At 44.2% G+C, this 123710-nt stretch overlaps 2 protein-coding genes and 1 long non-coding RNA gene across 3 annotated transcripts; all 3 read right to left on the bottom strand.

Moving 5' to 3' along the window:
• Positions 1–43720: 43720 nt before the first annotated feature.
• Positions 43721–68861, bottom strand: LOC139552611 (extracellular matrix protein 2-like). Its single transcript, XM_071364497.1, has 11 exons — positions 68676–68861; positions 62085–62490; positions 60160–60348; positions 57889–58572; positions 50997–51112; positions 47249–47384; positions 46856–47013; positions 46119–46258; positions 45730–45842; positions 45420–45633; positions 43721–44267 (listed from the first exon to the last, which is right to left on the bottom strand). Exons 2-11 carry the CDS (start codon positions 62461–62463, stop codon positions 44099–44101), a joined length of 2298 nt encoding a protein of 765 aa, XP_071220598.1. The 5' UTR covers positions 62464–62490; positions 68676–68861; the 3' UTR covers positions 43721–44098.
• Positions 68862–77957: 9096 nt separating this feature from the next.
• On the bottom strand, positions 77958–81508 carry LOC139552605 (uncharacterized). The gene is made up of 2 exons (XR_011670457.1): positions 81015–81508; positions 77958–80982 (listed from the first exon to the last, which is right to left on the bottom strand). It is a non-coding gene; the product is annotated as an uncharacterized lncRNA (long non-coding RNA).
• Positions 81509–84346: 2838 nt separating this feature from the next.
• LOC139552598 (inositol-pentakisphosphate 2-kinase-like) lies at positions 84347–103616 on the bottom strand. Its single transcript, XM_071364478.1, has 14 exons — positions 103386–103616; positions 102899–102958; positions 102143–102238; positions 100617–100683; positions 99921–100048; positions 96624–96713; positions 95960–96018; positions 94438–94510; positions 93610–93738; positions 91585–91735; positions 89318–89453; positions 88072–88174; positions 86834–86913; positions 84347–84736 (listed from the first exon to the last, which is right to left on the bottom strand). The coding sequence occupies exons 1-14, from the start codon at positions 103464–103466 to the stop codon at positions 84478–84480; spliced, it is 1512 nt and encodes a 503-aa protein (XP_071220579.1). The 5' UTR covers positions 103467–103616; the 3' UTR covers positions 84347–84477.
• Between the last annotated feature and the right edge of the window lie 20094 nt (positions 103617–123710).

Here is a 123710-nt window from a genome sequence, read left to right as displayed (position 1 = left end):
TTATTCCATTGGTTGTTATTCCATTGGTTGTTATTCCATTGGTTGTTATTCCATTGGTTGTTATTCTATTGGTTGTTATTCCATTGGTTGTTATTCCATTGGTTGTTATTCCATTGGTTGTTATTCCATTGGTTGTTATTCCATTGGTTGTTATTCCATTGGTTGTTATTCCATTTGGTTGTTATTCTATTGGTTGTTATTCCATTGGTTGTTATTCCATTGGTTGTTATTCCATTGGTTGTTATTCCATTGGTTGTTATTCCATTGGTTGTTATTCTATTGGTTGTTATTCCATTGGTTGTTATTCCATTGGTTGTTATTCTATTGGTTGTTATTCCATTGGTTGTTATTCCATTTGGTTGTTATTCTATTTGGTTGTTATTCCATTTGGTTGTTATTCCATTTGGTTGTTATTCCATTGGTTGTTATTCCATTGGTTGTTATTCCATTGGTTGTTATTCCATTGGTTGTTATTCTATTGGTTGTTATTCCATTGGTTGTTATTCCATTGGTTGTTATTCTATTGGTTGTTATTCCATTGGTTGTTATTCCATTGGTTGTTATTCCATTGGTTGTTATTCCATTGGTTGTTATTCCATTGGTTGTTATTCTATTGGTTGTTATTCCATTGGTTGTTATTCCATTGGTTGTTATTCTATTGGTTGTTATTCCATTGGTTGTTATTCCATTGGTTGTTATTCCATTGGTTGTTATTCCATTGGTTGTTATTCCATTGGTTGTTATTCCATTGGTTGTTATTCCATTGGTTGTTATTCCATTGGTTGTTATTCCATTGGTTGTTATTCTATTGGTTGTTATTCCATTGGTTGTTATTCCATTGGTTGTTATTCTATTGGTTGTTATTCCATTGGTTGTTATTCCATTGGTTGTTATTCCATTGGTTGTTATTCCATTGGTTGTTATTCCATTGGTTGTTATTCCATTGGTTGTTATTTTATTGGTTGTTATTCTATTGGTTGTTATTCCATTGGTTGTTATTCCATTGGTTGTTATTCTATTGGTTGTTATTCCATTGGTTGTTATTCCATTGGTTGTTATTCTATTGGTTGTTATTCCATTTGGTTGTTATTGCATTGGTTGTTATTCCATTGGTTGTTATTCCATTGGTTGTTATTCCATTGGTTGTTATTCTATTGGTTGTTATTCCATTGGTTGTTATTCCATTGGTTGTTATTCCATTGGTTGTTATTCTATTGGTTGTTATTCCATTTGGTTGTTATTGCATTGGTTGTTATTCCATTGGTTGTTATTCCATTGGTTGTTATTCCATTGGTTGTTATTCCATTGGTTGTTATTCTATTGGTTGTTATTCCATTGGTTGTTATTCTATTGGTTGTTATTCCATTGGTTGTTATTCCATTGGTTGTTATTCCATTGGTTGTTATTCCATTGGTTGTTATTCCATTGGTTGTTATTCTATTGGTTGTTATTCCATTGGTTGTTATTCCATTGGTTGTTATTCCATTGGTTGTTATTCTATTGGTTGTTATTCTATTTGGTTGTTATTCCATTTGGTTGTTATTGCATTGGTTGTTATTCCATTGGTTGTTATTCCATTGGTTGTTATTCCATTGGTTGTTATTCCATTGGTTGTTATTCTATTGGTTGTTATTCCATTGGTTGTTATTCCATTGGTTGTTATTCCATTGGTTGTTATTCCATTGGTTGTTATTCCATTGGTTGTTATTCCATTGGTTGTTATTCCATTGGTTGTTATTCCATTTGGTTGTTATTCCATTGGTTGTTATTCCATTGGTTGTTATTCCATTGGTTGTTATTCCATTGGTTGTTATTCCATTGGTTGTTATTCTATTGGTTGTTATTCCATTTGGTTGTTATTCCATTGGTTGTTATTCCATTGGCTGTTATTCCATTGGTTGTTATTCCATTGGTTGTTATTCCATTGGTTGTTATTCCATTTGGTTGTTATTCCATTGGTTGTTATTCCATTGGTTGTTATTCCATTGGTTGTTATTCCATTGGTTGTTATTCCATTGGTTGTTATTCCATTGATTGTTATTCCATTTGGTTGTTATTCCATTGGTTGTTATTCCATTGGTTGTTATTCCATTTGGTTGTTATTCCATTGGTTGTTATTCCATTGGTTGTTATTCCATTGGTTGTTATTCCATTGGTTGTTATTCCATTGGTTGTTATTCCATTGGTTGTTATTCCATTGGTTGTTATTCCATTTGGTTGTTATTCCATTGGTTGTTATTCCATTGGTTGTTATTCCATTGGTTGTTATTCCATTGGTTGTTATTCCATTGGTTGTTATTCCATTTGGTTGTTATTCCATTGGTTGTTATTCCATTGGTTGTTATTCCATTGGTTGTTATTCCATTGGTTGTTATTCCATTGGTTGTTATTCCATTTGGTTGTTATTCCATTGGTTGTTATTCCATTTGGTTGTTATTTCATTGGTTGTTATTCCATTGGTTGTTATTCCATTGGTTGTTATTCCATTGGTTGTTATTCCATTGGTTGTTATTCCATTGGTTGTTATTCCATTGGTTGTTATTCTATTGGTTGTTATTCCATTTGGTTGTTATTCCATTGGTTGTTATTCCATTGGTTGTTATTCCATTGGTTGTTATTCCATTGGTTGTTATTCCATTGGTTGTTATTCTATTGGTTGTTATTCCATTGGTTGTTATTCCATTGGTTGTTATTCCATTGGTTGTTATTCCATTGGTTGTTATTCCATTGGTTGTTATTCTATTGGTTGTTATTCCATTTGGTTGTTATTCCATTGGTTGTTATTCCATTGGTTGTTATTCCATTTGGTTGTTATTCTATTGGTTGTTATTCCATTGGATGTTATTCCATTGGTTGTTATTCTATTGGTTGTTATTCTATTGGTTGTTATTCCATTGGTTGTTATTCCATTGGTTGTTATTCCATTTGGTTGTTATTCCATTGGTTGTTATTCCATTGGTTGTTATTCCATTGGTTGTTATTCTATTGGTTGTTATTCCATTGGTTGTTATTCCATTGGTTGTTATTCCATTGGTTGTTATTCTATTGGTTGTTATTCCATTGGTTGTTATTCCATTGGTTGTTATTCCATTGGTTGTTATTCCATTGGTTGTTATTCTATTGGTTGTTATTCCATTTGGTTGTTATTCCATTGGTTGTTATTCCATTGGTTGTTATTCCATTGGTTGTTATTCCATTGGTTGTTATTCCATTGGTTGTTATTCCATTGGTTGTTATTCCATTGGTTGTTATTCCATTGGTTGTTATTCTATTGGTTGTTATTCCATTGGTTGTTATTCCATTGGTTGTTATTCTATTGGTTGTTATTCCATTGGTTGTTATTCCATTGGTTGTTATTCCATTGGTTGTTATTCCATTGGTTGTTATTCCATTTGGTTGTTATTCCATTGGTTGTTATTCCATTGGTTGTTATTCCATTGGTTGTTATTCTATTGGTTGTTATTCCATTGGTTGTTATTCCATTGGTTGTTATTCCATTGGTTGTTATTCCATTTGGTTGTTATTCCATTGGTTGTTATTCCATTGGTTGTTATTCCATTGGTTGTTATTCCATTGGTTGTTATTCTATTGGTTGTTATTCTATTGGTTGTTATTCCATTGGTTGTTATTCCATTGGTTGTTATTCCATTGGTTGTTATTCCATTGGTTGTTATTCTATTGGTTGTTATTCCATTGGTTGTTATTCCATTGGTTGTTATTCCATTTGGTTGTTATTCCATTGGTTGTTATTCCATTTGGTTGTTATTCCATTGGTTGTTATTCCATTGGTTGTTATTCCATTGGTTGTTATTCCATTGGTTGTTATTCCATTTGGTTGTTATTCCATTGGTTGTTATTCCATTTGGTTGTTATTCCATTTGGTTGTTATTCCATTTGATTGTTATTCCATTGGTTGTTATTCCATTGGTTGTTATTCTATTGGTTGTTATTCCATTTGGTTGTTATTCCATTGGTTGTTATTCTATTGGTTGTTATTCCATTGGTTGTTATTCCATTGGTTGTTATTCCATTGGTTGTTATTCCATTGGTTGTTATTCCATTGGTTGTTATTCCATTTGGTTGTTATTCCATTGGTTGTTATTCCATTGGTTGTTATTCCATTTGGTTGTTATTCCATTGGTTGTTATTCCATTGGTTGTTATTCTATTGGTTGTTATTCCATTGGTTGTTATTCCATTGGTTGTTATTCCATTGGTTGTTATTCCATTTGGTTGTTATTCCATTGGTTGTTATTCCATTTGGTTGTTATTCCATTTGGTTGTTATTCCATTGGTTGTTATTCCATTGGTTGTTATTCCATTGGTTGTTATTCCATTTGGTTGTTATTCCATTTGGTTGTTATTCTATTGGTTGTTATTCTATTGGTTGTTATTCCATTGGTTGTTATTCCATTGGTTGTTATTCCATTGGTTGTTATTCCATTGGTTGTTATTCCATTGGTTGTTATTCCATTGGTTGTTATTCCATTTGGTTGTTATTCCATTGGTTGTTATTCCATTGGTTGTTATTCCATTTGGTTGTTATTCCATTGGTTGTTATTCCATTGGTTGTTATTCTATTGGTTGTTATTCCATTGGTTGTTATTCCATTGGTTGTTATTCCATTGGTTGTTATTCCATTGGTTGTTATTCCATTGGTTGTTATTCTATTGGTTGTTATTCCATTGGTTGTTATTCCATTGGTTGTTATTCTATTGGTTGTTATTCCATTGGTTGTTATTCCATTGGTTGTTATTCCATTGGTTGTTATTCCATTGGTTGTTATTCCATTTGGTTGTTATTCTATTGGTTGTTATTCCATTGGTTGTTATTCCATTGGTTGTTATTCCATTGGTTGTTATTCCATTGGTTGTTATTCTATTGGTTGTTATTCCATTGGTTGTTATTCCATTGGTTGTTATTCTATTGGTTGTTATTCCATTGGTTGTTATTCCATTGGTTGTTATTCCATTGGTTGTTATTCCATTGGTTGTTATTCTATTGGTTGTTATTCCATTTGGTTGTTATTCCATTGGTTGTTATTCCATTGGTTGTTATTCCATTGGTTGTTATTCCATTGGTTGTTATTCCATTGGTTGTTATTCCATTGGTTGTTATTCCATTGGTTGTTATTCCATTGGTTGTTATTCCATTGGTTGTTATTCTATTGGTTGTTATTCCATTGGTTGTTATTCTATTGGTTGTTATTCCATTGGTTGTTATTCCATTGGTTGTTATTCCATTGGTTGTTATTCTATTGGTTGTTATTCCATTGGTTGTTATTCCATTGGTTGTTATTCTATTGGTTGTTATTCCATTGGTTGTTATTCCATTGGTTGTTATTCCATTGGTTGTTATTCCATTGGTTGTTATTCCATTGGTTGTTATTCCATTGGTTGTTATTCCATTGGTTGTTATTCCATTGGTTGTTATTCTATTGGTTGTTATTCCATTGGTTGTTATTCCATTGGTTGTTATTCTATTGGTTGTTATTCCATTGGTTGTTATTCCATTGGTTGTTATTCTATTGGTTGTTATTCCATTGGTTGTTATTCCATTGGTTGTTATTCCATTGGTTGTTATTCCATTTGGTTGTTATTCCATTGGTTGTTATTCCATTGGTTGTTATTCCATTGGTTGTTATTCCATTGGTTGTTATTCTATTTGGTTGTTATTCCATTGGTTGTTATTCCATTGGTTGTTATTCCATTGGTTGTTATTCCATTGGTTGTTATTGCATTGGTTGTTATTCCATTGGTTGTTATTCCATTTGGTTGTTATTCCATTGGTTGTTATTCCATTGGTTGTTATTCCATTGGTTGTTATTCCATTGGTTGTTATTCTATTTGGTTGTTATTCCATTGGTTGTTATTCCATTGGTTGTTATTCCATTGGGAGTTATTCCATTGGGAGTTATTCCATTGGTTGTTATTCCATTGGTTGTTATTCCATTTGGTTGTTATTCCATTGGTTGTTATTCCATTGGTTGTTATTCCATTGGTTGTTATTCCATTGGTTGTTATTCCATTTGGTTGTTATTCCATTGGTTGTTATTCCATTGGTTGTTATTCCATTGGTTGTTATTCCATTGGTTGTTATTCCATTGGTTGTTATTCTATTGGTTGTTATTCCATTGGTTGTTATTCCATTTGGTTGTTATTCCATTGGTTGTTATTCCATTGGTTGTTATTCCATTTGGTTGTTATTCCATTGGTTGTTATTCTATTGGTTGTTATTCCATTGGTTGTTATTCCATTTGATTGTTATTCCATTGGTTGTTATTCTATTGGTTGTTATTCTATTGGTTGTTATTCTATTGGTTGTTATTCCATTGGTTGTTATTCCATTTGATTGTTATTCCATTGGTTGTTATTCTATTGGTTGTTATTCTATTGGTTGTTATTCTATTGGTTGTTATTCCATTTGATTGTTATTCCATTGGTTGTTATTCTATTGGTTGTTATTCTATTGGTTGTTATTCTATTGGTTGTTATTCCATTGGTTGTTATTCCATTTGATTGTTATTACATTGGTTGTTATTCTATTGGTTGTTATTCTATTGGTTGTTATTCCATTGGTTGTTATTCCATTGGTTGTTATTCCATTGGTTGTTATTCCATTGGTTGTTATTCCATTGGTTGTTATTCCATTGGTTGTTATTCCATTGGTTGTTATTCTATTGGTTGTTATTCCATTGGTTGTTATTCTATTGGTTGTTATTCCATTGGTTGTTATTCCATTGGTTGTTATTCCATTGGTTGTTATTCCATTGGTTGTTATTCCATTTGGTTGTTATTCCATTGGTTGTTATTCCATTGGTTGTTATTCCATTGGTTGTTATTCCATTGGTTGTTATTCCATTGGTTGTTATTCTATTGGTTGTTATTCCATTGGTTGTTATTCCATTTGGTTGTTATTCCATTGGTTGTTATTCTATTGGTTGTTATTCCATTGGTTGTTATTCCATTTGGTTGTTATTCCATTGGTTGTTATTCTATTGGTTGTTATTCCATTGGTTGTTATTCCATTGGTTGTTATTCCATTTGGTTGTTATTCCATTGGTTGTTATTCTATTGGTTGTTATTCCATTGGTTGTTATTCCATTGGTTGTTATTCCATTGGTTGTTATTCCATTGGTTGTTATTCCATTTGGTTGTTATTCTATTGGTTGTTATTCCATTGGTTGTTATTCCATTTGGTTGTTATTCCATTTGGTTGTTATTCCATTTGGTTGTTATTCTATTGGTTGTTATTCCATTGGTTGTTATTCCATTGGTTGTTATTCCACTTGGTTGTTATTCCATTGGTTGTTATTCCATTGGTTGTTATTCTATTGGTTGTTATTCTATTGGTTGTTATTCCATTTGATTGTTATTCCATTGGTTGTTATTCTATTGGTTGTTATTCTATTGGTTGTTATTCTATTGGTTGTTATTCCATTGGTTGTTATTCCATTTGATTGTTATTCCATTGGTTGTTATTCCATTGGTTGTTATTCTATTGGTTGTTATTCTATTGGTTGTTATTCCATTGGTTGTTATTCCATTTGATTGTTATTCCATTGGTTGTTATTCTATTGGTTGTTATTCTATTGGTTGTTATTCTATTGGTTGTTATTCCATTTGATTGTTATTCCATTGGTTGTTATTCTATTGGTTGTTATTCTATTGGTTGTTATTCTATTGGTTGTTATTCCATTGGTTGTTATTCCATTTGATTGTTATTACATTGGTTGTTATTCTATTGGTTGTTATTCTATTGGTTGTTATTCCATTGGTTGTTATTCCATTGGTTGTTATTCCATTGGTTGTTATTCCATTGGTTGTTATTCCATTGGTTGTTATTCCATTGGTTGTTATTCCATTGGTTGTTATTCCATTGGTTGTTATTCTATTGGTTGTTATTCTATTGGTTGTTATTCCATTGGTTGTTATTCCATTGGTTGTTATTCCATTGGTTGTTATTCTATTGGTTGTTATTCTATTGGTTGTTATTCCATTTGATTGTTATTCCATTGGTTGTTATTCTATTGGTTGTTATTCTATTGGTTGTTATTCTATTGGTTGTTATTCCATTGGTTGTTATTCCATTTGATTGTTATTCCATTGGTTGTTATTCTATTGGTTGTTATTCTATTGGTTGTTATTCTATTGGTTGTTATTCCATTGGTTGTTATTCCATTTGATTGTTATTCCATTGGTTGTTATTCCATTGGTTGTTATTCCATTGGTTGTTATTCTATTGGTTGTTATTCCATTGGTTGTTATTCCATTGGTTGTTATTCCATTGGTTGTTATTCCATTGGTTGTTATTCCATTTGGTTTTTATTCCATTGGTTGTTATTCCATTGGTTGTTATTCCATTGGTTGTTATTCCATTGGTTGTTATTCTATTGGTTGTTATTCCATTGGTTGTTATTCTATTGGTTGTTATTCCATTGGTTGTTATTCCATTTGGTTGTTATTCCATTGGTTGTTATTCTATTGGTTGTTATTCTATTGGTTGTTATTCTATTGGTTGTTATTCCATTGGTTGTTATTCCATTGGTTGTTATTCCATTGGTTGTTATTCCATTGGTTGTTATTCCATTTGGTTGTTATTCCATTGGTTGTTATTCCATTGGTTGTTATTCCATTGGTTGTTATTCCATTGGTTGTTATTCCATTTGGTTGTTATTCCATTGGTTGTTATTCCATTGGTTGTTATTCCATTGGTTGTTATTCCATTGGTTGTTATTCCATTGGTTGTTATTCCATTGGTTGTTATTCCATTTGGTTGTTATTCCATTGGTTGTTATTCCATTGGTTGTTATTCTATTGGTTGTTATTCCATTGGTTGTTATTCCATTGGTTGTTATTCCATTGGTTGTTATTCCATTGGTTGTTATTCCATTGGTTGTTATTCCATTTGGTTGTTATTCCATTGGTTGTTATTCCATTGGTTGTTATTCCATTGGTTGTTATTCCATTTGGTTGTTATTCCATTGGTTGTTATTCCATTGGTTGTTATTCCATTGGTTGTTATTCCATTTGGTTGTTATTCCATTGGTTGTTATTCCATTTGGTTGTTATTCCATTGGTTGTTATTCCATTGGTTGTTATTCTATTGGTTGTTATTCTATTGGTTGTTATTCCATTGGTTGTTATTCCATTGGTCGTTATTCCATTGGTCGTTATTCCATTGGTTGTTATTCCATTTGGTTGTTATTCCATTGGTTGTTATTCCATTGGTTGTTATTCCATTGGTTGTTATTCCATTGGTGTTTATTCTATTGGTTGTTATTCCATTGGTTGTTATTCTATTGGTTGTTATTCCATTGGTTGTTATTCCATTTGGTTGTTATTCCATTGGTTGTTATTCCATTGGTTGTTATTCCATTGGTTGTTATTCTATTGGTTGTTATTCCATTTGGTTGTTATTCCATTGGTTGTTATTCCATTGGTTGTTATTCTATTGGTTGTTATTCCATTGGTTGTTATTCCATTGGTTGTTATTCCATTGGTTGTTATTCCATTTGGTTGTTATTCCATTGGTTGTTATTCCATTTGATTGTTATTCCATTGGTTGTTATTCCATTGATTGTTATTCTATTGGTTGTTATTCCATTTGGTTGTTATTCCATTGGTTGTTATTCTATTGGTTGTTATTCCATTGGTTGTTATTCCATTGGTTGTTATTCCATTGGTTGTTATTCCATTGGTTGTTATTCTATTGGTTGTTATTCCATTGGTTGTTATTCCATTGGTTGTTATTCCATTTGGTTGTTATTCCATTGGTTGTTATTCCATTTGATTGTTATTCCATTGGTTGTTATTCCATTTGGTTGTTATTGCATTGGTTGTTATTCTATTGGTTGTTATTCCATTTGGTTGTTATTGCATTGGTTGTTATTCCATTGGTTGTTATTCCATTGGTTGTTATTCTATTGGTTGTTATTCCATTGGTTGTTATTCCATTGGTTGTTATTCTATTGGTTGTTATTCCATTGGTTGTTATTCCATTTGGTTGTTATTCCATTGGTTGTTATTCCATTGGTTGTTATTCCATTGGTTGTTATTCCATTGGTTGTTATTCCATTGGTTGTTATTCCATTTGATTGTTATTCCATTGGTTGTTATTCCATTGGTTGTTATTCCATTGGTTGTTATTCCATTGGTTGTTATTCCATTGGTTGTTATTCCATTTGGTTGTTATTCCATTGGTTGTTATTCCATTTGATTGTTATTCCATTGGTTGTTATTCCATTTGGTTGTTATTGCATTGGTTGTTATTCTATTGGTTGTTATTCCATTTGGTTGTTATTCTATTGGTTGTTATTGCATTGGTTGTTATTCCATTGGTTGTTATTCCATTGGTTGTTATTCCATTGGTTGTTATTCCATTGGTTGTTATTCCATTGGTTGTTATTCCATTGGTTGTTATTCCATTGGTTGTTATTCCATTGGTTGTTATTCCATTTGATTGTTATTCCATTGGTTACCTCGAGGCAGATGCCCCAGGGGCAGAGTGGCCCATACTCATTGAATATGGCGCGTTTAAATGTTAGAGCAATCCCTAGTAAAACCTTTCTCGTGATTTTATTTTTTGACCAGAGGAAAGAGTGCCTCCTATTGGCCCTCCAACACCACTTCCAGCAGCATCTGGTCTCCCATCCAGGGTTCGTAGGGTGCTATGCCGCTGGCTCATTACTGAGCGTGAAGTTGATTGCATGTTTCTCACTGAAACTGTCTTCAGACTGTAGTGCCGCTCTTATTGGCTCTACAACCCACACAAGTGGCTCACGTAGTGCAGCTCATCCAGGATGGCACATCAATGCGAGCTGTGGCAAGAAGGTTTGCTGTGTCTGTCAGCGTAGTGTCCAGAGCATGGAGGCGCTACCAGGAGACAGGCCAGTACATCAGGAGACGTGGAGGAGGCCGTAGGAGGGCAACAACCCAGCAGCAGGACCGCTACCTCCGCCTTTGAGCAGGAGGAGCACTGCCAGAGCCCTGCAAAATGACTTCCAGCAGGCCACAAATGTGCATGTGTCTGCTCAAACGGTCAGAAACAGACTCCATGAGGGTGGTATGAGGGCCCGACATCCACAGGTGGGGGTTGTGCTTACAGCCCAACACCGTGCAGGACGTTTGGCATTTGCCAGAGAACACCAAGATTGGCAAATTCGCCACTGGCGCCCTGTGCTCTTCACAGATGAAAGCAGATTCACACTGAGCACATGAGCACATGTGACAGACGTGACAGAGTCTGGAGATGCCGTGGAGAACGTTCTGCTGCCTGCAACATCCTCCAGCATGACCGGTTTGGCGGTGGGTCAGTCATGGTGTGGGGTGGCATTTCTTTGTGGGGCCGCACAGCCCTCCATGTGCTCGCCAGAGGTAGCCTGACTGCCATTAGGTACCGAGATGAGATCCTCAGAGCCCTTGTGAGACCATATGCTGACACATGCACATTTGTGGCCTGGTAAACCTAGCGTTAGGTGGCTGGTTGTACGTTGTAGCTTGCTGTTTTAGTAGTCATGTCTACGACTAAAAAGAGAAGAGCTTTTACAATCGAGATACAAAAGATCTGATTGTACAACATCTTCTATTTTTAGTCATAGATATGGCTACTAGTAGTTGTTTAGCTAGCTACCTACAGTGAGGGAAAAAAGTATTTGATCCCCTGCTGATTTTGTACGTTTGCTCACTGACAAAGAAATGATCAGTCTATAATTTTAATGGTAGGTTTATTTGAACAGTGAGAGACAGAATATCAACAAAAAAAATCCAGAAAAACGCATGTCAAAAATGTTATGAATTGATTTGCATTTTAATGAGGGAAATAAGTATTTGACCCCTCTGCAAAACATGACTTAGTACTTGGTGGCAAAACCCTTGTTGGCAATCACAGAGGTCAGACGTTTCTTGTAGTTGGCCACCAGGTTTGCACACATCTCAGGAGGGATTTTGTCCCACTCCTCTTTGCAGATCTTCTTCAAGTCATTAAGGTTTTGAGGCTGACGTTTGGCAACTCGAACCTTCAGCTCCCTCCACAGATTTTCTATGGGATTAAGGTCTGGATACTGGCTAGGCCACTCCAGGACCTTAATGTGCTTCTTCTTGAGCCACTCCTTTGTTGCCTTGGCCGTGTGTTTTGGGTCATTGTCATGCTGGAATACCCATCCACGACCCATTTTCAATACCCTGGCTGAGGGAAGGAGGTTTTCACCCAAGATTTGACGGTACATGGCCCCGTCCATCGTCCCTTTGATGCGGTGAAGTTGTCCTGTCCCTTTAGCAGAAAAACACCCCCAAAGCATAATGTTTCCACCTCCATGTTTGACGGTGGGGATGGTTTCTTGGGGTCATAGGCAGCATTCCTCCTCCTCCAAACACGGCAAGTTGGGTTGATGCCAAAGAACTCCATTTTGGTCTCATCTGACCACAACACGTTCACCCAGTTGTCCTCTGAATCATTCAGATGTTCATTGGCAAACTTCAGACGGGCATGTATATGTGCTTTCTTGAGCAGGGGGACCTTGCGGGCGCTGCAGGATTTCAGTCCTTCACGGCATAGTGTGTTACCAATTGTTTTCTTGATGACTATGGTCCCAGCTGCCTTGAGATCATTGACAAGATCCTCCTGTGTAGTTCTGGGCTGATTCCTCACCGTTCTCATGATCATTGCAACTTCACGAGGTGAGATCTTGCATGGAGCCCCAGGCTGAGGGAGATTGACAGGTCTTTTGTGTTTCTTCCATTTGCGAATAATCACAGAAACTGTTGTCACCTTCTCACCAAGCTGCTTGGCGATGGTCTTGTAGCCCATTCCAGCCTTGTGTAGGTCTACAATCTTGTCCCTGACATCCTTGGAGAGCTCTTTGGTCTTGGCCATGGTGGAGAGTTTGGAATCTGATTGATTGATTGCTTCTGTGGACAGGTATCTTTTATACAGGTAAGAAACTGAGATTAGGAGCACTCCCTTTAAGAGTGTGCTCCTAATCTCCGTTCGTTACCTGTATGAAAGACACCTGGGAGCCAGAAATCTTTTTGATTGAGAAGGGGTCAAATACATATTTCCCTCATTAAAATGCAAATCAATTTCTAACATTTTTGACATGCATTTTTCTGGATATTTTTGTTGTTATTCTGTCTCTCACTGTTCAAATAAACCTACCATTAAAATTATAGACTGATAATATCTTTGTCAGTGGGCAAACGTACAAAATCAGCAGGGGATCAAATACTTTTTTCCCTCACTGTACCTAGCTAGCTGCATAGTTAGCAAACAGAAAAATGATTGATTACCCCCCACTGTAGTATGTTAGCCACCAATACACAATATGTTTTCAGTAGATAAACTAAAGTTGCCCTCTTGGTGCATCGGCTTTAGCGGAGCTTCTAACGTTAGCTAAATCCAACTGTTTGTTTCAAATCCTCTTCGCTATATTCAGGTTTAATGTCACGGTGTAGCTAATAGATGCTCCATCGTCAATGTTGATGAGAGGAATCACTTGAAGCCATTGCGTCTGATCAGTGCTTTCAGTTTTGCCAAAAGGTTTGTTGTTTGTGTCCTCCACCTTCATCCTCTTAAGGATCTGCCCCTTTCTTTTTTCTTTTTTTTCCTAAAATGACATACCCAAATCTAACAGCCTGTAACTCAGGCCCTGAAGCAAGGATATACATACTCTTGGTACCATTTGAAAGGAAACACTTTGAAGTTAATGGAAATGTGAAAGGAATGTAGTAGAATATAACACAATAGATCTGGTAAAAGATAATGCAAAGAAGAATACATACATTATTTTGTATGTTTTTTGCACCATCATCTTTGAAATGCAAGAGAAAAGCCATAATGTATTATTCCATCCCAGCTGCAATTTAGATTTTGGCCACTAGATGGCATCAGTGTATGTGAAAAGTTTTAGACTGATCCAATGAACCATTGCATTTCTGTTCAAAATGTTGTATCAAGACTGCCCAAATGTGCCTAATTTGTTTATTAATAACTTTTCATGTTCAAAATTGTGCACTCTCCTCAAAAAATAGCATGTTATTCTTTCACTGTAATAGCTACTGTAAATTGGACAGTACAATTAGATTGAGAATAATTTAATCTTTCTGCCAATATCAGATATGTCTGTCCTAGGAAATGTTCTTGTTACTTACAACCTCATGCTAATCGCATTAGCCTACATTAGCTCAACCGTCCCGTGGAAGGAACACCGATCTCGAAGTAGTAAAAAAAATTAAAAGCCGGTCTTTGGGGAGGGACCAGAGTATAAAGCACCGCTCAACAGAAGTTGTAGTCTTTCAGAGAATGGAAAAAAATGTGTCTGCTTGTACATTTACCAATGAATCTGCCGATAGGATCATCACTGAAAGACATCCAATGGCTCTATGAAGCAAGGACAACCATATCTCACTCACAAAAACGCAGTGGTATAAAGTACTTAAGTAAAAATACTTGAAAGTACAACCAGTTGTTGAAAAAGTACTAAAATCTCATACTTGAGTAAAAGTAAAGGTACCTTAATTAATAGAAAATGCCTCAAGTAGAAGTGAAAGTCACTCAGTAAAATACTACTTGAGTAAAAGTCTAAAAGTAGTTTGTTTTAAATATACTTAATTATCAAAAGTAAATGTAGTTACTAAAATATACTCAAGTATCAAAAGAGAGAGGGAAAGAGAAGGAGGAGAGAGAGGGAAGGAGAGATGTGAGGAGAGAGAGGGAAGGAGAGATGTGAGGAGAGAGAGGGAAAGAGAAGGAGGAGAGAGAGGGAAGGAGAGATGTGAGGAGAGAGAGGGAAGGAGAGATGTGAGGAGAGAGAGGGAAGGAGATGTGAGGAGAGAGGGAAGGAGAGACGTGAGGAGAGAGAGGGAAAGAGAAGGAGGAGAGAGAGGGAAGGAGAGATGTGAGGAGCGAGAGGGAAGTAGAGATGTGAGGAGAGAGAGGGAAGGAGATGTGAGGAGAGAGGGAAGGAGAGATGTGAGGAGAGAGAGGGAAGGAGATGTGAGGAAGGAGAGATGTGAAGAGAGAGAGAGAAAGAGAGATGTGAGGAAAGAGGGAAGGAGAGATGTGAGGAGAGAGAGGGAAGGAGAGATGTGAGGAGAGAGGGAAGGAGAGATGAGAGAGGGAAGGAGAGATGAGAGAGGGAAGGAGAGATGTGAGGAGAGAGAGATGTGAGGAGAGATGTGAGGAGAGAGAGAAGGAGAGATGTGAGGAGAGAGAGGGAAGGAGGAATGTGAGGAGACTGATGTATTGTTCCCACTCTCCAACTATGCCCCGACTTTGCCAGAAAGCTTCTCAAGTCATTCTTCAGAGCTTCTCTGTGACAAACTGGCACGTCTCCCTGGTCTCTGGTGACCAGAATGTTCTACAGCTGTATTTCTCCTTTAAGTATTGTACTTTTTGTCTATTACTCAAGACAAGTACTGGCACTTTTGACCGAGGAGGACTCGTTGTTCTTCCTAGATAGTTTTTGGCCGATCTGTAAGGTGCTTTTAAGTTAACAAGTCCTAGACACACCAGTTAAATCCTGGTCTATAGCACCCAGTGTCATCAGTAGTCCGATGTTTCCAGCCAGTCAGGCCTTTCTTCTACTTAGGAGGTTATATTTTCACCAGATCAACAGGTCAATGTGATTTTTGTTTTACAGGAGAGGTTTGTGTGAGATTAAATCTAATGTTATTTGTCACGTGCTTTGTAAACAACAGGTGTAGACGAACAGTGAAATACTTCAAATGTTATTTGCGGTCCATGTGGTTTAAATAGAGAAGTTTGGAATGCCTTCATTCCCGTAAAACCCAAACGACTGACTGTTGAGTAAAACCATTACTCTCTCTCCTTTCCCTGTCAGCTGTGTCATTCAGCTCACCCGGGGCCCTGAGAGACGGGCCCTGGGGGACGGGCCCTGGGGGACGGGCCCCTGAGGGTCGGGCCCTGAGGGACGGGCCCTGAGGGACGGGCCCTGAGGTGAGGGACGGCCCCTGAGGTGAGGGACGGGCCCTGAGAGACGGGCCCTGGGGGACGGGCCCTGGGGGACGGGCCCTGAGAGACGGGCCCTGGGGGACGGGCCCTGAGAGACGGGCCCTGGTGGACGGGCCCTGGGGGACAGGCCCTGGGGGACGGGCCCTGAGAGACGGGCCCTGAGAGACGGGCCCTGAGGGACGGGCCCTGGGGGACAGGCCCTGGGGGACGGGCCCTGAGGGAAGGGCCCTGAGGGACGGGCCCTGGGGACTTCAATGTTCCTCAAGTGTCCACAGTTGTGGCTGTGCTATCTGCAATCGATGAAGTTTTAACACACAGTACTGGATACTGGAGGGATAAGTAGTAATTACATGCCAACATGGATTGTTCCAGCCAGCATTAGTCCACATGCAAGTAAAGTAGAGATGATCTGTTTGGGAACGGGAGTGCATTATTCAGGCGAGACAAAGTACCACAGAAATCTGGACAACATGACAAATTATTATTTTGTAGACACACACACACACGCGCAGACACACACACAGACACACGCACAGACCCACACACAGACAGGCAGTGCGACAAGGTGAACATAATCAGACTGGAAAACCATTTTAAAGAGCAGCAATATAAATCAAATGGGATTTCCTCCATCACAGACCTCTCCTCTCATAGTCTGTGTCCCAAATTACACCCTATTCCCTACCAAATGGCACCCTATTCCCTACCAAATTACACCCTATTCCCTACCAAATGGCACCCTATTCCTTACCAAATGGCACCCTATTAACTACCAAATGGCATCCTATTCCTTACCAAATGGCACCCTATTCCCTACCAAATGGCACCCTATTCCCTACCAAATGGCACCCTATTCCTTACCAAATGGCACCCTATTCCCTACCAAATGGCACCCTATTCCTTACCAAATGGCACCCTATTCCCTACCAAATGGCACCCTATTCCCTACCAAATGGCACCCTATTCCCTACCAAATGGCACCCTATTCCCTACCAAATGGCACCCTATTCCCTACCAAATGGCACCCTATTCCCTACCAAATGGCACCCTATTCCCTACCAAGTGGCACCCTATTCCCTACCAAGTGGCACCCTATTCCCTACCAAGTGGCACCCTATTCCCTACCAAATGGCACCCTATTCCCTACCAAATGGCACCCTATTCCCTACCAAATGGCACCCTATTCCCTACCAAATGGCACCCTATTCCCTACCAAATGGCACCCTATTCCCTACCAAATGGCACCCTATTCCCTACCAAGTGGCACCCTATTCCCTACCAAGTGGCACCCTATTCCCTACCAAGTGGCACCCTATTCCCTACCAAGTGGCACCCTATTCCCTACCAAGTGGCACCTTATTCCCTACCAAATTACACCCTATTCCCTAACAAATTACACCCTATTCCCTACCAAATGGCACCCTATTCCCTACCAAATTACACCCTATTCCCTACCAAGTGGCACCCTATTCCCTACCAAGTGGCACCCTATTCCCTACCAAGTGGCACCCTATTCCCTACCAAATGGCACCCTATTCCCTACCAAAGGGCACCCTATTCCCTACCAAATGGCACCCTATTCCCTACCAAATGGCACCCTATTCCCTACCAAATGGCACCCTATTCCCTACCAAATGGCACCCTATTCCCTACCAAATGGCACCCTATTCCCTACCAAATGGCACACTCTTCCCTACAGGTCCTGTTCAAAAGTAGTGCACTGGTCAAAAATAGTCCTGCTAGTCTCAGAATCTCCAGGGGGAGTCCTGCTAGTCTCAGAATCTCCAGGGGGAGTCCTGCTAGTCTCAGAATCTCCTGGGGGAGTCCTGCTAATCTCAGAATCTCCAGGGGGAGTCCTGCTAGTCTCAGAATCTCCAGGGGGAGTCCTGCTAGTCTCAGAATCTCCTGGGGGAGTCCTGCTAGTCTCAGAATCTCCAGGGGGAGTCCTGCTAGTCTCAGAATCTCCTGGGAGTCCTGCTAGTCTCAGAATCTCCTGGGGGAGTCCTGCTAGTCTCAGAATCTCCAGGGGGAGTACTGCTAGTCTCAGAATCTCCAGGGGGAGTCCTGCTAGTCTCAGAATCTCCTGGGGGAGTCCTGCTAGTCTCAGAATCTCCAGGGGGAGTCCTGCTAGTCTCAGAATCTCCAGGGGGAGTCCTGCTAGTCTCAGAATCTCCTGGGGGAGTCCTGCTAGTCTCAGAATCTCCAGGGGGAGTCCTGCTAGTCTCAGAATCTCCTGGGGGAGTCCTGCTAGTCTCAGAATCTCCAGGGGGAGTCCTGCTAGTCTCAGAATCTCCAGGGGGAGTCCTGCTAGTCTCAGAATCTCCAGGGGGAGTCCTGCTAGTCTCAGAATCTCCAGGGGGAGTCCTGCTAGTCTCAGAATCTCCTGGGGGAGTCCTGCTAATCTCAGAATCTCCAGGGGGAGTCCTGCTAGTCTCAGAATCTCCAGGGGGAGTCCTGCTAGTCTCAGAATCTCCTGGGGGAGTCCTGCTAGTCTCAGAATCTCCAGGGGGAGTACTGCTAGTCTCAGAATCTCCAGGGGGAGTCCTGCTAGTCTCAGAATCTCCTGGGGGAGTCCTGCTAGTCTCAGAATCTCCAGGGGGAGTCCTGCTAGTCTCAGAATCTCCTGGGGGAGTCCTGCTAGTCTCAGAATCTCCTGGGGGAGTCCTGCTAGTCCCACCGCAGGATGAAAAACACCAGGGATAATAATAACATGACTGCCTGGTTTTCCAGATGAACTTCTAGGAAGTACTATCGGGCTATTAACCCTTTCATAATATTTAGAGGGAAGAGCCTAGTGAGGGAAGTAACATGTTATTAGAAGGGCTTTACTCCTGACTGGCGTGTTAAAGACATCCAGTAAGTTTTACCAGGAGGTTTTACCAGGAGGTTTGTGGCTTTGAAATGTGGAGGTTGAGGGGCAGGTCTACTCGTGACTCCTCAGGTGCAGGGCTGGGGGTGCTGGGACTGAGCTCTGGGGTTGGGCCGGACTGAACTGGGCTGAGCTGGGGCTGCTGGGGGTGCTGGGACTGAGCTCTGGCGTTGGGCTGGACTGAACTGGGCTGAGCTGGGGCTGCTGGGGGTGCTGGGACTGAGCTCTGGGGTTGGGCCGGACTGAACTGGGCTGTCCTCTCCTCAGGTGTCAGGCTGTGTTGGGTCCTAACCCATACTCAGTGTTTAAAGCTGCACTGCGGAGTGTCTGAGCGGTATGTGAGACGTGGCGGAGCTGTGGAGGCCTGGCCAACCGGTAGATCTGCTCCATATGTTTGTCGAGCTCCACTCTCTGATCAGACACACTGAGACTCAATGTTCCATTAGTTTCTAGAGCTCTCCACTCAGACAGTTCTGTGTCCCAAATGGCACCCTATTCCCTATATAGTGCACTACTTTAGACCCTATTCCCTATATAGTGCACTACTTTCGACCCTATTCCCTATATAGTGCACTACTTTCGACCCTATTCCCTATATAGTGCACTACTTTAGACCCTATTCCCTATATAGTGCACTACTTTAGACCCTATTCCTTATATAGTGCACTACTTATGGGCCCTGGTCAAAAGTGGTGCACTACATCAAGAATAGGGTGCCATTTGGGATGCAGCCAGTCTCTCCTCGACCTCCCCTTGGCCTCACACAACCTGCCCCCCTGATTAACAGAAAACAACTTGCAACTTTTCTTTTTTGAGGGAGAAAAAAAAGAACAAAGCATTCACATGCTAAGACAGTGGACATATGGCTTTAACAAAGCATTCACATGCTAAGACTGAACACATGGCTTTAACAAAGCATTCACATGCTAAGACAGTGGAAACATGGCTTTAACAAAGCATTCACATGCTAAGACAGTGGACATATGGCTTTAACCGAGTATAGCCCACAAAGATTTACGCCACGGCACAACCCAAGGGGGGGGCGCCAACCCAGACAGGAAGACCACGTAAGTGACTCAACCCACTCAAGTGACGCACGCCTCCTAGGGACGGCATGGAAGATCACCAGTAAGCCAGTGACTCAGCCCCTGTAATAGGGTTAGAGGCAGAGAATCCCAGTGGAGAGAGGGGAACCGGCCAGGCAGAGACAGCAAGGGCGGTTCGTTGCTCCAGAGCCTTTCCGTTCACCATCACACTCCTGGGCCAGACTACACTCAATCATAGGACCTACTGAAGAGATGAGTCTTCAGTAAAGACTTAAAGGTTGAGACCGAGTCTGCATCTCTCACATGGGTAGGCAGACCATTCCATAAAAATTGAGCTCTATAGGAGAAAGCCCTGCCTCCAGCTGTTCGCTTAGAAATTCTAGGGACAATTAGGAGGCCTGCGTCTTGTGACCGTAGTGTACGTGTAGGTATGTACGGCAGGACCAAATCGGAAAGATAGGTAGGAGCAAGCCCATGTAATGCTTTGTAGGGTAACAGTAAAACCTTGAAATCAGCCCTTGACTCTCCTCAGTTTCATCAACAAAATAAAACAAACCATCTGGGGGCAAACAGTGCAGGTGTTTCCCCTTACTCAGATTTGAACTTTCAGGTGAAAAAGGGCAAAGATGGTGTCGACAGAGATGTTCGCCTCGCTTTGAGTCCTTAGGAAACTATGCAGTATTTTGTTTTTTATGTATTATTTCTTACATTGTTACCCCAGGAAATCTTAAGTCTTATTACATACAGCCGGGAAGAACTATTGGATATAAGAGCAACGTCAACTCACCAACATTACGACCAGGAATACAACATTCCCGAACTGATCCTCTGTTTGGACCACCACCGAGGACAAAGGCTCTAATACCAGAAGCCAACCCAAGACAATGGCGAAGTAGAAGGGGCAGACAGAGCGGCCTCCTGGTCAGGCTTCGTAGATGTGCACATCACCCACTGCTCCCGACTACTCGCCAATGTCCAGTCTCTTGACATCAAGGTAGACAAAATTCGAGCAAGGGTTGCCTTCCAGAGACACATCAGAGATTGTAACATTCTTTGTTTCATGGAAACATGGGTCTCTCTGGATATGTTGTCGGAATCGGATCAGACACCGGGCTTCTCCATGCATCGTGCCGACAGAGATGAACACATCTCTGGGAAGAGGAAGGGCAGGGGTGTGTACTTCATGATTAATGACTCATGGTGTAACCATAACAACATTCAGGACCTCAAGTCCTTCTTCTCACCCGACCTAGAATTCCTCACAATCAAATGCCGGCCATATACTGCAAGAAAATTATTGTCAGTTATTGTCACAGCTGTGTACATTCCCCCTTCAAGCAGACACCAAGGTGGCCCTCAAGGAACTTCACTGGACTCTATGTAAACTGGAAACTATATACCCTGAGTCTGCATTTATTGTAGCTGGGGATTTTAACAAAGCACATTTGAGAACAAGGCTACCTAAATTCTATCACCCCCTGTCCACCGGACGTGCTACCTGTCCCAGACCTGCTGTTTTCAACTCTCTAGAGACCGCAGGAGCGGTAGAGATACTCTTAATGATCAGCTATGAAAAGCCAACTGACATTTACTCCTGATTATTATTTGACCATGCTGGTCATTTATGAACATTTGAACATCTTGGCCATGTTCTGTTATAATCTCCACCCGGCACAGCCAGAAGAGGACTGGCCACCCCTCATAGCCTGGTTCCTCTCTAGGTTTCTTCCTAGGTTTTGGCCTTTCTAGGGAGTTTTTCCTAGCCGCCGTGCTTCTACACCTGCATTGCTTGCTGTTTGGGGTTTTAGGCTGGGTTTCTGTACAGCACTTCGAGATATTAGCTGATTTATGAAGGGCTATATAAAATAAACTTGATTTGATATCAGCATATTGATTGCACTACACGCAGGGGTAATACACTCGACCACTGCTACTCTTACTTCCGCGATGCATACAAGGCCCTCCTCTGCCCTCCCTTCGGCAAATCCGACCACGACGCCATCTTGCTCCAACAGTCCTATAGGCAGAAACTCAAACAGGATGTACCAGTGACTAGAACCGAACCATTCAACGCTGGTCTGACCAATCAGAATCCAAGCTTCAAGATTGTTTTACCACGCGGACTGGAATATGTTTCGGTCAGCCTCAGAGAATAAAATCGACCTATTTATTTATTTTTATTTTACTTAAACTTTATTTAACTTGGCAAGTCACTTAAGAACATATTCTTATTCACAATGACGGCCTAGGAACTGTGGGTTTACTGCCTTGTTCAGGGGCAGAATGACAGATTTTTACCTTGTCAGCTCAGGGATTCGATCTAGCAACCTTTCTCCTTCTCCGTGGCCAACGTGAGTAAAACATTTAAACATGTTAACCCTCGCAAGGCTGCTGGCCCAGACGGCATCCCTAGTCGCGTCCTCAGCATGCGCAGACCAGCTGGCTGGTGTGTTTACGGACATATTCAATCAATCCTTATCCCAGTCTGCTGTTCCCACATGCTTCAAGATGTCCACCATTGTTCCTGTTCCCAAGAAGGCAAAGGTAACTGAACTAAATGACACTCTCCCCGTTGCACTCACTTCTGTCATCATGAAGTGCTTTGAGAGACTAGTCAAGGATCATATCACCTCTATCTTACTTGTCACTCTAGACCCACTGCAATTTGCATTCCGCCCAAATAGATCCACAGACAATGCAATTGCCATCACTGCCCTATCCCATCTGGACAAGAAGAATACCTATATAAGAATGCTGTTTATTGACTATAGCTCTGCATTTAACATCATAGTACCCTCCAAGCGCATCATTAAGCTGAAGACCCTGGGCCTCAACCCCGCCCTGTGCAATTGGGTCCTGGACTTTGACGGGCCGCCCCCCAGGTGGTGAAGGTAGGAAACAACATCTCCACCTTGCTGACCTTCAACACAAGGGTGTGTGCTCAGTCCCCTCCTGTACTCCCTGTTCACCCACGACTGCGTGGCCATGCACGCCTCCAACTCAATCATCAAGTTTGCAGACACAAAAACAGTAGTGGGCTCGATTACCAACAACGACGAGACGGCCTACAGGGAGGAGGTGAGGGCACACGGAGTGTGGTGTCAGGAAAAAAACTTCTCACTCAAAGTCAACAAAACAAAGGAGATGATCGTGCACTTCAGGAAACAGCAGAGGGTGCACCCCCTATCCACATCGACGGGACCGCAGTGGAGAAGCTTCAAGTTCCTTGGCGTTCACATCACTGACAAACTGAAATGGTCCACCCACACAGACAGTGTGGTGAAGAAGGCGCAACAGCAACAAGAGGCTGAAGAAACTTGGCTTGTCACCCAAAACCCTCACAAACTTTTACAGATCCACAATCGAGAGCATCCTGTCGAGCTGTATCACAGCCTGGTACGGCAACTGCTCCGCCCTCAACCGCAAGGCTCTCCAGAGGGTGGTGCGGTCTACACAAAACATCACCGGGGGGCAGACTACCTGCCCTCCATGACACCTACAGCACCCAATGTCACAGGAAGGCCAAAAAGATCATCAAGGACAACAACCACCTGAGCCACTGCCTGTTCACGCCGTTACCATCCAGAAGGCGAGGTCAGTAATGGTGCATCAAAGCAGGGACCGAGAGACTGAAGAACAGCTTCTATCTCAAGGCCATCAGACTGCTGAACAGCCATCACTAGCACAGAGAGGCTGCTTCCCATATTGAGACCCAATCACTGGACACTAATAAATGGATCACTAGTCACTTTAAACAAAGCCACCTTAAATAATGCCACTTTAATAATGCTTACATGTCTTACATTACTCATATCACATGTATATACCCTATTTTATACCATCTATTGCACCTTGCCTATGCCGCTCGGCCATCGCTCATCCATATAGTTATATGTACATATTCTCATTTACCCCATTTAGATATGTGTGTATTAGGTAGTTGTTGTGGAATTGTTAGATATTACTGCACTTTTCGGGAACCAGAACCACAAGCATTTCACTACACTCACATTTAACATCTGCTTTCCATGTGTATGTGACCAATAACATTTGATTTGATTTGAAATAAAAGGTGACGTGTAAATGACAGAAAAGGAAAAGTTGAAGTTTATTTAGTCTTCATAAATAAAGCGTTAGAACGCTGTCGTGCTACAACAGAGAATCATATTCATATGAAGGCAAAAACCTGAGAAAAAATCCCCTGGTCCCCTTGTATATAATTTCTTAACATTGCATGGCTCACTTCACAAATCTGCTAGATATAGCCTAGTGGTGCTAAATACAGAAAATTACAGAAAATATTAGTTAACGTTACACCTGCCATATGAGTTCTGTTATACTCACAGACATCATTCAAACCGTTTTAGAAACTTCAGAGTATTTTCTATCCAAATAGACTAATAATATGCATATATTAGCAACTGGGACTGAGGAGCAGGCAGTTTACTCTGGCCACCTCTGGGCACCTTTTCATCCAAGCTACTCAATACTGCCCCTGCAGCCATAAGAAGTTTTAAGAAATAAATATACAAGGGGACCAAACACACAGTTGTCACTAATGCTACAATAAACAGGTAAAATAAAAGGTATTGACGTAAAATCAGGGTTGGGATGTGTTCACTGTTGACTCATTGAGAAGAGATAGAAAAGTTGGTCTTTATTTTTTTTTAATCCCATGTGTTGAGAAAATAGTGTTTTAGTGTTATAGTGTTAGTGTTAAATAGTGTTGAGGTGGTGTTTATTACTGGAGTCCACCACCAGGAGGCGCTATAGGATGCTTGTGATGGTGATAGTCCAGTCCCTACCCCCTTAGATCTGACAGGATATAGGATATCAGCAATATGGTCCAAGCTTCCCCTTGCCATCTGATTCTAGTTCCATGCTATCTGTCATGTTGTTTCCCCCCAGTCCTGAGAGATAGGCCACAGTGCCAGGGAACAGACCACTCAACTTCCCTGATAGTGGGACATGCAACAGATGTGGTGCAACAATACAAGACAATGAAACAGATTGTCACTCCGTCTGTCGTCCAGCCTCTCAGTTGTGATAAGATCACCCTATGGTGTCAGGGTGGATATTGGACAGACACGTGTGCGTGTGTGTGTGTGTGTGTGTGTTTACGTATATTTGTGTGCTTGATCATGCATGTGGGTGTTACTTCCTGCTGTTGTTACCCAGCTGTACCCCCCGTGTCCAGACACACTGTTACTTCCTGCTGTTGTTACCCAGCTGTACCCCGTGTGGAACACATATGGAATCATGAAGTAACCAAAAAAGTATTTATATTTTATATTCTCCGGGACAGGTCTCTGAATGTCCATGAGTGGCCCAGCCACAGCCTGGACTTGAACCTGATCTAATTTCTCTGGAGAGACCTGAAAATTGCTGTCCAGCGACGCTCCCCATCTAACCTGACGGAGCTTGAGAGGATATGCAGAGAAGAATGGGAGAAACTCCTCAAATACAGGTGTGCAGAGCTTGCAGCGTCACACCCAAGAAGACTCGAGGCTGTAATCACTGCCAAATGTGCTTCAACAAAGTACTGAGTAAAAGGTCTGAATACTTATGTAAATGTGTTTATAAATTTTGCAAAAATTTCTAAAAACCTGTTTTCGCTTTGTCATTGTGTTTTAGATTAATGAGGGGGGGAAAAAACTATTTAATCCATTTTAGAGTAAGGCTGTAACCTAAAAGGCACTGCATATTGTGAATCACCCATAAAGCCATATCACCCAGCCCTAAAACCACACCATATACTGTAGCGTGTCACTTCCGAGAGACTCTAGCCTATCACTTTGGTCTCTGTCACTAGACCAGGAGTCACCAGTGATCACTAGCTTGTGGACCGTACACAGAACATGCAGTGATTTGATCCCTTCGAAGGCCTCCTTCTGGACCTTTGCTGATCTTGTTGTCATGGATCGGCAGCACTAGGACGTTCCGGGGCAGGTTGGCAGGTAGCTGGGTCAGCTGGTTGTAGGACAGGCAACAGATTTAACATGATCCATGTTAAAGAAGGTCTTGGGATGGATTTTTAGAGATCTTGTTGTTTACCAGGAACAGGGAAAGGGAAGATATTCAGCAACCCTTGGAGGACAACGGAGGTTGTTTAGGAAAAAACATTGGCCTAAGATAAACTAAAAGGGGCCGTCTTTATTTTCAAGGCCGGGTGAAGCTAAGGCCCCCAAAAGCAACATCCAGAGTCATATTTTTTCTCTTAGGCAACATTGCTTGGCATTGCTTGGCAAGGTGGTCTGACCTACCTATACAATTACAGTTTAATCATATAGCCTTCTACAGGGTGTTTTACAGAGCCTGTATAGACCGATGGATCTACAGGTAAACGCTGGTTCAGTTTTTCATTCCGTCCGGAAGGAGACTGCGATAAAGCACTACTTGGCTCAGGTATTCCTTCATTTTTGGTTAATCGCAAGCTGTGACCTCAAAGCACAATCAAAGGTCTCCGTCTAAAGAACAGATGTTAGTGGTTTGTTTTCTCTGTTGTCCATACAGCCAATCTCTCCCTCAGCTGTTACAGTGTTAGAGTGGGTCATGTAGTACAGTGTCCATATCAGGACCGAATCACACGACCGTGGACGTTCTGATTCTGTCCTAATGGACACCGTGTTTCATAGAGGCCTATGGGGGATATGGGTGTCTGAAGGTGATTCGGACTCGGGTGAAAAAGTCTGCGTTTACACAGGCAGCCCCATTCTAATCATTTATTGGCAAAGAGATCTGGGCCCAGTTCACTAAAATTATTCTAACGATGAACTTTGCTTTAAGATGCTTTTGGGAAAAGCAAATTGGGCTGCCTGTGTAACCGATCGCTGCCCGTATCTCTACTCAACAAATTGGATGCAGTCTATCACAGTTTTGTCACCAAAGCCCCATATACTACCCACCACTGCGACCTGTACGCTCACTTTGGCTGGCCATCGCTTCATACTCGTCGCCAAACCCACTGGCTCCAGGTCATCTACAAGTCTTTGCTAGGTAAAACCCTGCCTTATCTCAGCTCACTGGTCACCATAGCAACACCCACCTGTAGCACGCGCTCCAGCAGGTATATCTCACAGGTCAACCCCAAAGCCAATTCCTCCTTTGGCCGCCTTTCCTTCCAGTTCTCTGCTGCCAATGACTGGAACGAACTGCAAAAATCACTGAAGCTGGAGACTAATATGTCCCTCACTAACTTTAAACATCAGCTGTCAGAGCAGCTCACAGATCACTGCACCTGTACATAGCCCATCTGTAAATAGCCCATCCAACTACCTCATCCCCATACTGTATTTATTTATCTTGCTCCTTTGCACCCCAGTATCTCTATTTGCACATTCATTTTCTGCACATCTATCATTCCAGTGTTTTATTGGTATATTGTAATTACTTCACCACCATGGCCTATTTATTGCCTTACCTCCCTTTTCTTCCCTCATTTGCACGCACTGTATATAAACTTTTTCTACTGTATTATTGACTGTATGTTTGTTTTACACCATGTGTAACTCTGTGTTGTTTTATGTGTCAAACTGCTTTGCTTTATCTTGGCCAGGTCGCAATTGTAAATGAGAACTTGTTCTCAACTAGCCTACCTGGTTAAATAAAGGTGAAATAAATTAAAAAGCTGCCTGCCCGTCTAACATCACTACTCTGGACGGTTCTGACTTAGAATATGTGGACAAATACAGATACCTAGGTGTCTGGCTAGACTGTAAACTCTCCTTCCAGACTCACATTAAGAATCTCCAATCCAAAATTAAATCTAGAATCGGCTCCCTATTTCACAACAAAGCCTCCTTCATTCATGCTGCCAAACATATCGTCGTAAAACTGACTATCCTACCGATCCTTGACTTCGGCGATGCCATTTACAAAATAGCCTCCAACACTCTACTCAGCAAATTGGATGCAGTCTATCACAGTGCCATCCGTTTTGTCACCAAAGCCCCATATACTACCCACCACTGCGACCTGTATGCTCTCGTTGGCTGGCCCTCGCTTCGTATTCATCGCCAAACCCACTGGCTCCAGGTCATCTATAGGTCTTCGCTAGGTAAAGCCCCGCCTTATCTCAGCTCACTGGTCACCATAGCAGCACCCACCTGTAGCACGCGCTCCAGCATGTATATCTCACTGGTCACCCCCAAAGCCAATTCCTCCTTTGGCCGCCTTTCCTTCCAGTGCTCTGCTGCAAATGGCTGGAAGGAATTGCAAAAATCGCTGGAGACTCGTATCTCCCTCACTAACTTCAAGCACCAGCTGTCAGAGCAGCTCACAGATCACTGCACCTGTACATAGCCCACCTGTTAATAATAGCCCATCCAACTACCTCATCCCCATACTGTTATTTATTTATTCATCTTGATCCTTTGCACCCCAGTATCTCTACTTGCACATTCATCTTCTGCACATCTACCATTCCAGTGTTTAATTGCTAAATTGTAATCATTTCACCACCATGGCCTATTTATTGCCTTACCTCCCTAATCTTACCTCATTTGCACACACTGTACATAGACTTTTCTATTGTGTTATTGACTGTATGTTTGTTTTACTCCATGTGTAACTCTGTTGTTTGTGTCGCACTGCTTTGATTTATCTTGGCCAGGTCGCAGTTGTAAATGAGAACTTGTTCTCAACTGGCCTACCTGGTTAAATAAAGGTGAAATAACATAAATATTTAAAAAATGGTTACAGTTTGAAGCTTTTTCTTGAGTGAGTAGCTTGATGAAAGCAAGTCAATAGACTTGAGAAAATATACCTCTCCATTGATATCAAATACATTATCAAGCATTTCACACATATTATCCAGATAATGACAGACAGAAAGCCAAAGGGTTTGACTTATCCCACCCAGATCACAGGTATTTTACCTACAGTCAGTTACTCCACTGTGACCTGATGTCTCCCTAAATTAGAGAGGAAATAATGACCAGTAGGTTAACTACAGTCAGTTACTCCACTGTGACCTGATGTCTCCCTACTCCCTCCATTAGAGAGGAAATAATGAGTCATTGTTACTGTAACAACCGAAAATAACACTAAGTCAGCAGAGAATGTAACATAGCGATAGCGTGATCCAAGAACACATTTTAAGCAGTATGTAGTTCTGGAATAAATGTGACAAGATACATATGCAGTCGAAGAAACAATGTTCATGAAATCAATAACTTGTACTAGTAACCGATAACATTCATGTACTGAAATGCACTTATATAATATATTTTATGATACAGTGGTAGCAATACATGGTTTTAACATCTTCACAAGATACGGGAATGCCAATGGTGGAGGTGTTGCCTTTTATGCTGAGAGTCATATTCCTGTAAATCTACGAGAGGACCTCATGTTAATGGCTGTTGAAGTAATATGACTAAAGCCCAGTATTGTGGGAAGCTGCTATACACCACTACGTGCTAACAGTCTGCTTGCCTGTCTGGTCCAGTCTCAGGTCGCTATGATGACAAATGGGTCTATCCATGATTATGTGCCCCTGTGGCCTATTTGATGTTGGGAAGACATATTTGAGCATGATAGCCTATTTGAAGTATAATGCATTTGCCAGACAGATTTTTGTGTGCTGTTTAGCTGGAATATTTTTTTTTATGGAAGCACGGATGTATTCTGTTATTTTAATCATTAGCCTCTACAAATCGGTGGGTCCCCCGCTGGACGGTTGAGCTAACGTAGGCTAATACGATTAGCATGAGGTTGTAAGTGACAAGAATATTTCCCAGGACATAGACATATCTGATATTGGCAGAAAGCTTAAATTCTTGTTAATCTAACTGCACTGTCCAATTTACAGTAGCTATTACAATGAAATAATACCATGCTATTGTTTGAGGAGAGTGCACAATTATGAACTTGAAAAGTTATTAATAAACAAATTAGGCACATTTGGGCAGTCTTGATACAACATTTTGAACAGACATGAAATGGTTCATTGGATCAGTCTACAACTTTGTACATGCACTGCCGCCATCTAGTGGCCACATTCTGAATAGCAACTGGGCTTAAATTTACATTTTTACATTTAAGTCATTTAGCAGACGCTCTTATCCAGAGCGACTTACATATTGGTGCATTCACCTTATGATATCCAGTGGAACAACCACTTTACAATAGTGCATCTAACTCTTTTAAGGGGGGGGGGGGGGGGGGTTAGAAGGATTACTTTATCCTATCCTAGGTATTCCTTAAAGAGGTGGGGTTTCAGGTGTCTCCGGAAGGCGGTGATTGACTCCGCTGACCTGGCGTCGTGAGGGAGTTTGTTCCACCATTGGGGTGCCAGAGCAGCGAACAGTTTTGACTGGGCTGAGCGGGAACTGTACTTCCTCAGAGGTAGGGAGGCGAGCAGGCCAGAGGTGGATGAACGCAGTGCCCTTGTTTGGGTGTAGGGCCATGACTTCCGGCGCCGAAAAGAGATGGCCGCCTCGCTTCGCGTTCCTTGGAAAATATGCAGTATTTTGTTTTTTTATGTGTTATTTCTTACATCGGTACCCCAGGTAATCTTAGGTTTCATTACATACAGTCGGGAGGAACTACTGAATATACGATTAACGTCAACTCATCATCGTTCCTACCAGGAATATGACTTTCCCGAAACGGATCCAGTGTTTTGCCTTCCACCCAATACAATGGATCTGATCCCAGCCGGCGACCCTGTGCGACGCCGTAAAAGGGGCAAACGAGGCGGTCTCGTGGTCAGGCTTCGGAGACGGGCACATCGCGCTCCACTCCCTAGCATACTACTCGCCAATGTCCAGTCTCTTGACAATAAGGTTGATGAAATCCGAGCACGGGTAGCATTCCAGAGAGACATCAGGGATTGCAACGTGCTCTGCTTCACGGAAACATGGCTAACTCAAGAGACGCTAACGGAGTCGGTGCAGCCAGCTGGTTTCTTCATGCATCGCGCCGACAGAAACAAACATCTTTCTGGTAAGAAGAGGGGCGGGGGGGTATGCCTTATGATTAACGAGACGTGGTGTGATCATCATAACAACACACAGGAACTCAAGTCATTCTGTTCACCTGATCTAGAACTCCTCACAATCAAATGTCGACCGCATTATCTACCAAGGGAATTCTCTTCAATCATAATCACAGCCGTATATATTCCCCCCCAAGCAGACACATCGATGGCCCTGAACGAACTTTATCTGACTCTTTGTAAACTGGAAACCACACACCCTGAGGCTGCATTCATCGTAGCTGGGGATTTTAACAAGGCTAATCTAAAAACAAAACTCCCTAAATTCTATCAGCATATCGATTGTGCTACCAGGGCTGGAAAAACCCTAGATCATTGTTATACTAATTTCCGCGACGCATATAAGGCCCTCCCCCGCCCCCCTTTCGGAAAAGCTGACCACGACTCCATTTTGTTGATTCCAGCCTACAAACAGAAACTAAAACAACAAGCTCCCGCGCTCAGGTCTGTTCAACGCTGGTCCGACCAATCTGAATCCACGCTTCAAGACTGCTTCGATCACGCGGATTGGAATATGTTCCGCATTGCGTCCAACAACAATATTGACGAATATGCTGATTCGGTGAGCGAGTTCATTAGGAAGTGCATTGACGATGTCGTACCCACAGCAACGATTAAAACATTCCCAAACCAGAAACCGTGGATTGACGGCAGAATTCGCGTGAAACTGAAAGCGCGAACCACTGCTTTTAACCAGGGCAAGGTGACCGGAAGCATGACCGAATACAAACAGTGTAGCTATTCTCTCCGCAAGGCAATCAAACAGGCTAAGTCCCAGTACAGAGACAAAATCGAGTCGCAATTCAACAGCTCAGACACAAGGGGTATGTGGCAGGGTCTACAGTCAATCACGGATTACAAAAAGAAAACCAGCCCCGTCGCGGACCAGGATGTCTTGCTCCCAGACAGGCTAAACAACTTTTTTGCCCGCTTTGAGGACAATACAGTGCCACTGACACGGCCCCCTACCAAAACCTGCGGGCTCTCCTTCACTGCAGCCGAGGTGAGTAAAACATTTAAACGTGTTAACCCTCGCAAGGCTGCAGGCCCAGACGGCATTCCCAGCCGCGTCCTCAGAGCATGCGCAGACCAGCTGGCTGGTGTGTTTACGGACATATTCAATCAATCCTTATCCCAGTCTGCTGTTCCCACATGCTTCAAGAGGGCCACCATTGTTCCTGTTCCCAAGAAAGCTAAGGTAACTGAGCTAAACGACTACCGCCCCGTAGCACTCACTTCCGTCATCATGAAGTGCTTTGAGAGACTAGTCAAGGACCATATCACCTCCACCCTACCGGACACCCTAGACCCACTCCAATTTGCTTACCGACCCAATAGGTCCACAGACGACGCAATCGCAACCACACTGCACACTGCCCTAACCCATCTGGACAAGAGGAATACCCATGTGAGAATGCTGTTCATCGATTACAGCTCAGCATTTAACACCATAGTACCCTCCAAACTCGTCATCAAGCTCGAGACCCTGGGTCTCGACCACGCCCTGTGCAACTGGGTCCTGGACTTCCTGACGGGCCGCCCCCAGGTGGTGAGGGTAGGTAACAACATCTCCACCCCGCTGATCCTCAACACTGGGGCCCCACAAGGGTGCGTTCTGAGCCCTCTCCTGTACTCCCTGTTCACCCACGACTGCGTGGCCATGCACGCCTCCAACTCAATCATCAAGTTTGCGGATGACACTACAGTGGTAGGCTTGATTACCAACAACGACGAGACGGCCTACAGGGAGGAGGTGAGGGCCCTCGGAGTGTGGTGTCAGGAAAATAACCTCACACTCAACGTCAACAAAACAAAGGAGATGATTGTGGACTTCAGGAAACAGCAGAGGGAGCACCCCCCTATCCACATCGACGGGTCAGTAGTGGAGAAGGTGGAAAGTTTTAAGTTCCTCGGTGTACACATCACGGACAAACTGAATTGGTCCACCCACACAGACAGCGTTGTGAAGAAGGCTCAGCAGCGCCTCTTCAACCTCAGGAGGCTGAAGAAATTCGGCTTGTCACCAAAAGCACTCACAAACTTCTACAGATGCACAATCGAGAGCATCCTGTCGGGCTGTATCACCGCCTGGTACGGCAACTGCTCCGCCCACAACCGTAAGGCTCTCCAGAGGGTAGTGAGGTCTGCAGAACGCACCACCGGGGGCAAACTACCTGCCCTCCAGGACACCTACACCACCCGATGTCACAGGAAGGCCATAAAGATCATCAAGGACAACAACCACCCAAGCCACTGCCTGTTCACCCCGCTATCATCCAGAAGGCGAGGTCAGTACAGGTGCATCAAAGCAGGGACCGAGAGACTGAAAAACAGCTTCTATCTCAAGGCCATCAGACTGTTAAACAGCCACCACTAACATTTAGCGGCCGCTGCCAACATACTGACTCAACTCCAGCCACTTTAAAAATGGGAATTGATGGAAATTATGTAAAAATGTACCACTAGCCACTTTAAACAATGCCACTTAATATAATGTTTACATACCCTACATTACCCATCTCATATGTATATACTGTACTCTATATCATCTACTGCATATTGCCATCTTTATGTAATACATGTACCACTAGCCACTTTAAACTATGCCACTTTATGTTTACATACCCTACAGTACTCATCTCATATGTATATACCGTACTCTATACCATCTACTGCATCTTGCCATGCCGTTCTGTACCACCACTCATTCATATATCTTTATGTACATATTCTTTATCCCTTTACACTTGTGTGTGTGTATAAGGTAGTAGTTGTGGAATTGTTAGGTTAGATTACTTGTTGGTTATTACTGCATTGTCGGAACTAGAAGCACAAGCATTTCGCTACACTCGCATTAACATCTGCTAACCATGTGTATGTGACTAATAAATAAATTTGATTTTGATTTGATTTGATCAGAGCCTGAAGGTACGGAGGTGCCGTTCCCCTCACAGCTCCGTAGGCAAGCACCATGGTCTTGTAGCGGATGCGAGCTTCAACTGGAAGCCAGTGGAGAGAGCGGAGGAGCGGGGTGACGTGAGAGAACTTGGGAAGGTTGAACACCAGACGGGCTGCGGCGTTCTGGATGAGTTGTAGGGGTTTAATAGCACAGGCAGGGAGCCCAGCCAACAGCGAGTTGCAGTAATCCAGACGGGAGATGACAAGTGCATAATATATATATTATATATATATTATGGCCTTTCTCTTGCATTTCCAAGATGGTACAAAAAAAAATACAAATACAATTTATTTTTATTATATTTTACCAATGTGTTATATTCTCCTTCATTCATTGCACATTTCCACAAACTTCAAAGTGTTTCATTTAAAAATGGTATGAAGAATTTGCATGTCCTTGCTTCAGGTCATGAGTTACAGGCAGTTAGATTTGGGTTTGTTATTTTAGTCTAAACATTTTTTTAAAAAGGGGCGGATTCTTAAGAGGTTTTTAAGTGCTCAAACTAAGTTTCTAACTATTAGGCTACTATATAATGAGCAGTGCCGATGGGAAAGCTTCTGTCTCTGCTGTGTAGCTTAAATGGCCCCATAACTAAGCTAGTCAATGCATCTCTAAAATGGCCCCATAACTAAGCTAGTTAATGCATCTCTAAAATGGCCCCATAGCTAAGCTAGTCAATGCATCTATAAAATGGCCCCATAACTAAGCTAGTCAATGCATCTCTAAAATGGCCCCATAGCTAAGCTAGTCAATGCATCTCTAAAATGGCCCCATAGCTAAGCTAGTCAATGCATCTCTAAAATGGCCCCATAGCTAAGCTAGTCAATGCATCTCTAAAATGGCCCCATAGCTAAGCTAGTCAATGCATCTCTAAAATGGCCCCATAGCTAAGCTAGTTAATGATTCTCTAAAATGGCCCCATAACTAAGCTAGTCAATGCATCTCTAAAATGGCCCCATAACTAAGCTAGTTAATGATTCTCTAAAATGGCCCCATAACTAAGCTAGTCAATGCATCTCTAAAATGGCCCCATAACTAAGCTAGTCAATGCATCTCTAAAATGGCCCCATAGCTAAGCTAGTCAATGCATCTCTAAAATGGCCCCATAGCTAAGCTAGTCAATGCATCTCTAAAATGGCCCCATAGCTAAGCTAGTCAATGCATCTCTAAAATGGCCCCATAGCTAAGCTAGTCAATGCATCTCTAAAATGGCCCCATAACTAAGCTAGTTAATGATTCTCTAAAATGGCCCCATAGCTAAGCTAGTCAATGCATCTCTAAAATGGCCCCATAGCTAAGCTAGTTAATGATTCTCTAAAATGGCCCCATAGCTAAGCTAGTCAATGCATCTCTAAAATGGCCCCATAGCTAAGCTAGTCAATGCATCTCTAAAATGGCCCCATAGCTAAGCTAGTCAATGCATCTCTAAAATGGCCCCATAGCTAAGCTAGTCAATGCATCTCTAAAATGGCCCCATAGCTAAGCTAGTTAATGATTCTCTAAAATGGCCCCATAGCTAAGCTAGTTAATGATTCTCTAAAATGGCCCCATAGCTAAGCTAGTCAATGCATCTCTAAAATGGCCCCATAGCTAAGCTAGTCAATGCATCTCTAAAATGGCCCCATAGCTAAGCTAGTCAATGCATCTCTAAAATGGCCCCATAGCTAAGCTAGTCAATGCATCTCTAAAATGGCCCCATAGCTAAGCTAGTCAATGCATCTCTAAAATGGCCCCATAGCTAAGCTAGTCAATGCATCTCTAAAATGGCCCCATAGCTAAGCTAGTCAATGCATCTCTAAAATGGCCCCATAGCTAAGCTAGTCAATGCATCTCTAAAATGGCCCCATAGCTAAGCTAGTCAATGCATCTCTAAAATGGCCCCATAGCTAAGCTAGTCAATGCATCTCTAAAATGGCCCCATAGCTAAGCTAGTCAATGCATCTCTAAAATGGCCCCATAACTAAGCTAGTCAATGCATCTCTAAAATGGCCCCATAACTAAGCTAGTCAATGCATCTCTAAAATGGTCCCATAGCTAAGCTAGTCAATGCATCTCTAAAATGGCCCCATAGCTAAGCTAGTCAATGCATCTCTAAAATGGCCCCATAGCTAAGCTAGTTAATGATTCTCTAAAATGGCCCCATAACTAAGCTAGTCAATGCATCTCTAAAATGGCCCCATAGCTAAGCTAGTCAATGCATCTCTAAAATGGCCCCATAGCTAAGCTAGTCAATGCATCTCTAAAATGGCCCCATAACTAAGCTAGTCAATGCATCTCTAAAATGGCCTCATAGCTAAGCTAGTCAATGCATCTCTAAAATGGCCCCATAGCTAAGCTAGTTAATGATTCTCTAAAATGGCCCCATAACTAAGCTAGTCAATGCATCTCTAAAATGGCCCCATAACTAAGCTAGTCAATGCATCTCTAAAATGGCCCCATAACTAAGCTAGTCAATGCATCTCTAAAATGGCCCCATAGCTAAGCTAGTTAATGATTCTCTAAAATGGCCCCATAACTAAGCTAGTCAATGCATCTCTAAAATGGCCCCATAGCTAAGCTAGTCAATGCATCTCTAAAATGGCCCCATAACTAAGCTAGTCAATGCATCTCTAAAATGGCCCCATAGCTAAGCTAGTCAATGCATCTCTAAAATGGCCCCATAGCTAAGCTAGTCAATGCATCTCTAAAATGGCCCCATAACTAAGCTAGTCAATGTGTCTCTCATCTCTCATTCACACTCTTTAGCAGCAGCTGAGATTCTCACTTCCCAGTTCCACTTTTGAGTTCTGTTTTAGGAATGAGTCATGGCCAAAATAACCATTGAAATAGGTTGGAATTACCAGAAATGTCACTAACTCATACTCAACAAAAAGCACAAAATAGGTCTAAGTGTATGTTTCCTTCAGTGCTTCAAAGCTTTGTGGCATCTGATATTTGCTTGCCACAGCACAAATTGCTCTCTGAAGTGTATATTATGTGAAACCCAGAGGGTCAAACTAGGGTTTTGGCTGAAACATCCAGCTATAATGGAAAGAGGGTTTTTACTCATGTTTCAGTATCGTCTCGTATTGAGTTGGCGTGTAATATTGTCCTACAGAAGATCAGTCGGACATCATAGCTTAGTATTGTGTACATTAAAGCCGGCTTCACTCTCTATCAATCAAAGTCTTTCAAGAATCAGTAGGAATCATTTTCAGTTGATTTGTCTGCATGGTTCAGATTCATTAGACTTTAGGGCCATCGTTTTTAAAACAGATTTGTTCTATAACTGACCTGCATGAATAAATAAAGGTTAAATAAAATAGAATCAAAATATGCATCTTCCACAACACAACCAGATGATTCGGTATCAAGCATAGAGCCTGCTTCACTCTCCTCTCACATTCTGCACGCTTAAATATCGATAAGGATCCAAATCTTTCAAGAATCAAAACTATCATATTTACTATATTGAAACATGAATGAAGAGCTCTCTCCATTCTATTCTATGACCATGATGTCAATTAGTTATGTCTGTGCTCATGAGATCGATAGATAGTCGACCTTTTCAAATGAGTTCCATTCAGTATAAACAGGATATACTGTACCCATTATTATGTGCAATTAGCTTAGCACCAGACACAGAGAGTTTACAGTTGTTTCCATGGACACCAATAAACTGTGTATGTCCTCCAGACCTGGGTTCAAATACTATTTGAAATAGTTTCAAATACATTAGCTGTGCTTGATTGAGCTTGCCTGGCATAAATTAAACCAATAGAATAGTCCCAAAACTGTAAACCCAGCCCATTTGTCACCCCAGGCAGGATGAAGCAAACACTCAAATTACTTGAAAGTTTTCAAATAGTATTTGAACCCAGGTATCATGTTCTCATTGAAATTAGGGGAAAATATGACTCGGCAGCTTACGGTAAAGTTTATTTTCATATCTACTTACTGCATCATCAGAACAGAAGTCATGTGACAGGAAGAGACGTGATCAGTGGTTCATGACTGATTACTGGTGACTTTCTACAATGCCACCCCGAATAATGGCACGTTAATAATGTATACATATCTTACATTACTCATATCACATGTACTCTACCGTTCAAAAGTTTGGGGTCACATAGACATTTTCTTGTTTTTGAAAGAAAAGCACATTTTTTGTCCATTAAAATAACATAAAATTTATCAGAAATACAGTGAGACATTGTTATTGTTGTAAATGACTAGTGTAGCAGGAAACGGCTGATTTTTTATGGAATATCTACATAGACGTACAGAGGCCCATTATCAGCAACCATCACTCCTGTGTTTCAATGGCAAGTTGTGTTAGCTAATCCAAGTTTGTAATTTTAAAAGGCTAATTGATCATTAGAAAACCCTTTTGCAATTATGTTAGCACAGCTGAAAACTGTAGTTCTGATTAAATCAGCAATAAAACTGTCCTTCTTTAGACTAGTTGAGTTTCTGGAGCATCAGCATTTGTGGTTTCGATTACAGGATGAAAATGGCCAGAAACAAATATCTTTCTTCTGAAACTCGTCAGTCTATTCTTGTTCTCAGAAATGAAGGCTATTCCATGTGAGAAATTGACAAGAAACTGAAGATCTCGGGGCCTCCCGGGTGGCGCAGTGGTCTAGGGCACTGCATCGCAGTGCTAGCTGCGCCACCAGAGTCTCTGGGTTCGCGCACAGGCTCTGTCGCAGCCGGCCGCGACCGGGAGGTCCGTGGGGCGGCGCACAATTGGCATAGTTAGGGAGGGTTTGGGTTAGGGAGGGTTTGGCCGGTAGGGATATCCTTGTCTCATCGCGCACTCCTGTGGCGGGCCGGGCGCAGTGCGTGCTAACCAAGGGGGCCAGGTGCACGGTGTTTCCTCCGACACATTGGTGCGGCTGGCTTCCGGGTTGGAGGCGCGCTGTGTTAAGAAGCAGTGCGGCTTGGTTGGGTTGTGCTTCGGAGGACGCATGGCTTTCGACCTTCGTCTCTCCCGAGCCCGTACGGGAGTTGTAGCGATGAGACAAGATAGTAATTACTAGCGATTGGATACCACGAAAATTGGGGAGAAAATGGGATAAATAAATAAATAATTAATTTAAAAAATAAACTGAAGATCTCGTACAACACTGTGTGCTACTCCCTTCACAGGACATCGCAAACTGTCTCTAACCAGAATAGAAAGATGAGTGGGAGGCCCCGGTGCACAACTGAGCAAGAGGACAATTGCATTAGAGTGTCTAGTTTGAGAAACAGATGCCACACAAGTCCTCAACTGGCAGCTTCATTAAATAGTACCCGCAAAACACCAGTCTCAACGTCAACAGTGAAGAGGCGACTCCGGGATGCTGGCCTGCTAGGCAGAGTTCCTCTGTCCAGTCTCAACGTCAACAGTGAAGAGGCGACTCCGGGATGCTGGCCTGCTAGGCAGAGTTCCTCTGTCCAGTCTCAACGTCAACAGTGAAGAGGCGACTCCGGGATGCTGGCCTGCTAGGCAGAGTTCCTCTGTCCAGTGTCTGCGTTATTTTGCCCATCTTAATCTTTTCTTTTTATTGGCCAGTCTGAGATGTTGCTATTTCTTTCCAATCTATTTAATTATTCTGTTAGATGTTTAAATTATCACTTTACCAATCTTTATTTTGTCAAAATAATAGGCATTTTGGTGTCAAGTGTTTATCAAAATCTGTGCTTTTTGGTTCCAACCACCGGGTCTTTGTGAGATGCAGAGTAGAACGGATGATCGATGTCGTTCCCACCGTGAAGCATGGAGGAGGAGGTGTGATGGTGCTTTGCTGGTGACACTGTCTGATTTATTTAGAATTCAAGTCACACTTAACCAGCATGGCTACCACAGCATTCTGCAGCGATACGCCATCCCATCTGGTTTGCGCTTAGTGGGACTATCAATTGTTTTTCAACAGGACAATGACCCAACCCACCTCTAGACTGTGTAAAGGCTATATGACCAAGAAGGAGAGGGATGGAGTCTGCATCAAATGACCTGGCCTCCACAATCACCTGACCTCAACCCAATTGAGATGGTTTGGGATGAGTTGGACCCCAGAGTGAATTAAAAGCAGACAACAAGTGCTCAGCATATGTGGAAATGCATTCCTCATGAAGAATGCCAATAGTGTGCTAAGTAGTGGCTACTTTGAAGACTCTAAAATATATTTTGATTTGTTTAACACTGTTTTGGTTACTGCATGATTCCATGTGTTATTTCATAGTTTTGATGTCTTCACTATTATTCTACAATGTAGAAAACAGTAAAAATAAAGAAAAACCCTTGAATGGTACACAAACGTATGTGGACACAACTTCTAGTTAGTGGATTTGGCTTTCTCAGCCACACCCGTTGCTGAAAGGTGCATAAAATCGAGCACACAGCCATGCAATCTCCATAGAGAGATGGCAGAAGAATGACCTTACTGAGGAGCTCAGTGACTTTCAATAAGTCAGTTTGTCAAATTTCTGCCTTGCCCTGCCCTTTCCCACCTGGACAAAAGGAACACCTATGTGAGAATGCTGTTCCATTGACTACAGCTCAGTGTTCAACACCATAGTGCCCTCAAAGCTCATCACTAAACTAAGGACTCTGGGACTAAACAACTCCCTCTGCAACTGGATCCGGGACTTCCTGACGGGCCGCCCCCAGGTGGTGAGGGTAGGCAACAACACGTCTGCCACGCTGATCCTCAATACTGGGGCCCCACAGGGGTGTGTACTTAGTCCCCTCCTGTACACCCTGTTCACCCACGACTGCGTGGCCAAATACAACTCCAACATCATCATTAAGTTTGCTGACGACACAAATCAAATCAAATTTTATTTGTCACATACACATGGTTAGCAGATGTTAACGCGAGTGTAGCGAAATGCTTGTGCTTCTAGTTCCGACAATGCAGTAATAATCAACGAGTAATCTAACCTAACAATTTCTCAACAGCTACCTTATACACACAAGTGTAAAGTGATGAAGAATATGTACATAAAGATATATGAATGAGTGATGGTACAGAACGGCATAGGCAAGATGCAGTAGATGGTATCGAGTACAGTATATACATCTGAGATGAGTAATGTAGTATATGTAAACATTATATGAAGTGGCACAACAGTGGTAGGCCTGATCACCGACAACAATGAGACGGCCTATAGGGAGGAGGTCAGAGAACTGGCAGTGTGGTGAAAGGACAACAACCTCTCCCTCAATGTGATCAAGACAAAGGAGATGATCGTGGACTACAGGAGAAGGCGGGCCAACCACGCCCCCATTCTCATCGACGGGGCTGTAGTGGAGCAGGTTGAGATCTTCAAGTTCCTTGGTGTCCACATCACCAACAAACTAACATGGTCCAAACACACCAAGACAGTCGTGAAGAGGACACAACAAAGCCTATTCCCCCTCAGGAGACTGAAAAGATTTGGCATGGGTCCTGAGATCCTCAAAAGGTTCTACAGCTGCACCATCGAGAGCATCCTGACCGGTTGAATCACCGCCTGGTATGGCAACTGCTCAGCATCTGACCGTAAGGCGCTACAGAGGGTAGTGCAAATGGCCCAGTACATCACCGGGGCCAACCTTCCTGCCATCCAGGATCTATATAATAGGCTGTGTCAGAGGAAAGCCCATAAAATTGTCAAAGACTCCAGTCAACCAAGTTATAAACTGTTTTCCCTGCTACCGCACGGCAAGTGGTACCGGAGCGTCAAGTCTAGGACCAAAAGGCTCCTCAACAGCTTCTACCCCCAAGCCATAAGACTGCTGAACAATTAATTAAATCGCCACCGGACTATTTACAATGACCCCCCTCCACCAGTGTTTGTACACTGCTGCTACTCACTGTTTATTATCTATGCATAGTCACTTCACCCCCACCTAGATGTACAAATTACCTCAACTAACATGTACCCCCGCACATTGACTCGGTACCGGTTCCCCCTGTATATAGTCTCATTACTAACCTGTACCCCTGCACATTGACTCGGTACCGGTGCCCCCTGTATATAGCCTCATTACTAACCTGTACCCCTGCACATTGACTCGGTACCGGTGCCCCCTGTATATAGCCTCATTACTAACCTGTACCCCTGCACATTGACTCGGTACCGGTTCCCCCTGTATATAGTCTCGTTATTCTTATTGTGTTACTTTTTATTTTATTTTTTTCTTTCGTTTATTTGGTAAATATTTTCTTATTTCTTTCTTGAACTGCACTGTTGGTTAAGGTCTTATAAGTAAGCATTTCACGTTATGATCTACACTTTTTGTATTCGGCGCATGTGACAAATACAGTTTGATTTGATCTCTGGACATGTTGCAGCCTTATTGTAACCCTCCGTCACCAGGACCTCGTCTCACGTGGCACCCTATTCCCTATGGGCCCTGGTCAAAACTAGTACACTATATAGGGAATAGGGTTCCATAGGGCCCTGGTCTAAACTAGTACACTATATAGGGAATAGGGTTCCATAGGGCCCTGGTCTAAACTAGTACACTATATAGGGAATAGGGCCCTGGTCAAAACTAGTACACTATATAGGGAATAGGGCCCTGGTCTAAACTAGTACACTATATAGGGAATAGGGCCCTGGTCTAAACTAGTACACTATATAGGGAATAGGGCTCTGGTCTAAACTAGTACACTATATAGGTAATAGGGCCCTGGTCTAAACTAGTACACTATATAGGGAATAGGGTTCCATAGGGCCCTGGTCTAAACTAGTACACTATATAGGTAATAGGGCCCTGGTCTAAACTAGTACACTATATAGGGAATAGGGCCCTGGTCAAAACTAGTACACTATATAGGGAATAGGGCCCTGGTCTAAACTAGTACACTATATAGGGAATAGGGCCCTGGTCTAAACTAGTACACTATATAGGGAATAGGGCTCTGGTCTAAACTAGTACACTATATAGGTAATAGGGCCCTGGTCTAAACTAGTACACTATATAGGGAATAGGGCCCTGGTCTAAACTAGTACACTATATAGGGAATAGGGCCCTGGTCTAAACTAGTACACTATATAGGGAATAGGGCCCTGGTCTAAACTAGTACACTATATAGGGAATAGGGCTCTGGTCTAAACTAGTACACTATATAGGGAATAGGGCCCTGGTCTAAACTAGTACACTATATAGGGAATAGGGCCCTGGTCTAAACTAGTACACTATATAGGGAATAGGGCCCTGGTCTAAACTAGTACACTATATAGGGAATAGGGCCCTGGTCTAAACTAGTACACTATATAGGGAATAGGGCCCTGGTCTAAACTAGTACACTATATAGGGAATAGGGCCCTGGTCTAAACTAGTACACTATATAGGGAATAGGGCCCTGGTCTAAAGTAGTACACTATATAGGGAATAGGGCCCTGGTCTAAACTAGTACACTATATAGGTAATAGGGCCCTGGTCTAAACTAGTACACTATATAGGGAATAGGGCCCTGGTCTAAACTAGTACACTATATAGGGAATAGGGCCCTGGTCTAAACTAGTACACTATATAGGGAATAGGGCTCCATTTCAGAAGCGGAACAGATCCAGCCTCAGACTGAGGTTTCTCTACAACGGATGAAACTCTTCAATCTTTAAATTAAAGCTTTCAGGAAAAAGTCCAAGAAGTTGTGCCTCAAATCCCCAAGACAGTCTCCATCCATGGTAAAACAGTTTAATAATAAAAGATTAATAAGAAATGGAAGGTACATAAAGTGCGTTTAAATAGCAAAATGTTTCCCTCAGCCCTTTTACTTGACAGTATATTAACATGTGTAACAGGTTGTAAGCATCAGACCTTTTACTTGACAGTATATTAACATGTGTAACAGGTTGTAAGCATCAGACCTTTTACTTGACATTATATTAACATGTGTAGCAGATTGTAAGCATCACTCAGTAATACTGAGACACAGTCGGAGCCTGGTGATGGTGATTTAGGGACATTTTCCTGATATACTGTAACAACCCGTACTTGATAGATTTCGGGACACGGCCAGTGACAGTTTCTTAGTTTTTTTTACTAGAATAACAGACAGAATACACCGTCTGAATTCCACGTGGACTTCCTGTTGATCTGAGAGGATCATCGGAATTTATTCTTCTTCTTCCTTTGTGATTGGCTGAACCAATATGGTAATTACTTGATCTTGCCTTCTGATTGGCTGTGTGGAAATGTAGCCATATTGTTTCCACCTTTCAGATCTACAGGAGTGCCTAAAGAGAAGGGGCTAAGGGGTCTGTTTGGAATTCAGCCACAATGTCAGAGGCATGTTACTTGGTCCACTGAGGTTTTAAGACGATGCTGGAGTAGGAGCGTACGCAGGAGAAGGCGGTGGATGAGATCTTCCTGGGGTCGATGTAGTTGTTCTCCAGACGCAGCGTCAATATGTTAGCGTCCTCGTCGTTCTGGGGGTCACAGATAGCGTCCTCTGCAAACGTCCTGTAAGATGTTGAAAAGTTAATTGGTTGTACAGCATGAAGTGATTAGTAAAATGTATACTCTGTACTGGACTGGTTGTCGAGAAGAAAGTCAATACTCTTGAATTGATAAATCTTATGTGTTCTGTGAAGGCCTTTTCAAATCATGCTCCTCTCCCAAAACTACAAACTGATCAGAAAGGGTTAACACTGAAGGTTCAGATCTGCACATATGGTTATACCTCTTGGTTATCATAGCCCTGCCGCTTGGTTAATACGGCCCTGCCGCTTGGTTATCACGGCCCTGCCCCTTGGTTATCACGGCCCTGCCCCTTGGTTATCACGGCCCTGCCCCTTGGTTATCACGGCCCTGCCCCTTGGTTATCACGGCCCTGCCCCTTGGTTATCACGGCCCTGCCCCTTGGTTATCACGGCCCTGCCCCTTGGTTATCACGGCCCTGCCCCTTGGTTATCACGGCCCTGCCCCTTGGTTATCACGGCCCTGCCCCTTGGTTATCACGGCCCTGCCCCTTGGTTATCACGGCCCTGCCCCTTGGTTATCACGGCCCTGCCCCTTGGTTATCACGGCCCTGCCCCTTGGTTATCACGGCCCTGCCCCTTGGTTATCACGGCCCTGCCCCTTGGTTATCACGGCCCTGCCCCTTGGTTATCACGGCCCTGCCCCTTGGTTATCACGGCCCTGCCCCTTGGTTATCACGGCCCTGCCCCTTGGTTATCACGGCCCTGCCCCTTGGTTATCACGGCCCTGCCCCTTGGTTATCACGGCCCTGCCCCTTGGTTATTACGGCCCTGCCCCTTGGTTATCACGGCCCTGCCCCTTGGTTATCACGGCCCCGCCCCTTGGTTATCACGGCCCCGCCCCTTGGTTATTACAGCCCCGCTCCTTGGTTATTACAGCCCCGCCCCTTGGTTATTACAGCCCTGCCCCTTGGTTATTACAGCCCTGTCACTTGGTTATTACAGCCCTATCACTTGGTTATTATAGCCCAATGATCAATCACTTAAATTTCCTTACTTCATCATCTTGGGATAAATAACTTTAGTTTATTTTACTGCAGTCAGTGAACTGTAGCTAGTGTATCTATTGAAATAGCACATGGTGAAACGGTGCGTCTATAAACATTTACGTCAATGTACAGTAACAATCCAATACCTAATTTTGTTGTTATTGAGGCGTAGGAAGTGTAGAGTGCTCATCTGGTTGATACCAGGGGGAACCGTAACCAGCAGGTTGTTGTCTAAGCACAGCTCTGTCATGGAGGTATAGGTGCCCAAGAAGGACTGAGGCTCTACTCCCTCCCCATCCAGCTTGTTGTAGGACAGGTACAGGTACTCTATGCCCGGCTCCATGTGGGCAAACACAAACCCTGAATTTTAAAACATAGAACAAGATAAACATTGTATTCCCAGAAGATAGCACTTAAGAAGTATTGATTAAAACACTTGTCCTCGACGGTAAATACCTGGGATCCTTTCGATCTGGTTCCCTACCAAGACCAGGTGAACTAGAGCTCTGGGCAGGTAGGATGGGACCAGGTACAGACGGTTGTAGGCCAGGTCAATGGACTCCAGGTTCCTGATGGATGGATGGGAGAGTGAGTGAGTGAGAGAGTGAGTGAGTGAGTGAGTGAGTGAGTGAGTGAGTGAGTGAGTGAGTGAGTGAGTGAGTGAGTGAGTGAGTGAGTGAGTGAGTGAGTGAGTGAGTGAGTGAGTGAGTGAGTGAGTGAGTGAGTGAGTGAGTGAGTGAGTGAGTGTGAGTGCGCCAACACATGAAAGAGACAGGAATATGTTATTCCCTGTAAGATTTATTGATAAGAAAAAGAAGACTTGTGAAATATTACTGTTTTCTTACCTGTGGTTGATCCATGCTAGAGGTGCAATCCTGGACTCATCCAGTCTGTTGTGTCTCAGTGAGATCACGTTCAGGTTAGTGGTTTGGTTGAAGACAGAGTCAGATATCTCTTCTATCAGGTTGTTCTCAAGATAAACCTCCTGCAAAGAAACAGAATGATACAATGAAGAATGGAGATGCTCTGTTGAGACCCTTCGTTTCTCTAGTGTATACTCAACATACATAGAATGATACAATGAAGAATGGAGATGCTCTGTTGAGACCCTTCGTTTCTCTAGTGTATACTCAACATACATAGCTGTTGTTATTGAACATGTTATACTGGGTGTTAATTGAAGCAGGCCTCCATGTCTGTGGTCAGCCTGACTGTTTGGGTTAGCCATCGTTGGTATGTTTGTTCAGATTGTTTCCCCGCAGGTAGACCTCAGTGGTAGTTTTAAGGAGAAAATGTCTGACAGAGCCACTCCTTCCTGGACTGACACGGCGCCTTGCCTTTAACCAGAGCATGAGAGTCGTGGTTAAGACTTTTTAATCACGAAAAGGGTTACAGTTGCTTCACCACGTTTCATCGAAATGTGTATCGTCCCCTTAGCAGTGAAAATGTACACTGTGTCTATGTCTAAAATTTCAGAGAGGTAGCAAAATAAACGTAGTGGTCAAAAGCAGAGCCTTGAGGAACTATAAAAATGTACCTTAGATTTATCCAAGGTTTTTCTATAAAATGTATAAAAGCTCACCAGTAGAGATGGGGGCAGGCCCTGGGGGACGGTCCTGAAGTGGTTTCTGCCCAGACGGAGGTAGGAGAGCTGGGAGAGAGGTTTGAAAGCTAGAGGATCCACGTTCCCTTCACTCAGGAGATTCCCCTCCAACTCCAAGGTCAACAGGTCGCTCAGACCTTCGAGAAATTACACCGAAAATTAAAATATTTTCCTATAAAAGTCAAACCGTCTCCCTGAGTTTGTTTACATTTTCAGACTCTTCCAATAACAATTATGTATGTTTCTGCTGTCAAAGTGTTTTAGATTGAAGCCTTAGATGGCCTGAAACGCCCCCAAAAGAAGAATTGAAAAGTAATTTGTATTTTTGTCCAGTAAGTAGCAGCAAGCAGATGAGTTATTTCTTTGTATTACCTTGGAAGCTGTTCTCTTCGATCCCTTTGAGGTGATTCTCGTTGATCTTCAGCTCCTGTAGTGTTGATGGGAAGTCTGGTAGAACCGCCTCTAGGAGGTTGTTGTCCAGGTAAAGACGGCTCAGGAACTTCAGGCCCTGAACAACAAACATTAACAACGTCTGTGTGTGTGTGTTGGGGTGTTGCGAAAGCTAGAAGATAAATGTCAGTTGTTTCGTTGACATGTAATAGTAATGGACAATAAAGTCCCTCTATAGGACGGTTGAGCTAACATGCACTAATGTGATTAGCTTGATGTTGTTACTTACAAGAAAATTTCCCAGGACATAGACATATCCTGGGCAGAAAGCTTAAATTCTTGTTAATCTAACTGCACAGTCCAATTTACAGTAGATATTACAGTGAAATAATACTATACTATTGTTTGAGGAGAGTGCACAGTTTTGAACATGAAAAGTTATTAATAAACAAATTAGGCACATTTGGGCAGATTTGATACATTTTGAACAGAAATGCAATGGTTCATTGGATCAGTTGAAAACGTTGCACATACACTGCTGTCATCTAGTGGCCAACGACTAAATTGCACCTGGGCTGGAATAATACATTATGGCCTCTCTCTTGCATTTCAAAGATGGTACAGAAAAAATACAAAACAAGGCATGGTTTTTTCTTTGTATTATCTTTTACTATATCTATTGTGTTTTATTCACCTAAATTCATTTCACATTTCCACAAACTTCAAAGTGTTTCCTTTCAAATGGTACCAAGAAAATGCATATCCTTGCTTCAGGTCCTGAGTTACAGACAGTTAGATTTGGGTGTCATTTTAGGCAAAAATTGAGAAAAAAAGGGTCCGATCCTTCAATAAACATGTTGTGTCATTGACATGTAATAGTATTGGCTCATAAAGTAGATCAATAAACATGTATCATTGACATGTAATCGTGATGGATAATAATCTGTCATTTTGTCAAAGTGGAAACAGTTAAATATTGTACATCGAAATAGCAGGCCTATTTATTTTCTTTGAAATACTTTAGGTGGGTGTGCTTGAACCGTAGCAGTGGGTGGGTGGGGTTTGGAAAGAAAACTGTCGATGTTAGCAAACCTGTCACGATAGGGAGTTTCTTGTTAACAAAATCAAGCTTTATTTTTGTTACAGAAAAGTCCTGACTGTCTCTAGATTCTCACCTTAAGGGACCTTGGAAATAGAGAACAAAAACATATCCCTGAACTGCACTTGGATTAAAACAGAGACAAAAACCTGGCTGCCTCTGCCAGGAGGCTGAAACTTGGATTAAAACAGAGACAAAAACCTGGCTGCCTCTGCCAGGAGGCTGAAACTTGGCCACAAGTGGATCTTCCAGCAAGATAATAACCCCTAAGCAAACATCAGAATCCACAAGGAAATGTTTAGTTGACCACAAAATCAACAGTCTCCGGATTTTAATCACATTGAACTTCAGTAGTTTGAATTGAAGAGGGCAGTCCATAAGTGCAGACGAAGGATATCAAGCATCTGGAAAGATTATGTATGGAGGAATGGTCTAAGATCCCTCCCAATGTGTTCTCCAAAGATCCCTCCCAATGTGTTCTCCAATCAGATTCTGTATGGAGGAATGGTCTAAGATCCCTCCCATTGTGTTCTCCAATCAGATTCTGTATGGAGGAATGGTCTAAGATCCCTCCCAATGTGTTCTCCAATCAGATTCTGTATGGAGGAATGGTCTAAGATCCCTCCCAATGTGTTCTCCAATCAGATTCTGTATGGAGGAATGGTCTAAGATCCCTCCCACTGTGTTCTCCAATCAGATTATGTATGGAGGAATGGTCTAAGATCCCTCCCAATGTGTTCTCCAATCAGATTCTGTATGGAGGAATGGTCTAAGATCCCTCCCAATGTGTTCTCCAATCAGATTCTGTATGGAGGAATGGTCTAAGATCCCTCCCAATGTGATCTCCAATCAGATTCTGTATGGAGGAATGGTCTAAGATCCCTCCCAATGTGATCTCCAATCAGATTCTGTATGGAGGAATGGTCTAAGATCCCTCCCACTGTGTTCTCCAATCAGATTATGTATGGAGGAATGGTCTAAGATCCCTCCCAATGTGTTCTCCAATCAGATTCTGTATGGAGGAATGGTCTAAGATCCCTCCCAATGTGTTCTCCAATCAGATTCTGTATGGAGGAATGGTCTAAGATCCCTCCCAATGTGATCTCCAATCAGATTCTGTATGGAGGAATGGTCTAAGATCCCTCCCAATGTGATCTCCAATCAGATTCTGTATGGAGGAATGGTCTAAGATCCCTCCCAATGTGATCTCCAATCAGATTCTGTATGGAGGAATGGTCTAAGATCCCTCCCACTGTGTTCTCCAATCAGATTCTGTATGGAGGAATGGTCTAAGATCCCTCCCAATGTGTTCTCCAATCAGATTCTGTATGGAGGAATATGCCTTGCAAAGAAGAGCACAGATTGGTAGATGGGTGAAAATACAAAAAGCAGACATTGAATATCCATTTGAGCATGGTGAAGTTATTATCAACACATCCAGTCACTAGATACAGGCGTCCTTCCTAACTCAGTTGCCAGAGAGGAAGGAAACTGCTCAGGGATTTCACCATGAGGCTAATGGAGAAAAATTAAGATGGATCAACAACATTGTAGTTACTCCACAATACTAACCTAAATAACAGAGGGAAAAGCAGGAAGCCTGTACAGAATAAAAATATTCCAAAACATGCATCCTGTTTGCAACAAGGTACCAACGCAAATAATGTGGCAAAAGCAATTTACTTTTTGTCCTGAATACAATATGTACATGTAGGTGACTCAATGTACACTCACTGGACTCTAAACACACACACACACACAATACAATATGTGCATGTAGGTGACTCAATGTACACTCACTGGACTCTAAACACACACACACACAATACAATATGTACATGTAGGTGACTCAATGTACACTCACTGGACTCTAAACACACACACACACAATACAATATGTACATGTAGATAAAATGACTTGGACAATAAACAAAGAGGAGCAGCAGTGTTTGCGTGTCTGGCGTCAATGTGTGTGTATGTGTGTGTGTTGGAGAGTCAGTGTAGTATGTGTGTATGTGTGTGTGTTTGAGAGTCCGTGTAGCATGTGTGTGTGTGTGTGTGTGTGTGTGGTTAGAGACCAGTGAGTGTACGTTGAGTCTGTTCAGTGCAAAACATATGAATAAGTAATAAAATAAGTGGGGGGGGGGGGGGGGGGGGCAAATAGTCCAGGTAGCCATTTTGTTATCTATTTAGCAGACTTACGGATTTGGGAAAGAAACTGTTCAGGAGCCTGTTGGTGTCAGACTTGATAAACCGGTACCACTTGCCGTGTGGAAGCAGAGAGAACATTCTATGGTTTTCCTATCTATTCTATGGCTTTCCTTTAATTATTTTCCAGGCCTTCCTTTCACACAGCCTGATATTGATGTCCTGGATGGCAGGGAGCTCGGTTCCAGTGATGTACTGGGCCGTCCGCACCACCCTCTGTAGCACCATGCCATCGAGGGTGGTGCTATTAACAATACCTAGCATTGATGCAGCCGGCGTGACTCTAACTTTGAGAGCGTGCGGGCCGATGCCAGAAGAGAAAGACTTGTATTATGAAGGTGAGACTATTACTTTCAAGGCGTGTGGAACTGCTTGTTTTTCATATGAATGAATATACTCTTATTTTGAAGGTGAGACTCTTACCTTGAAGGCGTGTGGGGCGATGCCAGCAGTTGTCAACCTATTCTTTCCCAGGTTGATGGACTCCAGGTTGGGGATGCCGTTGAACGCCCCCACTGGGATGGTTGTGATGGCGTTACCTGGTGGTTCAGCACAAACATATTATTCACATTATTATCCTCAATGCTTAGATAGTCTAGATCAGGGGTGTCCAACCCTCTTACAGGAGATCTACAGTCCTGTGGGGTTTCAGTCCAACTCTCTAACTGGAGATCTACAGTCCTGTGGGGTTTCATCCAACTCTCTTACAGGAGATCTACAGTCCTGTGGGTTTTCAGTCCAACTCTCTAACTGGAGATCTACAGTCCTGTGGGGTTTCAGTCCAACTCTCTAACTGGAGATCTACAGTCCTGTTGGTTTTCATCCAACCCTCTTACAGGAGATCTACAGTCCTGTGGGGTTTCAGTCCAACCCTCTTACAGGAGATCTACAGTCCTGTGGGTTTTCATCCAACCCTCTTACAGGAGATCTACAGTCCTGTGGGTTTTCAGTCCAACCTTCTTACAGGAGATCTACAGTCCTGTGGGTTTTCAGTCCAATCCCAATTTAACACTGATTATACGAATTAGGTGCTCAACAAGACCTTAAAGAGCGACTGCCCCTAAAAAAAAAAAAAAGAAATCCTCTTGAAAACGGTCAGAAACATTTATTGTAGTGTCAAAATTAACTACAAAGTGAAAATAGGAGTCAGTCTGGTCTAAAACGGAGTTTGGATCCTCAGTGTGTCACAATGAGTAAATGAAGGTCAGGATTGTGGACTTCCGGGTTGGAGCGAGTAGTCGCATTTCGCTTCGCTCCACAGGTAGTATTACATTTCATTTCATTTCATTACAGTACAACGGTTTGATTTGTTTGATCTTAGCAATTTTTTCTTAGCTAGCTACATAGCCGTCTTTGTATCAAAGATAATTGTGTAGTTTAGAGTAATTATCGAGGTTAGCTAGCCAGCTATTTTCGTCCTTCTAACGTAGTCAACACTGCTAGCTAGCCAGCTAGCCAACTTCTACCGAATAGCAGCACTGTAGAAACTATTACATTACAACGGAACGACTTGATTAGTGTAGTGTTAGCTAGCTACATAGTTGTCTTTGCTGTCTTTGTATCCAAGATAATTGTGTAGTTTAGAGTAATTATCGAGGTTATCGAGGTTACCTAGCCAGTTATCGAGGTTACCTAGCCAGCTACACTTTCAAACAAAGTCAACAACGCAGCCACTGCTAGCTAGCCTACTTCACCAGCCAGCAGTACTGTATCATTTTAGTCAATAAGATTTTTTGCAACGTAAGCTTAACTTTCTGAACATTCGAGACGTGTAGTCCACTTGTCATTCCAATCTCCTTTGCATTAGCGTAGCCTCTTCTGTAGCCTGTTAACTATGTGTCTGTCTATCCCTCTTCTCTCCTCTCTGCACAGACCATACAAACGCTTCACACCGCGTGGCCGCTGCCACTCTAACCTGGTGGTCCCAGCGCGCACGACCCACGTGGAGTTCCAGGTCTCCGGCAGCCTCTGGAACTGCCGATCTGCGGCCAACAAGGCAGAGTTCATCTCAGCCTATGCTTCCCTCCAGTCCCTCGACTTCTTGGCACTGACGGAAACATGGATTACCACAGATAACACTGCTACTCCTACTGCTCTCTCCTCGTCTGCCCACGTGTTCTCGCACACCCCGAGAGCTTCTGGTCAGCGGGGTGGTGGCACTGGGATCCTCATCTCTCCCAAGTGGACATTCTCTCTTTCTCCCCTGACCCATCTGTCTATCGCCTCCTTTGAATTCCATGCTGTCACAGTTACCAGCCCTTTCAAGCTTAACATCCTTATCATTTATCGCCCTCCAGGTTCCCTTGGAGAGTTCATCAATGAGCTTGACGCCTTGATAAGTTCCTTTCCTGAGGATGGCTCACCTCTCACAGTTCTGGGTGACTTTAACCTCCCCACGTCTACCTTTGACTCATTCCTCTCTGCCTCCTTCTTTCCACTCCTCTCCTCTTTTGACCTCACCCTCTCACCTTCCCCCCCTACTCACAAGGCAGGCAATACGCTTGACCTCATCTTTACTAGATGCTGTTCTTCCACTAATCTCATTGCAACTCCCCTCCAAGTCTCCGACCACTACCTTGTATCCTTTTCCCTCTCGCTCTCATCCAACACTTCCCACACTGCCCCTACTCGGATGGTATCGCGCCGTCCCAACCTTCGCTCTCTCTCCCCCGCTACTCTCTCCTCTTCCATCCTATCATCTCTTCCCTCTGCTCAAACCTTCTCCAACCTATCTCCTGATTCTGCCTCCTCAACCCTCCTCTCCTCCCTTTCTGCATCCTTTGACTCTCTATGTCCCCTATCCTCCAGGCCGGCTCGGTCCTCCCCTCCTGCTCCGTGGCTCGACGACTCATTGCGAGCTCACAGAACAGGGCTCCGAGCAGCCGAGCGGAAATGGAGGAAAACTCGCCTCCCTTGCGGACCTGGCATCCTTTCACTCCCTCCTCTCTACATTCTCCTCTTCTGTCTCTGCTGCTAAAGCCACTTTCTACCACTCTAAATTCCAAGCATCTGCCTCTAACCCTAGGAAGCTCTTTGCCACCTTCTCCTCCCTCCTGAATCCTCCTCCCCCTCCCCCCTCCTCCCCCTCTCTGCGGATGACTTCGTCAACCATTTTGAAAAGAAGGTCGACGACATCCGATCCTCGTTTGCTAAGTCAAACGACACCGCTGGTTCTGCTCACACTGCCCTACCCTGTGCTTTGACCTCTTTCTCCCCTCTCTCTCCAGATGAAATCTCGCGTCTTGTGACGGCCGGCCGCCCAACAACCTGCCCGCTTGACCCTATCCCCTCCTCTCTTCTCCAGACCATTTCCGGAGACCTTCTCCCTTACCTCACCTCGCTCATCAACTCATCCTTGACCGCTGGCTACGTCCCTTCCGTCTTCAAGAGAGCGAGAGTTGCACCCCTTCTGAAAAAACCTACACTCGATCCCTCCGATGTCAACAATTACAGACCAGTATCCCTTCTTTCTTTTCTCTCCAAAACTCTTGAACGTGCCGTCCTTGGCCAGCTCTCCTGCTATCTCTCTCAGAATTACCTTCTTGATCCAAATCAGTCAGGTTTCAAGACTAGTCATTCAACTGAGACTGCTCTTCTCTGTGTCTCGGAGGCGCTCCGCACTGCTAAAGCTAACTCTCTCTCCTCTGCTCTCATCCTTCTAGACCTATCGGCTGCCTTTGATACTGTGAACCATCAGATCCTCCTCTCCACCCTCTCCGAGTTGGGCATCTCCGGCGCGGCCCACGCTTGGATTGCGTCCTACCTGACAGGTCGCTCCTACCAGGTGGCGTGGCGAGAATCTGTCTCCGCACCACGTGCTCTCACCACTGGTGTCCCCCAGGGCTCTGTTCTAGGCCCTCTCCTATTCTCGCTATACACCAAGTCACTTGGCTCTGTCATATCCTCACATGGTCTCTCCTATCATTGCTATGCAGACGACACACAATGAATCTTCTCCTTTCCCCCTTCTGATAACCAGGTGGCGAATCGCATCTCTGCATGTCTGGCACACATATCAGTGTGGATGACGGATCACCACCTCAAGCTGAACCTCGGCAAGACGGAGCTGCTCTTCCTCCCGGGGAAGGACTGCCCGTTCCATGATCTCGCCATCACGGTTGACAACTCCATTGTGTCCTCCTCCCAGAGTGCTAAGAACCTTGGCGTGATCCTGGACAACACCCTGTCGTTCTCAACTCACATCAAGGCGGTGACCCGTTCCTGTAGGTTCATGCTCTACAACATTCGCAGAGTACGACCCTGCCTCACACAGGAAGCGGCGCAGGTCCTAATCCAGGCACTTGTCATCTCCCGTCTGGATTACTGCAACTCGCTGTTGGCTGGGCTCCCTGCCTGTGCCATTAAACCCCTACAACTCATCCAGAACGCCGCAGCCTGTCTGGTGTTCAACCTTCCCAAGTTCTCTCACGTCACCCCGCTCCTCCGCTCTCTCCACTGGCTTCCAGTTGAAGCTCGCATCCGCTACAAGACCATGGTGCTTGCCTACGGAGCTGTGAGGGGAACGGCACCTCCGTACCTTCAGGCTCTGATCAGGCCCTACACCCAAACAAGGGCACTGTGTTCATCCACCTCTGGCCTGCTCGCCTCCCTACCTCTGAGGAAGTACAGTTCCCGCTCAGCCCAGTCAAAACTGTTCGCTGCTCTGGCACCCCAATGGTGGAACAAACTCCCTCACGACGCCAGGTCAGCGGAGTCACCACCTTCCGGAGACAACTGAAACCCCACCTCTTTAAGGAATACCTAGGATAGGATAAAGTAATCCTTCTAACCCCCCCCCCCCCCCTTAAAAGAGTTAGATGCACTATTGTAAAGTGGTTGTTCCACTGGATATCATAAGGTGAATGCACCAATTTGTAAGTCGCTCTGGATAAGAGCGTCTGCTAAATGACTTAAATGTAAATGTTAAATGTAGATTACAATGACACTATATATACAAAAGTATGTGGACACCCCTTAAAATGAGTGGCTTCAGCTATTTCAGCCACACCCGTTGCTGACAGGTGTATAAAATTGAGCATACAGCCATGCAATCTCCATATGCAAGATGACGCCGACAGAGATGGACGCCTCGCTTCGAGTTCTTAGGAAACTATGTACTTAGATTTTAATGGATTATTTCTTACATTGTTACCCCAGGAAATATTAAGTCTTATTACATACAGCCGGGAAGAACTATTGGATATAAGAGCGACGTCAACTTACCAACATTACGACCAGGAATACGACTTTCCCGAAGCGGATCCTCTGTTCGGACCATCACCTAAGACAATGGATCTGATACCTGTAGCCCGACCCAAAACAACGGCGCCGCAGAAGGGGCAGATAGAGCGGCAGGCCCCTTTCCTGTTTCAGCATGACAATGCCCCCGTGCACAAAGCGAGGTCCATACAGAAATGGTTTGTTGCGATCAGTGTGGAAGAAATTGACTGGCCTGCACAGAGCCCTGACCTCAACCCCATCTAACACCTTTGGGATGAATTGGAACGCCGACTGCGAGCCAGGCCTAATCACCCAACATCAGTGCCTGACCTCACTAATGCTTTTATGGCTGAATGGAAGCAAGTCCCTGCAGCAATGTTCCAACATCCTAGTGGAAAGCCTTCCCAGAAGAGTGGAGGCTGTTATAGCAGCAAAGGGGGGGACCAACTCCATATTAATGACTTCCCAGAAGAGTGGGGGCTGTTATAGCAGCAAAGGGGGGGACCAACTCCATATTAATGCCCATGATTTTGTAATGAGATGTTCAACAAGAAGGTGTCCACATACACTACATGACCAAAAGTATGTTTAGGAGAGGTCTTCTGTGTATAAAAGGACACGGAAGGGTAAAAAATCCACTAGCGACACACTTAGAGGTTCCTCCAACAACACACTTAGAGGTTCCTCCAACAACACACTTTGAGGTTCATCCAACAACACACTTAGAGGTACATCCAACAACACACTTAGAGGTTCATCCAACAACACACTTAGAGGTTTAGAGGTTCATCCAACAACACACTTAGAGGTACATCCAACAACACACTTAGAGGTTCATCCAACAACACACTTAGAGGTTCCTCCAACAACACACTTAGAGGTTTAGAGGTTCATCCAACAACACACTTAGAGGTTCATCCAACAACACACTTAGAGGTTCATCCAACAACACACTTAGAGGTACATCCAACAACACACTTAGAGGTACATCCAACAACACACTTAGAGGTTTAGAGGTTCATCCAACTCACTTAGAGGTTCATCCAACAACACACTTTGAGGTTCTACGAGTGGTCTGAGACAGTAGCTAAATAACAACTCAGCTTTAAAACTGCAACATTTAAAAAATATATATATTATTTTGTATTATTTGACCCCCTTTTTCTCCCCAATTTTGTGGTATCCAATTGGTAGGTAGTAGTTACTGTCTTGTCTCATCGCTGCAACTCCCGTACGGACTCGGGAGAGGTCGAAGGTCGAGAGCCATGCGTCCTCCGAAACACAACCCAACCACTGCTTCTTGACACAACGCACATCCAACCCGGAAGCCAGCCGCACCAATGTGTTGGAGGAAACACCGTACACCTGGCGACCTTGGTCAGCGTGTATTGTACCCGGCCCGCCACAGGAGTCGCTAGTGCGCGATGAGACAAGGATATCCCTACCGGCCAAACCCTCTCTAGCTCGGACGACGCTGGGCCAATTGTCGCGGCCGCGGCCGGCTGAGACAGAGCCTGGGCTCGAACCCAGAATCTCTGGTGGCACAGCTAGTGCCTTAGACCACTGCGCCACCCGGGAAACCCCCCAAAACTGCAACATTTTCTCTCAGCCTCTCAGTTGAAATGTGTAGAATTGCAGGAAGTTAACTGTTATCCCCCCCCCAAAAAATGGGGCCTTGTGGAACTACGGTATACCACTGCTTGTGTTTAGAATAACTGTTGTACTCTGCATGACTACGTGTCCTGCAAGTCAAAACACGGTCCAAAAGGCCTAATTATTATTGCCTAATTACGCAAAGCCTCCATTACTGCAGCATAAGCCAATAAGCATGGGAGACTGAGAAGTCTATCCTCAGGCCCCCCCCCCCCCCCCTCAGCCCTCAGTACACCTGTTAACTTTAGTCCCTGTGGCCATATTAGGTATTACTAAACACACTACTCAATAAAGGGATTGTTTTAGTTGTGTTTAGAGTGGTTGTGATTGTAATTCCTATCTGCCCACAGAGACTAAATAGAAGTGGATGACCTATAATCTCTTACTGTATTGGTTCATGCCTGTAACAACGTTCAGGGAAGGGTAACATACACAGACTTACCCTCCAGACTTAGGGACTTGAGCTCAGGGATGTTGAGAGGAGGGAAGTTGGTCAGTTTAGCGTTCTCACATGTCACAGTGACATCAGAGATATCACAACCTAGCGGGAGGGTGATCCCAGGTCTACGTACCACCACTCCTTTCCCATCCTCCTCTTCTCTGTCAGTGGGAGTGGCTAGGGGAGGAGGAAGGAGGTCCTCTTCGGTCGGCTCATCTGGAAACATTTGGAAAACATCTCCTCTCAGCAGCCACTCCATCTCCTCCTCTTCCTCCTCCTCTTCTTCCTCTTCCAGCTCTGCTAGTTCCCTCAGTTTCTCCTTCAGCTCCTCCTCATGTCTTCTCCTCTCCTCCTCCAGCTTCCTCTCCCGCTCCTTCATGGCCACCTCCTCCTTGAGTCTCCTTGCCTCCTCCTGCCTCCTCTCTTCCTTCTCCATTTGCAGCCTCTCCTCCTCGTGCCTCCTCTCCTCCTGCCGCCTCCGCTGTCTCTCCGCCTCCTCCTTCTGTTTCTTCCTCCTCTTTTCCTTCTTGAGAAGACGCTCCTCCTCCTCTCTATTCAGGAGCTCAATCTCGGCCTTGGTGCGGGTCACCACGGGGTCAAGGATTGGGTCAAGGTCAGGGGTCACAGAGTCAGGGTCGTAGGCTACTGGGGAATCGCCAGAGAAGTCAAGGACATCACCACGGGAAGCTGGCCCAGCCAATAAGAACCACAGAGTGTTATAGAGGAGGACGGAGAATGGAGGGAGGGGAAAGAGGGAAGCAGAAATGGCCCAGTGAGAATTCATGTCTCCATCAATGATCATTTAAAAGGTATTAACTGCTATTTCAGATGAGTTCTTGTTTTAATTAGTCATATGTACAGGATATGCATAGTATGTGTCATCCAATGAAATGCTCACTTGGAGGTTCCTTCTGGACAATGAAACAACAATAAGAAATAGTAAAAGATAAGAATACGACGTCAAGTCAACTGTCTCAGTAGAAAATAATAAACGTCATAGCATCAGTGTAATACAGGAAGGTACAATTTATAGAACAATATTTACACGTGTATTGGAGAAGGGGGGATGGGGGGTCGTGTATAAACTGAGCAGTTTAATAAGAGTCTGGAAGCAGCAGTTGTGATGTGTGGAGAGAGGTGGGGGGGGGGGGGGGTGTAGCATGAATGTGTGTGTGTGTGTGTGTGTGTGTGTGTGTGTGTGTGTGTGTGTGTGTGTGTGTGTGTGTGTGTGTGTGTGTGTGTGTGTGTGTGTGTGTGTGTGTGTGTGTGTGTGTGTGTGTGTGTGTGTGTGTGTGTGTGTGTGTGTGTGTGTGTGTGTGTGTGTGTGTGTGTGTGTGTGTGTGTGTGTGTGTGCATGTAGCAGGAATGTGTGTGTGTATCTGTCTATGCATGTGTACTAAGGTGCAGAGAGTCAGTGCAGATGTCCAGTTCAAGTGTTCAGCAGTCTGCTAAAAACAGTCTGAATAATACTGTGAACATTATGTTAATGCCCTTTTAGTGTAAAAGCTGTTTGAAAAGTCTGCCTGAAACTTCAGCCTGTTTTGGTGGGATGGAGTTTCGGCTTTCCATGGTGTTTTGGCCTGTCCGGTGTTTTGGCCTGTCCGATGTTTTGGCCTGCCTGGATGTTTTGGCCTGCCTGGATGTTTTGGCCTGCCTGGATGTTTTGGCCTGCCTGGATGTTTTGGCCTGCCTGGATGTTTTGGCCTGCCTGGATGTTTTGGCCTGCCTGGATGTTTTGGCCTGCCTGGATGTTTTGGCCTGCCTGGATGTTTTGGCCTGCCTGGATGTTTTGGCCTGCCTGGTGTTTTGGCCTGCCTGGTGTTTTGGCCTGTCTGTTGTTTTGGCCTGTCTGGTGTTTTGGCCTGTCTGGTTAAATCACCAGGTGGTAAATTAGTTCATAAACGAATAAGAAAGAGAGTTCCAAACCTTAATTCCAATAACAGCTAGTTTTGTAAATAAGAATTAGTTCTTAACTGACTTGCCTAGTTAAATAAAAAAAATACAAGTTTTCAGTTTTCCCCTCCCCCACTCAGAAAATCCTAGCAAAATTCTTGTTTGAGAAATTGTTCTTTGCGTAGGAGCAATTTTTATTCATTTTTGACTTATTTTTGACTTTTTAATTTAAAACAATCACAGTAAGGTACTTAATTGTTACCTAGAAATGATTGGATATTGAGATTTAAAAAAATAACTGCATTGGACCTTTAAACTAAGTTAAGCTAGATAATGATACCCTTTAACACAACCACATCATTAAGACAAAACACCACCTACCTGTGTCCATGCAGACAGGGCAGCACTCGCCAGAGGGGGTGTAGGGGAAGTGACATCGTTGACGAGGACATGTGACCTCGTCACACAGCACCTGCCCTCCGCTACACAGACAGGTAACACACGGCTTGGGGGACCAGACGGCCTGCTCAAACATGGTGATGCCCTGGTATACACACTGGCCCTTTTTACCTGCGGGAGACACGGGGAAGGGCAGGTTTGTTAGGAGATGCTAGGTGACACATGGCTTGGTGGACCGGCGGCCTGCTCCTACCATAGAGATGTATAGAGATCTCTACTTGGAAATAACCTTTTTTTTGCATGAACATTGCCATCAAAGATATTAATAACTAACACAAGATAATTCATATGTGTCGTTTCCAATGGGAGCACATGAAGCACAGTGGGCAAAACAATCAAGTCGGTTAGGGAATGCCTTCTCTGTGAAGTGCACGTGTGCAATAACTATAGGGCCTTTGAACTCCTTGTAAACAATGCTATTTTTTGAAACTTTGGCAAAGAGTCAATTCTACAAAACTTTGTGCACTTTGCGTGTAACAGATCCTAGTTTTGGGAACAGAAAACTAAGAATAAGAAGAAGAATAAGAAGAAACTAAGATAAACTAACTAAGAAGAATCGTCAGAATGTCGGCCCAATTCCATCTCGCTCCATACTCTCCCACGGCCGGCCACTGGGCTTCCTCTCCTCAACATATTTGGTGGGGAACCAGATGTTTCAGATTTATACATCCGTTGAAACATCTGGCTCCTTGTTCTGTCTGTGTTGCCATTGAGGGCTTCCACCATTTTAAAGTAGTTAACTGGGTGGGGATTCCTATTGGTTGATTTGATTCTAATTGGTTTGCCTAGTTTGGAAATGGCTTTAAACTATATACTGCCATCTAGTGGTCACAATAAATACATGACAAAAGACCTGGTTCAATATACCCTCAATGGAGCTGCCCATACTGTCACACATGCCATAATGGCACAGATACAAATGTTGAGACCTCTTTCCTTCTCTACGACTCCAACATGCTGAGGCCTTGGCATACATATGCCCTTCTTAGCTGGGGGAGGGAAAGAGAGAAGGGGGGAAACGGGAGAGACAAAGAGAGGAGAGAGAAACATGGTGATGCTCCGGTACACACTTTGGCCCTTAGTTCTTACCTGGAGGGAGAGACGGGGCAGAGGGGCTGATACCTGGAGGGAGAGACGGGGCAAAGCAGAGGGGTTGATACCTGGAGGGAGAGACGGGGCAGAGGGGCTGATACCTGGAGGGAGAGACTGGGCAAGGCAGAGGGGTTGATACCTGGAGGGAGAGACTGGGCAAAGCAGAGGGGCTGATACCTGGAGGGAGAGACGGGGCAAAGCAGAGGGGTTGATACCTGGAGGGAGAGACGGGGCAGAGGGGCTGATACCTGGAGGGAGAGACGGGGCAGAGCAGAGGGGCTGATACCTGGAGGGAGAGACGGGGCAAGGCAGAGGGGTTGATACCTGGAGGGAGAGACGGGGCAGAGCAGAGGGGCTGATACCTGGAGGGAGAGACGGGGCAAGGCAGAGGGGTTGATACCTGGAGGGAGAGACTGGGCAAAGCAGAGGGGCTGATACCTGGAGGGAGAGACTGGGCAAGGCAGAGGGGTTGATACCTGGAGGGAGAGACGGGGCAGAGGGGTTGATACCTGGAGGGAGAGACTGGGCAAGGCAGAGGAGCTGATACCTGGAGGGAGAGACGGGGCAAGGCAGAGAGAGAGAGAGGGCCAGAGAGAGAGAGAGAGAGAGGGCCAGAGAGAGAGAGAGGACCAGAGAGAGAGAGAGAGAGAGGACCAGAGAGGGCCAGAATTAAAGAGGGGGAGAGAGGGCCAGAGAGTGAGAGAGAGAGGGCCAGGGAGAGGAAGACAGAGAGAGAGGTGTGGTGGTGAACCAACCCGGGATGACATTGTAGTTAGACTGTCTCTCGTCAACACTCTTGTATGACTCAATGAAAATAGACTCTCCATCGTCTCCTCTGGCGTTGGCCGGAAGGCTCCCCAGCCTCGTCAGACCCAGGGGCGTTTGAGATCGCTGATTGTCCCTGTTCCCCCTGGCTCTCCCCTGCCCAGGCCCTCCTGCCTTCCTCCTCTTCCCCCATTCTAGCTCTCCTCGCTGGCGCTGGTTGAACTCCGGGCCCCCTGGTTCCCCTGGCCCTCTCCTCCTCCTCCCCTGGCCAGCCAGCACTCTCTGGTCCTGGGCCCCATCTTCAGCTCCAGACACCTCCAAATACAGGTAGACCAGGAGCGATAGAGAGAACAGAACCCAGGGCTCCATAGAGGCTCAGGAGAAAGTCAGGCTAGTCTGTAGAGTAGAGAGAGTAGAGTATTACTTTATTAAGCCCAACTTGGGAAATTGTTTTATCCCAGCATGCATCGTCAATGAATTACAAATGACAAGACGTGCAACAATGACCAACACATGATTAAAAAATACAAATCATATGAAGACCCATGCACCATAGTATCCCCAAAAGTCTGATTCCAGTGTTGTTTTCTATCCTACTCTGGGGAAAACAGCCAACATCTTCCAATAGGAAGACCTCATAAAACAGTTAATCAATTACACTCATTAAAAAGCTTCATGGCTGTAAAACATTGGAACGAGGGGTTTAGACGCCGGTAAAGCCCTTGATATAGAGAGCTGTCGGACACTGCATACCAAATGGCACCCTATTCCCTATATACAGTGGGGAGAACAAGTATGTGATACACTGCCGATTTTAAGAACAGGAGGGCTTCTTAAAGAAAAACTAACAGGTCTGTGAGAGCCGGAATTCTTACTGGTTGGTAGGTGATCAAATACTTACATCATGCAATAAAATGCAAATTAATTACTTTAAAATTATACAATGTGATTTTCTGGATTTTTGTTTTAGATTCCGTCTCTCACAGTTGAAGTGTACCTATGATAAAAATTACAGACCTCTACATGCTTTGTAAGTAGGAAAACCTGCAAAATCGGCAGTGTTTCAAATACTTGTTTTCCCCACTGTAGTCCTATTCCCCATAGGGCTCTGGTCAAAAGTAATGCACTATATAGGGAATAGGGTGCCATAGGGCTCTGGTCAAAAGTAGTGCACTATATAGGGAATAGTGTGCCATAGGGCTCTGGTCAAAAGTAGTGCACTATATAGGGAATAGGGTGCCATAGGGCTCTGGTCTAAAGTAGTGCACTATATAGGGAATAGGCTGCCATTTGGGATTCTCCCCATAATGTGCAGTTTCCACATGCTATACCTCCATAATAACAAGCCTCTGGTCTCTAGTCCCAGTCAGACAGACAGTAGAATATGTGGACAACTACAAATACCTAGGTGTCTGGTTAGACTGTAAACTCTCCTTCCAGACTAACATTAAGCATCTCCAATCCAACATTAAATCTAGAATCGGCTCCCTATTTCACAACAAAGCATCCTTCACTCACACTGCCAAACATATCCTCGTAAAACTGACCATCCTACCGATCCTTGACTTGCCATTTACAAAATAGCCTCCAACACTCTACTCAGCAAACTGGATGCAGTCTATCACAGTGCCATCCATTTTGTCACCAAAGCCCCATATACTACCCACCACTGTGACCTGTATGCTCTCGTTGGCTGGCCCTCGCTACATATTCGTCGACAAACCCACTGGCTCCTGGTCATCTATAAATCTATGCTAGGTAAAGTACCCCCTTATCTCAGCTCACTGGTCACCATAGCAGCACCCACCCGTAGCATGCGCTCAAGCAGGTATAGTTCACTGGTCATCCCAAAAGCCAACACTTCCTTTGGCTGCCTTTCCTTCCAGTTCTCTGCTGCTAATGACTGGAACGAATTGCAAAAATCACTGAAGCTGCTCATATCTCCCTCTCTAACTTTAAACATCAGCTGTCAGAGCAGCTCACAGATCATTGCACCTGTATGTAACAGTATAACTTTAGACCGTCCCCTCGCCCCGACACGGCGCGAACCAGGGACCTTCTGCACACATCAACAACCGTCACCCACGAAGCGTCGTTACCCATCGCTCCACAAAAGCCGCGGCCCTTGCAGTGCAAGGGGCAACACTACTTCTAGGTTTCAGAGCAAGTGACGTAACTGATTGAAACGCTACTAGCGCGTACCCGCTAACTAGCTAGCCATTTCACATCCGTTACACTCACCCCCCTTTCAACCTCCTCCTTTTCCGCAGCAACCAGTGATCCGGGTCAACAGCATCAATGTAACAGTATAACTTTATGGCCGTCCCCTCGCTCCGACCCGGGCGCGAACCAGGGACCCTCTGCACATTTACATTTAAGTCATTTAGCAGACGCTCTTATCCAGAGCGACTTACAAATTGGTGCATTCACCTTATGATATCCAGTGGAACAACCACTTTACAATAGTGCATCTAACTCTTTTAAGGGGGAGGGGGGGGTTAGAAGGATTACTTTATCCTATCCTAGGTATTCCTTAAAGAGGTGGGGTTTCAGGTGTCTCCGGAAGGTGGTGATTGACTCCGCTGACCTGGCGTCGTGAGGGGGTTTGTTCCACCATTGGGGTGCCAGAGCAGCGAACAGTTTTGACTCTCGTAAGAAGCAGTCACTCCCCTATTGCTGACTACAAATGATCTATAACTGGGCTAATATCTCACTAACTAGCAAAGGATATGAACAAAATGTGCACACATGGCTACATGCAGCTCTCGCTTTGACCTCAAAACAAGCTCATCTAATCACGACCGCTCATGCTGTAAACACAGTCCAGTTCAAAGTAAATGGCACAGATCCATATATGACAATGGCCTATTTGCATATAGGTCTACTGCAGCTCTTATTGGTTATATGGCACTGGTCTCTGTAGAGTACGGGCTGAGTCATGCATGTCAATGCAATATAATCCTACTCCGATGCGTTCTGCCTACAACAAAATCTCTTGCATAGTTCGTTTTGTTTCGTTATGTTGCATTGAAAGTGGCTAAAATTGTATTGATTCCGATTACAATTGCCACAGTAAAGGGAAACATTGATAGAGTTAACAGGGAAAACTCTAGAACAGTAAAGATGATGTTTTGAGTCAAAATGCTGAGATCAACCGTTCAGATTATTGTTTTTACATGATTTAGAAAACGGAAGCCTACTGCAACAAAATCAGTACTGTAGCAATGAGGTTTGAGCAGTAGGCTATAGGCCCAATACATTATCACTGCATATTGGCTATGCTTGAATTGCCCTGCCAATGCATTGTTGTTTGGGCCATTTGTTTTAATTATATTTAAAAATTTGAGGTAGGCTATATGATCACACCGGTAATAGATCCGTTGTTGTATTACTTGTGAAGCACGGCTGAGTGAGCATACATTTAAATATTAAAAAAGACCCAAGCCATTAATAAAAACAACATCCATCCCGTCACCTAGACAACAGCTGTTAATACAGGATCTACATCCATCCTGTCACCTAGACAACAGCTGTTAATACAGGATCTACATCCATCCTGTCACCTAGACAACAGCTGTTAATACAGGATCTACATCCATCCTGTCACCTAGACAACAGCTGTTAATACAGGATCTACATCCATCCTGTCACCTAGACAACAGCTGTTAATACAGGATCTACATCCATCCTGTCACCTAGACAACAGCTGTTAATACAGGATCTACATCCATCCTGTCACCTAGACAACAGCTGTAAATACAGGATCTACATCCATCCTGTCACCTAGACAACAGCTGTTAGTTAATACAGGATCTACATCCATCCTGTCACCTAGACAACAGCTGTTAGTTAATACAGGATCTACATCCATCCTGTCACCTAGACAACAGCTGTTAATACAGGAACTACATCCATCCTGTCACCTAGACAACAGCTGTTAATACAGGATCTACATCCATCCTGTCACCTAGACAACAGCTGTTAATACAGGATCTACATCCATCCTGTCACCTAGACAACAGCTGTTAATACAGGATCTACATCCATCCTGTCACCTAGACAACAGCTGTTAATACAGGATCTACATCCATCCCGTCACCTAGACAACAGCTGTTAATACAGGATCTACATCCATCCTGTCACCTAGACAACAGCTGTTAATACAGGATCTACATCCATCCTGTCACCTAGACAACAGCTGTTAGTTAATACAGGATCTACATCCATCCTGTCACCTAGACAACAGCTGTTAATACAGGATCTACATCCATCCTGTCACCTAGACAACAGCTGTTAATACAGGATCTACATCCATCCTGTCACCTAGACAACAGCTGTTAATATAGGATCTACATCCATCCAGTCACCTAGACAACAGCTGTTAATACAGGATCTACATCCATCCTGTCACCTAGACAACAGCTGTTAATACAGGATCTACATCCATCCTGTCACCTAGACAACAGCTGTAAATACAGGATCTACATCCATCCTGTCACCTAGACAACAGCTGTAAATACAGGATCTACATCCATCCTGTCACCTAGACAACAGCTGTTAATACAGGATCTACATCCATCCTGTCACCTAGACAACAGCTGTAAATACAGGATCTACATCCATCCTGTCACCTAGACAACAGCTGTTAGTTAATACAGGATCTACATCCATCCTGTCACCTAGACAACAGCTGTTAATACAGGATCTACATCCATCCTGTCACCTAGACAACAGCTGTTAGTTAATACAGGATCTACATCCATCCTGTCACCTAGACAACAGCTGTTAATACAGGATCTACATCCATCCTGTCACCTAGACAACAGCTGTTAATACAGGATCTACATCCATCCTGTCACCTAGACAACAGCTGTTAATACAGGATCTACATCCATCCTGTCACCTAGACAACAGCTGTTAATACAGGATCTACATCCATCCTGTCACCTAGACAACAGCTGTTAATATAGGATCTACATCCATCCAGTCACCTAGACAACAGCTGTTAATACAGGATCTACATCCATCCTGTCACCTAGACAACAGCTGTTAATACAGGATCTACATCCATCCTGTCACCTAGACAACAGCTGTTAGTTAATACAGGATCTACATCCATCCTGTCACCTAGACAACAGCTGTTAATACAGGATCTACATCCATCCTGTCACCTAGACAACAGCTGTTAATACAGGATCTACATCCATCCCGTCACCTAGACAACAGCTGTTAGTTAATACAGGATCTACAATTATCCTGCATTTGAAAACAGCTTCTACAACAAAGACCTGTATTCCTTGAACAAGCAGTATGGTTTCAGTTGTTTAATGTACTTGTTTGATTTCGTCAGCTCTTGTTTCAATGAAGCGGTGGTCTCTGCCAAAAAGCTGTGTGTTGAGGTTTAGCTCTGAGGCAGAGGAGAATCAGTCCTGTTGAGGATTGGGCTTTATTTACTCCAAACTAGTTTGTATTGTAAACATATACTGGGATATCTCAACTGTTTCCTCAACCTTCCCAGGAGACCATCCTTCAACAGAATACCAGTACTGTTAACTCAGTGTTTAGTCATAAATAGTCCCTGGCATTGAAACATTAAAACCCCCTTCTTTGTCCAAAATGCCACCATATTCCTTATATAGTGTACTACTTTTGAAGGGAATAGAGTGCCCTTTGGGACACAAAAACCTCCCTCCATCCACTCAGAGGGGAGAAGAGACGATGGGAAGGAGAGGGAGAAGAGAGGAGGGGAAAGAGGGTGAAGAGAGGAGGGTGAAGAGAGGAGGGGAAAGAGGGTGAAGAGAGGAGGGGAAAGAGGGTGAAGAGAGGAGGGGAAAGAGGGTGAAGAGAGGAGGGGAAAGAGGGTGAAGAGAGGAGGGGAAAGAGAGGAAAACATTGTGATTAACATGACCCTCTGGATGACTAGGCTCACATGGAGGAACTCTATACAAACAGGGAAGGGAGGGAGGGAGGGAGGGAGGGAGGGAGGGAGGGAGGGAGGGAGGGAGGGAGGGAGGGAGGGAGGGAGGGAGGGAGGGAGGGAGGGAGGGAGGGAGGGAGGGAGAAATACAGAGCTGACTAAAATAGAAAATAACCTCGAGGAGAGGATGAGACACTGAATGAGGCCATTTTTGTAATAATGAAAATCCATGACATAGTCCTCTGGAACAGTCTTTTTCAAGGCTGTAACAACTATCTTTAAAAAACAATTTACTTATAAATGTTTTAGTTAAGTCTTACGAAATAGTTGGATATGATGTAATGCCGACAGGATTTGTTGACAACATCAGAAGGAAAAAGACTTTAAGTTATTTGATTAAAACAGCTTCTAACAGAAAGAAACAGGAAGTGACTTTTAAAGCTGTTTTACTAACGTTGCAGTGAACTAAAAGTTGATGCTCATCGCTTACATGAAAACAGAATACGCTCCAGACAGGACAAGGATCAATAGGAGCCTCACAAGACAGTACACACCCCTCACTGCAGCCACATCAAAACTCCAACACAGTAAACTTAATGACTAGCGACAACCAGAAAGCAAAATAAAAGCCAAATGAGAAGTGAGACAACCCAGTATACTTTACCGGAGGTTCGCAGGCAGGCTGTCTGTACGGTGCAAGGCCAAGTAATTCCTTCCCTCTCCCAAGACAGATGTAGGACAGTGTCCTCTACTCTGCCAAGCAGATAAAAGTTTTAAAAACAGACGGAGAGACAGAGAGGGAGAGGAGCCTGCTCTGCTACGCTCATAGAAGCCTGGGGAAGCCAGCCCAGCGGCAGTCAGAGTCTGAAAGCTAAAAACAGGGAGAGGTTACAAGACAGTGTAATGAGTTAGAGAGAGAGAGGTTACTTACAAAACAAGACAGTGTTATCGGTAAGAGAGAGAGAGATTACTTACAAAACAAGACAGTGTTATCGGTAAGAGAGAGAGAGAGAGGTTACTTACTAGACAGTGTAATGGGTTAGAGAGAGAGAGAAGTTACTTACAAAACAAGACAGTGTTATCGGTAAGTGAAAGAGAGATGTTACTTACCAGACAGTGTAATGGGTTAGAGAGAGAGAGAGTTACTTACAAAACAAGACAGTGTTATCGGTAAGAGAGAGAGGTTACTTACTAGACAGTGTAATGGGTTAGAGAGAGAGAGAAGTTACTTACAAAACAAGACAGTGTTATCGGTAAGAGAGAGAGAGGTTACTTACTAGACAGTGTAATGGGTTAGAGAGAGAGAGAGGTTACTTACAAAACAAGACAGTGTTATCGGTAAGAGAGAGGTTACTTACTAGACAGTGTAATGGGTTAGAGAGAGAGAGAGGTTACTTACAAAACAAGACAGTGTTATCGGTAAGTGAAAGAGATGTTACTTACCAGACAGTGTAATGGGTTAGAGAGAGAGAGAGGTTACTTACAAAACAAGACAGTGTTATCGGTAAGAGAGAGAGAGAGGTTACTTACTAGACAGTGTAATGGGTTAGAGAGAGAGAGAGGTTACTTACTAGACAGTGTAATGGGTTAGAGAGAGAGAGGTTACTTACTAGACAGTGTAATGGGTTAGAGATAGAGGTTACTTACTAGACAGTGTAATGATATTTCGGATTCCAAATTGAGCAGCAGCTGCTGAAAAAATGAGCTCCTACAAATATTGAAATTTACATGGTATTAGAGTGAAGTACATTGGAAAAAAGCAAAAGAAAACTGCAAGACTGAATTGGAGACAAAACAAGCAACAAACAAAGAAGATAGGCTTTGGAAAAAGTAACTATTTTTAATTGTAGTTATCTTAGCTAGCTGAATTGTTTACCAGTTGCTAAGCAGTTGCTAGGGACTCTCCTGGAAGAAGCTAGCTAGCTAACAAAGAATAACAAAGAAAATCTAGTTAACAGAAGAAAGGAAAGACAAAATAAGTACAGAAGAAAAAGGACATCAAAGTGAAACTGTCCTCTAAAGACACAAGAGACAATAGTACAAGAAACAACAATTCTATTGCGTTTATATTCTATTTCTATAGCTTCTTCAAGGTTTCCAAGATGGCGTAGCAGTCAGACGTCCTTTGTCCTCGTCTTGTCCCGTGTATATATGTTTTGTATCTTTTTGTCTATTTCTTCACATATCTTTTTATATATTTTTTCTAAAAACTTAACTTCAAAACACTCTCCTGCAACCCGCCTCACCAAATGTGGTGCGGATAAAAAAGAATTCTGAAAAGTATTATTCACCTCGTATCCGAAATCCACAACAGAAGCTAGCCAGAAGTTAACCAGCTCACTAGCTAGCGTTAGTATTCAGCTAACCACGGCTAGCGGTCATCAGCTATCCTTTAGCTTAAAAAGCTATCACCAGTTTTGGTCAACGCGACTCAGACCAGACAGAGCATACCGGACCTATTTTCAATCCATATCCCCGGATTTCTACCGCAAGCCTGGACATTTACACCTGGATCTTGCAGCTAACTAGCTGCTATCCGAGTGACTATTGGCTAACGTCGATTCCGGAGCAAAGTTTACCCAGTATTGAGTTGCTTTGTGCCTACTAAGTGAACCAGCCCCGCTATGAGGTGATCCGGTCCACGAGACGGCTTGAAACAGGCTAGCTAACGCGGCATGGTTGGCTGCTAACCTAGGCTAGGTGTAACGCTCACACGGCCTGCCTCAGCAAGCACACTGGTAGCTTGGCTCGCTGGCATAGGTCACATAACACTAGTTAAAGCTCTTTTGAGGTTCAAGCCGAGACTGAACAAGTAAATGTCAGTCCCCACTCCATGCACACAGCACTTTGCCTCCAGATATAAGACTCCGTCCCCTTTAAACCAGGGGCACAGGGTTGTGTTATTTCAATAAAAGCGGCTCTCTGTGAAGCCACCAGAGTGTCACACTACCTCAGGTGAGTGAGAGTCATCTGGCTTCTCATAGCGGAGAATGAAAAAGCAGACACAGTTACTCCCTAAAGATTGGCTGTCGATTACGAGGGGATGCAAGCTTCAGTTCGTTATGAAATCATACATTTTCTACTGGGTTCTCTTTTCAATAGCGACAAAAGAATTGCCAATGATGCAGGCCCCATGGCAGCCCATTGGTTCCTGCATCTCGCCCCAGCCTCACAGCTGGGAGGAGACGACAAGCTGGCCTTGGGGGATTGAGTTGATGCAGCAGTCTGCCAAAACTCATGCTAGGCCCATGAACCAGGCCAAACCTGTAGGGAAGCAGTCTTACGCGGCAACAAGGACCAGCCCCTCCACAGGGAGGTACGAAGGGTCAGCCAGAATCTACAGCTCCCTGCCCTACCCTCTCTCTTTGGGTTGCAACAAGGACCAGCCCCTCCACAGGGAGGTACGAAGGGTCAGCCAACCTACGGCTCCCTGCCCTACCCTCTCTCTTTGGGTTGCAACAAGGACCAGCCCATCCACAGGGAGGTACGAAGGGTCAGCCAACCTACGGCTCCCTGCCCTACCCTCTCTCTTTGGGTTGCAACAAGGACCAGCCCCTCCACAGGGAGGTACGAAGGGTCAGCCAACCTACGGCTCCCTGCCCTACCCTCTCTCTTTGGGTTGCAACAAGGACCAGCCCCTCCACAGGGAGGTACGAAGGGTCATCCAACCTACGGCTCCCTGCCCTACCTTCTCTCTTTGGGTTGCAACAAGGACCAGCCCCTCCACAGGGAGGTACGAAGGGTCAGCCAACCTACGGCTCCCTGCCCTACCCTCTCTCTTTGGGTTGCAACAAGGACCAGCCCCTCCACAGGGAGGTACGAAGGGTCAGCCAACCTACGGCTCCCTGCCCTACCCTCTCTCTTTGGGTTGCAACAAGGACCAGCCCCTCCACAGGGAGGTACGAAGGGTCATCCAACCTACGGCTCCCTGCCCTACCTTCTCTCTTTGGGTTGCAACAAGGACCAGCCCCTCCACAGGGAGGTACGAAGGGTCAGCCAACCTACGGCTTCCTGCCCTACCCTCTCTCTTTGGGTTTAACTGTTGCTACTCCTTCCCCTCTTGGAGATTCGCAGAGGTGGGAAGGTTGAGCTGTGTTAAGACAAAACCCTATTCTCTGTTCAGCAGAGTGCCTCACTCCCTCTCCGCCCTGGTGCGGCTACTCTATACAACCAGGCGGGGGAAACCCTAACTATTCAGCTCCCCCATTCTATGGGAGGACAGCCCTTTTAAGCCCCCTCAGCCCTTTTAAGGATTCTGTGTGTCTCCCCCCCTCTACATGGAAAAGACGACTTGGCTCTCCTATAGAGAACACGTCTCATTGAGCTAGAGACTTTCTGGATCTTAGGGAAGAGGGGGTAGCCCTCACCAGGTGTCAGCGCCCCAGACAGCTATCTGGTACTCCCGAGTCCACAACGCTTTTGGCTTTTCCTCATCCTGTTTTTTACTGCGATTGTTTCAATTTACGGCAGCGAGGGGCTGAGGAACTCTTTGCTCTTGACAACCCTCCATGGAGCAGGGCCAGGACGTACCAGTTACGTAGCTGTCCTACTGCCGGGATATATTGACATAGGGATTGTAACGATTTACCAATATGCATCTAAGCCGGGGGTTCTAAACTAACACATGGAATTGTTTTAAGAAGGTCAAACCGAGGATCATTTAGCTATTTATGACTCCTTAAGTCTTAAGGTATCAACAACAAAAAAATATTGGGTGAAACATTGAATTTGGCATTACTGCTATTAGCCAATATAAATTAAAAACAGTGCCAATGGCTTTTCACCTGTTGCCTTTTTAGAACACGGCTCATTAAACAGATCGTATTGGGCTTTCTCAGGTATGAGTTTTTTCCTGAGGTGTTGTCTCTGCACCTTCTCGGTGCCTATTAGGGTTGAATGGCAGGAACCCCGTTACCGAAATTTAGCGCACAAAACCACTCCTTTTTCCCAGGATAAATAACTGAGAGAAACCGGTAAATTATAATAAATTATTTATATGAACAGCATGGTGTGAAATGGAACTGTTACATTTTATGTGATGTCTAAATCTGGCTTCTCTACGGCCTCTGAATGATGAATCATTAATGCTCAGGATGGAGGGACAGACAGCCCATCTCAGGATGGAGGGACAGACAGCCCATCTCAGGATGGAGGGACAGACAGCCCATCTCAGGATGGAGGGACAGACAGCCCATCTCAGGATGGAGGGACAGACGGCCCATCTCAGGATGGAGGGACAGACGGCCCATCTCAGGATGGAGGGACAGACGGCCCATCTCGGGATGGAGGGACAGACGGCCCATCTCGGGATGGAGGGACAGACGGCCCATCTCGGGATGGAGGGACAGACGGCCCATCTCGGGATGGAGGGACAGACGGCCCATCTCAGGATGGAGGGACAGACGGCCCATCTCAGGATGGAGGGACAGACGGCCCATCTCAGGATGGAGGGACAGACGGCCCATCTCAGGATGGAGGGACAGACAGCCCATCTCAGGATGGAGGGACAGACAACCCATCTCAGGATGGAGGGACAGACAGCCCATCTCGGGATGTAGTCCTATCATCTCATGGTAACTTATTTTCGATGTGACGGGTAGACCAATATTTGCTGCAGCACAGCCTACGCTACAGTAATATAAAGACAGAATGAAGTGCATTCGGAAAGATATCAGACCCCTTCCTTTTTTCCACTTTGTTACATTACAGCCTTATTCTGAAATTGATTAAATAAATGTACCTCAATTTACACACAATACGATAATTACAAAGGGAAAACCGTTTAGAAAATGTTTGAACATAAAAAAAAAACAGAATTACCTTATTTACATAAGTATTCAGACGCTTTGCAATGAGACTCAAAATTGAGGTCAGGTGCATCCTGTTTCCGTTGATCGTCCTTGATGTTTCTACAACTTGATTGGAGTCCACTTATCGTAAATTCAATTGATTGGACATGATTTGGAAAGGCACACACCTGTCTATATAAGGTCCCACAGTTGACAGTGCATGTCAGAGCAAAAACCACGCCATGAGATTGAAGGAATTGTCCGTAGAGCTCTGAGACAGGATTGTGTCGAGGCACAGATCTGGGGAAGGGTACAAACACGTCTGCAGCATTGAACACAGTGGCCTCCATTCTTAAATGGAATTAGTTTGGAACCACCAAGACTCTTCCAAGAGCTGGCATCCCGGCCAAACTGAGAAATCAGGGGAGAAGGGCCTTGGTCAGGGAGGTGACCAAGAACCTGATGCCACTCTGACAGAGCTCCAGAAATCCTCTGTGGAGACGGTTGTCCTTCTGGAAGGTTCTCCCATCTTTGCAGCACTCCACCAACTCAGCCTGTTAGAGTGGCCAGAACGAAGCCATTCCTCAGTAAAAAGGCAGATGACAGCCTGCTTGGAGTTTGCCAAAAGAGACCTCAAGGACTCTTACCATGAGAAACAAGATTCTCTGCTCTGATAAAACCAAGATTGAACTCTTTAGCCTGAATAGAAAGGGTCCCCTCTGGAGGAAACCTGGCACCATCCCTACGGTGAAGCATGGTGGTGGAAGCATCATGTTGTGGGGATGTTATTCAGCGGCAGGGACTGGGAGACTAGTCCGGATCGAGGGAAAGATGAACAGAGAAAAGTACAGAGAGCCTTGATGAAAACCTGCTCCAGAGCGCTCAGGACCTCAGACTGGGGCGAAGGTTCACCTTCCAACAGGACAACGACCCCAAGCACACAGCCAAGTCAATGCAGGAGGGGCTTCGGGACAAGTCTCTGAACGTCCTTGAGTGGCCCAGCCAGAGCCCGGACTTGAACTCGATCGAACATCTCTGGAGAGACCTGAAAATAGCTGTGCGGCGACGCTCCCCATCTACCCAGAGAATGGGAGAAACTCCCCAAATACAGGTGTGCCAAGCTTGTAGCGTCATACCCAAGAAGATTCGAGGCTGTAATCGCTGCCAAAGGTGCTTCAACAAAGTACTGAATAAAAGGTCTGAATATTTGTTACATTTTTTTATAAATTCAAAGATTTATAAAAACTTGTTTTTGCTTTGTCATTATGGGGTGTTGTGTGTAGATTGATAAAAGGAGAAAAACAATTTAAATCCATTTTAGAATAAATTTAACGTAACAAAACGTGGAAAAGGTCGATCGAATGCGCGTCTAATTTCCGCATCTCCATTCGGCCGTCGTGAGGTCACCTTGTTTTTTTAATTGTAAAGATTTTTTAAATTGCAGCTGCAGAGATTTAAAACACCCCATCACTCAAATATCGTTGCATTAAAATCAGAGCACTGTATCTCTCTCCATCAACTCCATTCAAATTGCATCCAACATAGATAATCCTGTTCTAGATTGATATATAGACATCCTAGCCTACCTCTTTCAAATAAATTCAATAATAGCCTTATACTTAGCTAATTAATGATGGGTTATGCATAATGAGATTGTAATTTATAGCCTCAGTCTCTTGCGCAATATGCGAGCATGTCAGGCCTCCGCACGTCTCTGATTCAGAGAGTTAAATGCAGAAGACATTTCAGTTGAATGCATTCAGTTGTACAACTGACTAGGTACCCCCCTTTCCCTTTCCAACTGACTAGGTATCCCCCTTTCCAACTGACTAGGTATCCCCCTTTCCCTTTCCAACTGACTAGGTATCCTCCTTTCCCTTTCCAACTGACCAAGTATCCTCCTTTCCCTTTCCAACTGACCAAGTATCCCCCTTTCCAACTGACTAGGTATCCCCCTTTCCCTTTCCAACTGACTAGGTATCCCCCTTTCCCTTTCCAACTGACTAGGTATCCCCCTTTCCAACTGACTAGGTATCCCCCTTTCCAACTGACTAGGTATCCCCCTTTCCCTTTCCAACTGACTAGGTATCCCCTTCATCTTCCCTTGTGCTCCGCTGGCCTGTCTCCTTAAACGCTCATTAGCTCTTAGAGTCCCATGCAGAAAAAGCTAGACTAGAATAGCTTGCTGGACATTATTTTTGTTAGCGTTTCTTATACCAAAGGACTAGCGTTTCTTATACCAAAGGACAATTCAAAGAGGAACACAAGGGCTTGTTTGCTGAATGTTAAATACAGCAGCCAATAGAACTCAGTTAATATGAAAGAAGTGCGAATGCGTGACGGCGGTAGGCTATAGCAGTCATTTATTCAATCTATGTGAAGCGAAGTAAAAGCCTTCTGTGTCCAACACTGTGGAAGTAGGCGTAGCCTAATGAACACACCCCTGCTGTGGAAGTTGGTGTAGCCTAATGAACACACCCCTGCTGTGGAAGTTGGTGTAGCCTAATGAACACACCCCTGCTGTGGAAGTCGGTGTAGCCTAATGAACACACCCCTGCTGTGGAAGTTGGTGTAGCCTAATGAACACACCCCTGCTGTGGAAGTCGGTGTAGCCTAATGAACACACCCCTGCTGTGGAAGTTGGTGTAGCCTAATGAACACACCCCTGCTGTGGAAGTCGGTGTAGCCTAATGAACACACCCCTGCTGTGGAAGTAGGCGTAGCCTAATGAACACACCCCTGCTGTGAAAGTCGGTGTAGCCTAATGAACACACCCCTGCTGTGGAAGTCGGTGTAGCCTAATGAACACACCCCTGCTGTGGAAGTAGGCGTAGCCTAATGAACACACCCCTGCTGTGGAAGTAGGCGTAGCTTAATGAACACACCCCTGCTGTGGAAGTCGGTGAAGCCTAATGAACACACCCCTGCTCTGGAAGTCGGTGTAGCCTAATGAACACACCCATGCTCTGAAAGTCGGTGTAGCCTAATGAACACACCCCTGCTGTGGAAGTAGGCGTAGCCTAATGAACACACCCCTGCTGTGGAAGTAGGCGTAGCTTAATGAACACACCCCTGCTGTGGAAGTCGGTGAAGCCTAATGAACACACCCCTGCTCTGGAAGTCGGTGTAGCCTAATGAACACACCCCTGCTGTGGAAGTCGGCGTAGCCTAATGAACACACCCCTGCTCTGAAAGTCGGTGTAGCCTAATGAACACACCCCTGCTGTGGAAGACGGCGTAGCCTAATGAACACACCCCTGCTGTGGAAGTCGGTGTAGCCTAATGAACACACCCCTGCTGTGGAAGACGGCGTAGCCTAATGAACACACCCCTGCTGTGGAAGTCCGCGTAGCCTAATGAACACACCCCTGCTCTGGAAGTCGGTGTAGCCTAATGAACACACCCCTGCTGTGGAAGTCGGTGTAGCCTAATGAACACACCCCTGCTCTGGAAGTCGGCGTAGCCTAATGAACACACCCCTGCTGTGGAAGACGGCGTAGCCTAATGAACACACCCCTGCTGTGGAAGTCGGTGAAGCCTAATGAACACACCCCTGCTCTGGAAGTCGGTGTAGCCTAATGAACACACCCCTGCTGTGGAAGTCGGTGTAGCCTAATGAACACACCCCTGCTCTGGAAGTCGGTGTAGCCTAATGAACACACCCCTGCTGTGGAAGTCGGTGTAGCCTAATGAACACACCCCTGCTGTGGAAGACGGCGTAGCCTAATGAACACACCCCTGCTGTGGAAGTCGGTGTAGCCTAATGAACACACCCCTGCTCTGGAAGTCGGTGTAGCCTAATGAACACACCCCTGCTGTGGAAGTCGGTGTAGCCTAATGAACACACCCCTGCTGTGGAAGACGGCGTAGCCTAATGAACACACCCCTGCTGTGGAAGTCGGTGAAGCCTAATGAACACACCCCTGCTCTGGAAGTCGGTGTAGCCTAATGAACACACCCCTGCTGTGGAAGTCGGTGTAGCCTAATGAACACACCCCTGCTCTGGAAGTCGGTGTAGCCTAATGAGCACACCCCTGCTGTGGAAGACGGCGTAGCCTAATGAACACACCCCTGCTGTGGAAGTCGGTGTAGCCTAATGAACACACCCCTGCTGTGGAAGACGGTGTAGCCTAATGAACACACCCCTGCTGTGAAAGTCAAGAATCCAGTGGTGTCATTTTATTCAATATAAAACACCTCTTTACAATCACCTATTTACAAATATCGGTAACACTTTACTTGACACCCAGTGTCATAACATGTTCATAACACTGTCATGACATACTTCGACCTTTGTGACATATATTGTGTTATTTTATGACTGGTTTTAACACCTCCACAGGAGTTCAAACCTACAACACAAGGCAAAGCATTCCATTACACCATAACATACTGTTCACCAGTAGGCTAAATGTTACATAACCTTTTCTGAAATTAACCGTATTAAATTATCATGTTAATTGCGTACACATTGATGTCAGACATGCACCTACCCCCTCAATGCTCTGTTTCTGATGACTGGGATGAATTCAGGAGCAGGACCAGACATCCTCAATGTGACTGATGACTGACATCAGGACTTGTACGTGATTGGCCTGTCTGGCTTATATAATTATGTCATAATGCTTCATGACAATGTTATAAAGTGTATTTTCTACAAGTTATTTAAAATCAGAAAAATCATATGACGAAAGAACCCATTACAACAACGGACTTAACAAACTTTCAAAACGAAAGGAAACTCCTTGGCAGGGGAAAACACATTTTAATAAAAGGTTGGTTTGGACACTTATGCAGGTGTCATAACCAGCCATGAACTAACAAAATGTCACAACATGTGTAAATATACATCGAGTGTTATGACAAGTTATGTCAACAGTTATGAGATGGTTGTGACAGTGTCATATCATGACGCTGGGTGTCTAGTGTTACCGAAATATCTGTTAATGCCACATGTACACATTTATATATGCATGTCAATATAGCATTAGTACGATATCTAAAAAAATAAATAATTTAAATACAAAATGCTAGACAGCAATGTCCTATGTATTTTAAAATAGTTTTCTATTTTTTTATTTATACTGTACACACAAGTGTTATATCTTAGGTTTCAAAGGGCGCACCCTATTCCCTAGATAAGGCACTACAGCATCAAAAGCAGGACACTATATAGGGAATAGGGTGTCATAGGGCTCTGGTCTAAAGTAGTACACTATATAGGGAATAGGGTGTCATAGGGCTCTGGTCTAAAGTAGTGCACTATATAGGGAATAGGGTTCCATTTCAGAGCCAAATGTTGGTTAATCCAGTCATTCTGACAAAGTTACTAATCAGATCAGTGGTTAGTTTCTCCATCCGCTTGTTCCAATGTTACTGGGTCTGTCCTGAAACGGTCCATCTAGTGCTCTATAGGCCCTGGTCACTGGTGTCCTGGAGTGAATAGGGGGCCATTGAAGACAGAGTTCTGCTGTTACAGACCCCGCCCAGGCAAACCCAGACACCCCCGTCCAGACAAACCCATTACCCAGACACCCCCGTCGCCCAGGGACCCCCGTCCAGACAAACCGGCGACAAAGGGACCCCCATCATATGTTAGCAAAAACATTAAAAAGTCACGTCTTGTTTCATCACGTACATAATAATGGCAAGCAGAAGTAAATCAACATTTTAAAATGAATAGATTTGGTAGCTTCATTAATTTTTAACTACCTGCAGTTAATTGCAAGAGGACGTGTAAACTAACAGTCTATTACCTAGAAAGGTCAAGTCATCTTGGCAGCGTAGAGAAAAATGGTACTGTTGGAAAAAATGTTAAATTAGGTTGACATTTAACCCGAAAGAAGATTTGTCCATTTTAAAGCTAATTTCCTGCTATTCTAATACGGTGTTCCTCGGCCAAAACATAACTAAATCAAAATGACATGCCCTGAATGCTGGTTTTGGGAATTTGATTCTCCAGGACTGTCTAGCTTTTATTTGATTGCTAGTTCTGAAAGATGGTGTTATGTAAAGAAAAACTATAATTCAATATTTTTTTTTGAATGCTGTGTATCTGGTTTTGGTCGTCTTTCCATCCCGAAAATGACCACTTAGACGCTCCGCCTAATAATGTAGAGAAACATTTACATTAAAACCCTTGTAATTAACGCCAATGACTAACTTCTTCCATATTAAAAGGGATAGTTGGGAGATTTTGGCAATGAAGCCATTGATCTAATTTAGTAGTCGGATTAACAGGAACAGCTAGCATACTAACTGTTCCTGTAGACTTCCAGTCATTGTGCTAACGCTAGTTAGCATTGACTTGTGAAACTACCTCCGACTTCCTTCAGACTGGCAGCAGAGACACACATGGTATTCTGTTGTAGCTAGCGATATTCATAAAATCATTTTTCACCCCCCCCCAAAAAATATAACTCTTCCACAAAAATATTCGTACATACATTGTGGACCCCCTGCAGTACCTCAGACCCCATTTTGGAACCCCCTGTCCTAAAGCACAGCGTGGTGACCTCAGACCCATTTTGGAACCCCCTGTCCTAAAGCACAGCGTGATGAACTCAGACCCCATTTTGGAACCCCCTGTCCTAAAGCACAGCGTGATGAACTCAGACCCCATTTTGGAACCCCCTGTCCTAAAGCACAGCGTGATGAACTCAGACCCCATTTTGGAACCCCCTGTCCTAAAGCACAGCGTGATGAACTCAGACCCCATTTTGGAACCCCCTGTCCTAAAGCACAGCGTGATGAACTCAGACCCCATTTTGGGAACCCCCCTGTCTTAAAGCACAGCGTGATTAGGTGTCAGGCCTTTTGTATTAGGAGATACAGTGAGTTTTAAATGGCACATTATTAGTGCACTGCTTTCGACCAGGGTCCATAGGAAGTGCACTAAATAGGGAAAAGGGTGCCATTTGGGATGCAACGTCACAGGACCAGTACTTCTCTCTGGAACCTCATGTCACAGGACCAGTACTTCTCTCTGAAACCTCATGTCACAGGACCAGTACTTCTCTCTGAAACCTCATGTAACGTCACAGGACCAGTACTTCTCTCTGAAACCTCATGTAACGTCACAGGACCAGTACTTCTCTCTGAAACCTCATGTAATGTCACAGGACCAGTACTTCTCTCTGAAACCTCATGTAACGTCACAGGACCAGTACTTCTCTCTGAAACCTCATGTCACAGGACCAGTACTTCTCTGAAACCTCATGTAATGTCACAGGACCAGTACTTCTCTCTGAAACCTCATGTAACGTCACAGGACCAGTACTTCTCTCTGAAACCTCATGTCACAGGACCAGTACTTCTCTGGAACCTCATGTCACAGGACCAGTACTTCTCTCTGAAACCTCATGTAATGTCACAGGACCAGTACTTCTCTCTGAAACCTCATGTAACTTCACAGGACCAGTATTTCTCTATGAAACCTCAAAAGCATCTTAATTTCTTCAGGTAAGTCACAACAGATACAGTCAAGTCAGACATTTTAGGGTTAGGCCCCCCCTCACTGGAATAGACACCCTTTAGATACTAGCCCCCCCTCAGGGGAATAGACACCCTTTAGATACTAGCCCCCCCTCAGGGGAATAGACACCCTTTAGATACTAGCCCCCCCTCAGGGGAATAGACACCCTTTAGATACTAGCCCCCCCTCACTGGAATAGACACCCTTTAGATACTAGCCCCCCCTCAGCGGAATAGACACCCTTTAGATACTAGCCCCCCCCCCTCACTGGAATAGACACCCTTTAGATACTAGCCCCCCCTCAGCGGAATAGACACCCTTTAGATACTAGCCCCCCCTCAGCGGAATAGACACCCTTTAGATACTAGCCCCCCCTCAGCGGAATAGACACCCTTCAGATACTAGCCCCCCCTCACTGGAATAGACACCCTTTAGATACTAGCCCCCCCTCACTGGAATAGACACCCTTTAGATACTAGCCCCCCCTCAGCGGAATAGACACCCTTTAGATACTAGCCCCCCCTCAGCGGAATAGACACCCTTCAGATACTAGCCCCCCCTCAGCGGAATAGACACCCTTCAGATACTAGCCCCCCCTCACTGGAATAGACACCCTTTAGATACTAGCCCCCCCTCAGCGGAATAGACACCCTTTAGATACTAGCCCCCCCTCAGCGGAATAGACACCCTTCAGATACTAGCCCCCCCCTCAGCGGAATAGACACCCTTCAGATACTAGCCCCCCCTCACTGGAATAGACACCCTTCAGATACTAGCCCCCCCTCACTGGAATAGACTCCCTTTAGATACTAGCCCCCCCTCAGCGGAATAGACACCCTTTAGATACTAGCCCCCCCTCACTGGAATAGACACCCTTCAGATACTAGCCCCCCCTCACTGGAATAGACACCCTTCAGATACTAGCCCCCCCTCAGCGGAATAGACACCCTTCAGATACTAGCCCCCCCTCACTGGAATAGACACCCTTCAGATACTAGCCCCCCCTCAGCGGAATAGACACCCTTCAGATACTAGCCCCCCCTCACTGGAATAGACACCCTTCAGATACTAGCCCCCCCTCACTGGAATAGACACCCTTCAGATACTAGCCCCCCCTCAGCGGAATAGACACCCTTCAGATACTAGCCCCCCCTCACTGGAATAGACACCCTTCAGATACTAGCCCCCCCTCAGCGGAATAGACACCCTTCAGATACTAGCCCCCCCTCACTGGAATAGACACCCTTCAGATACTAGCCCCCCCTCAGCGGAATAGACACCCTTCAGATACTAGCCCCCCCTCACTGGAATAGACTCCCTTCAGATACTAGCCCCCCCTCACTGGAATAGACACCCTTTAGATACTAGCCCCCCCTCACTGGAATAGACACCCTTTAGATACTAGCCCCCCCTCACTGGAATAGACACCCTTTTAGATACTAGCCCCCCCTCAGGGGAATAGACACCCTTTAGATACTAGCCCCCCCTCACTGTAATAGACACCCTTCAGATACTAGCCCCCCCTCACTGGAATAGACACCCTTCAGATACTAGCCCCCCCTCACTGGAATAGACACCTTTTAGATACTAGCCCACCCTCACTGGAATAGACACCCTTTAGATACTAGCCCCCCCTCAGCGGAATAGACACCCTTTAGATACTAGCCCCCCTCACCGGAATAGACACCCTTTAGATACTAGCCCCCTCCTCAGCGGAATAGACACCCTTTAGATACTAGCCCCCCTCACCGGAATAGACACCCTTTATATACTAGCCCCCCCTCACAGGAATAGACACCCTTTATATACTAGCCCCCCCTCACAGGAATAGACACCCTTTATATACTAGCCCCCCCTCACAGGAATAGACACCCTTTAGATACTAGCCCCCCCTCACCGGAATAGACACCCTTTAGATACTAGCCCCCCCTCACTGGAATAGACACCCTTTAGATACTAGCCCCCCCTCACCGGAATAGACACCCTTTAGATACTAGCCCCCCCTCACCGGAATAGACACCCTTTAGATACTAGCCCCCCCTCACAGGAATAGACACCCTTTAGATACTAGCCCCCCCTCACTGGAATAGACACCCTTTAGATACTAGCCCCCCCTCACTGGAATAGACACCCTTTAGATACTAGCCCCCCCTCACAGGAATAGACACCCTTTAGATACTAGCCCCCCCTCACCGGAATAGACACCCTTTAGATACTAGCCCCCCCTCACCTGAATAGACACCCTTTAGATACTAGCCCCCCCTCACCGGAATAGACACCCTTTAGATACTAGCCCCCCCTCACCGGAATAGACACCCTTTAGATACTAGCCCCCCCTCACCGGAATAGACACCCTTTAGATACTAGCCCCCCCTCACCGGAATAGACACCCTTTAGATACTAGCCCCCCCTCACCGGAATAGACACCCTTTAGATACTAGCCCCCCCTCACTGGAATAGACACCCTTTAGATACTAGCCCCCCATTGGAAGAGGCTCCCTGCATCTGAAATAGCACCCTATTCCCTATATCACTTCCTACTTCCTGCCATGCGCTTCATGAGATCAGTGTGTGCACTCCGTTTGACCAGGGCCCTATAGGGAAGTTTGTGTCATTTGGGATTCATCTATAATCAATGCCTTTAAACACCCCTCTTCATCACCATCATCATCATCATAGCCCACCGCCTTCCTTCATTCAAGGTCTAGAAAACCAAAAAGATAAGCCATACTATGTTTTGTTTTTAAAGAGAAAACACAAATCTAAAATAAGGAGAAGTTTGTCAGTTCAGTTCTTTCAATTGTATCATTATTTTAGTTCCACAGCAGCGGTCGGTCTGGGGGTTGGAGGGGTTAGGGTCCGGGTACAGGGCGTAACAGCAGCGGTCGGTCTGGGGGGAGGAGGAGGGTACAGGGCGTAACAGCAGCGGTCGGTCTGGGGGGAGGAGGGGTTAGGGTCCGGGTACAGGGGGTAACAGCAGCGGTCGGTCTGGGGGTTGGAGGGGTTAGGGTCCGGGTACAGGGGGTAACAGCAGCGGTCGGTCTGGGGGTTGGAGGGGTTAGGGTCCGGGTACAGGGGGTAACAGCAGCGGTCGGTCTGGGGGGAGGAGGGGTTAGGGTCCGGGTACAGGGGGTAACAGCAGCGGTCGGTCTGGGGGGAGGAGGAGGGTACAGGGCGTAACAGCCAGACAGCGGAGGGAGTGGCTATACAGGATGGAACACCAGAGTACAGTCCTCTCCGTCTCTGTCCCGGCCCAGGAACAGGCTCTGATTGGCCAGTTCCTCCAGGTTGTCTAGTTCCTGGTTGTTGGGCTGTGTCCTCCTCAGGTAGTGGTTGACTATCTTGGAGTCCAGTCTGCTCTGGTGAGAGATGCTCTCGTAGGGTTTAGGGTCCAGGTCTAGGATGGACACGGAGCAGGTGAAGCGAGGCTTCGTAGGCTGGATCTCCAGGCTCTGGTCCAACCTACACGGAGGAAACATACCGTAAATCTTCAAGAATTTGTAAAGTATTATTATATATTTTTTACTTTAAAAAGTAGACAGACACTAGCAACAAGCACAGTGACAACTAGAGAGCAGTGCCCAAGATCACATTTGTACACTTTAAACCTGATGAGGACAGGGGGTGCCGTTTTCACTTTTGGGGAAAAACGTGCCCAATTTAAACGGCCTCGTACTCAATTCTTGCTCATACAATATGCATATTATTATTACTATTGGATAGAAAACACTCTCTAGTTTCTAAAACCGTTTGAATTTTGTCTGTGGGTAAAACAGAACTCATTTGGCAGCACACTTTGTGACCAGGAAGAGGAAAGTCAGATCTATATTCTGTTCAAGTGACTGCCTATAAATGGGCATGATACGTATGACTATACGTGCACGTCATACACCTTCCCCTGGATGTCAAGAGGAAGTGAGAGGAAAAATGAGTTGATTATCTCTGTCTGACGTTGAATAAGCCCTCTTGGAACAACGTGTCCCCCATTTTCTGTTTTCTGCAAGGCGCGTGAAGGGACCTGTTATTGCCTACTGGAAAGCAGTCGTTATGGGGCGAATATGATCTCCGGCTTTGATTTTATTTGATACATGTTACAATATCATCCTAAAGTATGTTTTTTCAATATAGTTTCATTGGATTATTGAAATTTATTCGGGACGTTAGTTGTGTTGCGTTGTTTGACTTTGTTGACGTTGGAGAGCTTAGCGCCGCATGGCCAGTGTGCTTGCTAATTCAAGAGGGAAAAAGAACGTTCTGAATCCAAACAAAGACGGTTCAGGACAAAGGACCCCTTGTACAACATTCTGATAGAAGATCAGCAAAAGTAGGAACCATTTTGTGATGCTATTTCATATATATCTGTCGAACTGTGTACTAGTAGCTTTGCGCTCAGGTTTTGGTTATTCCCTTACCATAACTAAGTCTTATGTCGTAATGAAGATATTTTTAGAATTCTAACACTGCGATTGCATTAAGAACTAATGGATCTATCATTTCCTATACAACATGTATTTTTTTGTAATGTTTATGAATAGCTATTTGGTCAGAATAGGTGAGAGTCTAATAGAAATATCCGCACATTCTGGGAAAAAGATGCTACGTTAGCACGTAATGCAACGTTATGCTACGTTGTATAACCACAGATTTCAGCTCTAAATATGCACATTTTCGAACAAAACATAAGTGTATGTATAACCTGATGTTATAGGACTGTCATCTGAGGAAGGTTTATGAAGGTTAGTGAAATTTAATATCTTTTGCTGGTTTATTCGCTAACGCTAACGTGCCTATTGCTATCGCTAACGTGCCTTGATGAATGAATGCGGTAGTGTGGTAGGCTATTGTAGTAAGCTAATATAATGCTATATTGTGTTTTCGCTGTAAAACACTTTTAAAAAATCGGAAATATTGGCTGTATTCACAAGATCTTTGTCTTTCATTTGCTATCCACCATATATTTTTCAGAAATGTTTTATGATGAGTATTTCGGTATGTCACGTTGGTGTCTAATTATTCTGGCTGCTTTCGGTGCAATTTCTGATTGTAGCCGCAACGTAAACTATGATTTATACCTGAAATATGCACATTTTTCGAACAAAACAAAACATTTATTGTATAACATGTTATAAGACTGTCATCTGATGAAGTTGTTTCTTGGTTTCTTTGGTTTGTTCTAGGTTAGTTTGGTTGATTTTGTGCATGCTACCTGTGCTGTGAAAAATGTCTGTGCTTTTTTCTATTTGTTGGTGAGCATAAATATACATAAATATATATTGTGTTTTCCTTGTAAAACATATTTTTTTAAATCGGACATGTTGGCTGGAATCACAAGATGTGTATCTTTCATTAGCTGTATTGGACTTGTTAATGTGTGAAAGTTAAATATTTCTAAAAAATATTTTTTGAATTTCGCGCTCTGCCTTTTCAGTGGAATGTGGGAGGAGTTCCGCTAGTGGAACGCTGGGGCTAGAAAGGAAGCAGGGTTAGACAACCCTATATGTAAAGGTGTCCGGGTGTGCGTGCAGGGTGTTGTTCCAGCCCAGCAGTAAGAGTTCTCACCCGTCGTCTTCCCCACAGGTTGCTATGGCGACCATGACGGAGCAGTCCTTGGCTGTCATGGCAACTCTGTACTGGTGGACCTGTAGAGAAGCAGCCATATTATACAACATGATATTACATAATACTGCATGTATCATATACAACATGATATTACATAATACAGCATGTATCATATACAACATGATATTACATAATACTGCATGTATCATATACAACATTATATTACATAATACTGCATGTATCATATACAACATGATATTACATAATACAGCATGTATCATATACAACATGATATTACATAATACAGCATGTATCATATACAACATGATATTACATAATACAGCATGTATCATATACATGATATTACATAATACTGCATGTATCATATACAACATGATATTACATAATACAGCATGTATCATATACAACATTACATAATACTGCATGTATCATATACAACATTATATAATACTGCATGTATCATATACAACATTACATAATACTGCATGTATCATATACAACATTACATAATACTGCATGTATCATATACAACATTACATAATACTGCATGTATCATATACAACATGATATTACATAATACAGCATGTATCATATACAACATTATATTACATAATACAGCATGTATCATATACAACATTATATTACATAATACAGCATGTATCATATACAACATTATATTACATAATACAGCATGTATCATATACAACATTACATAATACTGCATGTATCATATACAACATGATATTACATAATACAGCATGTATCATATACAACATGATATTACATAATACAGCATGTATCATATACAACATTATATTACATAATACAGCATGTATCATATACAACATTATATTACATAATACTGCATGTATCATATACAACATTATATTACATAATACTGCATGTATTATATACAACATTATATTACGCAATACTGCATGTATCATATTATACAACATAATACAGAATCTATCATATTATACGACATGATATTACATTAAACTGCATGTATCATATTGTACACATTGACATTTCAAATGGAAAAATGTATGACATAAAATTGCATCTAAATGGGAAAACACACCAATAACAAAAATCCCTTCATCTAATCAACTGATATTTATACAGTCTCCTGTATAGAACCAGGACTGTTTGCTTCAATACTGTCGGTTTACAGGTTTGCATTGTTACATTGGTCAGGAAGAAGAGATTCTCACCTTCCCTACAGCGTATTCGATAGAGCCGTCGTCTTCCACGGGACAGTTCTGGACCTTCTCCAGGAAGCTGGCATTGTACGGTCCGCCCATCTGAAGCCTGCATCTAGAGGAGAGAGCGTCAGTCATCGTCTGTAAAGGTTCACTCTGTGATATTCAGAGAGCGTCAGTCACCGTCTGTAAAGGTCCACTCTGTGATATTCAGAGAGCGTCAGTCACCGTCTGTAAAGGTCCACTCTGTGATATTCAGAGAGCGTCAGTCACCGTCTGTAAAGGTCCACTCTGTGATATTCAGAGCGCGTCAGTCACCGTCTGTAAAGGTCCACTCTGTGATATTCAGAGAGCGTCAGTCACCGTCTGTAAAGGTCCACTCTGATATTCAGAGAGCGTCAGTCACCGTCTGTAAAGGCCCTAGATAAGAATATAGCACCAGAGTTTAATAAAATAGACTTCCAGGCCATATGGCCCAGCCCTAGCTAAGAATATAGCACCAGAGTTTAATAAAATAGACTTTTAGGCCATATGGCCCAGCCCTAGCTAAGAATATAGCACCAGAGTTGAATAAAATAGACTTCCAGGCCATATGGCCCAGCCCTAGCTAAGAATATAGCACCAGAGTTGAATAAAATACACTTCCAGGCCATATGGCCCAGCCCTAGATAAGAATATAGCACCAGAGTTTAATAAAATAGACTTCCAGGCCATATGGCTCAGCCAGCGAGTCAGACCACCAATCAGAGACCACTATGATGACACACCAAACGGGTCTGATGGATCCTTATTGTCATCTAACGCCCTTTAAAAAAGGGGAAAGTCTCCTAAAAGTAACTGAAAGTAATCCGATTACATTACTGAGCTTGCGTCATCCAAAATGAGGTTACTGATTACAATTGTATTACCGTAACTAGTAACTAACGTATTACATTTAGAAAGTAAGACACTGGTGATTTGACCGCGTGCACACGTCATCTAGCGGTCTATTTATGTTAGTACACGCCCAATTAGTTGATGAATTTACACAGTACATCTAATACTTCACTGGAGAACACTACAGTTATGGTACACTCAATATGGCCGCCGGTCCAGCCATGATAGAACAGTGAGTGGAACGGGAAGGTCCACAGTACATCTAATACTTCACTGGAGAACAGTTATGGTACACTCAATATGGCCGCCGGTCCAGCCATGATAGAACAGTGAGTGGAACGGAAGGTCCCATTCAAGTCATTCCTCTGGTTCAGGTTCTCACCTCTCTTTGGGGAACATTTGTAGATGCTGTTCCACTCGTTTAAGAAGGGGGCTCAAACCCTCAATGTCTAAATTATCCAACATCTGAGTCCCCAGGATTTTGTCCAAGACACAATCTTTGGGTAGGCAGTGGTTACCTGAAATAAAAACAAATGGATTAGACTCAAAACGATACTCAGTGGCCAGTTAATAATAATAATAAATTATCTAGTACTGGGTCAGACCCCTTTATGCTTCCAAAACAGCCTGAATTATTCTGCGCATGGAAACGTTGCTCAACTGGTATCAAGGGACCTAACGCGTGCCAGGAAAACATTCCCCACACCATTACACCCCCGCCACCAGCCTGTACCGTTGACACCAGGCAGGACGGGGCCATGGACAGCCATCAGAATGACGTAACAGGAAGCGGGATTCGTTGGACCAGGCAATGTTTTTCCACTCCGACTGTCCAGTGTTGGTGATCACGTGCCCACTGGAGCCGTTTCTTCTTGTTTTTAACTGACAGGAACCCGGTGTGGCTGTCTGCTGCAGTAGCCAATCCGTGACAAGGACCGACGAGTTGTGTGTTCTGAGATGTCGTTCTGCACACCACTGTTCTACTGCGCCGTTATTTGTCTGTCTGTTGCCGCCTCCCGGGTGGCGCAGTGGTCTAGGGCACTGCATCGCAGTGCTAGCTGCGCCACCAGAGTCTCTGGGTTCGCGCCCAGGCTGGGCTGGGTCCGCGCCCAGGCTCTGTCGCAGCCGGCCGCAACCGGGAGATCCGTGGGGCGACGCACAATTGGCATAGCGTCGTCCGGGTTAGGGAGGGTTTGGCCGGTATAGGGATATCCTTGTCTCAGTATGTAAAATGTAATAAAATGTATGCACTCTACTGTAAGTCGCTCTGTATAGGAGCGTCTGCTAAAATGACTAAAATGTCAAATGTTAGCTTGTCATTCTCCTCAGACCTCTTCATTACCAAGCTGTTTTCTCCCACAGGACTGCTTCTGACTGGATGTTTTGTTTGTCCCACCATTCTCTGTAAAGCCTAGACACCGTGGAGTGTGAAAAGCCCAGGAAGACGTTTCTGAGATACTGTAACCGGCACGCCTGGCACCAACGATCCAACCACACTCAGAGTTGGTTAGGTCACTGGTTTTGTCCATTCTAATGTTCAACCAAACAGTAACTGAATGTCTTGATGCCCGTCTGCCTGCTTTGTATAACAAGCCACAACCAAGTTACTCAGGGTCTGTAGGAGTGAACCGTTTGAACAGGGTGGTGTACCTAATAAACTGGCCACCGTGTATATATATCTTAACTCTAGGCTGAGGGGCGCTATTTTGACGTCCGGATGAAAAGTGTGCCCAAAGGAAACTGCCTGCTACACAGGCCCAGAAGCTAGGATATGCATATAATTGGTAGATTTGGATAGAAAACACTAAAGTTTCTAAAACTGTTTGAATAATGTCTGGTGAGTATAGAACTGATTTGGCAGGCGAAACCCCGAGCACAAACCATCCAGGGAATTTTTTTTTGGAGGTCAATCTGTTTTCCATTGGTTTTCTATGGTAAGCCCATTTTAAAAGAAATATGCTTGCAGTTCCTATAGCTTCCACTAGATGTCAACAGTCTTTAGAAATTGGCAGTTCAGAACCAGGGTACAGCCTAGGGCTCTCTAATGTTATGATGCGCATGACCTGGAACGCGCTTTCTTTGTTTTCCTCCGGTATTGAACACAGTTTATCCCGTCTCAAATTTGATAGATTATTTACGTAAAAAAATACCTAAAGTTGTATTAGGAAAGTTGTTTGAAATGTTTGGTTCAAGATTACAGGGACATATTGGAGTGCCAACAGAAGAAGATCTTCAAAGGTAAGGCATGAATTAAATCGTTATTTCTGACTTTCGTGTCGCGCCTGGCGGGATGAAATATGATTGTCTGTGTTTGATGATAATAGCATGGTTTGCTTTCGCCGTAAAGCCATTTTGAAATCTGACACGATGGCTAGATTAACAAGAAGTTCAGCTATAATTTGGTGTATTGCACTTGTATGAAAGCTAAAAAATATATATATATATATATTTTTTTTTTTATTTGGCGCTCTGCCATTTCACCGGATGTTGTCAAATCGATCCCGTTAACGGGATTTGAGCCACCTAAGAGTTCGAACGAGTTCGAATTCACGCCCTGATGAAGGCATAACTGAACCACATCTGTGAAGTCATTAGAAACACTGCAGTGACGCGTAAACCTGGTCCCAGAGCACCAGAGCCAAGTCTCACCGTTGCGTAGCAGGTCCCGGTGCAGCAGGCTGGCATCACACGTCACTCTGCCCTCAGACAGGTGTGTCTTCCGGAGCTGCCCTGAGCGAGGACAGTCCCAGGAGCTCAACAGGGCGCTCACGATCACCTGAATCAACTCATTCAGAACCACCTGGAGGTTTAAACAAAGTTACAGGTTAAGAGGACATACTATTAGACATATTACCCAAATATCCTGTATCGTGTGTTGACAGAGTGATGACTAGATAAATATACTGAACAATATAAAAAAACGCAACATGTAAAGTGTTACATGAGCTGAAATAAAAAGATCCCAGGAATGTTCCATACTCACAAAGAACATAACTGTCAAAGTGTTGTGACCAAATGTGTTTACATCCCTGTTAGTGAGCATTTCTCCTTTCCAACTGACAGGTGTGGCATATCAACAAGCTGGTTAAACAGTATAATCATTACACAGGTGCACCTTGTGCTGGGGACAATAAAAGGCCATTCGAAAAAATTGCAATTTTGTCACAGATGTCTCAATGCAATTGGCATGCTGACTGCAGGAATGTCCACCAGAGCTGTTGCCAGAGAATTTAATGTTAATTTCTATACCAATCCAGGCTGTATCACATCCGGCCGTGATTGGGAGACCCATAGGGTGACGCACAATTGACCAAGCATCGTCCGGGTTTGGCCGGGGTAGGCCGTCATCGTAAATAAGTATTTGTTCTTAACTGACTTGCCTAGTTAAATAAAAAGGTTAAATAAATAAAAAAATTGAGAATTTGGCAGTACGTCCAACCGTCTCCGGGAAGCTTATCTGCGTGCTCGTCGTCCTCACCAGGGTCTTGACCTGACTGCAGTTTGGCGTCGTAACCGACTTCAGTGGGAAAAATGCTCACCTCCGACGGCCACTGGCACGCTGGAGAAGTGTGCTCTTCACAGATGAATCCCGGTTTCAACCGTACAGCTGGCAGACAGCGTGTAGTGTGTGTGTGAATAGTTTGCTGATGTCAACGTTGTGAACAGAGTGCCCCATGGTGGCGGTGGGGTTATGGTATGGGAAGGCATGAGCTACGGACAACGAACACCATTGCATTTTATCGATGGTAATGTGAATGCACAGAGATACCGTGACAAGATCCTGAGGCCCATTGTCGTGCCATTCATCCTCCTCCATCACCTCATGTTTCAGCATGATAATACACGGCCCCGTGTCACAAGGATCTGGACACAATTCCTGGAAGCTGAAAATGTCCCAGTTCTTCCATGGCCTCCATACTCACCTGACATGTCCACCCGTTGAGCATGTTTGGGATGCTCTGGATCGAAGTATTCCAGTTTCCGCCAATATCCAGCAGCTTCGCACAGCCGTTGAAGAGAAGTCGGACAACATTCCACAGGCCACAATCAACAGTCTGATCAAATCTATGTGAAGGAGATGTGTCGCAATGTATGAGGCAAATGGTGGTCACACCAGATACTGACTGGTTTTCTGATCCACGCCCCTACCTTTTTTAAAAGGTATCTGTGACTAACAGATGCATATCTGTATTCCCAGTCATGTGAAATCCATAGATTAGAGACTAATGAATTCATTTAAATGGACTGATTACCTTATATGAAATGTAACTCAGTAAAATCTTTGAAATTGTTGCATGTTGTGTGTATAGTTTTGTTCAGTGTAAATAAAAACTTGCCTGTGCAGGGTGAGTGGGGAAACAATGGGGAAACAATGTTTTTTTTTGTGTTTTACCCATAATAACAAGGGCTGGACAAAGTATCCAACACAGAAACATTTTACATCAGTTCACCAATTTCGAAATATGACCTAAATCCTGCTTGTAAGCAGAAACCTTCACCGTCACCCACAACACAACGTCACCCACAACAACGTCACCCCACAACACAACGTCACCCCACAACACAACGTCACCCACAACACAACGTCACCCACAACACAACGTCACTCACAACAACAAACATTAAAAAGGAAAGTCAAACACTAGTATGTGGATGACTAGTTTGGATACCAACTTTACTAGACTGCTGCCTGCTGAGAAGGCTGCCACTAGGAAGGAAGTACGGCCGTAGATGCTGAGCCAGTTCATCTAGGTCCTGTAACACGTCGGCGTCATCATTACAGCTGTAGATACACTCTCCACCCTGGACAGACAGAGTAAGGAAAGATTGTTTTTGAAAAGGTGCTGTAACTTATTTGTCAAGCCAATAGGGCTGGGGATTGCCAGGGACCAAACGATATCACAATACTTAAGATGCAGATTCTATATGTATCGCGATTTTGTGGATTTGATTCTCCAAACATATTGCTCACCATGTGTCTGCTACAGAGTGATAAGCGAGAGCCATGAGAACACACTTTTTGATCAGTCATGGAAATACATTTTTAAAAAAGTGCTGAAAACATGTCGGCTCACTACTTAAAAAGACTGAGAACAAGCTATGAAGGAAAAATACTGGAGTTTTAGTGCAGGTACAGCCAACAAGGGCAAAAATATTACGGACAAAAATAATATTGTGATATATCGTCAACAATAATATCCCGATATGTAACTATCGATTTGTCCACCATCACTACAAGCCAATCAGTGTCCTCCCCCCCCCAGTTCTGCAAGGTCTATACTATATAACAGAAATGAAACTACATCTTGGTTACCTAGACCGGGGAACAGGATAAAAATCTAATTTTACTGGTCACATACACACGGTTAGCAGATATTATTGCGAGAGTAGGGAAACCGCTCAGCATTCGGATAACAGCTGACCTGATGAAAGCCGAGATATCTTGACCTGATGAAAGCCGAGATATCTTGACCTGATGAAAGCCGAGATATCTTGACATACCTTGAAAATGTTGAAGTTATTCTGAGGTTCCTCTATCAAGTGCTTGATGGCTCGGGACATTCTCTGTTTGTTCCTGGGCAGAGAGAGATTCAGGGTGAGAATTCATGCATCTTTATTGACCTGCTGTGGAATCAAACACCAACCGGATGTATTAAAGAGCACCGAGCTCTACTATAAACAGGGCGTGATATTAAAGAGCACCGAGCTCTACTCTAAACAGGATGTATTAAAGAGCACCGAGCTCTACTCTAAACAGGATGTATTAAAGAGCACCGAGCTCTACTCTAAACAGGATGTATTAAAGAGCACCGAGCTCTACTCTAAACAGGATGTATTAAAGAGCACCGAGCTCTACTCTAAACAGGATGTATTAAAGAGCACCGAGCTCTACTCTAAACAGGATGTATTAAAGAGCACCGAGCTCTACTCTAAACAGGGCGTGATATTAAAGAGCACCGAGCTCTACTCTAAACAGGGCGTGATATTAAAGAGCACCGAGCTCTACTCTAAACAGGGCGTGATATTAAAGAGCACCGAGCTCTACTCTAAACAGGGCGTGATATTAAAGAGCACCGAGCTCTACTCTAAACAGGGCGTGATATTAAAGAGCACCGAGCTCTACTCTAAACAGGGCGTGATATTGTTATAACTTATATAATAAGTAAAAAAAAAAAAAAAAGTCAGACAACCAGAATTGACTTCAGTTGCACGATTGGACATGTATAAAACTATATATATACATATTTGTCTAAAGAGATGTGTAGTAGTCTAGGTCTCTCTGTGGTACTAACGAGATGTGTAGTAGTCTAGGTCTATCTGTGGTACAGGTCTTTAGTACCACATATAGACCTAGACTACTACACATCTCCACCAGAGAGGCAACTAGAAAATATTTGGCTCCCCTAAATATCTTTTCAATGGCTCCTTTTGTCCGTCCATTATTTTTGGATGGCCGCTAAGGCGCGATAGTCTATGGACGAGCGTAGACAATTACTTTCCTACTTCACTCATTTCAGTCACACTTTTGGCCGACGGGGTTACGGACCTTTTTTTGTTGTTGTTGTCGAGACAAGTGACTTCAGCTTTCAGACAAGTAAAAAAAAATTAATCTGTCCTGTTATCTGACAAGGACAAGTGGCTAAGAAAGTTAAAATGTCAAACCCTCCTAGTGTGCCACAAGGGACAGTGATAACTGGGGCAGGTGAAGTGTACTGTTACTTACCCTGAGAAAAGGTCCAAGGGACAGTGATAACTGGGGCAGGTGAAGTGTACTGTTACTTACCCTGAGAAAAGGTCCAAGGGACAGTGATAACTGGGGCAGGTGAAGTGTACTGTTACTTACCCTGAGAAAAGGTCCAAGGGACAGTGATAACTGGGGCAGGTGAAGTGTACTGTTACTTACCCTGAGAAAAGGTCCAAGGGACAGTGATAACTGGGGCAGGTGAAGTGTACTGTTACTTACCCTGAGAAAAGGTCCAAGGGACAGTGATAACTGGGGCAGGTGAAGTGTACTGTTACTTACCCTGAGAAAAGGTCCAAGGGACAGTAGCGGCTCAGACGTTTCCACTTTCCATTGGCTAACTGTTCATTTAGAGAAAAGACCACAACAGTCAGTCTGTCTCCATCAGGTGCAATTCTACAATCCCACCACCAGGGGGCAGATACTGATTTCACCAGAACAGTCAACTTTCACAACAAATGCCTTCTAGAATATTTCAACCCCCGTTCTATTCTTTGGTGTAGTCAAAACAAGCAGTAAAATTAAGCATATATGCAAATGAATTACTTTTAATTTGTCACATACACACATTTAGCAGATGTTATTGCGGGTGTAGCGAAATGTTTGTGTTCATAGCACCAACAGTGCAGTAATATCTAACAATTCACAACAATACACACATCTAAAAGTAAAAGGTAATTAAGAAATATATAAATATTAGGACGAGCAGAGTGGCATTGACTAAAATACAGTAGAGTAGAATACAGTATATATATATATATATATATATATGAGATGAGTAAAGCAGTATGCCAACATTAAAGTGACCAGTGATTCCATGTCTTTCTATATAGATTCTCTTGTTTGTATTCATTATTAAAATGTACCTGACATTTCTACTGGTTTAGAACCCTCAACCAGTAGTACAACCGGTTCTTCCAGTGTCCCAAAAACACTACCGACTCACCTTAAAATGTTGATGCATACAAAACCGACACACCTTCCTTTTGATGTCTTTCGTAACGTGTCTAGAGGCTGGTAGAAATCCACATTTGGGCTGTAAAAACACAAGACGAGAATGAATCAACAACAGTGAGTCAACGGTGGCTGGTGGAGGAGGTGATTTGATAAATTCCAACAAAACGTCTCTTTTCAACTCAACACAATGATCCATTTATCATAATGACTTCCAAAGCCCATGCTCCCTGACTCACCCTTCCCTTAAGCCTGTTTTCAGTAACCCAGGGCCTTACCTATTCATTATACTTGGAAATACTCTGTCAAGTTTGTTTAACCAGGAATGTCAATTGATTTGAGAACCAGTTCTGTGTTTTGACTCACTGAGCAGTAAAGTCCTACTTTTAAATGACTGTAGTTAAATGACATTTTCAGTCAGCCATAATGTGGCTTTGAGGTGAGGACAGCTGGTCATTCATAACAGAAACAAAATCATTCTCATGTTAACAACAAACCACCTCATCTATAGCCCTTCATATCCCTATAGAGAGAGGAGAGACACCTCACCTATATTTGGCCTTTATTGGCAAACTCCAAGCAGGCTGTCATGTGCATTCACTGAAGAGTGGCTTGTGTCTGGCCACTCTAGCAAAAAGGCCTAATTGCTTATTAAAAAGGCATAATTCACATGCCTAGTTAAATAAAAGTTAAATAAATAAAAAAATTGCTGGAGTGCTGCAGAGATGGTTGTCCTTCTGGAAGGTTCTCCCATCTCCACAGAGGAACTCTGAAGCTCTGTCAGAGTGACTATTGGGTTCTTGGTCACCTCCCTGACCAAGCCCCTTCTCCCCTGATCGCTCAGCTCTAGTCTTCGTGGTTCCAAACTTCTTCCATTTCAGAATGATGGAGGCAACTGTGTTCTTGGGGACCTTCAATGCTGCAGACATGTTTTGGTTCCCTTCCCCAGATCTGTACCTCGACACAATCCTGTCTCGGCGCTCTACTGACAATTCCTTCGACCTCATGGCTTGGTTGTTGCTCTGACATGCACTGTCAACTGTGGGACCTTATATAGACAGGTGTGTGCCTTTCCAAATCATGTCCAATCAATTGAATTTACCACAGGTGGACTCCAATCAAGTTGTAGAAACATCTCAAGGATGATCAATGGAAACAGGATGCACCTGAGCTCAATTTCAAGTCTCATAGCGAAGGGTCTGAATACTTATGTGAATAAGGTCATTTTGTTTTTAATAAATTTGCAAAAATTCCCCAATTTCGATAAGGGGTATTGTGTGTATACTTATTTAATCCATTTTAGAATAAGGCTGTAACATAAAATGTGGAAATAGTCTCAGAACAAGAATAGACTGACGAGTTTCAGAAGGAAGTCCTTTGTTTCTGGCCATTTTGAGCCTGTAATCTAACCCACAAATGCTGATGCTCCAGATACTCAACTAGTCTAAAGCCCAGTTTTGCTGCTTCTTTAATCCGAACAGTTTTCAGCTGTCCTAACATAATTGCAAAAGGGTCTTCTAATGATCAATTAGCATTTTAAAATGATAAACTTGGATTAGCTAACACAACGTTCCATTGGAATACAGGAGTGATGGTTGCTGATAATGGGCCTCTGTTTTATGGAATATCTACATAGGCGTACAATCTGCCGTTTCCAGCTACAATTGTTAATGTTGTAAATGACTATGTCTACACTGTATTTCGGATCAACATAATGTTATTTTAAATGGACAAAAAAAGTGATTCTTTCAAAAACAAGGACATTTCTAAGTGACCCCAAACTTTTGAGTGCTATATAAATTGCAAAATAGTTGGGAAGAGATTTTTGATGTACCGATTCCATGGGACATGGTTTATGAATTGACACGCAAAACGACACCGGATTCAAAACTTCTAAATGTTTTATTTAAATTACCATACAAAATTCTTGCAACCAATATAATGTTATATAAAATGGCAGACACAACCTTCCCAGCTCTGCAGATTTTGCAGTGAGGAGACAGAGTCATTAGATCATTTATTTTGGTATTGTCCATATGTAGCTCATTTTTGGTCACAGCTCCAGGAATGGCTGAAGAATTGCAACATTTACCTGGAGCTCACTCTGTAGATAGCAATACTGGGTGATTTGAAAAGTCAAAGTCAATCGATCAATAATTAAATTATTTTAGCAAAAAATATTATTTAATTTACAATCTGTAGAAGCTATGAGAATAGAAAGGTTCAGTACTTTTGTGAAGCATCACAGCACAGTTGAACAATATGGCAAATAGAAATCCAAAATGGATGGTGTTGAGAGATAGATGGGAGGGGTTGAATGGAGATGAAGGGTGGGACTAGTAACAAGATAACCAATGTAAAACTATTGTGAAATAATACAGTTACAAATAGAAATCAAACTGGATGGACATCAGAAATAGAGGAAGGACTAAAAACAAACAAAATATAACTATTGTAAAATAGATTGTGTCTGTAAAATGTGTATAAGATGTATAAACTGAAGGTAGAAGCCTAAGTGCTCTTGTTAATTAGTTTACTCAAATTGGGGGGAAGGGTGGTAGGGTTTGGGGGGATAATAAAGGTATATTATCATTTTAAAAAAAAGTTTATATACACACACACCCCAAAACTATATAGGGGATTGAAAAATGATGCAGACAATTACATTGGAGGCAACAATCTATCCGCAATATAAAAGCTGACCCCCCCCCTGAACAAACAAGAGGTAAAGGGGTGGGAAAACTTTGCAAAGGCTTTGTGTGTGTTTGATAGAGATCGTTACAACACTGTATATTAGACATAATATGACATTTGAAATGTCTTTATTCTTTTGGAACTTCTGTGAGTGTAATGTTTACTGTTTATTTCACTTATCAACTTCACTTGTTTTGGCAACATTAACATATGTTTCCCATGCCAATAAAGCCACTTGAGTTGATAGACATACACAATACCAGTCAAAAGTTAACACCTACTCATTCCAGGGTTTTTTATTTATTTGTACTATTTTCTTTTTATATATTTTCTCAATTTTAGAATAATAGTGAAGACATGAGAACTATATAAGTGTTAAACAAATCAAAATATATTTTATATTTGAGATTCTTCAAATAGCCACCATTTGCCTTTATATGACAGCTTTGCACACTCTGGGCATTCTCTCAACCAGCTTCACCTGGAATGCTTTTCCAAGAGTCTTGAAGGAGAGGACTGTACCTAACACTCTACACAGAGAGGACTGATACGGTACCTTATTCTCTATACAGAGATGAGAGGACTGCGACTGTACCTTAATCTCTATACAGAGAGGAGGTCTGTGTTCTCTGCTGCAGCAGCAGCAGGAGGATAGCTGGGTGAGGTTAGGCAGACACAAGGCACATCCACTCAACGTATCCATCACTTTGTCACAGCGAGACTCTGCCATGACACGGAACACACAGACAGCGTTGTTATAACACATTCATAACACACAGGCTTTGGTGACAACAGTCTATAAACGCATACACAAATTTACAGTCAGAGACAATAGGGGCGGGTTTCCCAGATTCCTATTTAGCCTGGCTGTGGACAAAAACAAAACTCATTGGAGGATCTAATTTACTCCTATTGTGTTGTAGAGTGTCATTTCCTCATTGTGTTGTGGAATATGTCTGCATTCCAAATAGCAACCTATTTTCTTCATAGTACACTGCTTTTTGATTGAATGAGCCTGGAGGAAAGGACTGCCTCCTATGCGACTGTAGAATAGAGCTGAAACCTCTACACTATAGACATACGCATAGTCATCAACTAAAAAAAACATTCTACAGTCGCAAAGGAGGCAGTCCTTTCCTCCGTCTCATTTAAATCAAAAAGCAGTGCACTATGAAGAAAATAGGGTGCTATTTGGGACGCAGCCATATTCCACAACACAATGAGGAAATTATACATTTCATAAAACCCAAAATATGTCAAACCCTGATAATAAAGTAAAGATAAAACGTACCTGGCCTTTCCTGCTGGACCTTCAATGACAGCTGGCGAACAAAGTCTAATGGGAGCTTCACAGCCTCCTGCAACATTGATTAACTGATTAATTCATCTATATCATTAATCTGTCATTAATCTCTATCAGGGAACTGACTATAACCTCTGGAGTTTCAACTATCTGACTGCCATGTGGAACTAATAAAGTACTTCCATTTCAACAAACCGCTACCGGCGTTACGCGACACCGCCACCACGCCAACGGCGTTACGCGACACCGCCACCACGCGCCACCACGCCAACGGCGTTACGCGACACCGCCACCACGCCAACGGCGTTACGCGACACCGCCACCACGCCAACGGCGTTACGCGACACCGCCACCACGCCAACGGCGTTACGCGACACCGCCACCACGCCAACGGCGTTACGCGACACCGCCACCACGCCAACGGCGTTACGCGACACCGCCACCACGCCAACGGCGTTACGCGACCCCGCCACCACGCCAACGGCGTTACGCGACACCGCCACCACGCCAACGGCGTTACGCGACACCGCCACCACGACACCGCCATCACGCCAACGGCGTTACGCGACACCGCCACCACGCCAACGGCGTTACGCGACACCGCCACCACGCCAACGGCGTTACGCGACACCGCCACCACGCCAACGGCGTTACGCGACACCGCTAACTAACGGCGTTACGCGACACCGCTAACTAACGGCGTTACGCGACACCGCTAACTAACGGCGTTACGCGACACCGCTACCGGCGTTACGCGACACCGCTACCGGCGTTACGCGACACCGCTACCGGCGTTACGCGACACCGCTACCGGCGTTACGCGACACCGCTACCGGCGTTACGCGACACCGCTACCGGCGTTACGCGACACCGCTACCGGCGTTACGCGACACCGCTACCGGCGTTACGCGACACCGCTACCGGCGTTACGCGACACCGCTACCGGCGTTACGTGACACCGCTACCGGCGTTACGTGACACCGCTAACGGCGTTACGTGACACCGCTAACGGCGTTACGTGACACCGCTAACGGCGTTACGTGACACCGCTACCGGCGTTACGTGACACCGCTACCGGCGTTACGTGACACCGCTACCGGCGTTACGTGACACCGCTACCGGCGTTACGTGACACCGCTACCGGCGTTACGTGACACCGCTACCGGCGTTACGTGACACCGCTACCGGCGTTACGTGACACCGCTACCGGCGTTACGTGACACCGCTACCGGCGTTACGTGACACCGCTAACGGCGTTACGTGACACCGCTAACGGCGTTACGTGACACCGCTAACGGCGTTACGTGACACCGCTACCCCGCTAACGGCGTTACGTGACACCGCTACCCCGCTAACGGCGTTACGTGACACCACTACCCCGCTAACGGCGTTACGTGACACCGCTACCCCGCTAACGGCGCTACGTGACACCGCTACCGGCGTTACGTGAGACCATTAACAAGGCACCATGCTGTTTGCAACAATATGGTTATCACAGAAGAAGTATATCTTACTCCATTATGGACGAATTTCTCCCCCAGCAGTGGCTTCATGACATTTTGACTATAGTCAACTATGTTCTGTATGTGGCGGAACGCTTGTTCTGTTGTCTGGAAGAGAAGAAACAGACCGTGAAGAGAAATTAGGTTGATGTGACAATCCTGATGAGTGTGTTCATTTTTCATAGCTTTCATGGATGATGCGCTTGGGGCTTCGCTTGCTTGGTTGATACAAGCGGTCAATGAAAGCCTTTAACTCCAAGCTGGACCTTGTTAAGACACAATCTTGGATCAGCTTCCCTTTCCCCCATTAGAGGATGAAATCCAAAACTGACCCAGGATCAGCGTCTAGGGGCAACTTCACCCTAGCCTGGATCCCACCAGTGCTGATTTCCAAAACCCAAATTCCTTAGAAATGATCACAAGGAGTTTATTCATTTATTTATCCAACCTTTAAATTAACTAGGGAAATCAGTTAAGAACAAATTATTTTCACCCTGGCCATACCCGGACAACACTGGGCCAATTGTGCGCCGCCCTCCCAATCACGGGATACAGCCTGGATTCGAACCAGGTACTGCACTGAGATGCAGTGTCTTAGACCACTTGAATTGAGTTGTTGATTAACCATAATAAACACACTAAACGTTTCCCAGAATAAACCAGTCCAAGACATATATTTGTTACCAAGCAAGTTACGGTTGGAATGTTTATTAACTAACAAGTCTACTTACTAAATGGGACAACTTTTACTAGATAGGATTTTCTAACCTTATGTGAGTTTTCGACATCTTCTGTAGAATACTTCAGGAGGCGAAGGACTCTGGCGTGCTGGATAGGAGAGAGGAGAGAGTTGTTAGGATTCACAATGTTGTATCTATTAAAAAATAGGTAATTAAACATAAATACGGTGGAGTAAAATGTATTTTCTGAAACCCACTTGATAACTCAGCAAGGTTAAATAGCTAGCTAGCTCGTTTGACTTCCAAGGCATCAAAGACATGCAGCTAAGTTTAGTTAACGTTAGCTATGACGCTAACGTTAATTGGCTAGCTTGTCAGCTAGCAACTGGTGTGGAAAAGTACAAGAATTAGATAACTTCTAGGGTAACTATCTTGTAGCAACTAAAGCAAACAATATTTAACTTTCCACTGTTAGACATGGACGGCGCCAAACAACTTGGCTAGCTAGGTATTAGCTCTAAGCTTACTAATGTTAGCTAGCTAGCTGCATATGCTACTGTAGCTAACTAGCTCACCTGAACATGAGAAACCACTAGGCTTTTGTTGCCCTCCCCGTGGTATTTCCAGTCGTTCTCGTCCATTTTATCCAGTTCCATAACACAACTATGCGATATACGCAAATGTATCTCTGTATAAACTCCAATAACTTTCCAAGGCCAACACACCACAAGTTCCGATGTTGTAGAAATAACTTCAGCTGCTGACACCAAGACAGTGATACCACAGATGGTCAATTAAAAAATAAATAATGTTTTGCTGCAACTACCGCTTTCTGGAGGATGTCCCGCCCACTGATGTCTTCTTCTTCTTCGGTAAGGTTTAACGGCGGTTCATTACCGCCCCCTAATGAAGTATTGTATATATACATTACTCTTAGTGATACTAAATGGTAAAGGGGAACCGAAAAAAAATAAAAAACATGAATACAATAAAAATATAAATCTATTTTTAATTACCTTTCCAACTAACCCTATACTCATTAAATCCCATCGCCTTATTCTACAACTTTAACCCGATCTGATCCTACACCAGGCCAATGACCTGAGAGGACCGGACACCACATCATCAAGTACTTCTCTGCAGCTGCCACCACATCATCTATTTTCTGTGACTTACGTTCAACCTCTGCGGTACAGTTGATAACCATTGCTATGAACACTATACAGTAAGCCAACATTACTGAAGCCCTCAGTTCTGGAACAGATTTTATATTCACAGGGATCCTCTCAGAATACCTCACCGTTGATCCATCCTCCTCTACTTTCTTCAATGCCTCAGCATACAGTACAACACCTTCTGTACTACTCTGACCATGGACAACTCAAACTGCCTCTCTCGCACAGGACACCTCCGATCCTGAGCAACAAACTGAAATGGTCCACCCACACAGACAGCGTGGTGAAGAAGGCCCAACAGCGCCTCTTCAACCTCAGGAGGCTGAAGAAATTTGGCTTGTCACCGAAAACACTCGGTGAACACACTTTTTTAGATGCACAATCGAGAGTATCCTGTCGGGCTGTATCACCGCCTGGTACGGCAACTGCTCCGCCCACAACCGCAGGGCTCTCCAGAGGGTAGTGAGGTCTGCACAACGCATCACCGGGGGCAAACTACCTGCCCTCCAGGACACCTACACCACCCGATGTCACAGGAAGGCCAAAAAGATCATCAAGGACAACAACCACCTGAGCCACTGCCTGTTCACCCCGCTATCATCCAGAAGGTGAGGTCAGTACAGGTGCATCAAGCTGGGACCGAGAGACTGAAAAACAGCTTCTAACTCAAGGCCATCAGACTGTTAAACAGCCATCACTAATATTGAGTGGCTGCTGCCAACATACTGACTCAAATCTCTAGCCACTTTAATAATTAATAATTGGATGTAATAAATGTATCACTAGCCACTTTAAACAATGCCACTTCATATAATGTTTACATACCCTACATTACTCATCTCATATGTATATACTGTACTCTATACCATCTACTGCATCTTGCCTATGCCGTTCGGCCATCGCTCATCCATATATCTTTATGTACATATTCTTATTCATCCCTTTACATTTGTGTGTATAAGGTAGTTGTTGTGAAATTGTTAGATTACTTGTTAGATATTACTGCACGGTCGGAACTAGAAGCACAAGCATTTTGCTACCCTCGCTTTAACATCTGCTAACCATGTGTATGTGACCAATCAAATTTTATTTGACATGGGCACCCCTACAGTTGACACACATTCCTCTGTCCCATGTCCTCCTGCACACTTCCCATGTCTTGGAATCTCCCTCCTACACACTGCTGTGACATGACCATACGCTTGGCACCTAGAACACCGCAGTGGATTCGGCACAAAAGCTCTAACAGCATAACTCATATATCCTAACATTACTTCATAACAGTGAATGTCATCTATTAATTTACTCATAGTATTTATAAGTATAAGCCATATCAGCCAGGGGAACTAATTGTGCTCACTTTATGATAGAACATTCAGATATGTCTGCCTGATTATGAGGCTCTTTACCTGAATTAATAGGATTTTCTTGTGATCACAACAACACTACTTATTTTGCTCAAATAGAGATATAATGAAATGGTGTTTTCTTTGAAAAGATGGGCCTGGCTGAGAACAGAACATCCAGTAGAACATTCTGCCTGAGTGTGGGACTATTTACTGAAATATTCTGGATTATTTTGTGAACAAACGACAGTATATATACAAAAGTATGTGGACACCCCTTTTAATTAGTGGATTCGGCTACTTCAGCCACACCTGTTGCTGACAGGTGTATACAATCGAGCACACAGCCATGCAATCTCCATAGCTAAACATTGGCTGTAGAATGGGCCTTACTGTAGATCTCAGTGACTTTCAACGTGGCACCGTCATACGACGTCACCTTTCCAACAAGTCAGTTTGTCAAATTTCTGCCCTGCTAGTTGCCACGGTCACCTGTAAGTACAGTTATTTCATCTCCTGTCCCGTATTCTTTCAGGATCTCAACTAATGTCTAGTTTAGTGAGGTAAAGCAACATTGAATCAGCATATGCACAGAGATACCTTGATGAGATCCTGAGGCCCATTGTCGTGCCATTCATCCGCCGCCATCACCTTCTGTTTCAAGGTATCTCTGTGCAAACACGCACAACCCCATGTCACAAGGATCTGTAGACAATTCCTGGAAGCTGAAAATGTCCCAGTTCTTCCATGGCCTGCATACTCACCAGACATGTCACCCATTGAGCATGTTTGGGATGCTCTGGATCGACGTGTACGACAGTATGTTCCAGTTCCCGCCAGTATCCAGCAACTTCACACAGCCATTGAAGACGAGTGGAACTACATTCTACAGATCACAATCAACAGCCTGATCAACTCTATGAGAAGGAGATGTGTCACGCTGCATGAGGCAAATGGTGGTCACACCAGATACTGACTGGTTTTCTGATCCACGCCCTTACCCCCTTTTTTTTTTTAAAGGTATCCATGACAAACAGATGCATATCTGTATTCCCATTCATGTGAAATCCATATATTAGGTACTATTGAAATTGTTGCATGTTGCGTTTATATTTTTGTTCAGTGTACAATATTTCAGTGATACTTCTGTGCTGATAAGCCTATTCTTTGCCATGTTATTGCCCTATTCGGACGGGTATTACTAGAGACGTTGGTTTTGTAATTATTATCGAAGCACGTGCGTTATTCCAGAAGACTATTCACACAGGATTAGTTAGTCTCTCCAAACTGCCCCCTGTAATTCTTAATATGTCCAAACTGAATTGACACTTATGACGGAAGCTTGGAGGTTTTTCATGTAGGCGATGAAGATATTTAACGTCATGTCTGGACGCTGCACTGACAACTCGCGCTTGGCTGCCAGATGGTGTCCCCACGATATTTAAATTGATGAAGTGTGATCATAATCATTATTTTAGCGATCCATCCATGGTAGACGTCCTTCCTAATAACAAAGCCCCACATCCTGCTGATTTGAGCTGCTGAACCGTATTTGCACTTGACTGTGTTTATGGATGAGAAAGGGAACTTGCCATTTACAATAAGTTTAGCAGGGATTGTGCTTTGCGATCTATTGCCTAGGACAGGGCTCTCCAACCATGTTTGTGGAGAGCTACCATCCTGTAGGTTTTCACTCCAACCCTAATCTAGCGCATACGATTAAATAATTAGCCTAACTCGTTGATAAAATGAACCGGGTTAATTACAACTGGGGTTGGTGCAAAAACCTACAGGAATGTAGCTCTCCAAGAACAGGGTTGGAGAGCCCTGAGATAGGACATCAACAGCCAGCCAGGGTTTCATTAAATAAGCTATAAGCAATGCTTTTTATTGCACATTTAGGCCAAATTAAACTGATGCAATTGTCAATATTCAACGTCAATTCACTGGCACAATGAAGAATAGCTTAGCCATACTCATTGATCGCCTAATAAATACTTTATTATACTTTTGGTGAATTTACGAGGCATTGCTCGTCAATACATTGCTCGATACATATGACCAAGATATAGCCTATGTGCACGGTTCTGACTGTCTGCCCCGATCCTCTCTCTTCCTCGCCTGCTCCTCTTTCTCTCAGCCAGCAGCATACCACTCTGCATCACACTACTGCTTTGCCTCTGAAGCTAAGCAGCGTTGGTCCTGGTCGGTCCCTGGATGGGAGACCAGATGCTGCTGGAAGTGGTGTTGGAGGGCCAGTAGGAGGCACTCTCCCCTCTGGTCTAAAAAAAAAAATAATATCCCCAGGCACATTGCTTTGTGTTGGGTGCTGTCTTCAGATAAATCATTAAAGATTCTATGGCACTTATTGTAAGAGTAGGAGTGTTAACTCTGGAGTTCTGGCTCAATTCCCAGTCTGATCCGTGTTACAGGGAGTTAGTCTACCTGTTAGTGGGACAACATCCCTACCTATTGGCCTTCATGTGTACTGCACCTTGTGTATGTACTATGGTTGCATTGTGGGGCATTCCATGTTAACATGACTGCAGTATACACATTACTAAAACACAACAAGTCCTCATACTAGCTTCCAATTTGCTTATTCAACTCCAGTGTAACTATTGTCCAGGTCGTTGCTTTAAATGAGAATGTGTTCTCAGTCAACTTATCAGGTTAAATATTATTTATTTTCTGCTGTGAAATCTGTTGTGTATTGTAATGTTGGTAAAATATATAAAACTGCCTTCATTTTGCTGGACTCCAGGAAGAGTAGCTGCGGGGATCCATAATAAATACAAATATGCTGAAATAGTGGCGACAGTAAATAGCTGCATGTACCTCAGCGGCTAAGAAGAACATAGAATCGGTAGACTGCTTGTTTGTATCGTGCTTATGTTTGCAATACTGACAACGAAGTTTGTATGAACATGTCCGTATGTTGTCTAAAACAAGTAAATAGCTGCATTGTAGCCTTCTTCCCTCCTGAAAAAAAGAACATGAAATCGTGCTTATGTCTACTGAGGCATGGAATGCAATAGTTCGAACAGTTGTGTGTACAACATGAAGTGTGTAGGCTACACCAGTGACCAGGCAAAGGCGACTAAGGGTGGAGGAGCGACAGCGGGACATTCAGCACATCAGATATGTAGTTAGCGGAGTGGGAACTCAGCTACAATTTAAAGAAAATCCACGTTCCGTTCTTTTTAAATACAATAGTTTTTGTTTTAAATGTTTCTTAAGGCAGGTCTTAACAAAATAATAATGCATTTCTTTGAATTGCGGTGTTTTGTGTTATATAATTTAAAAAAATCTTCGTATTCTAATGTTCCCAGATACCTTCATAAATACAACCAAATCATTATTTTTGCAATAGCACATATGAAATGTATTTATTAGAATGTTAGAATGTATTGGTTCAGAACGGGATTGCTCGATGCCCAGTTTATCTAGTGTTAGTAGTAGTCGATTTTGCATGACTCTGGGCCAAAATTATACGAAGATACAGTAGGAGAAAAAAAAACATGAATTTTATGTAAAATAACAAGCCAATGTTAATCTCCCAGGACAAATTAACTAGCAACAGCAAGATAGATAAATGTCCATGAATGTTCCACGTTCACGGTTTAGTTTTGATATTTGAACCTGCGTGTCATGATCGCGCCTTGTGTGGAGACAAAATCAACGTGCGTTGGGTCGTCGGTCTGTTGCGTGTAGAACAGCTCCTTCTAGGCACTGATTGCCCATACATTACATTAGTGAATTTGATTGAGATATTGAAAGTCAATACATTCCTATAGCCTACCTGTCTTTTGATTACCTAGCTTGCATAATTAGCTGTCAGCTGTTCGATATGGCTTGTTGAGGGGTGCAGTTTTAGCTTGTTTGTATAGCTAAACAAATAAACGAATATAGAAGCTAGTGTAACAGTATAACTTTAAACCGTCCCCTCGCCCCGACACGGGCGCGAACCAGGGACCCTCTGCACACATCAACAACTGACACCCACGAAGCGTCGTTACCCATCGCTCCACAAAAGCCGCGGCCCTTGCAGAGCAAGGGGCAACCCTACTTAAGTCTCAGAGCAAGTGACGTAACTGATTGAAATGCTAGTAGCGCGTACCCGCTAACTAGCTAGCCATTTCACATCCGTTACACTAGGTTTTAGCCAAAGTATTAACAACGGTTCCACATCTAAACTAGTTACTTTTACATTGTTCAAAACTAGTTACTTTTACATTGTTCAAAGATGTTATTTTGATAATCAAATTTATTGCGCAATATATCTGCCATTCCGTGGATCACATGATATTGTACACAAGCTAGTTTATTTACCCACCGCGTTTCACATGACCCAAAGCCAACAGTACCGTGGTAGCCTCTCTGCTGGCGCAATCCTTGTGTGGAAAGTAAATGGCAGGACTGCAAATGAATACAATGCTAATTCGTGGGACAGCCAAATCAACTATCAACACTACTACCAATTGATATTTTTTACAACTAACCTAATGGTACTGCAATTAATCCAAAAGCATGTTTTTGTTGTCATTTGTCACTTGAGTGGCCTCTACTGTCGTAATGTGGTACTGAATTTGTATTTACTTTATTTTACTAGGCAAGTTGAGAACAAATTCTTATTTACGATGACGTCCTACCAAAATGCCTCCTGGAGGGATGGGGTTTAAAACAAAAGACAAAACACACATCACGACAAGAGAGACACCACAACACTACGTAAAGGGAGACCTATGACAACAACATAGCAAGGCAGCAACACATGATAACACAACATGGTAGCAACACAAAACATGGTCCAAACATTATTGGGTACAGACAACAGCACAAAGAGCAAGAAGGTAGAGACAACAATACATCACACAAAGCAGCCACAACTGTCAGTAAGAGTGTCCATGATTGAGTCTTTGAATGAAGAGATGGAGATAAAACTGTCCAGTTTGAGTGTTTGTTGCAGCTGGTTCCAGTCACTAGCTGCAGCGAACTGAAAAGAGGAGCGACCCAGGGATGTGTGTGCTTTGGGGACCTTTAACAGAATGTGACTGGCAGAACGGGTGTTGTATGTGGAGGATGAGGGCTGCAGTAGATATCTCAGATAGGGGGAAGTGAGGCATAAGAGAGTTTAATAAATAAGCATCAACCAGTGGGTCTTGCGACGGGTATAGAGATGACCAGTTTACAGAGGAGTATAGAGTGCAGGGATGCGTTAAGACTCGACTGTGTTGCAAGTGTCTTACAAGTTTGTCGCCAGAACATTGCTATGGAGAAAGCAAGTCCTTGATGTCATTTATGGCCATACCTTTATGCTTAAATTAGTAGGTTAATAGCATAAATTGACAGTGAAATATTTGAGTTAACAGATTTTATCTCCGGGTATGAGGGGAAGAGACATACAGGCTAAAGTAAATCCACCATCCTCCCCCAGGCAGATATCAGACCAAAACAATTAGATGTAAAACCACCTGCATAAACAAGTCTTGTCTTAGCAATCTACGGTCTTGTAGCAGGTATTTATGACACGTTAAAAAGCGAATCAAATTAGTATAGATGACCAACAAAAATAGTCATACATTCTGTAATCTGTATTCTTCCAACCACAGGAGGTTGGTGGCACACTAATTGGGGAGGACGGGCTCATGGTAATGGCTGGAGCGGAATCAGTGGAATGGTATCAAACATGATTTAATGCCATTTAATTCACGCCGCTCCAGCCTTTATGATGAGCTGTCCTCCTCCCGCCGCTCCAGCCATTATGATGAGCTGTCCTCCTCCCGCCGCTCCAGCCTTTATGAGCTGTCCTCCTCCCACCGCTCCAGCCATTATGATGAGCTGCCCTCCCCCCGCCGCTCCAGCCATTATGAGCTGTCCTCCTCCCGCCGCTCCAGCCATTATGATGAGCTGTCCTCCTCCCGCCGCTCCAGCCATTATGATGAGCTGTCCTCCTCCCGCCGCTCCAGCCATTATGATGAGCTGTCCTCCCCCGCCTCTCCAGCCATTATGATGAGCTGTCCTCCTCCCGCCGCTCCAGCCATTATGATGAGCTGTCCTCCTCCCGCCGCTCCAGCCATTATGATGAGCTGTCCTCCTCCCGCCGCTCCAGCCATTATGATGAGCTGTCCTCCCCCCGCCGCTCCAGCCATTATGATGAACTGTCCTCCCCCCGCCGCTCCAGCCATTGATGAGCTGTCCTCCTCCCGCCGCTCCAGCCATTATGATGAGCTGTCCTCCTCCCGCCGCTCCAGCCATTATGATGAGCTGTCCTCCCCCCGCCGCTCCAGCCATTATGAGCTGTCCTCCCCCCGCCGCTCCAGCCATTATGAGCTGTCCTCCCCCCGCCGCTCCAGCCATTATGATGAGCTGTCCTCCTCCCGCCGCTCCAGCCATTATGAGCTGTCCTCCTCCCGCCGCTCCAGCCATTATGATGAGCTGTCCTCCCCCCGCCGCTCCAGCCATTATGATGAGCTGTCCTCCTCCCGCCGCTCCAGCCATTATGATGAGCTGTCGTCCCCCCGCCGCTCCAGCCATTATGATGAGCTGTCCTCCTCCCGCCGCTCCAGCCATTATGATGAGCTGTCCTCCCCCCGCCGCTCCAGCCATTATGATGAGCTGTCCTCCCCCCGCCGCTCCAGCCTTTATGAGCTGTCCTCCCCCCGCCGCTCCAGTCATTATGATGAGCTGTCCTCCCCCGCCGCTCCAGCCACCAAGGTTCAGAGCTATGGCTGTTCTAAAAAGGCACTACATGGTAAATCTGAGGTCTGCATTGGCCGTGCAGTATTTACGGTGATGTGGCCTCTGCAGAAGTCAGGACATTCATACTTTTTGCGGTTTGCCGAGCAGCGCAGAGGTGTTGTGAAGGAAGTGAGCTTGTGTTTACACAAGACGTCCTGCTCACCCACCGTTAACCAATCATGTCGATAAGGAGCCCTCCGCATTGTTACAACAGTTGAGAGGCGCTCACGTTGCGGTTATATTTTGTTCAGTAGAAACAGAGAAGAGGACAATAGGAAATGTAGACTAACGAAGAAAACCAAAGTTATAAATCCTATGTGCAACAATAACACATAGGTGAGATTTACGTGACGTGATTTACGTGACAAGCGACACATACTGTAAGAACGATGTGCTGGTGTTACAATACGATGGTGACATTGCATACTTACAAAATAAATGGCATACAGCTTTATCTTTCAAGATTATTCAATACTTATCTAGATACATGGACTTCCATATAATACAGAAACAATATGTCTTAGGTTGAACCTTAACTAACCACACTGAGGATGATTACAGTTTCTATTATTTAACTAGGCAAGTCAGTTAAAGAACAAATTCTTAATTACAATGACGGCCTACGCCGGCCAAACCTGGTCGACGCCGGGCCAATTGTGCGCCGCCCTTTGGGACTCCCAATCACCGCCGGATGTGACACAACTCGAACACAGTGTACATCTGACAAGGCAGAGAATGTTGGCTAGAGCAGATATGACCCGTTTAACCCCTTAGCCTCTTCCTCTCAATTGAACATGCAGATGCAACCAAAGACTGAAATAAAATAAAGTTCTGGGGAAGTGTGTGAGGATGACCCAGTACAGCTTGGCCCAACTGAACCCATCATGCATCTGCACCATCCACACGGACCTGGTGGATGGTGTGTCGACTGCTAAATGTATACTCCTATAAAAAGCACACAAAAACATTCAATACCACATTTCATTACTTCACAGAACACCATTTCTGCGATAAAGTGGGTGTCTGTGTCAAAGTCCTTGTCCAACCGCGTGATGACCCTGAGTATCTTCCTAATGAGGGCCTCTTGGCTGCACGAGTTGAAGCCTTCTGGTCTCACCCTGGACGATCCTGAAGGATCCAGTCACTTGCTCATCTGGTTGTTTGTGATCGAAAAGCTCTCCGTATGCAATTGAATAGTTACGTGAAAGGTTACTGTTAGTCATGTGAATTGTAAGCTAATTGAAGTTGAGAGACTCATCAAACCAAATTTCTTTAGACAAGAAAATTACCTCAATGTCTTTGTCAGTGAGGGCATCAACGACGAGGTGGCAGTAACCTCGATGTGAGCAAGACCTTTAAATTACCAGGAAGTGTTCTGTAACATTTTAAAAAATCAATCAAGTTATTATTTTTTTTATGATCAAACATTGCATTCCAATTGCCTGTCATGTCATCTTCGTCGCCAGAAACGCGGCATGGTATCGACGAAGATGCCACAATGCTGTTCCTGTGTCTCCACCACAAGGCTGTGAACCTCATGTTCTGCCATCTGTAATACATCAGCAACAATGATGGAGTTGAACATCTCTAATACATCAGCAACAATATGATGGAGTTGAACATCTCTAATACATCAGCAACAATATGATGGAGTTGAACATCTCTAAAACATCAGCAACAATATGATGGAGTTGAACATCTCTAAAACATCAGCAACAATATGATGGAGTTGAACATCTCTAATACATCAGCAACAATATGATGGAGTTGAACATCTCTAAAACATCAGCAACAATATGATGGAGTTGAACATCTTCGTTCAGAACATGTTCCCTGTAAGCTGCACGACCGCCATTATACTTTCCGAATGCACTGTATTTTCCAGGAATAATCTTATCATGTTACCGATTGTATCCAGAGTATTTTCAGATTTCGTTAATACATTTCTGCTTCTGCTACTGTTATCCTCACTTTTGGTCTAATCTAATCCTTTCAATTACTACAAAAGGTTATACATGTTTTTAAAATTTCTTCTGTAAGAAACATTTCAATTTAGCCCTATCCCTATAGGCCAATTCCCACGAGTGTAAATGGTTATTATAAACTGGGTGGTTCAAGCCCTGAACGCCTACCAGATGAGCTAAATAACTTCTATGCTCGCTTCGAGGCAAGCAACACTGAAGCATGCATGAGAGCACCAGCTGTTCCGGAAGACTGTGTGATCACGCTCTCCGTAGCCGATGTGAGCAAGACCTTTAAACAGGTCAACATTCACAGACGGATTACCAGGACGTGTACTCAGAGCAGGCACGAACCAACTGTCAAGTGTCTTCAACCTCTCCCTGACCGAGTCTGTAATACCTACACATTTCAAGCGGACCACCATAGTCCCTGTGACCAGGAAAGCGAAGGTACCCTGCCTAAATGACTAACCCTGCCTAAATGACTAAGCGGCACTCACGTCGGTAGCCATGAAGTGCTTTGAAAGGCAGGTCATGGATCACATCAACACCATCATCCCGGAAACCCTAGACCCACTCCAATTCGCATACCGCAGATCCACAGATAACGCAATCTCAAATCGCACTCCACACTGCCCTTTCCCACCTGGACAAAAGGAATACCTATGTGAGAATCCTATTCATTGACTACAACTCAGCGTTCAACACCACAGTGCCCACAAAAGTCATCACTAAGCTAAGGACCCTGGGACTAAACACCTCCCTTTGCAACTGGATCCTGGACTTCCTGATGGGCCGACTCCAGGTGGTAAGGGTAGGCAACAACACATCTGCCACACTGATCCTCAACACAGGGGTCCCTCGGGTGCGTGGTTAGTACTCCCTGTTCACCCACGACTGCGTTGCCAAGCACGACTCCAACACCATCATTAAGTTTGCTGATGACAACAGTGGTAGGCCTGATTACCGACAACGATGAGACAGCCTATAGGGAGGAGGTCAGAGACGTGAGCAAGACAAAGGAGATGATCGTGGACTACAGGAAAAGGAGGGCCGAACACGCCCCCATCCATGTCGACGGGGCTTAAGTGGAGCAGGTTGAGAGTTGGTTTCCACAACACCAACAAACTATCATGGTCCAAGCATACCAAGACAGTCAAGAAGAGGGCGCGACAACAGCTTTCCCCCTCAGGAGATTGAAAAGATTTGGCATGGTTCCCAGATCCTCAAAAAGTTCTACAGCTGCACCACCGAGAGCATCCTGACCGGTTGCATCACCGCCTGGTATGGCAACTGCTTGGCATCTGACCATAAGGCGCTATAGAGGGTAGTGTGTACGGCCCAGTACATCACTGGGGTCAAGCTTCCTGCCATCCAGGACCTATATACTAGGCGGTGTCAGAGGAAGGCCCAAAATAGGGAACCATACCCTAAAATCGCCAAAGACTCCAGTCACCCAAGTCAGACTGTTCTCTATGCTCTATGGCAAGAGGTACCGGAGCGCCAAGTCTAGGTCCAAAAGGCTCCTTAAACTTCTTGTCAATATGGGGGCGCTGTTTTCACTTTCTAAAAAATCGTGCCCAAATTAAACTGCCTCGTACTCTATTCTAGATCGTACAATATGCATATTATTATTACTATTGGATAGAAAACACTCTCAAGTTTCTAAAACCGTTTGAATTATATCTGTGAGTAAAACAGAACTCATTTGCAGAACTCATTTGCAGCAAACTTCCTGACAGGAAGTGAAAAATCTGAAATCGAGGCTCTGTTCCAGGGCCTTCCTATTCAATTGCTTGAAATCTATGGATATACATGCACTTCATACGCCTTCCACTAGATGTCAACAGGCAGTGGGAGGTGGAATGGGGTGTCTAGCTTGATCTGAGGTCGAACAAGAGCTCTTGGAATGACGTGAACAAGAGCTCTTGGAATGACGTGACCACTATTTCCTTTGTCTACCAAGGCGCGGGAAGGACATCAGCATTGGCTTCTGAAAAGCGTTCGGTATAGACGGCCAATATCTCCGGCTTTGATTTTATTTGATACATGTGATAATATCATCGTAAAGTATGTTTTTTCAATCGAGTTTTAACAGATTATTCAACGTTTATCGGGAGTTTGAGTTTTCCGTTCTCTGCGTTAGGTGAAGATGGACATCTTCGCGCCACTTGGCTAGCTAAGGTTGCTAATTCGACAGGAGAAGAGGACATTCTAAAACCAAACAACGATTTATTCTGGACAAAGGACTCCTTGTACAAGATTCTGATGGAAGCAAAAGTAAGAACCATTTATGATGTTATTTCGTATTTCTGTGGAAAATGTTTAGTCCTATTTTTCTTCCTTTTTGAGGGCGCTGTCTCGCTGTAACGTAAGCTGTTTGTTATGGTAAAGTTATTTTTAAAAATCTAACACGGCGATTGCATTAAGAACTATTGTATCTTTCATTTGCTGTCCAACATGTATTTTTTAGTAAAGTTTATGATGAGTTCTTTGATTAGATTAGGTGACTGTCCAAAATTTCTCCGGAGATTCTGGTGAACCGATGCTACATATTCACAATGTATAACCACGGTTTGCAGCTCAAAATATGCCCATTTTCGAACAAAACATAAGTGTATTGTATAACCTGATGTTATAGGACTGTCATCTGATGAAGTTGGTCAAGGTTAGTGATTCATTTTATATCTTTTGCTGTTTTTTTTGCGATCGCTACCTTTGTGGTGAATGAATGCGGTTGTGTGTTTGGCTATTGTGGTAAGCTAATATAATGCTATATTGTGTTTTCGCTGTAAAACACTTAAAAAATCTGAAATATTGGCTGGATTCACAAGATGTTTATCTTTAATTTGCTGTACACCATGTATTTTTCATAAATGTTTTATGATGAGTATTTAGGTATTTCACGTTGCTCTCTGTAATTATTCTTGCTGCTTCGGTGCTATTTGTGATTGTAGCTGCAATGTAAAACTATGATTTATACCTCAAATATGCACATTTTCGAACAAAACATAGATTTATTGTATAACATGTTATAAGACTGTCATCTGATGAAGTTGTTTCTTGGTTAGTGACTAATTATATCTCTATTTGGTCGGTTTTGTGATAGCTACCTATGCGGTAAAAAAAATGGTGAAAATATGCGGTTGAGTCTTTTGCTATTGTGGTTAGCTAATAGAAATACATAGTGTTTTCGCTGTAAAACATTTTAAAAATCGGAAATGATGGCTGGATTCACAAGATGTGTATCTTTCATTTGCTGTATTGGACTTGTGATTTCATGATATTTATATGCTAGTATTTACTTGTGGCGCTATGCTAGGCTATGCTAGTCAGCTTTTTACTGATGAGGATGCTCCCGGATCAGGGATGGTGATGAAGTAGAGGTTAACAGCTTCTACCCCTAAGTCATAAGACTGCTGAACAATTAATCAAATGGCTAACGGACTATTTACATAAACCCCCCCCCCCCCCCCACTGCTCCTCGCTGTTTGATCATAGTAACTTTACCCCCACCTACAGATTACCTCAACTAGCCTGTATCCCCACACATTGACTCTGTACCGGTGCCCCCTGTATAAAGCCTCCACATTGACTCTGTACCGGTGCCCCCTGTATATAGTCTCCACATTGACTATGTACCGGTGCCCCCTGTATATAGTCTCCACATTGACTCTGTACCGGTGCCCCCTGTATATAGTCTCCACATTCACTCTGTACCGGTGCCCCCTGTATATAGCCTCCACATTGACTCTGTACCGGTGCCCCCTGTATATAGCCTCCACATTGACTCTGTACCGGTGCCCCCTGTATATAGCCTCCACATTGACTCTGTACCGGTGCCCCCTGTATATAGTCTCCACATTGACTATGTACCGGTGCCCCCTGTATAAAGCCTCCACATTGACTCTGTACCGGTTCCCCCTGTATAAAGCCTCCACATTGACTCTGTACCGGTTCCCCCTGTATAAAGCCTCCACATTGACTCTGTACCGGTTCCCCCTGTATAAAGCCTCCACATTGACTCTGTACCGGTTCCCCCTGTATAAAGCCTCCACATTGACTCTGTACCGGTACCCCCTGTATAAAGCCTCCACATTGACTCTGTACCGGTACCCCCTGTATAAAGCCTCCACATTGACTCTGTACCGGTACCCCCTGTATAAAGCCTCCACATTGACTCTGTACCGGTACCCCCTGTATAAAGCCTCCACATTGACTCTGTACCGGTACCCCCTGTATAAAGCCTCCACATTGACTCTGTACCGGTACCCCCTGTATATAGTCTCCACATTGACTCTGTACCGGTTCCCCCTGTATATAGTCTCCACATTGACTCTGTACCGGTACCCCCTGTATAAAGCCTCCACATTGACTCTGTACCGGTACCCCCTGTATAAAGCCTCCACATTGACTCTGTACCGGTACCCCCTGTATAAAGCCTCCACATTGACTCTGTACCGGTACCCCCTGTATAAAGCCTCCACATTGACTCTGTACCGGTACCCCCTGTATAAAGCCTCCACATTGACTCTGTACCGGTACCCCCTGTATAAAGCCTCCACATTGACTCTGTACCGGTACCCCCTGTATAAAGCCTCCACATTGACTCTGTACCGGTACCCCCTGTATAAAGCCTCCACATTGACTCTGTACCGGTACCCCCTGTATATAGTCTCCACATTGACTCTGTACCGGTTCCCCCTGTATATAGTCTCCACATTGACTCTGTACCGGTACCCCCTGTATAAAGCCTCCACATTGACTCTGTACCGGTACCCCCTGTATAAAGCCTCCACATTGACTCTGTACCGGTACCCCCTGTATAAAGCCTCCACATTGACTCTGTACCGGTACCCCCTGTATATAGTCTCCACATTGACTCTGTACCGGTACCCCCTGTATATAGTCTCCACATTGACTCTGTACCGGTACCCCCTGTATAAAGCCTCCACATTGACTCTGTACCGGTGCCCCCTGTATATAGTCTCCACATTGACTCTGTACCGGTTCCCCCTGTATAAAGCCTCCACATTGACTCTGTACCGGTGCCCCCTGTATATAGTCTCCACATTGACTCTGTACCGGTTCCCCCTGTATAAAGCCTCCACATTGACTCTGTACCGGTGCCCCCTGTATATAGTCTCCACATTGACTCTGTACCGGTTCCCCCTGTATAAAGCCTCCACATTGACTCTGTACCGGTTCCCCCTGTATATAGCCTCCACATTGACTCTGTACCGGTACCCCCTGTATAAAGCCTCCACATTGACTCTGTACCGGTACCCCCTGTATAAAGCCTCCACATTGACTCTGTACCGTAACACCCTGTATATAGCCTCCACATTGACTCTGTACTGTAACACCCTGTATATAGTCTCCACATTGACTCTGTACCGGTACCCCCTGTATATAGCCTCCACATTGACTCTGTACCGGTGCCCCCTGTATATAGCCTCCACATTGACTCTGTACCGGAACCCCCTGTATATAGCCTCCACATTGACTCTGTACCGGTTCCCCCTGTATAAAGCCTCCACATTGACTCTGTACCGGTGCCCCCTGTATATAGTCTCCACATTGACTCTGTACCGGTACACCCTGTATAAAGCCTCCACATTGACTCTGTACCGGTGCCCCCTGTATATAGTCTCCACATTGACTCTGTACCGGTACCCCCTGTATATAGTCTCCACATTGACTCTGTACCGGTTCCCCCTGTATATAGCCTCCACATTGACTCTGTACCGGTTCCCCCTGTATATAGCCTCCACATTGACTCTGTACCGGTTCCCCCTGTATAAAGCCTCCACATTGACTCTGTACCGGTTCCCCCTGTATAAAGCCTCCACACTGACTCTGTACCGGTACCCCCTGTATATAGCCTCCACATTGACTCTGTACCGGTTCCCCCTGTATAAAGCCTCCACATTGACTCTGTACCGGTTCCCCCTGTATAAAGCCTCCACATTGACTCTGTACCGGTGCCCCCTGTATATAGTCTCCACATTGACTCTGTACCGGTTCCCCCTGTATAAAGCCTCCACATTGACTCTGTACCGGTTCCCCCTGTATAAAGCCTCCACATTGACTCTGTACCGGTTCCCCCTGTATAAAGCCTCCACATTGACTCTGTACCGGTTCCCCCTGTATAAAGCCTCCACATTGACTCTGTACCGGTTCCCCCTGTATATAGTCTCCACATTGACTCTGTACCGGTTCCCCCTGTATAAAGCCTCCACATTGACTCTGTACCGGTTCCCCCTGTATAAAGCCTCCACATTGACTCTGTACCGGTTCCCCCTGTATATAGTCTCCACATTGACTCTGTACCGGTTCCCCCTGTATATAGCCTCCACATTGACTCTGTACCGGTTCCCCCTGTATATAGCCTCCACATTGACTCTGTACCGGTTCCCCCTGTATATAGCCTCCACATTGACTCTGTACCGGTTCCCCCTGTATAAAGCCTCCACATTGACTCTGTACCGGTTCCCCCTGTATAAAGCCTCCACACTGACTCTGTACCGGTACCCCCTGTATATAGCCTCCACATTGACTCTGTACCGGTTCCCCCTGTATAAAGCCTCCACATTGACTCTGTACCGGTTCCCCCTGTATAAAGCCTCCACATTGACTCTGTACCGGTGCCCCCTGTATATAGTCTCCACATTGACTCTGTACCGGTTCCCCCTGTATAAAGCCTCCACATTGACTCTGTACCGGTTCCCCCTGTATAAAGCCTCCACATTGACTCTGTACCAGTTCCCCCTGTATAAAGCCTCCACATTGACTCTGTACCGGTTCCCCCTGTATAAAGCCTCCACATTGACTCTGTACCGGTTCCCCCTGTATATAGTCTCCACATTGACTCTGTACCGGTTCCCCCTGTATATAGTCTCCACATTGACTCTGTACCGGTTCCCCCTGTATATAGCCTCCACATTGACTCTGTACCGGTTCCCCCTGTATATAGCCTCCACATTGACTCTGTACCGGTTCCCCCTGTATATAGTCTCCACATTGACTCTGTACCGGTGCCCCCTGTATATAGCCTCCACATTGACTCTGTACCGGTTCCCCCTGTATATAGCCTCCACATTGACTCTGTACCGGTGCCCCCTGTATATAGCCTCCACATTGACTCTGTACCGGTTCCCCCTGTATATAGCCTCCACATTGACTCTGTACCGGTTCCCCCTGTATATAGCCTCCACATTGACTCTGTACCGGTTCCCCCTGTATATAGCCTCCACATTGACTCTGTACCGGTTCCCCCTGTATATAGCCTCCACATTGACTCTGTACCGGTTCCCCCTGTATATAGCCTCCACATTGACTCTGTACCGGTTCCCCCTGTATATAGTCTCCACATTGACTCTGTACCGGTTCCCCCTGTATATAGCCTCCACATTGACTCTGTACCGGTTCCCCCTGTATATAGTCTCCACATTGACTCTGTACCGGTACCCCCTGTATAAAGCCTCCACATTGACTCTGTACCGGTACCCCCTGTATATAGCCTCCACATTGACTCTGTACCGGTGCCCCCTGTATAAAGCCTCCACATTGACTCTGTACCGGTTCCCCCTGTATAAAGCCTCCACATTGACTCTGTACCGGTTCCCCCTGTATAAAGCCTCCACATTGACTCTGTACCGGTTCCCCCTGTATAAAGCCTCCACATTGACTCTGTACCGGTTCCCCCTGTATATAGTCTCCACATTGACTCTGTACCGGTTCCCCCTGTATAAAGCCTCCACATTGACTCTGTACCGGTTCCCCCTGTATAAAGCCTCCACATTGACTCTGTACCGGTTCCCCCTGTATATAGTCTCCACATTGACTCTGTACCGGTTCCCCCTGTATATAGCCTCCACATTGACTCTGTACCGGTTCCCCCTGTATATAGCCTCCACATTGACTCTGTACCGGTTCCCCCTGTATATAGCCTCCACATTGACTCTGTACCGGTTCCCCCTGTATAAAGCCTCCACATTGACTCTGTACCGGTTCCCCCTGTATAAAGCCTCCACACTGACTCTGTACCGGTACCCCCTGTATATAGCCTCCACATTGACTCTGTACCGGTTCCCCCTGTATAAAGCCTCCACATTGACTCTGTACCGGTTCCCCCTGTATAAAGCCTCCACATTGACTCTGTACCGGTGCCCCCTGTATATAGTCTCCACATTGACTCTGTACCGGTTCCCCCTGTATAAAGCCTCCACATTGACTCTGTACCGGTTCCCCCTGTATAAAGCCTCCACATTGACTCTGTACCAGTTCCCCCTGTATAAAGCCTCCACATTGACTCTGTACCGGTTCCCCCTGTATAAAGCCTCCACATTGACTCTGTACCGGTTCCCCCTGTATATAGTCTCCACATTGACTCTGTACCGGTTCCCCCTGTATATAGTCTCCACATTGACTCTGTACCGGTTCCCCCTGTATATAGCCTCCACATTGACTCTGTACCGGTTCCCCCTGTATATAGCCTCCACATTGACTCTGTACCGGTTCCCCCTGTATATAGTCTCCACATTGACTCTGTACCGGTGCCCCCTGTATATAGCCTCCACATTGACTCTGTACCGGTTCCCCCTGTATATAGCCTCCACATTGACTCTGTACCGGTGCCCCCTGTATATAGCCTCCACATTGACTCTGTACCGGTTCCCCCTGTATATAGCCTCCACATTGACTCTGTACCGGTTCCCCCTGTATATAGCCTCCACATTGACTCTGTACCGGTTCCCCCTGTATATAGCCTCCACATTGACTCTGTACCGGTTCCCCCTGTATATAGCCTCCACATTGACTCTGTACCGGTTCCCCCTGTATATAGCCTCCACATTGACTCTGTACCGGTTCCCCCTGTATATAGCCTCCACATTGACTCTGTACCGGTTCCCCCTGTATATAGCCTCCACATTGACTCTGTACCGGTTCCCCCTGTATATAGTCTCCACATTGACTCTGTACCGGTACCCCCTGTATAAAGCCTCCACATTGACTCTGTACCGGTACCCCCTGTATATAGCCTCCACATTGACTCTGTACCGGTACCCCCTGTATATAGCCTCCACATTGACTCTGTACCGGTGCCCCCTGTATATAGCCTCCACATTGACTCTGTACCGGTTCCCCCTGTATAAAGCCTCCACATTGACTCTGTACCGGTTCCCCCTGTATAAAGCCTCCACATTGACTCTGTACCGGTACCCCCTGTATATAGCCTCCACATTGACTCTGTACCGGTGCCCCCTGTATATAGCCTCCACATTGACTCTGTACCGGTACCCCCTGTATATAGCCTCCACATTGACTCTGTACCGGTTCCCCCTGTATAAAGCCTCCACATTGACTCTGTACCGGTTCCCCCTGTATATAGTCTCCACATTGACTCTGTACCGGTACCCCCTGTATATAGTCTCCACATTGACTCTGTACCGTAATACCCTGTATATAGTCTCCACATTGACTCTGTACCGGTACACCCTGTATATAGTCTCCACATTGACTCTGTACCGGTTCCCCCTGTATATAGCCTCCACATTGACTATGTACCGGTGCCCCCTGTATAAAGCCTCCACATTGACTCTGTACCGGTGCCCCCTGTATATAGCCTCCACATTGACTCTGTACCGGTGCCCCCTGTATAAAGCCTCCACATT

The sequence above is a fragment of the Salvelinus alpinus genome, chromosome 2, assembly GCF_045679555.1.
Source record: "Salvelinus alpinus chromosome 2, SLU_Salpinus.1, whole genome shotgun sequence".
Classification (NCBI taxonomy): domain Eukaryota; kingdom Metazoa; phylum Chordata; class Actinopteri; order Salmoniformes; family Salmonidae; genus Salvelinus; species Salvelinus alpinus.
Note: the sequence above shows the minus strand (reverse complement) of the source record. Positions and strands in the feature narration are given on the sequence as shown.

Bases quoted from the DNA above. Each gene is read 5' to 3' on its own strand.
- LOC139552611 (XM_071364497.1), bottom strand. From the start codon at position 62,463: ATGGAGCCCTGGGTTCTGTTCTCTCTATCGCTCCTGGTCTACCTGTAT. The intron at 58,573-60,159 runs GTAGGTGGTGTT...TGGCTGGGCCAG, and splicing joins CCCTGTCTGCATGGACACAG to CTTCCCGTGGTGATGTCCTT. The intron at 46,259-46,855 runs GTGAGCTTTTAT...GTTTCTTTGCAG, and splicing joins GCCTGCCCCCATCTCTACTG to GAGGTTTATCTTGAGAACAA.
- LOC139552598 (XM_071364478.1), bottom strand. From the start codon at position 103,466: ATGGAACTGGATAAAATGGACGAGAACGACTGGAAATACCACGGGGAG. The intron at 94,511-95,959 runs GTAAGTAACAGT...CTCTCTGCCCAG, and splicing joins CCCTTGGACCTTTTCTCAGG to GAACAAACAGAGAATGTCCC. The intron at 89,454-91,584 runs GTGAGACTTGGC...TTTTTATTTCAG, and splicing joins CCGGGACCTGCTACGCAACG to GTAACCACTGCCTACCCAAA.